Below are 120,735 nucleotides of genomic sequence, written 5' to 3' on the forward strand. Positions count from 1 at the left end.
CAATGTCATGCACGGGAATAAAAAAATTAACAGGCAGGCGAGTACCAAGAGGGCTCATATCCGGGAGAGCGCCCCTGTCGCCGCTAGGTGGCGTACCGCTAGGTGGCGCGGATAGGCAGTCTGGCACGCGCTCGCGTGGTCCGCAAACTTTTGTGGTTGACTGTACATACCGCACACAAATTAGGGTAAACTTAATGTACCATCAATTCAATATCTATGCAAATGTTGAGTGCTGATGGAGATATCTGAGATTTCCTTAGCTATGTGACATTCGGTACATACTGTTACATGAGTACAGATGAAAAAAAAATTGTCCTGTGGTCTTTACAAGATGCATTGGGGTTTGTCAATGCTTGCTATTGAAGAAAATGTGGTCGCTATTGAAGAAAATCGAGTTACTACACTAACAATATATGTGGGTTGATTTCAGCTGCTGCAACAGTTTCCCCAAGGAAGCACAACAGATGTTGAAGATGCCATCAAATCATGGCTCAGACATGCACCGGAAAGGGCATCAGGCACCCTCGAACACAAGGAGCCTGCAACGTCTGTTGAAGACTCAAATGAAGGTATGTTTTTGAATGGAACTATTATTGCAATTGGCTTCATCTGCTTCTCACAAGAGTAAAAGAGCAACCTTCAACGCTGAGCATTTTGTGCCATGGTTCAAGTCCTTCGGTGCCTTGAATTTAAAATAATCTCTTAATTGTTCTTTAGACATGTTTTATTCTGTTGGAAGTGGGGACAGTTCAACGTACAGGTGATGGCTGGTGTGGACCTCCTGCCCGGTCTGCAGCCTTGTTCGCACAATTTTCTTAGCTTGGTCAGGTGATAGTGTGTGTATCCCTTGCTGGGGGAGAATTTTAATACCTACTATATAGGGTTTGGAATAAGGTGGGGTAGACAGGAAAGATTGGGTGGGTGTGTGCCGAGTAATCAGCAGCATTGGCAGCATGGCCTTGAATACAGTGTACTCTCAACCAAAAATGTTTACGAACCAAGAGATCTGACAAAAAGGCTGATATCTCGGCAGCCTCAAAACGCAGCCTGGTATTCCCATTTCCAGCTTCTACTTGTATATGCGAACAACATTGTGATGTACGATTTTACTGGCTTTTAAGGGCTGCTCGGATATTTAGTGTTTTCTGAGATCCCGTGGTCTGTAAATTTCTTGGTCGATACTACATTGATGCACCTTGCAGCTGGGACTTGCACTATAATTATGTGTATCACTTCACAGGCTTTTATTGCCTTGTGAATTTTTGGAGTTCTTGATGGCCATGAATGAGTCTATGCTTTTAGGTGCTAACTCATAGGAGCAGATGCAACACGACCAAGAGCAAAGGAATAACATGTGACAGGTGCATTTGTTTTCCTGAATGGTGTATGCTGGCAGCTAGTAAAATGGATTTCTTTCTTGCCTTCCCATCAGATGCTGAATGAGTACCTTCCTTGCCCGCTGCACTCCAATCCCATGCCAGTGCCATGACATTCGTGTGCCCGATTACAGCAGCTACCAAGTAGCTATAGATAGTACCTTCACAGCATCATTGTTACTTTTTCTCTTCTTATTTTAGCATATATGTTAAGCAATGTGTGTGATCAATGCTCACTATCCAGGAAGCATGTTCACTTTCAGTATGAGATTCACTTGTGTGGGCTTTCCACTTCATTTTTCTTTATGGCCGGTTCTGATCATTAGCAGTTCTAGTCAACAGGTGATTTTGAGGGACAAATTAGGATACTAATTTGTATGTTTGTTTCTCTTTTTTCTATGTGTTAAGTGAAGCAATGTGTCCACTCAGTGCTTATTATTTAGGAAATGCTTTGTTTCTTGATAAGAGGTTCATTTCTGGGAGCTCTTAGCTTCGTCTTTCGCTTGGCAGCTCATTATTCAAAAAGCACATTCATTCTCTCCATATAGATTTAATCCACGGGTTAATTCTTACTCTTTTAGACTTTGTTGTTATTGATGTTCAGTAGTTCCCTCAGCAGTTTTTCAACGCACATTTTACTCATGTTGATTAGTGTGCTTAGTGGTGGTTGCCTTTAAGCATTTCTAAAATTCAGTCTTCATGATCCCATCTGCTTTTTAGTTACTTGCATTGCAATTTTTGTGTTGCTGTTGGACATTTTCAGTTGTTTTGCAGAGTACTAACACTATTGTGATGTGTCTCAGTTGATTAAGTACACATTTAATTACATTTGCCTTGTATTCTTCTCAGCGTGAAAAGTGTTCGGTGCTGTATAGTAGTTTTCTTAGTAATTTCGTTTGCAAATTTCATGTTGCCGCCATGTTTTATGTACAAAAAATGACGTGGTGACCTAATAAGTAGCATGGCCGCTTGTGTTGTTTGAGCTGCACCTGATTATTTTTGTCATCACGTTTATGTAATGACAGCTTGAAGCAGCATTTTTAGTCATTTTATATGGGTTTTGTAGCAATATTGGCAAACTATTTTGCACTGCTGTTAGTCTACTGTGCTCAAATATTTTGATTTTGTGTTGCAATAAAATAGTTTAACAAGATTTGTCTTGTTGATTATGCATTGAGCTTTGTTATAATGTGCAGGACATAAGAACAAAGCTCTTGCCGTGGTTTGTGAAGTACTATGATTTTAGTGTATGCATGGTATTTTTGCATGTCTGGCTTAGTGGCTGTTATTCTATAACGTAAAGTTTCAGCTTTCCCGAAATACACAGGCACCCAGATATGGTTAGTTTATTTCTTTTGTACTGCCTTGTATCCTTTGGCAAAAGTTCTCTTCCTAGTTCAGTGCACTAGACTTGGTACTTTGCTAAGCCATGTGGTACAGTTCATGCTGTGGGCCCTGCTGATGAAGCACGGCAGGCTGATGACAAGCCTTGCTTTTCAGGGTAGTAAAGCCCCACTACTCGCATTAGTGTGGCTTCTTTCTGTACCTTAGTCAAGGATATTCATAAATTACTGGTATAGCTTGCACAAAGCTTCACTAAGGATTTAAAAGGAATGTGCCTCCAAACGTCCAGTGGACATCCTGCAATTGAAAATATAGTCCTTCGGACATCCACTGGTCATTTTTCTTTACAAATGTTCGCATCTAAACATCCAGTGGACATCCTGCACTTTACAGGGTCCTAAAGGTATACTATTTAGGACATCCACTGGACGTTTCGTATAGGAAAAGCTTATTTTCAAATATCCTGTGGACATCCGAATATCCGATTTTGATGTACGATGGACGTTTTTTGGATGTGCTTTTTCTTTGCGTCGGACGATCCTACGGACATCCGTAGTACATCATTGGGACTTCTGGGGATATCCGACGGACGTCAAAATATCCGTTGTTGGATGTCCACTGAACGTTCGCTGGAGATCTGTGGTCCAATGGGATGCTACGTTTCTTTCTTTAAATTTTTCTGTCATCATTGTTCTTATATGTTTCATTGCCTCATCTCCTTCTAGCCGAACACCGTGAGCTGTAACTATAAACCTCTGCTCTAGGCTAGTCTTATTACTCAAGGAGGTGAGATGTTTCCAAAATTTCTTCGCTGCTTAATTTTCTATCCTTTTTTGTTTACTTCTGACAACCACTGGGTCCCCTTTCTTCTAATCTTCTCATTGATCAAATGGGATGCTTCCATTCTACAAATTAAGAAGTTAATTATCCCATTTTCTGTCTACATCAGCCTCTGGTTCACCCTTCTGCTTTGAATATATGTGTTCCCTGGATGCCTCGAAGCGGGCGGCCGGGAGCGCCGCCATGTTGTACGTAAACTACGTAAAGCACGCAAACACACGGTAACGTTAAATCTGAGAAATAGCGTGCGTACGGTAAACGGTATGGGTTCTGCGCATGCGCATTTCGATCCCGCTATCCCCCTAAAACTGTCTAAACATGATTTGTCACGCTCTGCTAACGTTACGTGGATCTTAGGTCCCATGCAGGGCCGGTATTTTGTAGCGATGCCTTTCCGATGCTAATGCCTTTTCGCGCTTGGTCAGTGGTCAGAGCGACGGTCCGCTCACGTTATGAACGGGATCAGCCGGCCGGGAGCGGTGGATGATAAGACTAGTATAGAATAAAGCATGAGGCATCGCTACAAAATGCCGGCCCAGTGGTGTAGCCAAGGGGAGGCCCATCAAACCAACCTAGGTGGTGTTGATCAAACAAGTGCCTCCCTCCCCAATTTACGTGTACCAGGGATACCCGGCATGAACCGACATGCGACAACACCCGCTTGTCCTGCCACCCTCCCTCGAAAAAATTTCCTCGCTACGCCACTGGTCCTGTGCCCTGCCTTTCAAAATAGAGGCGGGCCTTGGATTTATTCTTCCGATAGCTCTTAGAAATTGGCCGACTCAGGAAGCGTTACGTACTAAGGCTCACTTCATGATATAGAAAGACCTGAATATTTCGCCATCATCTATAACCTGTAAATATCATTATCAAATTTACTCGCACATTTTTTTTTTTTTTTTCGCTCTCCTCTGGAACTTTTTAAATCCCATTCTCCCTTAATTCCTATGCACAGTCGCATGTCAGCGGTCATATGTATACGCCATGAAAAATATCTGCCTCCCACTAAAGAGCTTCTCCCTCTCCAGTTAATCAATACACATGTTTCCAAAGCATTGTTCAAAGCGTCGTTCTAAACTATGTCCTTCCTGCTAGGTCGCGGGCTCGATTCCTGGCCGTGGCTGCCGCATTACGATCGAGGCTGTCGGGCAACACTTGATTTGAATTAAATTTGTTGTAGTTCAGAGAAACAATTAAACTGAAACGAAATTGAATTCTTTATTTGGACTGTCAAGGGCTTTTTTTAAGAATATTGCAAAATTAAAAAAAAAAAAAAAAAACATTGGTGGTCCGGTTGAGAACTTCGTGACTGCACAAAAAAAAAAAAAAAAAAAAAGTGATGCCGTTTTGCAAACTACGCCTATTCAAGATCTCAAGTGGGTAATATCCACGTATTACAAGTGTATCTATAAAACAAACCGTTACTTTGTGAACGGAAATGTAGCAAACGCAGACGAAAAGTCGAAAATGTTATGACGCTACTTTTAAATTTTAGTGCAAATTTTGGTGCATTAAGCAATTGTCTGCAATCCTTTACATTTAAATCTGTAGTAAGCAGACATGTGTATGAAGAGCATCAACAGCACGCAGAGCGCAGATTACAAATTCTGTGCTGTCATGGTGCTTGTAAATTAGAAACTGCAGTATAGTGCACCAAGTTGGGCTATTTGGTTGAAGTTCATATTGGAAAGATTTTAACTGCGCTATAAACAGGGACAAAGCAGGATGAAAAAGACAACACGTGCGCAGACTCACAACTAACTTTTAATGTGTGAAAGATAACATATATACAGTGAGGATAACAAAACAACATGATCTGATTGGCAAGACATGGTCACATGTACACTTCAATCATAGTCTCGCGCCTAGATATTGCACTTCGCAATCTGCAAGCGCCACCGACGGATCACTGATGCATCCACGTGTTTTCTTAATTGCATAAGCCTCGAAGATCTGCCATCCTTATGGCGATATAAATCTTAGGTTTTTTTTTTTTCAGTAGCGGTCGGCACGCGTTGTTTGTCTTCTTTTCACAGTCCCTGCTGTGTTTCGCCACGTGAGAATAGCCATCAGACAAGCAGTTCGTGGAATGTTCCTTTAAACGAATATTAATGCAGCGGCTCCTTTGTCCAATATACACACGCCCACAAGTGAAAGGGAATTCATATACTACAGCTCGAACGCAGGGGACGTACTCTGGCTTTTTTTGGTCAATGTGGCAAACAAAAGGGCTATTGCTAGGTGAGCTGTCTATTTTATTCATTACACGTGCACACAAACGTGCCATTTTCTGAGGGGCGGAGAACACAATGTTCACACCGTAACGTTGCGCAACGTTCTTGAGATTGTGTGACACCTTATGCTGGTAAGGGATCACAGCATAACGTCTACGCTCCTGGTCGTTATCTTGAGGTGAAGCAGTAACACCACACTTAATCTTGATTAATTTTTCACAGACTGCTGCTATTGCATAGCTCGGATACCCTGCAGTAGTCAATCTTGTTACTTGGTGTTCAACGCTATCTATTACCACGTGGGCGCAAGATTTTCGTAGAGCAGAACTAATGCTGGACAGCACACTCCACTCCTTCTTCTCCACTTCTTCGGCACACTCCAAAACCGTAAAAAATGGCATTGTTCTGTGACTCTACGCATCCGTGAGGCCCCTGACGCATCCGTAAGGAGCCTACATGCAAGCGCTGTTTCGTAAAACAGCGCTTGCATATAGGCTCCCTATTAGCGGCGAGAAGTTGGAGTGGCGCCCTCTACGAGTGACGTCAAGGCCAGGACTGCGCTCGCTCGGCTGCTGCGCGCGCTCGTTCCCTTCGTGCATGCTTGGAGTATTGGTGGCTCGAGCCGCACTTACTGAAGGATGTGCCAGCTTCTTTTTACTGTCATGCCTGAACGGCAGTTTCTTTTGTAGCGTTAGCTACACTGGCCTAGCCAAGCCCGTTTCGCGCGGCACATCAAGAGCCGTGCTGCGCATGCGCAAGGATCAGTGATGTCACACGGCTTGCGCACCGGAGCCACCGGAGCCGGCACCTCTCGCGCACTCCGCCGCCGCCGCGCGCGACTCACCGCCGCCGGTCTGCGGATTCCAGAGGAGTGACGTCGTAGCCGTGGTAGACGCACTGGCGCCGGCGCGCGCTCGCTGTGCAGTCGCCGTCTGACACTGCGCTGGAGCCGCTGCGCTTCTGACTGGCGTTTGCCAGTGTGGTATAGCCATGGAGAAGGAGAGCGCAAATGCTGCTCAACAGCGCAGAAGAACGGAGAAGCTTGACTCATAAGAACAATCTTATCTTAAGAATAATCTTAAGAATAAGCTAAGAATAATCAGCTGAACCTTTGCTAACGCTACGTATATCCTGGCATAGCCGAGCTAAGCCACTGCAACTTTTTCAAATTCGCGAGTCGTGAAAAATTGCTGCGTGGATATCGCAAGCTATGTGGCATTGAATGGGTCTACTGGTTTTGCAATGAGTATATGCGCAGTGTCTGTCCATAAACTTTGCGTAAAAAGAATGTCTGCAATTTCAACACACGAAGTTGTCTATGATGCTCCGCAAAACACTTAACATTCCCTTAGTGCTTAGCTATGAGAGACATTGCATTTTACAAGGAAGAAAAATCTTGGCATTGGTATTTGATGTCAATATTATAAACGCGTGTTAGAAGGAAACTGCACAGCGGATCTTTTATGATGATTCTTATTACTATGGTGAGTTGTTCTAGTTAAATATGGCTACTTTATTAATGCGTAAAAGGAAGAGTTAGGCGCGCATTTTGCATGAAAACCTTTGCTAATGTATACTTTCACTGTTCTGTGAAACAGGCACCCAGAAAACGCATTGCTCATGGCTGTTAACACGACGGTGCATCACGTATAGTATTTATATACTTCACGAATACCATAACAGCAATCACCTAAAAGAACAGTTTCGTGGTTAAGATCGATAGCCTATCAATTGCAGTGCGCGAGAAAATGTTTCATAGTGACCCTCACTTGCCTCTATCGACATCATCGCACAGCCCTTACGCAACTAAATCTACCGACTGTCGTTATGGCGAGGCACGCATGGCGAGGCACGCATGGCGAGGCACGCATCAGTTCGCTACAACTTCGAATTGAAACCTGAAGCAGTTCTTCAAGCGCCAATTGCAATGTCTAAGGTATACTCGAGGCTATACAGCGCAGCTTAGGCTGCGCTGAAGAGGAAAATTCAAACGCCTTCTGCCTCACCGTATCTCGATCCTGCGTTGTCTAACTACACAAACTGAGAACTATTCGCTTCGCGAGTGCATAAAAGAGAACCTCACATACCCGCCTCATATAGAGAAGACACCACAAGCCTCAAATGAATTCACTTGATTTTTGACCTCCACAGGGGAATAATGATATCTTCAATAAGCTTCATGCTGATAATGAATGAGGCTTCAGCTTCTTTCTAGCTGCAGCCATACGGTCCAAAAGACAAAAAATTTGGGCCGAGCAGCCTGTGTCAGTTCGCCAAACAGATTCATGACGTCTGTTCCTCAAGAAACAAGCAGCAGTAAATTGCGCAAGTGAGTTGAACGTGTAGCATGATACCGTGAATAAATATTGGTACATTCCTTTGCATATTCTGCAAATAGCTGTAAGCCTCAATTAGCTTTACTTCAAATTACCGCCACTTTATATTAACCAGTGAAGAACGGCCTAATTTTGAGAAGCAGATTAAAGGAACAAGTGGTGCTGATTGAATCTAAATTTCACTGTCTGGTCCTCATGTTACTGCCGAGCGTTTCTGTGAAGAAATTAAAAATTATATATTATACCATGAGCTACTCGTCATAAGCAAACACGTTTTAATGGGTTAAAATCAAGGTAAATGTAGCAGTCATATATGTATAGGTATGGTATCCTAACTGGATTCTTATGTGCTATGTTTATGTGTTTATGCTTTTATTAGTCACGTGATATTTATGCTTTTTTATTAGTTCCTCAATCTGCAAAGTCTACATCCGCGCATGAAAAACACGCAATGGGCTTGTCTGAGCTCCTTCGGCTGACACTGCAGCGTTGCCCTTGAGAAATAAACTGTCGCCTAGAAAATAAGCTCTTTGAATAAGTTTGCGCGAATGAAGACATCTTAAAATGTATTTCAGATGACCGTCATAAGTATACAAGCACAGGGAATGACAGCGAACAAACGGAAACACTGCAGAAGGTGCCCAGACAGCGCCCGAACGGCAGCAGATGACAGGTGCGAGTCTGTGCCCTGACGTCACGCGAGCGTAAAGCGGCGCTCGCAGCGCCCCTGTAGGTCGTTCTCGGGGCTAATACGCATCCGCGGCCGTGCGGGGTAAAGAAAAGAACCAGAAAGCTCGCCTTCGAGCATGGCTTTCACCACAAGCGTTTCCCGGTAAAGATTACGGTTGCATAAGCTGCAGTTGGCGGGAAGCGGCAACTGTGTGGCCGGTCTATATATAGTGCCGTACGTCGTGGCTCAGCAAGTCGGTGCTGTGATCGGTGCAATGCCTTAATATATCGCGAAGTGATGCGCTCAAATTTCGCATTACAGTGTGTCGTAATGGTCGGCGTTTTTTTTTTAGCTTTTTTCTCTATATGCCTTTAAGTCTCTTAATTGAGTTGCACAATTACTTTACAAGCGGCTGGGTCAAGAACCTGTCAACGAAACGGCTCCAGGAAGGAAAAGCGCTTCTCCTTGCCTGACACAAAAAATGCGTTCCTTTTCTTTCTTTTTTTTTTCTTTTTTGCATTCCGAGGTAGCTGTCGACTCCATAACTAGGGTACTAAGCCTCAACTGCTCGAGAGCGCCACCAATATTCCATTACAACTTTTAAACAACCTGTTCAAGCGCAGCGCGGCTTCGCAAGTGAAAGAGCAGATTCAATACGTGACCAAAAGCGGAGGTGGTGCGCGTACGCGCCAGTGTGTCTGGTACTGCGAGACCGCCACAACAGGTTTTGATGACGTGATGACAGTGGCGCACCGACGGGGGTTTCAGGTGTTGTAACCCCCCCCCCCCCCCTCCCTTCCCTGAGGCCGAGTTAATCCCCTTCCCATGCGTCCAGTCCCACCAGTCCAACGGGTACCTTCAGCGCTCTGTTCACATTGTCATTACAGTTCAGGAGGTGGCTTGAGGTCGAATTTTCCTGATTAACAAAAACACTCTATCACTGTCTTGTATTTATTCATTCACTCTTAAATTACTTTGAGTAAAACGCTGAAGAAATAAACATCGTCATCATCCTTGGTGTAATTATTATAATTATTAGGCATTTTATTTGCTGTTGGATTCCTCTGGCTAAAGCAAGGAAATAGCATATTATGCAAAGTACTTGCTTCTCCCCCCCCCCCCCCAAATTTACCCCCCCCCCTGGCAGAAATCCTGGGTGCACTACTGCGCGATGAGTCGTATTTTTCATGTCTGAAACCGCGCTGCTCTTGCCGCACGTTTTAATCTGGTCGCATTTAAAGGTAACGTAATCAATTATTATTGCGCTCTCAGGGAATCGAGGCTCCAAAGCGTGATTGCAGTGTCGATGGTTACCCAATAAAGCAATAAAAACAAGACAAAAATTCCTGTCCTACACCTACATTTAACTCGAACCATGCTAAGCTACCAAATGTGTTACACACCACCCGAGTGAGGAGGGGGGCGGGCACACCGAGCATGCCCCCCCCCCCCCCAATTTCTCTGTAAGTAGTATGCAGCTTACCCAGCCTTCCTTTTCCTCTCACCCTCCCCAATCAAGTGCGTGCTCTGCCCCCCCCCCCCCCCCCCAAAAAAAAAAAAAGAAAAAAAAAGTTGTGGGTAGGGCAGAGTGACTGCCTCCATTATGAAAATGGTACGTTACACAAGTGTACTCAGACCCAGCGTGTGTTTACTAAGGGCATTCCTGGAAAGGAAGCGGATACCTGGAAAAATGAAGCCTCAGGACGCCAGTCATGATGTGGGGAATTAATCATGAGCAAGATGCCCTTCAGGCCTATCAAGCTGATGAGAGCTATAAGTATGAACAGTTCACGAGCCACAGGCCTGGACTGCATCGAAGCACCAGATAACCATTTGTTGGAGCAACACCAGGCACCCTTCTTTCATGCATCTGTTGTGGGGAGTGAGTGGCAGAACTTAAGTGCCCGTATACTTGCTTCTGATGCTACCGATTTCAGTGCTGCCAACACATCCTTAATTGAAGTGAACAGTATCATGCAACTATAAAAATGCAATGCATATTACTACCAAGTGCAAACCCAAATGGCTATATGCAATGTGGATTAGTGTAATTTCGTTGTCTGGGCATCACATCTACTTCACGTTGAGCGAATAAGGCAGTACACTGAGTTCTGCGACATGTTTTCCATCGCAAGGGAGTTCTTTGTCAAGACAATTCTAGTGGAGCTCTTTAGCAGATACTTTATGTGACAGCAGACCAATGCAGAAGAAATGTATACTGCTTCTGCAATGGGCACACAAGTGGCTTCATTGTTCTTGTGTTGAACTGTTTAGCTGGCTCAGCCAATGCAGATTTGGTCTTTGGAAGGTGAAGACATTTCTCCATCTGTACTCTGGTGCGCAAACAAGATGGCATAATGGACATGTGCCAAAGAGGGTTTCTACCAGCACTGCACTGGCTTGTCATCCACCTTCCAACCCATAGCTTCAGTGCTGTGGCCGTGCACCATGGTCTTCAACAGCAGAGCTTGATGACCAAGCTTGTCACCTGCAGCTCCATTGTATGCTATGGAAACCTATGAGGAAACACCGAGTGCTCAACCAGCCTCATCTTGTACTACATGGACCACTCATCGGCAGCAACGACATGTCGTAGGATGCTCACCACATTATAATTTTTAAACGCTAGCAATTGTGAATTGGTTACTTAATTTTGTTGTTCAGATTGACTTTTGCTTGTAGCTGTAGATTGACATTTTGTAAAATTTTATTTTGCAGATGTCGTAGGATTCTCACTGTGGTATTTTCATTTTTAAATGCCAATCACTGTAAACTGGATACTTCTTTTCTTTCAGACTGGCTTTTGCGTGTAGTTGTTCATTTGTGTTTTGTAATCTTAAGTGATTTCTCCTTTTTGTTTACTTATAAATGCTTGTTCATAACTGCTGTCCTGTCCCTCATCTTTCCCCTGTACGCCGGAGTCTCAGATACTGTGAATCTTTAAAACTTCAAAACTCTGCTCAAATAATCTCTGGTGTCATTAAGTAGCAGATCATGGTAACACACAGTGCTCATCAGATTTATCACAACAAGCACTTCTGTGATTTGTATTATCTTCCTTGCCAAGAGCCAATGCAAGGGCGGGCTTGTTTAAGCAAACCATGCATGGTTACTGTGAACACATGATAATGTAATTCCCCGTGACAAGTTAATTTCCTGCTGAGCAGTATGTGTACCATGGATACCACCAGGTTACTTTCAACATTGCAGTTTATTTGGGAACATAACATTTTGGACGACAAAAAAGGTTCGCAATTTACAAACACTAATTGGACAAAAAGATTTACTGCACAGTTATTTAATAAAAATTTGAAGGACGCTTAAGCTTCGCCTTTAACAGTGGAACGCGATAGCATTCAAAGATCCCTGAATGCTTGTCAGGCTTCCCGGCAACTGCAGCTTTCTTTTTTCTCCACCTTCGCCTCTGCGTGCCGCTACCGTTTTATGCTGCCGAGCGCCATCTGGATGCGCTTTTCGCAAGTAACCTACCCGAGCGCGCCACTGTTGTTATGATAGAAATGCTGGAAAAGGGGTTTGTGTTTGAGTTTCCTCGTGACAGAATTACGTTTTCTCGTACATTCAAATTACAATCCAATGCTATCATGTCTGTAGGTTGTACTTAGGTCTTGCTTTACGATTTTTCTGACGGATTTTAGTTTGAGAAATACAATTTTTGTTCAACAACGCCTTGCGCCATGCAGAGGACCTGTGTGGTCGGGGTGGTTCAGTATGAATTACTCCGCCACAGACGCCGATGCTTACGCCGGCGCCGATGCCGGATTTTCTGCAACACGGTGCCCTTAACGCTATCGCATTAAAACAAGTCACACTAGAGAAGAAGGCAAAATGGGGCTAAGCAGTGCTTGGTTGCTTAACAAAAGGAAGAGTTGTTATTCTAACAGCATGTGTTCACCTACCATATTTATTTGAATACAGGTAGAACATCTTCTTTTCGAAAATATTACCTAATAATGAGTTACTGACCTGTATTTGTGGCCAAAGAATCTCGACTTATACTCGTGAACAAAGCTAGCAAAAGCAAGGAGCTAGCGAACTTCTACCGTTGAACCTGCCACAAAGCCAGTCTGGAGATTATTCACACTGGCTTTAAAAAACACTGCATATCCAACGCACTTGACAGCACAGAGGATGACATCATTCATGGTGCCGAGGGCACTGGCGAAGCATCTGACAAGGACGACTTCTCTGGTAGTTCCAACGGTGACGCAGCTTGTGGCATCAACTAGCAAGATTTAGTAGCCGAGCTTATGGTGAATAAGGGTGTGCATGTTCACAGTTTTTCGTTTTTCTAAAAAGATATGGATTGACCTATATTCAAATTATTTTAAAAATTTTTTGTTGAGTTATATATTATAAAGCTCGATCTATATTCGAGTTAATACAGTAATCTATTTGATTGTTTTGGTAGAAACCCTCAGCACCGACAAATAAATTTTCACACATTCATGTATGTATCTTGACACAATGTTTCTACACTCTAGCCTGGCGTGCTACGATTCATTCATAAAATGAGTCAATTATTAGTAGAGACTGGAACTTTAGGCAAAATACCTATTTTTTTCTTTACATCCTTATGGGGCCTATTTAACACATATGCATAAACTATGGGTCTAGAAACATTTTAGTGGCACATTTATTGTGCTTATAAATGTATATTTCTATGTTGCTGCCTATATTGGATTTTCAGATTCAGAAATGCTTTTGTTTCGTGTTTTGTCCTAGTCCTATTCTCTTTATGATGTCATCACCCACTGGGAAACTTGGCTGAAAGCTGCCAATTAAACACGTTGCTGGCGCAAAGGCTGTTATTAACAGCTTTGCAGGAGACGGGAGCATCGCTGTGAGAAAGGCTCAAACTACACTACGCGACAAAACACTTAAAGGTGACTTAGCAAACTTGTGCGCTTACCTCACATTTTTAGCCGACATCATTGAGAAACTTTAATGCTTGGCTGCAACTCTGACACGGAATGTGGGGCTCACTTTGGACATTCCAGAAAGATTCACCACCATCCGCAAAAGACCTTTTGCTGATGGTTTAAAACTTCAATCTGTCTCGGACAAAAATAGAGTTTTTGGTACTGAATGAACCATGAACCGTCAAAGGTTCTGATTGGCAAACATTCTGGAATTCCAGAGGGCGTTGGATTATTGAGTGTTCTGAAGTACAAATACGTGCCCCTAACTTCAGTGTATGTCAAGCATTCCTCTTCTGCATACAAGCAAATACTCAAAAAGGCGCAACATGAAACCAGAAAACCTTGAAGGTGCTTGTATGCGACTACTTTCTCAACATATCTCGTGGTGTCCAGTCGCACTAAATTTCAGATAAACCTTGCAACATATGCAGTTTGCCTCATCCCATCTCGTTTTATTGAGAAACTAAAGTGAATTACATAAAGCAGGGGGTTAGTGGGCTTTCCTTAGAAAATCGTAATTTGTTCTCAGACACACACAGCGGAAGTTATTTGAACCTATACATTCTTAAAGGACAGTATTTCACGCCTATATACTAGTGCATTTTATAGGCGACTTAAACAGCACTTTTTTTTAGTGCCTATACTTCTTATCTGCAATTATAAGCAGCAAAATTATTATTACACAAAATCTGGGGCTGCCTAGTTATTACTCAAGAGGTGGTGTGCTTAAGCAATAAAATTGATTGTACTTGTTCCCTTGCAACTACTACCTTGCAAAAGCAAAATAGGATTTCATTGTATATTAAGATACAAAACATTAACAGCCATGTGGAGCTACTGTGACTGAATGCATTACAGAGTTACAAAAAGGAATGAAGCAGCCTTCACACAAAGTGAGTTAATACAAAACTATCAAGTGTTCAATGAATCAAGCTTCTAAATGCTAAAAAAATTAGCACAGATACTGCGAGAGTGACTTGTAAAATGAGTTATCCTTGTGCCATAACTCATAATCACCAGGACTGTCAGTTCTAAATAGCCCTGAGCACATTTTCACGGGCACTCTTTGTTCCAGAGCCATGTCCAAAGTAGATACCACACATCCACTCCTGATGCTAGAGCAGAGCAGATTGCACATGATCAAGGATTTAACATATGAAGTGGTCAAATGCGGCTATGCCACTCAGAGTGTAATCAAAGTCAGCTTCAAGCAGTGCAGTCATCCATCATTAACCTAAGCTATCTAAGCTTCGGACGGGGCATTGAGCTCTCATGCACATCCCACTGACTTTTGTCACATAGCCACTATGGTCATGCAATGGCTATGGCATTCTGCTGCAGGGCATGAGGTGGTAGGCGTGATTGGTTATGGTGATTATATCGCTGAGGAGAATGCAAAAACCCCAGTGCGTTTAATGTGCATGTTAGGTAACCTCCAGGTAGCAAAATTAGTAGCAAAACTAATCTTTAACCGTTCACTACTGTATTCTTCATAGCCCAGGTGCAGTTAAAAGATCATCTTTAGGAATGCAGTTGAGCCCCACAATGTGCTTCAGTAGCATCTCTTATTACATTCACATTTGCCTGACAACCTTAACAGCAGGGTGTCACTATTGCTTCCTTTTGGTTCTGCAACAATTGATGGGCAAAATTTTGAAAGAGCGCAGCAGACAGTAACAATTTCATCTAGCGGTGTTAAATTGTCTTCAGGTCGACAGGCATCATATCAATGGAGAAAGTAGACTTTAGAATGACAAACTTAGTCTGACTAGGCCAATAATCCTTTCAACATGGATGCGCACATTGGGTAATTTTTTTGTGCTCTCCACCTCTTTGGCTGGAAGCTGTTTTTGCCTTTGGTGCAAGCTGGAATGTGCTCTTGCACAGTGAAATCCAACCCTTTCTGATATGTTAAACCCTCGATGAGCAAGCACCACTCTCATGAGGCAGCAACTTGTCCAGCAGACCACAGTTCTTGCCGATGTGTCTGTCACTGGTCCACCCACCCCAACCTTAAGATATATAAGTGACGACACCGTGTGAGGTGATGCCAATCAAGAACCACGCTATGTTGCTACCCTTACACTCTGACCAAGTTTCACTCCTTGCTAGAAATGATGATGGCCTCTCTATCCTTATTTCAAAGCAGTCAATTATTATGACCACATCATTTCTTAATGCATCATAAAATCCTAGTGATGCTGTATGATGCAGTGCCGTTTCCTCGACTCATGCAACAAAATTAAATAGGCTGATTAGCAGCGATAAGTTTGCCGTTCTTGTGTAGAAGGTAACCTTTGCCTCACACTCTTGATGCTTCTGACAGCTGCAACTGCTTGTTTTCATTACGTGCAGCGTAGACAGAGGCTTCAGCAGTGTGCTTCAAGTGGGGGACTCAAAATATTTGTGGAGGTAGAAATGGGGGGCTGAGCCCTCTAGTTCCCAGTGACCGGGGGACTCAAACCCCTCCTTCCCCTCCTGCTTCTGAAGTCCCTGGCTCTTTCTGATTTGCTGGAGCTTCATTACCCTTTGGCCTTCGCTAATTCTCCAGTTACCTGACACCAGCGGTGGCACATTGTTTTATGCGGAGTCTTGCGACGGAACAATGAAGCCGCTTATACACGATGTGTGGTGGTTGCGTGCGTGTTATGGCTGACACGCGGCAGGCGTCTAGGAAAGGAGGGAACGCATATGGTTACTGTGTAGATTGTTGAGCTCAGCATAAGCGAGTGACATTCCTTTGTGCCGTGATCACACAGTTGGCATGGATATTGCGTCTGTGCTACACAGGGATAATGGAAGCTAAAGGTTGGGAAAAAGGGGGGGGCTGAGCCCCCCCCCCCTTTCCCTTCACAATGCCCCACACTTAAAGGGAGTGGGAAGCATTGCTTTTCCAAAGCTTGGATGTCCATCATGGTTAGCTCTGTCTGTACAGCGACTCCTCAGAAAAGAAAACAAAGGTCACAACCCATTTTGTGGGTTATCGATGTTGACAATGTGGGAACAATGATGCCTTGTAAACACATTGCTGCACTCTTGAGAAGGGGAATGGGTTCCTCCTGAACAAAACCAAGGTCTCGGGCTCACAAAATTTGCAAAAAAGCTACAAACCAGGCTCGTTTTCTACCATGCATGTGGCTTTCACCTTGATCGTCCAGAGGAGCTGGCCTTCCACCGTGTTGCTGCTCGCAGTGCCGATCGACTTCGTAGCTGCCACCACAGCATCAGCCTAAAACTTATTTTTCAGCATGCGCCGTCTTTTCACAAGATCGTGGCGCGCAGGGCCTTCCCTACGCATGCTGTATCCTAGCAGAAGTGTTTGCGCCCAATCTAGATTCATCTCCTCCCACAGGAATAGCACAATTGGCCTGTCTGCCAATTGTGCTATTCTTGTGCTGTGTCTCAACATTTCAATCAGCAAAAGAGGTTTTCGAGCTCACCTGACCGAAAGTGGGCTCTGCGCACGATATCAACACTGTTGAGGTTGAGCTCGGCCAGCCACAAACTGTGCTGCTTTGAGCTAAGCATCTTTGTGTGCTCACAGTGATTGTTTATGGCCGCTGGCCAGTGGAAGAGGTTTCTGTTTGCCAACTGCTGTCTCATTGTTGTTCTGCTGCGGTTCGAGCATCCAAATATTGCGCAGAGAACCATCACTAACGAGAGTGACATTAGAAACATACTAGCACTTGTTCACTGCCAAGCCAGCCAAGCTGCGGGTGGACCTCCATAATGGCAGACTGGTATCCAAGAATATTTGGCCGTCGGAGGCTACAGCAGGTACCAGCCAATCGGGGGAGCGATCGTGCGAAAGCAGTGTGTTCCTCCATCAGGAAGCTTTGTCTACTCTTGAAAACACGCAACATGGTGCGAAAGTGCACCCTCCCCCCGCCAACTGTACCCTCGTCTTGATCGATTCAATGCAAGGTAGCCGAAAAGATACCTTTGCCTCCGGTCAATAACGCTTTGCATCAAATTTTCGAGCCATCAATCACATCAGTGCTATGTAAATCTTCGACGCACCAGTCAGCGATGCAGATGTATTTTTCTATTTACTGCAGCTAACACTCTGAAATTATTTGATTCGCAGTTTCCTTACCTTGCACCATTGGACATGTAACAAGCAGTGTGGTATTCATGCCGAACTTAATTGTCATGGCAGCACTTGCGTTTTAATGGAGCGAAGTTTGGTTGCATTGTCGACTCTCACAGCTGACATCCGCAGTGGTTTGCTGCTTTCACCCAAGGAGGAGACAGCTTAGTTTTCCATGTGATTGTTCTGTTTATTGCGATGAACAACACACCATGCTGCCTCACGTACAAATAGGTTCAAAGCTTGCACTGCAACTTACAGCAGCTGAAAATCAACATATAATCTTCTGATGTGCTTCAGTGTATGATTCTGTGCTGTCCTCAAAACATGCTACAGTACAGACCACTTATAACGTAACCGCTTACAGTGCAGGACGGGATATAGTGCGGTCTTTTCAGACTCCCGTTAATTTTCCCATAGCACTCCATGTATACATGTATCGCGTATAGTGCATTTGCGGGAAACGAAATACCGATTACAGTGCGGCTGCCTGGGAGTACGGAAGTCAGCTGAGACGGCGAACACTCCCCTCAAACGGGAGCACCAAGGAGTGCTCGAGGAAGAAAGAGAGACGAAGTGGAGGAAAAGGGCACGTGGTGCAAACGAACAGCCAGTGAGGCTGAAACCAGAATCTTGAGTGCGAGTCATGAAATATCACGGTGCGCATAGTGAGCGAGGGCCACGAAACTGCCAACACCGGCCAATGCTCGCTTCACGATAACAGCAGTAAACGAAACTTCAGGGAGCGGGCGGCGCCGGCACGGCACGGCGAAGGGCGCACGCGGAGACCGTGGAATGTGAGGGAGAAAGGCGGCAGGGAAGCGGATTTCGTCTCGGCAACTCCGCCGCTTCGGTGGCTCCCCTCGTCCTCCCTCGTGGCTCCCTCACTTTCGACTTTCACCGTGCGCGCCCGTCACCATGCAAGAGCCGCCGCTCCAGCCGGCCCGGCGCCAGCTCCCTGAAGTTTCGTTTTCTGCCGTTATCGGGAAACGGGCGTTTGCCGGCGTGGGCAGTTTCGTCGGCCGGCCTGGGACAGTGCCGTTGCTTCCCTCTGCACCGTAGCCGCAGCGTGCAAGGTCAACACGTGACTACAAAGTAGAGGAAGCATAAAGGAGAAAGAAGGGTTCACTGCCATTTTTTACGCGTGGCTGAGACGTCGGCACGTACACGCATGTTTTGGCGCAACGCAGAATCGGCGACCTTGCCATTTGAGAGAGGGGAAATTTCCGCCACATTTTTTTTTCTTTTTTTTTTCGTTTTGTTCGCGCGCGACATTGAGGGGTCTCTCCTAAGCTTTTACTCTATGGCGGTGCCGGAGCAATGCCGGTCGGAGGCGCCGCCGCGTGATTTGGTTCGAATTAACGAGATTCGACTGTAAATTGAATGCAAACGTTCTAGCCACATTCCTCGACTGTCGCATACGCGTGGCGGTTCTGTGCACATGTTTTGCATATGTGCGGGCCTTGAAAATTGTTGCTTTGGTTATAGTGCGGTACCGATTTTAGTGTGGATATTCGCGACTCCGGCGACTTACGTTATAAGCAGTCTACACTGTATAACATGCTATACCCTGTAGGTATATCATCAATAATGTGGTATATTTCTCGTAGCTTGGCTTTTTCTTTGATTAAAATGTGAACACAGTGTGCCCACTTTTCAACGTACGCTGTCTTGAAGGTGGTATATGCTACCTTATTTAAAGTCCGCTGCAAATGATACTCAGTGAATGTATGGTGGAAGGGTAGCGCAACACGTAATATCCAAGTTCCCAGCTTCCGGAAGTGCTAGTTGAATCAGCTTCGAGTTGAATCAACAAACGTCAAAGAGCGATAACTGCTCGTATGCTAAGGGGATAGCAGACAACAAATTTGTAGCACTGAACATTGTGCTGCACGCCTAGTGCAAAGAGAAGTAAACTTCAACAAAGTTTATTTATCCCTCAAGAGATGGCGCATTGTGTATACAAAGAATGCACACGAATTGCAGTGAGAAAAACCGCGAAGTTTAACCCCCAAACACCCTTGTCAGGCGGTGCCCGACAGCGGACCGCTATGGCCGTGTTGCGTTGTCGGGACAACGGACCGCAAAGGGTTAAGTTGTGGCGCCATTTATAGAAAAGACAAAGTGCAAATAAACATTTGAGATTTATAGCCTCTAACGGGCTCGATATACTCCGACGTAACGTCGACGCGCGCGTACGCTAGACACAGCAACGCTATGCTAGCAAAACGCGAGCACTCTATAGATCTGACGCGAGGCGCGACTGACGCGACCAACGTCCGTTGGCGCGAAATGCAGGATGCTGCATTTTGCGCCGACGACGATGCTGCATTTCGCGCCAACGACGTTACCCAGACAGCACCGCGTCCGCTCTACGCAGTGCTCTGCTCATTACTGAGCATGCGCTGCTTTGGCTGCGGCCACTGCGTCGGGCCGCGTCACGTTGGACTATAGGGCAGGAGGATTTGCGCCTGGCGTGGCATCGCCGACGTGACGCGACGAAACGAACGCTGGCATGCGCGTTGTGAACGTCGGAGTATAACAGAGCCTTAAGAACTGGTAGTGCTCATGGCTTACAGCACACATGTGCCGCAACATCACGGAGGCCCTGTACAAAGGGTGCAGCATCTTTCGTTAAGTCGTAGCGTTGATAAATCGAGAACATATTTCAGAAGCGCAGAATGTTCTCGAATACGTTGCTGTTGAAGCGCTATGACACTAAATTTCAAGCAAATACAAGCATCAGTCAGGATCGAACTAATGGGCGCGCGCAATAGTGCACGACAGCACCGAAAATACAGCGTGCCGAGGCTCATAGCCTTGGCTGCACTGCCAATATATTGTTAGGTACAGTATAGGTTATCATTGAGATTGGCTGGTCGTGAGCAGCAGATAAGTAATAGAATCAGGCGGAAAATGTTATACCTCGATAACATGGGCCATTTTCGGTTGCAATCGAACCCAAAAGGGACCAAATTTTTCAACTGCGATTGGCTTCCTTCAGCAGCTAGCGCACGATTTCTTAAGGCACTATTTCCACGAGTTGTGGGAGCATGGCGTTTTGATGTCAGTGTGCACTTGTGCAGTTGGGTGCAGTCAGAATAGGCTAAGAAAGCTTGGTTTCAATATGTGGCTTGGGTCCAACTGTGAATGCAAGCTGATGGGTACTCATTATCTACACTTTCTCCACAGAAAATCGCATGAGAACATTCAAGCATTCTTTAAGTTGGTTTGGAGAGAGAAACAAATAAAAAGGCATCGGGAAGCAGGAATTGAGCTGACCTGAAGACAGCTACTTTCAGTTTTGAATGCCCAGGATCATAGTTTTCTGGAAGGCAACCAATGCTTATTTTGTACTGTGACATTGTTGTCGACGCCTAAATCGAGTGTTGGGAGAAACAACCTGTGGTGGTTTCATAACAAGGTGGTTCAGAGATGGGAGGAGCAGAGCCTGCAAATCCTGCTTGCCTTGAGAAACACATACATGCTGCCAAAGGGAGCGTTTGACTTGCATTCATGGAGAGGCAAAAAGAAAAAAAAATGTCTATGGGCAGGTAGCTGGGGGGGGGCACAGGTCATACAGAACTACTATGAGAAAGCTTCAGACTCTTTTTGATGCCAAAGCATTCATGGTTTGGTGTCCCATGCTCCACAGGTGCATGAGACACCAAACCACTAACTGCAGTATGCATGGAAAGCAGGTGAATGAGGTTACAAAAGAAAAAAGCGAGCACTCTAGGCACACTTTTAAATGTATTCTGTATTGATGATGGATGACTGATGCAGGGGAGGGTCAAGTGCATCATGTGCCATACCCGTGATATTTAACCACAAATGAATAACCATGAAATCACACCTCTTTTCTGTTATGCACATGCAATATGTACAATCATTGCATTCTACCGGTGCTAACATATGGGTCAGAAACTTGGAGGTTAACAAAGAAGCTCGAGAACAAGTTAAGGACCGCACAAAGAGCGATGGAACGAAAAATCTTAGGACTAACGTTAAGAGACAGGAAGAGAGCAGTGTGGATCAGAGAACAAACGGGGATAGCCGATATTCTAGTTGACATTAAGCGGAAGAAATGGAGCTGGGCAGGCCATGTAATGCGTAGGATGGATAACCGGTGGACCATTAGGGTTACAGAATGGATACCAAGAGAAGGGAAGCGCAGTCGAGGTCGGCAGAAAACCAGATGGGATGATGAAGTTAGGAAATTTGCAGGCGCAAATTGGAATACGCTGGCGCAAGACAGGGGTAATTGGAGATCGCAGGGAGAGGCCTTCATCCTGCAGTGGACATAAAATAGGCTGATACGACATGCAATATCTATTGTCCTGCACGAAGGAGCTGGGTAATGGTGTCTTGCATGATGAAACAAGAACATCCCGACTCGGGCGAAATGATAGAGGTTATGGAAGGTCAGAACACAGTAAAGGGGTTAAAGAGCTCTTCAGACTTAAGTCTGGGAGGCTATAGCAGTGTAATGATTGGGCGGAATGAAGACTGTCGTGTTGTCGTACGTGACATTCAGCTACAAGCTACAAGAGAACACTAGCCAGCCGCACTAGAAGGAATGCTTCCTACCACAACGGTTGCAATCGGTAGCGTATGAAGGCAAAATTCTGTCTGCTGCGAGTGTGGCTCAATGCATTAAAGGCATGCACGTGAACGTGTAGCACATTTTGGCTTTACATCATAAGGAACTATAGCAACTGAGGGTGTATGCCCACCCTGGGTAGAGCACCTTTGGCACAGCTGGCTACCATGAGGGGTGGCTAGAAAAAATCAATCCGGTGCACATTATTTTGCTCTTCCGGGTTCTCCCTGTACCAATTCTCATGGTAGGTGCTCTTGACTTGCACTGCTAGGGAAGAGTATGCGTGCAAACATCCAAGTGCTGAGCAGTGTTCTACAAAGCTTTACAACACCATCACTGCATTGTATCATTGATGGAGAGAGGTGGAAATAGAGGGAGCCTCAAGCGGAAGCCCCTTCACACCAGGAAGCGACCTGCTAAGCCAGAAATGAGCCAAGCAAGCTCCCATTCCACTACATCACCCGCATTTTCATCTTTGTTGGTCAGCAGTCTCCTTTGTTTAATGTATTCCTTTGGAAAAGATGCTTACATGTCTCAAGGAATTGTAGAAAATGTATTTGCGGACATGTGCTGAAACCCTGCAGATAACGTTCTTGGTGGCTGAGGATGCCAAAGAGCGCTCAAAACAAAGGCCATTGTTATGCCATCTGGCTTTTTGCTTCTGTCCTATTAAAAAGAAACAATAAAATAAAAAGAAAAAGAACGAGAACAAGGAAACAAGAGACAGAGACTCTAGAGAAATCGGCTTTGTATAAGTTTTATAAGCAGAAAAATTTAGATGTATTTGAGGTATTCACATCTTGCCAGCTGCTTTTCCCTTGGATTGCTGGATTTGTTGTTCCAACTTGTGGATGGTGTCCCTCTGGGCATCTTGCTTCTTCTCTAACTCCTGAAGCAGGGAATCATGCCTTTTCCTAGGATAAAAAAAAAAGGGGGTAAAGTATGCTGAATACTCAACATATACAAATTTATGGGTGTAAGTTTTTCATGGTTGGAAAAGGCACCCTTTTCTGAACACAGCCCAAACAGTTCTGTGAACTAGCCTTGATTAGGCACACATGGTACCCGAACATCAAACTGAACCACGTACATATCAACAATTTGCTTTTGGCGATATGAAGGCAGATTTTTGATGATTGAACTACTAGCTTTACACTAGTAAACAGCCACACAGGCATGACATGCTGACACCTTGCATGTGCACAACTCACAGATGCAAAGTTTCAAATGAAACTGACAGTGGCTATGCACTAAACATTGGATACCTTGATTTCCAAACTTAATTTCTGGAACTAATAAGGCAATCAGACATGGTTCTGCATAACCCCAAACTGCAGCAAATGACTGTCATAGCAGCCTTCACATTTAGGAGCAAATTCAATCATTAGGTAGCTGCTAGAATCATATCAAGATATGAAAGAAAGGTTCAAGATGCAAAGCAATGCTTTTGACAGAGAATTCACACACAAGGACCATGCTGTGCAATATCGTTCCGAGTGCCATATGAAAACAGCAACGGAAAGATATTTGCTCATCTTGCTCATGACTTGCTGATAGAAATGCATATGCAGGCTGGAATTGAACTACACAACAAAACTTATCTTTGCTCATCTTCAGGGAGCTGAATTGCAGCAGTTATAGAAAAATATAGCATATACATTTGGCGACCTACATCAGGCTTTGCTCCCACAAAGGCCCAGCGTACTTTATAAAGTACAGTATCGTAGCGTTTCAAAGAATAAAGCGTCACTCATGAAGCTTTCATAGTGTATTTACAGTGTGAAAATATCCGACACAAAAAATCAACAAAATGTAATGGTATATTTTAACACGAAAGTGTTTTATGCCGGGGTCCACCAAGACTTCACTGACGTATTTCCGTCACGGAAATACGTCAGTGACGGAAATACGTCATAGAACATAATACAAAGAAAGAAACCAGAAGAAAAAGTTCCACAAACATGCAAAATTTCGAAATCGAACCCACGACCTCTCGGTCCGCGACGATAGATCGCCGAGCGTTTAACCCATTGCGCCACAAACGCATTTGCAGAGAGCTACACAGACGCGCCTTATATATCTAACACTCCTCCGTGTACCCGCGCTCTTGCTCGGGGCGGTGCCGCTGCCTACGAGCAGAAAAGAGAAGTACTGCATTATGACACTAACGCGCACCGACAGTGAACGCTTCGGTGGTCTCAGCACTACGGCGCCTCGATGCCAGCATTCGAAGGGACGCTGGCATCAAGAAGCACTACCAACGCCACCTAGGTGGCGTTGGTAGTGGCGTTTACCGTACTATTTGAAGGGTTTGAAGGGTTTGAAATATTTGAAGGGTTTGCGACCCTTCAAATATTTCTACCTCTGCTAATAATGAATCAATTTAAAAAATTCTTGTGGTAGAACGCTCCCTAGAGGACACTTAGCAATTTCCACCAAAATTTCCTATGCGGCCTGGAGAGGGGCCCTTTAAAAGGGCCCTGAACCACCCCTCGGGCTTGGTGAAAAAACATTCTGTAGATAGTATATGCTGCTGAGTATCTCAGCCAAATTTTGCACTCGTGCATGGTGTGTGGGGCTCACAAGCAGAGTGCGAAGTCACCTTTTGCTCAAACACTCTCTTTTCAAAGGAGGCCTTAGCCTCACCCGCTTTGAAGCTGCCAGTGGCTTGCATATGCCATCATATGCAAGATTCCCATAAACAGCTGCTATTGGCTGATAGCTCAAGGAGGGTGTTTGGATTTTTGTCTGTTACGGTGTATATTTATAGATGCAGTTTAGTAAACATGCTGAAGTAATCGAAAATCTGCTTTTGATTTTCATAACAATGATGTACTTGCATAAGAAGCTATCGTCTGCTCACGCTCAGCCGCAGCCACTCGCGTGGAAATTAAAACTTTGGCCACCCTGCTTATCGGTGTAGCCATTGAGTCTTGCGAATTTCTATTAGTTTTGAACACTCAATTAGCCTCAAACCACGCAAAGCTCAAGGTCAGACCACACGTACGCTTGCCAGCTTGTGCTCACTCCTGGCCGCCCATTGTCTAGAGGCCTTGGCAGACATCTCTTCCGTATTGAGCTATCCATCGGTCAAGCTGGTGCAGGAAAAAGCCGGTTCACACCACGTGGCACGGCCAGACTGGAGTACATGAGTGCGCACTCCAGCCCTGTCGTGCACATTGCAAACACACTACAGTTGCCACGTAGCTGCATCTGCTACGTGATGTAGATACTGCGGGGTGCTGCGATGAGTTCGCTTGCTGGGCTCACGTCAGTGTTCCATAATTTTTTGAAGCGTGTCCCTAAATTGAGCCAGAAATCACTAAATGAGAGGTCCTTCGAGTTATTCCTCGGAGGAAAGCGAGCGCATTGAGACGCTTGGCGTGTTTTCGTTTGGCCTTAACGAGACGCAGTTAAAATGCAGACGAGAGCTTGCACGGACAAGGAATGTACAGAAAAAAAAAAAAAAAAAACATTTCACCAAAGCAACTATAATGCTTTTGCATTCCCACACGTAAGCAGTCTTAAGTGTCTCTGCCGAATTTTCTTATATTTCTTCACTAGTTTCCGGACCCACAAGTAACTAGGTATATATATTTTTTTAAAAACCAATTACTACGGCACAGCTTGCATACAAAATAACATTTAATGCAGTCTAGCCAATTTATACTCAACCCCAATACTTCAAATACTTATGTCTATAAATAGAAATACTTGCTTGAAAATTCACTGTATAATAGGATGGGGCACTGTAGGCCTATAGTGAACTCCATACAGCATGTTTGATTGCTTTCCCTCAGCACCTTTTGTTAAGCTGGAGCTTCCCCAGGTGATCCCAATTATTTTTCATTGCAGGAGACTTACTTCAGAGGCACGTGGCACTAACTGGTTGACGAGGCCCTCATGCCTGAAGATTACTTTCGGTCATGGGATGCACAGTATTTAGCAATGACATCCTTACTTGCAAAAGAAATACTTACACTCGATGACAACCTAAGAATTCAGTAAAAGCTCTTCTTACAAAACTACACTACACCTGCTCTTAGCACCTCTGCACTCCTAAGCATAGTCCCCGAGAGACAGCAATATTTTCACCTATGGTCGTGTATCTTACACTATTATGTTGCCATATTATGCACGACCATGAAACAGGAACAAAGTATTTGTAAATGCTTCAGTTTATTGGTCAGGAAACCTATTGTGGCGTAAAATTCGATAAACACAGTAGGCAGAAAACGACCAATATGTAAATAAAATGTGGACAAAACGGTTAACAGTGTAAGAAATGAAAGGTGTTGTGTAGTTTTTTAAATAGTGTAACTAAAATTTAACAGAGCTAGGTGCATAGATGCTTTTCAACTTTATAGATTTTACAAGATTCTCGCCCTCTGACAACTATGGTACTGCACCACAAATGTCAAAATATGCAGCAAATGCAACAGGCTTTATCGTACTTTACTAACTACCTAATCTGCAATTAAACTGCTTGTTTAAACCTTGCACACAGCACAGAGCAAGAACTACCATCACAGTTACTGTGTTAAATGCCAGCTATAAATGTGCACAAACATGCTGCCGTTGAGGTGATTCCTTTTGCCGACAGTGATGCAACAATGCAGGCACGCCTGTTTAACACTTTGACAAGGACAGGACATTTGTGCTGTCGCACCGAAATGAACACGAAGTGATTCCGTGACTGACACAGTTTTCAGGCGAGTCTGTATACAATGGCTTAGTGTCCCATCTTTGGTTAGCAGCGCGACGATCTACATGGAAGCGAGAGAAGGGATTGGAAAGAGCGCTACCAACACGCCCGTTCAGCCACCCTTGCGAATTAGTGTCCCATTTTTATAGCACTGTATACTTATTCAAAAGAATATTTTCATGCCTGTGGCCCCTACGTCCATCTAGGCACCCTGTATGATGAGTGGTGACCAGCATCTGCCATGGGAGAATGGCACATTTTAAATGCTTAGACAGCTTTCATCAGTATGTATCGTGTAAGTGCATGTTTGTGTGTCCTATGAATTCATGTGGCATGCTCCACTACCCAACCTGCAGTGCAAAACCTCTTACCAGCACTCACCCCAACCACTGCAATGGTCATGTAAGCACTGCACACAGTTTTGTTGCTCAAAACTGTGTAGCCTAAATTGTGGCAAGTATTTCTTAAAATAACAGATAAAATCTACAACTAATGAAAATAGCAGCATTTATATGGTAACAAAAGAGTTAATTAGGTGCACCACGTACATAATTAAAAATCTGTATTTCCCCCCCAAATTATACTACCTTCTCTTAAAACACGGCCTTTTACCCTCCTGCTTTTCATATTCTGAGCTATAAAGAAAAAGTGGAGGCCTCAATTACTGGCTCCATCACCAATGCCATTCTACCTTAATTTCTTGAAGTTTAGGCTTCAGAAATGTTTCCTCATTTCTGTATAACTGGTGCTGTTGAAAACAAAGTTTTTAGCAGGACTCCCATGTTTCTGTTTGCACCTGATGCATTATGCAATATTGGGTGAGCCAGTGTTCATGAAAGAATACCGCTGTTCAGGGCATGTGCATTGCAAAGGATGCAAAAAATGACACTATGCCAAAAAGTATGGCTTTTGTCTCTTTCAACCATCTTAGGTGCATACAACTACAATGCTGCAATTTTAAGTAAGCGTGCCAGAAGTATTTCCTTTCAGTAAAACTGTTCTCACTGATTATTTCCTTACCCTTTCTGTTAAGCTTTAATACCACTTCATCTATGCCTTATGGCTATACCATGAAGACCTTACAGTGAGTAGTGCCAAGCATGCATGCTTGTGGAACACTGCTACCATAAAACAAACATACAGCCTACCACAAAAAAGTAAAGGTTAGTTTGCTGCTGTCGACAATGGGCAACTAGTCTTTACTTTCTTTTGATAGGGGTTATATTGTAGCTTCATGTCCAAGTAGTAAAGGAAGCAAAATTGTTGCACTAACAGTTCTGTGCTGATGTAATCCAGTCTTTTGTCAACATTTTGTTTGGCGTCTTCTAGCCCCTGCTTTATAAGTACAGGGCCAATTAACTTGTACACCCCTGCATCAGCTTCTAGAAGAGCCAGCTCCTGCAGAGAAAAAAAAATTAAATGTTGAAGAATGCATCAATTCTATGATCACTTGTATTAAGTGAACATAAATATCTCAAGTTCTAAGAGTACACAGACATAAGGAACTACCGTTACCCAAATGCAATACAGCACTGGATGAACAGCTCTATCATTTATGCACAGATCACTATTAGATTGCTGCTCAAGCAGTGCTCTTTCAATAAAAAGTTGCAGTTTCGCCTGAAAGACAAAGCATCGATTGAGATAGCAAATTATTAGAGAGCTATATGAAGCAAGGATAGTAGTTTAATGGGCCGTATAAAGTTGTAAACATTCGCTAACTAAATAAACAAGCACAGTGTCACACGTGCACAGGTAAACATGAACACATCTCGCTCGATGACCGAGGAAACTTGCTGTGAAAATGCTGGAGTGAGAAAGCACGCCAGCAGCAGCGGGCAAATTAACCTTCGCGCTGTCTCTCGTCTCGCTTCAACGCAAACCGAACGTCGAAAGCACAGCGCATACGAAGCTACCGACACTCGGCACACGCACTTCGTCCCCATCGCAGATTGCTTTGAAGATGAGGCCCGCACGGGCGCACACTCCTCTCACATCGCAGATAACTTTACAAGATGCGGCACCCATGCTGTGAGCAGCGGCCGACGGAGCAGAATGCGGCCCCCTTCCCTCCCTCCCTCCTCGTCGTCGCCTTGCCCCTGTGCCTCACGCGCGAAAGACCGCGACCTTCTGGCCTGCCTTCATCCCTCGTCATTGAGCGAGATGTGTTCATGTTTACCTGTGCACGCGTGACACCGTGCTTGTTTATTTAGTTAGTTAGCGAATGTTTACAACTTTATACGGCCCATTAAACTACTATCCTTGCCTCATATAGCTCTCTAATAATTTGCTATCTCAATCGATGCTTTGCCTTTCAGGCGAAACTACAACTTTTTATTGAAAGAGCACTGCTTGAGCAGCAATCTAATAGTGATCTGTGCATAAATGATAGAGCTGCACACATTGAGCCGCAATTGCCGGCTTGCCCTCGTACGCTTTCACTTGCACACACAGCGTATGGCACGCGGTGACGATTTTATCACCGTTGGACTTTATACGGAACCTCATGGCGACGCCAGAAATGCGCTTGGAGTGTCCATATAATTGCTATCGCAATAAAAACTTTTGAAGAACCTTGACATAATTAAAACCAAAGCTTCTACATTACTGTCACTTGCTTAGCTGCTGCACAATGTATGATCACTTTCTGTTGCTATCAGCACTTGCTGAAAGTGCCTGTGGTGCCACATGGCAGACGACAAAAAGGAGTCATGGGTAACATGGCCTCCAAGATCACACATGCACTTCAACTCTCGTAGATTTGAACAGCAGTTGACCACTCTTAATTTTTTGGTGCGTAGTGGCAAGCACGACATTTCACAGCTGGATGCCGATCTAGAAGGCACTGCCACATATGACCTATTTTTTGCATGCTGTTTTGATCACGAGTTTACCTGGTGGGCCAGTAAGGCAAAGGAAGAAGTGTCACATTTTGTCAGAGCTTCTATGAACTGTTGTAAAATTGGTAGCAATTATCGAGCATGCTTTCTCATCAGTATGCTTTCTCACCTTCTGCCATTTCTTTAGCTTTAATATGATTTTGATGTGTCTGTGCCGAGACACAAAAAGCACAACATGAGAAGTACGATGTGCACAATAAATGAAACAAGGATACTCCAATCACTAACATACTGTCACTGTATTATGTAAGCAACAATGTGGATGTGAAGATTCTTTTCCAATCGTAAAAGAAAAATTAAATTATGGGGTTTTACGTACCAAAACCACGATCTGATAATGAGGCACATCGTAGTGAGGGACTCCGGATTAACTTTGACCACCTGGGGTTCTTTAATGTGCACCTAAATCTAAGTACACGGGCGTTTTTGCATTTTGCCCCCATTGAAACGCGGCCGCCATGACCAGGATTTGATTCCGCGACCTTGTGCTTAGCAACGCAACACCATAGCCACTAAGCAACCATGGCGGGAGATAGTTAACGCAAGCAAAATATATGAGGCACATGTGAATGCATATTTCCATTTTCTCAAGGGCGAGAGCTACACTGTGTGAGAGCTACACGCGAGAGCTACACTGTGCTTGCCTGACCCTTGAGCACATGCGTGAGTTGCAAGAGAAAAATTTGGGGAGTGCGCCAAGGTACTACAGAGGAGGACATACATCTGTGGCAAACTTTTCTTCTTCTGGCACATTGCCGGTTTAGACATGAGCAAGTAGTGGGGGGCCGTTTAGTGAGGTGAAGAGGAAATGAAACGATGAAGTAGATCAAGTGAAGGGACGTACAAATAAAGCCCCAGTGTTCTTAACTGTGCTTGGTGGTTCCACAGTTACTGGTGACCTGGACGTGATGTGAACACGCAACCTTCAATGGATCGTGAGACTCCAGACGACCTCAACCCCACTCCTACTACCTCTGCAACCAGTCAGGTATCTTCTACGGGCTTTATAGGAGCTACAGCCACCATTATACTACCGAAGCTGAGAACAAGTTCCGTAATCGTCATGTCGGAAGTTCGCAAGTATGAACTCCTGCTTGAAGCATTATCGCTACAGGCTACGGCCGAGATACGCGGCATCCTCGTACAGCCACGTGACGAAACTCCATATATGACAGTCAAAGAGACTCTTCTTTGCTGTCTCGTCCCGCCTGCGCATCGGCATATTCAGCAGCTCCTGAACAACGAAGAGCTCGATGACAGACGTCTAACCCAGTTTCTACGTCAAATGCAACACCTCATTGGTGACGAACTAGACTCCTTGGACATGGCCATATTGTACTTGAGTTGTTTCTACAGCATCTTCCAGCCAATGTACGCATGGCTCTCGTCACAGCTAAGCATAAGTCCTAGTCGAAACTTGCCGACGATATGATGGACGTCGCTCTGGCAGTCGTAAATCTTGTCCGTAGCTCTCCACTTCCTGAAGTGGATTCCCTTCAGGAACAGTAAAAGAGCTCGCACCTGAAGTCGCTGACTTGCGTCAGGAATTGCGCAACACTCGCAACTTCAATGACCAACCCTGTCCAACTCAGCCTCTCACACCGCCTGCTATGCAACGACCGTTTCAACAACCTGAGCGCAGTTTTTCATCACAGAGCCCGTGCTACTACCACCAACGTCGATGTATGCCACCCTGTTCATGGCACACAGGAAACGCTCAAGCAGGTCAATGTGTCACCTAACTGTACCCACATTTATGCTCCCTTTTTTCGTCGTGCTGTTTTTGATACACTGCACTCAATCTGCCATCCAGGCGTACGTGCCATGCAACACGTTATCACCACACGTTATGTCTGGCCGCGCATACGCACTGATATACGCGACTGGGTTTGCACATGTACAGCGTGTCAACGTATTAAGGTGCAACGGCACACCAAGCCTCCATTGGGAAAATTTCCTTTCCCAGATGCACGCTTCGACACCATTCATTTGGAGATCGTTCGACCTTTGCCACCATGCCGTGGTTATACGTATTTGCTTACATGTATTCATAGGTACACACGGTGGCCTAAAGCTGCTCCAATACCTGACATAACTGTCTACATGGATTAGCCGTTTTGGTGTGCCATCAACGGTGACCACTGACCGAGGTAGACAGTTTGAGTCGGCACTTTTCACTTCGGTAACATCTGGGTTGTGCGTGCATTCGCACAACTGCTTACCATCCTGCATCCAACGGCATCGTAGAGAGACTACATCGTCACTTCAAAACAGCACTCGCCGCTCAGCCTCATACTGAGGATTGGGTATTACACCACCTTCTAATCGTGCTGCTCGGCTTTCGATCAACACTCCGACCAGAATTCGCCGGCTCTGTGGCTGAGATGGTTTACGTCTGCACCCTCCGTTTGCCGAGTGACCTCGTCAACCCAGTATCAACGCTGAATGTTTCGGATCCATCTTCTTTTGTCCAGCGTCTACGAATTTTCATGCAAAACTTGCGTCCATCGCCAACCTCTGCTCACACGAATAAGCACGACGTTTTCCTATCCTCAAACCTGCAAACATCCTCACACGTTTTTGTCCCTGTTGACAACCCTCATCATTCTCTTCAGCCCCACTATGACGGTCCTTTCCCAGTTATCAAACGTTCTGAACACCATTTCAAAATCCTGCGCAATGGGTGCAAAGACACAGTTACTATCGCAAGGAGCAAACTGGCTCCCATTATCAACACCTCCGTCTGACCACCTCTCCAAGTGACTATGGCCCCTTGTCCGCAGGGGGGGGGCCCCATCTGTGGCAAACATTTCTTATTCTTCTGGTGCATCGCTGGTTTAGACATGAGCGAGTAGTGGGGGACAGCTTAATGAGGCAAAGAAGAGGAAGTGAAACGATGGCGTAGATCAAGTGAAGGGACATGCTCAGTTTGTCCCTAGCCGAGGTCCTCGGTTCAAGTCACGGGTTCAATCAACATTTCTCTTTCTTTTTTCTGTGAAATTTTGCATTATTATACCATTAGAGGGCACGCTTAACTCCGTTTGTCCATAGCCAATGGCATTGCGCAATACCCAAGAACCGCTGTTTAACTCTTTCCATACCGCGCCCATTGGGCATCGTTAGTGCTCTATCAATGGTTTGAAACTCCGCTTTGGAGACCTTCCTCGCCGCTCACGGACATACTGCGCTATCGGAAGTGAAGGAGGAGAACTACTATATCTTAGCTTTCTAAGCAGTTCGCTTTTTTCTTGTGAGGTGGTGATTTTTAAACGCGCTCCGAAGTTTCGCGATCGTCAAAGGAAGACGAAAAAATGGCCGTTCGCAAGGTTTGAAACGCCACTTTTGAGACCTTCCATACCGCTCACGGACACACTACGCCATCAGACGTAAAAGAGGAGAAACTATATTTTTATTTTCTAAGCAGTTTGCTTTTTTCCCGCCCGGCAGTGATTTTTAAATGTGCTATGAAGTTTCGCGATTGCCATAGCAGAACGCAAAAATGTCCGGCTCCGAAAACGGCGCGTGTGCTTCGGGAGATCGCAGATATCACAAATTCTGCTGCCTTTGCGGCTGATCTTATCGGTACATCGAATAGCAGCAAGTCAGAGGACGCTGACTTTTCGTCGGACTTTGAGTCTGAAAGCAACGAAGATGCAAACCAGCCCGGAACATCAGTGGCCGCAGCACGGCATGCCCAACTGTAGTGCTTGCAGTTGAATTTTTGTAGCGAAATACATGTTCATAGAAAAAATGATTTTTTCTAAAATAGTGCCTAATAGATGGAAATACATTTTGTATATCTCAATTTTCGTAACATTTTTTTCTTAGTAGATACAAGCATGTCTTTACAAACTTCGTTCAATTTTATCTTGCACAATCTTGATTTTAACAATTTATATCTTTTTTATGACATACATCTCGTTAATAAAACTTTTATGTGTGAATAGTACATTCATTTTGCTTTCTGTTTATGTATTACAATAAATATTGAGCGCAGTAGCTCCTTCAGAAAAAAAAAAACATCTGCCATAACATACAAAAAAACACCTACTTTCCCCCATGGTAGGGAAAGAGTGAACTTCTGTCTAAATGGGATCACAGTGGCTGATACGGAGTCTGTAATGGCTAAGCATATAAGATAACAAACTCGCAGTAACAACATGATTGGTCCGCTGCTAAAGCAGCAGCTACCTAAACTCCCCCGTCGCAGCGCAACGGGGCATTCCACCAGCGTTATCAATAGGATCAGCCAGCCATAAACAGTGGTGATAAGAGTGGCATAGAACAGAGCTAGAAGGCATCCCTACATTACACCAGCCATTTTCCACACGCCTAGGATCTTCGGAGAGTGCGAATAATTGCGGTTTAGAAGGAAACAACATCTGGCTTCCTGATCTATAGTGCGCTCCACTACTTAACTTCTCGTGTGTTAGATCTACTATGGCTGCTGGGATGAAATTTATCGCATTTGTGCTCAAATTTAATGTTTAATCATGCACACATGATGATTATAACTATTTGATAACTATTTAGAATATATCCGTATTAACACACTATAAATGTAATAGTAACATTAGTAATAATAGTAATAATACTTATACAATGAATATAATACATCCGTATACGTACTGACTACTTGATTTGAAGACCAGATCGAATAGGACGTTATTTGATTCATTATTCAAGATTTTTTCAATAATTGCACACCCCTAAAATACATATAATTAAGGAAGTATTGAAGCGATTTTTTTACAAATGTTAAATTTTTTTTATTATGAATATCGCCACAGTAATTACGAGGGTCAATTCCCCAAGTGTGCGATAAATAACTAATTATGTTGCCTTTTAATGCAGCCAGTTCAAAATGCGTGCGAAGTGCAGTGCTGTTTCAGGAGCTAATCAGGAGGCTTATTACATCATCGAAATCCAAGGTGGTGGTCATGTGGCACCTCACATCACTAACACACACACTAACACCATGACTGTGCTGCCAAAGTTCAGTGCACCGAGTACTGAACAAGAGTGCAGAGACGCACAAAATAAAGAAGGATGGAAGGGTCGACTGGGCAGCGCCCTGCTAGCTTTCAGTGAAATGGTTAATTATTTTAAATCTGGGGTTTTATGTGACAAAACCACAATATGATTATGAGGCATGCCGTAGTAGAAAAAAGTGGGAGGGGGGGGGGTACACATGATTTTTCATATCAGCATTGCTTTAATCTTTTCTAACCTGTAGCAATAGAAAGCCTGATTGTGACGTCATGTGTAGCTGTCCAACAAAGAGATATCTGCATGAAACTCCCTCACTTAGAAAACAATGCACTGCACACAGTGTTTCGAATAAGGCTGAAACGGGCCCTGAACCACTTTTTATCAAAGTGGAGAAATACATTTGAAGTAAAAATAGGCTATTTCAGAAATACTTTGCTGCAAAAAGTACTTTAATGCGTTCAGCAGATGCGGAGTTATTGGCAATCAAACACGGCCTCCGCTGTGCTCCCCTTCCTCTTTCAATGCCTTGCACTGCGAGGCAAAGTGGGGCGGCGGGGCAACAACGTATGCTACCCGCGGACTATGTTATTTCACCAAGCCCAAGGGGTGGTTCAGGGCCCCTTGAAACTTCAGAACTTATACGACTGCTTCCACTCAGGTGCGCGAACTGAGGTCAATCTTTATAATACCTGTCAGATGGGTAAGTTTAATGTTATTATAAGTGAGCAAGCTTCACTGTTACTATCATTCACAGGCTGTCACACAAAAAGGTTTAGTGATCCTAGCTGAAGAACGCACTCACGTGCGAGTGCCTTCATCGAAGTGTATAGACTCGATAGCAGTGCTTCAAAAATAATATGCTTAATGCAGGGTTGGCACTAATTCTAAAACTACATTTTTCAGGTTTAAAATGTTATTAACATCTCTGCTTAGGGAAATCATTTTTTCTCTGCCAACGAAAGGCGTCTTTTTTTTTTTAGATTGAACACTTCACCATTCTCTGTACTTCCAAATGTGCCGCTTGCCGCGCAGGTGTAGGATGCAATGCCGTATTGTCTTCGCTCATGACGATTGATTGTGTTTATGTTATTTCGCAAATGCTGCCTAAAATCACAAATATATAATGTGCCAGCTGATTTATTGATCAAGACTTCCATCAATTCCAAATTACATTTTCCTTTCCCACCTAGCAGTGCACCATCAAAGTGTCACTAAATTTATTATATATATATTCTGGAGTTTTAGGTGTTAAACCAATGATCTGATTAAGAGGCATGCTTTAGTGAATGACTCCAGATTTATATTGACCACCTGGTGTTCTTTAATGCGCAAATCTAATTACATTAGTGTTTCTGCATTCTGTCTCCATCAGAATGCGATCGGGATTGTCGCTAAATTTGCCCGTCTGACTGGAGTATAAGACTAACTGCTTTACAGGATGCCATAACGTCCGAGATGGTTTACTTTCTATGTCAAAGGACCCAGAGTGAGAGAAATTGTGGATAAAAAGCTGGTTTTTTTTTAGTATCATATGCCCGTTTCAGTTTTCTGGAACCGCCCCACAAATTTCTCACTGAGGTAGTAAATGGTGTGAAACTAATGTTAGACGTTCTAACCTCACACACAAGAACTTTAATGTGCATTTTAACATTTTTCCTCGGAAAAAAAAAAAAAGAAAACTGGCATTAACAGATGTTTTCCCACTTACATCATCAAATACCAGCCACAAAGGTAGAGTTGCTGATAGCAAAATTTTTCTGTACGTCTAGCACCCACTGACAAATGCTGTTACACAGTTTCACAGTGTACAATTACTGCCGAGACTCATTTTTACACATGTTTCTCTTTAATTTCCAGGGAATGTGCCTCCAACCAGTTGGCCAGATGCAAAGTGCCACACCACTATGCCCTTTGTCTGGCAGCAATATAGTATTTACCTGGAGTAGTTGGTTAGCATTCGTTTCCAGTACAGATAGGATAGAACACAGAGAGGATGAGGAGGCACACAAAAGCACCGTCGTGACTGTGGGTGTGTCCCAAAAAATCAGAAGCCGAGACTGCAGCCGAGACTTGTGAACAGTGCAAGTGGCCAACGCTTTACTACACAATGTATTCTGATGTTCACACTAGTGATTCTCCCTTTGCTTTAACAAGTGAGGAGTGGCATTATCATTTTGTGTCATGTCACATTTCTTTTTTCTTTTCTTCTCCCCTACACTCATCATGGTGGCATAGTGGCATTGCGCTGCTAAGCCCGAGAGTGTGGGATGAAATCCTGGCCGCAGCGGCTGCATTTTGATGGGGGCAAAATAAAAGTGCCTGTGTACCGTGCATTGAGTAAGCATTAAAGAACCCCAGGTGGTCCAAATTAACCTCAAGTCTCCCACTACAGTGTGCCTCATAATCATATTGTGGTTTTGGAACGTAATACCTCAGACTTAAATTTTTTTCCATCTCACTTACCTTGGATTTTCAAGTTTTTCTGCTTGCCCTGAGTCCATATGCTTCAATTACCTAAGTAGGTGACAGTACACATTTGTGTGCATTGCCTTGTTTTTTCTGTGCCTCATTTATTTTGCATTATAAACATGAGCGGTTCCCCTTGCAGTCTGGCTCAGAGGTTCATCATGAATGACAAATGAGCATGTTATGCCGAATAAGCTTGGCTCTCATGTGAATGTCTTTCATGGCAGGTATCCATAGCAACACAAGCTTTCTCAGAGTTGCTCAAACTTCTATATATATGGTTTTTAATTTTGCAAGCATTTACTACTAAAGGAAGACAAGCAGCAAGCAGGCTTATAATTTGGCATGGAATGCTTCAGTCACAACTTGTGCTGTTGTGGTTGGATGTCGGTTTCTTTTATTTCTAAAGTTGTACTGTGAAGCAGCATTCATGCAATTTCAGTAAGAAATCCCATTGTAGCAGCGTAAAAAGATGCCATAGCTTGGCAAAATATTCTCAGCACCTGCAAATGGGGCAGTAGACAGCAGTACAAATCAACAAGGGTGGCAATGTGGGCTTGTTGGTCTGTCATCATGGAATGGTAATTTAGAAGCGCATAAAAACATGGACACGAGAAGAAATGAAGACAAGCGCTAACTTTCAACAACGAAATTTATTTGCGGGACCGGTCATACTTGTACACAAAAACCACGTGCACAGCGATATCAACACGGAAGATAGGTACATGACGGCAAAAAAAAGCAATCTAAGGCTGTTACATCGAGAAAACACCAAGAACCTGGATCATGAACTGCAATTGCGGTCAGCTTTTATGGCATATGTAAGTAATCTAACTCTCTCGCCAACAATGAAAGTGACGGTTTGCTGATATTGGTCAGCGGCCGAGAGGATTTGTTCAGTTTCCTATTATCAATCTTACATTCTCACGTTTATCCCTGTATATAATGGCGGTGTCATCTAGATGAGGGTGACATCGACACGTTTTGCAATGCAATGCAAGAAAACCGTCACCTGATACACTATGTACTTTATTTCTATGCCCTCTTCTAGATGACACCACCATTATATACAGGAATAAACGTGAGAATGTAAGATTGATAATAGAAACTGAACAAATTCTCTCGGCCGCTGACCAATGTATCAGCAAACCGTCACTTTCATTGTCGGCGAGAGTTCGATTATTTACACATGCCATAAAAGCTGACTGCAATTGCAGTTCATGATTCAGGTTCTTGGTGTTTCCTCAATGCAACAGCCTTAGATTGCTTTTTGTTTTTTGCCGTCATGTACCTATCTTCCAGTGTTGATATCGCTGTGCACGTGGTTTTTGTGTATAAGTACGACCGTTCTCACAAATAAATTTAGTTGAAAGTTAGCGCTTGTCTTCGTCTCTTCTCGTGTCCATGTTTTTATGCGCTTCTAAATTACCATTCCATGATGCAGTACAACGTACCACATGAAGCAAATTAGTGAAATGCTGTTGCTTCACACGCACCCACTTGCACACAAATAATTACAATAAAAAAAGTGCAGAAAATTCACCATTCATAGAAATAAGCAATGACATTACCTCTTTGACAACAGTGTTCTCATTCAACTGGGAGTCCAACTTTTGCCGCAAGCTGTATGTCTTCTGGAAGTCTGCAGGTAATGGATTACTATTAAATATGACAATTTTTGTCCCTCGGGACATACAAAGAACTGATGATATCCAGTGGAGCTTAAAGAATATTACACTGGCTAACATATTTTTGTGCACATTCACTTTCCTATAATGCACATACTACACATGGAAAGCAGAGTTCCGTCTTGCGTGGCAGCTAGCACCTCTACAAAAATGCAACACAGCCAAGATGGCAGATAGTGTATCTTCACAATCGTTTTCTTCCACACAATTACCAACCTTGTCTCTGTTGCATTGCTCACAGTCTTGTGACAATATTTAGGTGATAAACCATGTCACCAATCATAACAAACCACCTCTAAAATGAAGGATGGCTTTTTCCTCATTTGCAGTATCAGCTACCACTCCTACCAAAATTTGCCAAAACTTCTTAAGAAATTACAAAAACTGTTAAACTTCATAAGCATACTTCACAACTTATTTAGAGCCAGAAATGTGCACGACAAGCTGCATATCCTGCAAATTCCAATGGAGTGCCACGAATTGGGAGAGAAGATTGGCAGTACTTGCTTTGAGAATATCATGCAACACTACCAAAACTGCGTTGCTGCCTTTTCTGTCCACTGATGTAATGTGGCCATTTAAGAAAGTCTAGACCAGTTCAATGTAAGCATTCCTTTCGCTCAAGTCAGTGGTAACATCTTGATCTGAGTGACGATATAGGCGGAGTGCCACTTCAACCACTGATGAAACACGAAAAGAAAGAACATTGGAAAAGAATAGTTACATTATCTCCACCCAAGTTTCATTGCCTTTACAGGAAGCAAGGAAGAAATAATTGCTTAATTATGGCCATAATTTCATGCAGGTGATGTCAGAATGTTTACTAACGTCCCCAAAAGAGGACATTACACTAGGTTTTAAAGTTATTAAACAACAATTAGGTACAATGTTTTCCATAAGTTATGAAGATTATTTGAAACAGCCTGTAAAATTTTGTGGCACATTAAACAGATGTATCACTCGTTACACCTGCACTGATATGCATAATTTGTACATACAAATACCACAAAAAAAGAAAAAAACCCAGTCAGTACACTTCAGAGAATGAACTGTGTTTTACAGCAATGCACTAGCCCAACTAACCTTTGCTTAGTCTATATATAGGCTGTTGTTGGATGGTATAATGAACACATTCCATATTTTTAATCATTGTTATGACATCGAACATGGCATTCTTCGGACTGTTTTAAACTGGCTAGACTGTAGGCATTTTTAGAGGAAAAGATTCATGGACCACGGTGCCATGTGACACAGGCTTACAGAGCAACACGGGCATACTACAATTTATGAAATTGACTGGCCTCAATGACTAATTGTAGGCATGATGGGTAGCCCCAAGTGTTGGCACTGCTAGTGTTCTCCCCCCCCCCCCCCCCTCTGTCCCTCCCCTTTCATTTTCAACTCTTAAACCCAAACCGCATGAGCGATTTTGTGCGCGACAGTGACGAGCGACGAAATGGGTCATCGCCCAGAAGTGCTATGAGCGACTAGCCAATAGCGTGAAGCAGGAACAGGATGTACATCAGTCAAGTACTACCGATTTTCGCACAAAAGGAGCGAACGACTTTTGATATGTGCAAGGATAAGAACCTAGTGCAAGACCTTAAGAAATGTTTATGCTGCTCTTTATTATAAAACACATCAACTTAAATTAATAAAGCACGCGTCATGCCAGTTTCAGCGCGTATTTGCTGCCCTCATACCAGCAACACCGGGGAGACGTCGATCAAAGCCGTCGCTCGCGTGGGGTTCGACTTGTAGGCAACGAGCGAATGCGACAGCCATCTCCGTCACGTCGCTTGTTGCTGTAGCGCGCAAGATCGCGTGCATGCGGTTTATATTTTAACCCCTTTCTCTTACATGGGGTAGCAAACTGGATGCACATCTGGTTGACCTCCCACGTTTCCTTTTCTTTTATAAAGGACACTGTTGGTAAATCTACAAAACTGTTGTACACAGTGCGGCTGGAAGCAAACAAACTTATGCCATATAGTATCTAAATAAGCTATGCCTACTCTTGTGAAGTCGCATCCCATGGCCTTATACCTGCAAGCGAATGGAGCTGTTTTCGATGCATTACGCAGGATTAGTTTAGCAGAACTACTGCTGTCATTTTTTTTCTGCTTCTAAACTCTATGGCAGGTGTAGCTGCTTGCATGATTTTTAGAAGACGAGCCCACTTTCTTCAGATCTGAGTTACCAGTCAACAATGACAGAAAAAAAAAAAAAAAAATCAGATTCATTCTCTACAACTTATACCTAAAGCAGTGGAAAAGTCCTTCACAGAATCAGCAACATAAATAACTTAAAAACTCCCCAAAGCAGGAAGCAAAAGTCAAGCCATCGGTTGAGGCGAGTGAACCTGTCAGCAAGTTTTAAACCGTCCCACAAAGAAGAAAAAAAAAAAAAAAAAAAAAAAAAAAGCGGCGTTTTCCGCTTAGAGGCTACCTGTCACACACCTCTACGTCCGGCGCAGCGAGTAATACCAACGAATGGCACGACGACTGCACCAAAGCAGACTAAGCAGTCAAAGTGCATGTAATGTGATTTCACTTTTCACAACGAAACCACGCAAAACATGTCACTGCGTACATTCCTTTTCAGTAAATTAGATTCAGCGTGTGCAGTTCCAAGCAGGAAAGCACCTTTCATAACGCAAGGCAACAAAAGCGGCTTGTTAAAAGCGTCACTACAGGCCACATGACCGGCAATTAAACATCGCAAGAGCGTGGGCAGTCATTAGTTGGCGCGCGTGCTCGCTGAAGTCTAATGAACCAGGAAGCCGTCCATAATTACGTATGCTGTCCTCTGAGGCAGGGCATTGCACTATTTTCCAAGCAGCACGATCAACCCAATTCAAATCTGCCTGTCTTAAGAAGCTATTTTTGTTAACTCTCGATTACCACACCCCGACAAGAGAAAGAACTTACTGCGGGTTCTAAGACATGAGAATGATCGAGAACAAACATGCTATGCTTGAGTAGGGAAAGTTTCATGCGGAATTGAATTGATAAAAAATTATGCCTTCTGCAATTTTTAAGCACGTTTTGCTTTCAGTGAAACGTTGAGGCAGGCGTGTGCAGGGCTAGACAGCGGTAAACGAACAACACTCTACAGAAGGCCGAATTTAGTTAACAAGCAAATGAATGAACACTGCAGTATTCGGTCAGGTAACCAGCTAAAGCAAGAGTCCTAAAGGCGCTTACCTTTCTGAACAGCCTTGTATTTTTCGACTTCTTGCACTAAAGCTTTGTGAAGCGCTTCCATTTCGACTCGTTTTACGATTGATGCTGATAGCGATGGTATTTCTGTCTTTTCAGCATCAAGTCAACTAGCGGCCTATTTTCTGTTTCACGCATCATTATTTACGTCTTAGATTATATTTGTAAATAATATCCTTGCCTAGCCCACTTTACAATGTATATTCTTGCTTATAACTTGCATCTTTTTTACAGAAAATTTATTAATGTTCCTTAACTAGTTTGCGCCCCACTAGACGAGTTTTGTTTTGCCAACACAAGCACTTTCAAAATGGCGTTCGGGCGGTATACACATGCGATCGTCTGTCGAGTTCCCAACAGCATCAAGCAATGTTCGTCGGGTGTTATAGGCGACATAAACGTTGAATTGGCGAGAAAAGAACACGAAGAATTTTGTAAAACTCTTCGTAGTCTTGATCTTGATGTCATCGAACTGCAGGCCGACGAGTCAACACCGGACTGCGCATTCGTTGATGACACGGCGATCATTTGCAACGGCGCTGCCTTAATCTGCAGGCCAGCCAACGGACAGCGCCAGAAGGAAGTAAGAAAGCCGGACAATTGTATATGCATGCAATAGTTGTTAAATATGAGGTGTGCCGATTACCGTAGCGCTTCAAAGCTGTCGCGGCACTTGGCTCCCGCTGTATGTCACCGAATGCATGTGCTAATGCTGTTTAGATTGCAGTCACTCGTGTATAATTAGCTTAATTATGATGTTTTTATTAACTATTTAGTGCGCACTGCGGTAAAATGGACAACAGTGATACGCGATGCTGGTATTCTAGATACTGAGAGAGCTCATGATGTATCCAAGTGACACACCCATTCATACATCTCGAAAGTCGCGCGCATCTACATTCCCATCGTGTTTACTTGGGTGTGGCGAATCACGCTTGCACGACTCCCTGTTTTCCATATATGCTGACGCTATAGGTCGTGATGTTATCGCGGCAGCTGTACTGTCACGGTTGTTGCGTACTTGCATGCTATTTGAAGACTTCGACGCAACGTCGGAGGCTGTTACGCGCTAGTGCTACCTCGTAGGTTGGAATGCCACTTTATCTCTCCTGGCGTGGAACGAGCTGTTATCTCTGACTGTCAGCGACCTGACGGTGCTTCATACAGGCGTTAGGGAAAGCAGATTGGTCATCTTTTTTATTATTTGTTTTAACGTGAGCCCATTTTGCCCAGTACAAAACTGTAAACAGTGCCTTGATGCATACCTCACTGAAAAGTGAAATTAAATCAGACTACCAGCCAGTAAAACGTAATAGACGAATGCAGATTACTCGCTGGATTGTTGACTGCTTAGACAAAACCTGAAAGGCAAACTTGTGTGCACTGTGTCCAACTCTATGCAACGGGTATTTTGATGCCGTATGTTTTACGCGCCAAAATAGCCTAAAATTTCGCGCGTTATATATATATATATATATATATATATATATATATATATATATATATATATATATAGCGCAAACAAAAGCTGTCGCGGAACAGCGTACAGCCCTGTGGCGATATTTGTACAAAGAACTACTGCATAAGGGACGATGCATTGCCCGCATTCACAAAGCACTTCGTACGGTCGAATGACTCGTTTACGAAAAAAAAAAAAAAAAAATCCCAACAGGAACTATGCCCTGCTTGCACCAATAAAGTATCGCAGGTGCCGGCCCATTACAATATATTTTTACGAAGGAAAAGTGTGAACTCGGCTTCATATTCACTACGCTTCGTAAGAACAGGCGCTTTTTGTTGGTAATGAAATATCATGACTACTCTTGCGGCCTTTGTGCCCTTGGACAGGAAGCTAAACATTCTGACACGAATCCGTTCGTACGTTAGAGCGGTTAGCAAGAACATGCGCCAACCAGTCGTGGTAGCGGACACATCTGCGAAGATCTTACGAACAGAGAGCTTTGTGAACTCACAAATCTCTTAGAAAAAGGCGCCGTTTAGTTGTGACAGCGATTATTGTATGACAAAATGTTCTTACGAGAGAAACCTTTGTGAATGCGGCCATGGGTTCGCAAAAATGTCTTACCGACTTCCATGTTCGTCACTCGCCAGCGGGCTGCCTATCCTCTCGTACGAGCGCTAGCGATTCGTAATGCACGTTTGCGTAAGAGAAGTTTTGTCCGTATTCACAAAACTTATCTGACGTAAGAGAGCTTCCTGATTGGCCTAGGGCTTAGATTGGCCGGCGTTCGAGCGCCCGCGATCGGCGTCATAACGAAAGGATCGCCGCAGCGATGGCCAATCGCGTACGGCACTTACGTGAGAGCACTTTCGTGAAAATCGGGTTCGGGCCGGTATTCACGACAATTTTCTTATGTGCTAAAATTTAATTATGGGGTTTTACGTGCCAAAACCACGATCTGATTTTGAGGCACGCCGTAGTGGGGGACTCCGGAAATTTGGACCACCTGGAGTTCTTTAACGTGCACCTAAATCTAAGCACACGGGTGTTTTCGCATTTCGCCCCCATCGAAATGCGACCGCCGTGGCCGGGATTCGATCCCGTGACCTCGTGCTCAGCAGCCCAACACCAATGTGCTAAAATTGTTCGTAAGAGCAGATACCAGCCAATCGCGATATCATACATATTATTAGCGACGACGGCGGGCCAATGGCAAACACCACTTTAAAATGTTTGCCAATTCGGCACCAACACCCAGTTGTACCGTTCAGATGTGAGCCGCTACATCGATTCTGGAGTTAACGTAGATGGAGTGCTGATGTGGAACCATCAAAAGGCGTGGTACGTAGTATGGTTGTGGTTTGAGCACATTCACTGTATCATTTATGGACCAAAATACAACGATTTTATTCCGGTACCGTGAATGGCACCATGATTCCCGTATAGTTGTGGTTTCGCTATTGACATAGCAGGCAAAATAGAAAGAAAACGAACATTCTGTATTAAACACTTTGATTTCGATGTAATCAGTGACGCTACGGCACGATACGTTTCCAGAGCTCAGCACTGCAACAACAGGAGGATAGCGCTGTTTTCCGTGTCCGAATCCGATTTGCGAGAAACATGGGCGGCGAGATTACCAGCGACATTTTAATACTAGCCAGTTGCGTGCTTTGCTGCAAAGAAGCTCGGAAGAGATTAGCAGTGGCTAGTTATGGTATCAGTTAGATGCTGCACTTGCTGGTACTCTTCAGTATTATCGAATTCCCGTATTGTAGTTTGTCAAATGTAATGGTGATGTCCAAGTTGCGAAGTCAATTGTGCCGATGGTGCAGAATGTGTCGAATCGAATACAGAATGCATGGACTCAATATCGCAAGACCTTATGACTTCAAGGCTATAGTACTTAATTAAGTAGGGACTTGCGTTTTTTTCTAATACCTTAGATTTGGCGCTTACTACAATTATGTGTTCACTCAAATACCGTAACGAGATTGTATTTTCCTTTGGTGTGCATCGTTATAGAAAACGTTTGATATTGTTTGCCAGGTTCATCCTGAATTTGCGTTGCCATCAGACACCTATAAGCTAGTCCACGGCTCTGCAGCAGCTTACGTCTCCGGAGGCGAGATGCGAATGCGACGTCCCCCCCCCCCCCCCCCCCCCCGAATAAATCAGGCAAGCAAATGTGTCATATGACAAATTGAACGTTGCGAACCACCCGCCGTGGTTGCTTAGTGGCTACGGTGTTGGGCTGCTGAGCACGAGGTCGCGGGATCGAATCCCGGCCACGGCGGCCGCATTTAGATTGGGGCGAAATGCGAAAACACCCATGTACTTCCCAGGTGGTCCAAATTTCCGGAGTCTCCCACTACGGCGTGCCTTATAATCAGATCGTTGTTTTGGCATGTAAAACCCCATAATTGAATTTTTAACGTTGCGACCCAAAAAAGAAAAAAAAAAAAAGAAAATGCTACCTTAGTGGTGCTAAGTTAAAGCGAAAAACGAAGTGCAACGTTTTTTAAAGTCGTTAAAACAATAAAACGCAGGACTACACTTCGAAGTGTCAGAGAATGCCATGAGCTGCAAGCTTCACCACCTTGCAGAAATTGGCTACGCCGCCGCGGCGATTGCTTCGCCACATGCCTGTCGAGAGCGAAAGGCAGTGCCGCACAGCCCTCTGTCCCCGCCGATGGTCGTGCGGGGGGTCCCCGTTCGGCGGGCCACGGGGAGAGTGCCCGCGGTATGGCGTCCGCCGGGCGTCCTTGCGCGCTCATCAGGGCTCGTTGCGCCCGTCGACAACGCGGCAGCTTGTCGATGAACGGGATGCGGCCCAGGACATGGGATGAGGCTGTGTTCGGCGGAAACATCACCAGTCACGTACAAGAGTCCGAGTGCTCGTGGGGCTGCGCGGTAGCGCAACAGGCGGATACTTGGCGCCGACCACATGGAAGTCGCCTAGAGGAATGCCGCCGTTGTTCGCACCTATAGCGTTTAGCGTCGCTTTCGGCTTTGAGTGAGCAGTTGTCAGCAGCTCCCATGCCTGAGTGGAGTACGCTTACGCGCCCTCGTACTCCAGTTCAATCACGCGAGTGGCTTCGACGTTCTGCTGCTGAACACGAGGCGGTGGCGTCGAATCCCAGCTGCTGCAGCGGCCGTGCTCCATGGAATAGAACGTGGAATGCAAAAAACGCCCTTGAATTTGAGGGCTCTGTGGGTAATAGAGAACTCCAGGTAAAGAAGTAGTTGCGTTCACTGAACAAGTCGAGGTGAAAAAACAGAAATACGTTTCGGAGCCCGTGCGGGTTCCTTGTTAACACCAGGGCAGGCAAGAGCCGTTTCCGCCCGAAAAGGGGCTCTTGTCTGCCCTAGTGTGAACAGACGAACCAGACGAATTTTCGTCGAACTCTGGACTACAACTCCAGGTGGTCAGAATAAGTTCAGAGCCTTCCACTGTTGTCTTCATCACTGTGCAGCATCGGAGCTTTGCAAGCTTAGATAGTAGCAGGAATCCTAAAACAGCTGATCAATATCAATTTGCTTACCGCCCGCCTGTGCAATCACTAAGCGCGCGGGCGCCCTCATTGTTTGTTGCTGGCGCGTGTAGGCCACGACTTCGACAGTGTAGAGACTCATGCGCTGCCCCCGCCGGGGCACCGGGTGGGTTGAGTCGGAGCGGTGGTAACCGAAAAAGGACGTCGCACGAAGCTCTAGATCTCCTAAGTATGCTTACGTGCTGGTTAATTCGAACAGTGGCGCACCGACGGGGGGGGGGGGATTCGGGGGTTGGAACCCCCCCCCCCCCTGAGGCCGACTTAACCCCCCCTTTTCTTTAACCCCTTTTCTTTCCTTACGCATTTGAGTACTGCAACTAAGATGTAAGACGCGCAATCGTCTGCACAGTCGCAAAAAGCGCATTTTTTGACAATTTCCCGTGAAGAAATCGAAATTAGTGCTGTTTAGATGGTACTGGCAAACTGTCAACCCCCCACTGGCAGAGATCCTGGGTGCGCTACTGAATTCGAATGCCTCTGGGTCTGGGAAGGCCTTTGGCTTAGGCGCTGCGGTGAGCATGAACATGGCGAACAATGATACGCAGAAATCACATGCGCTCCCTCCGCCTTGCAGTTTACAGGTTGGACGCTGTCGTCAGTAGCCGATGTCACCTGCGCGAAAGTTGCCGTTGTCCCACCACGTTTCCTCTGTCAAATAGACGATAAATTATGCTGTCAGTCTCCGGAGCTTGCTGTCACCTCGCGCCGACAGGACTCGTGGCATTGATCATATCGAGGTTGTGAATAATGTCGGCGTCCGGGTGGCTTTACAGCCTCATCTGGTCGACGACACATGCGACATCTGATTCGTTGGGAACACGCGCGGTTCGCACTTCCCACGGCACCGCACCGATGAAGCCACGCCGGGCTGCGCGTATTTGCACTGGGACTGATCGGCGCCGATTTGGTATTTTAACGCGAGTTAAGGGCCCGTGTCGCAGAAAATCCGATGTCGGCGTCCGTGAGCGAAATTTTCCGTATATATTTAGGTATATGTATATGCCACGCCTTGCTATATGACATGCGGTATATGCGGGTTATATATTGCCACACCATTCTTTCAGTAAAGTTGCTCATACCTTGTCTTACATTCTTGACAAAGTTATTCCTCGGAATTTTGAGATTGACAGCCCACAAACAAATGCCATGAAACAAAACACCGACAGCGCATGTCTTTTATGTTAAATAATCTCAGACTGAAATAGTAAAAGTGCGAAACAATAACAGAAACCTGAAAGTGATGCATTCTTATTGGCGCGGCTGTGCACGCCCACCGGGATCGGCCCAAACGAACATATAGTATACGCCCGCGTCGGCCATGTCTACGTTCGCACCATACACGTGTACGCCATCCCGCGTATCCAGACTATACACCTTTTCACTGTAGCCTTCCTGGACGCCGCCATAGCGCCAGATAGCTCACCGCTAGCGACATCTTGCGGCGGACCCATCTTGGGCTGTTTGCTCTCCGGTCTTTCCGTCGATACGCGTACATTCGTCTCATCGTACGTCCTCAAGTTCTCGTGTTCGTTTTGTGTAAGCTTTGCGGAGACGTTAGTTCGGTTTGTTTGTGAACCTCTGAGCTTACCTCACTAACAGGACGGTCGGCATCGAGTGCTTTGCAATTTGTGGTGTCTGTGCATGAGTGGTGCGCGCTCCACGGCCGCGGTTACGTTCCGATGGCCGGTGTTTCGTCTAAGGAGCCCGTGGACTTGGGAGGTAAGTTCACTCAACATGTTTCTGATTTAATTCACCGCGTTAATGTTCACAACAACGCTATAGTGACAATTCTCACAGCGAGCACGATGAAGTAGCACTTTTTGCTCGTCAAATGCCACTACAACGCTGCCGTGCCGCTGTCGGAAAATTGTTCACCTAGCTGCAGTAAATGTGGCACCGCACTAGCGCTGCACTTGAAAGCTATCGCTCGCAGTTTCTTCGTGCGAGCAGTTCGCTGTAGCTGTACTGCATTGACGTCGTGCTTGTCCTGCTTTTCAACGTGGTAAAAGTCGGTGGTCCGTTGAAGCTAATCGAGAAACCTCGCTATTGACTCGTCGCGATATGCTGTCGCATGAGGCCGATATGCGCCTACATATTTTTTGTTGACATCAAAAATGATTAATTGCGTGGGCGCCAACAATCTGGGTAGAACTACTTAAGCTCAGTCATCACCACCTAGACTTTCCTGGGTGGTGTTGGCTCGGTGCCTAGGGAAGGCATGCGACTGCCTGCAGTCTCGATTGACGGATCGTGAATGCATAGATCCGGATGGAGCAAAATCGCTGTCGGTGTGTCCGTGCGAGAATTATGCAGTAATTGATGGCATATTGTGGACTTATCGTTGTGAGCAGCCGTAGTATCTTAGAAGGCTTAGAAGGTAGGCTGTCGCGCTGCTGAGATCGTACACGCGGGTTCAATTATCAGCCACGCCTACCGCAAGTTGAAGTGGGCGAAATGCGAGAACACACGCGTATCCACAGTTTGGTGGTTAAAATTAATCTGGTGTTCCCGACTAGGTTGTGCCGCATATCATGGTTTTCTCGAATACAATCTCATAATTACATCAGGTGTCATTGCTCTCCTTGACTTAATTATTTTCCACTTTCGGTAAAAAATAATTTATTCACGCTAATTGTTACCCATCCGCGGAAACCAATAACCCTTTTGCTAACTTTTTTTTTTTTTAGGCGGCCGCAGTTATGACCATCCTTGCATGGTGAAGAGATGGCTGGACGACATGCGAGAGTGGCCTGCTGTGAGAGTCCCCGACATAATTTTTTACTTGTTGAATTCCAAGGCATGCGACCTGCAGGCTGTGAAGAATTACAGGTCGCTGGAATCCTACAACTATCTCCAGAGCGGTTGGGTCGGCAAGTTGTTGGTCCACCGCATTGACCAGGCGAATCATCGGCACGGGGTTTAGATCGGTGCGTTTGCCGTCAACAAAATGCGCAGAACATACACGTGATGAAGGCAACGGCACAAAATATTTTCTGTTGACTGCGGCGACCCACTGTCTTTTCAAATCGGCGTCAGCGGGAAACCGATGCAGCAAATACACGTTGCATCCGCACACCTCTTGCAACACGTTGTGCGTGCCGCAGAGCTCTTTTCTTGCAGCGTTCCTCTTCTTCTGGTTATAACTGCAGCCGTAAACAACGCAGTGATGCCCTGTTGATAAACTGTTCTTGAACGACATTTCAATGTTTCACAAAAACAGCAAAACAGCGCACGCATTGAAGAGCCACCACATAACGTGAACGGGGAACACGCTCCAGCAACAGCCCAGAGGAAGGAGGCGTTGCCCACAAGCCTGCTACTCTCGTCACCAGGCGGCAAAAATCGGCTTGCGGCGCGCTGGTTCGAGAGTGCCGCTGGAAAAGTGTATACTACGAATCTGAGTGTATTGTGTCTCCTGACGTCATGCTCCTTTCCTCAGTTCTGCTCTGACTGTGAAATGTGTAGGCCGCGTGTTGTACGGTCTGAAGATGAGCGTACCCACCAAAAACGACGGCGTGAACAGAATAGGGAATGGGCGCGGCGGCGGCGAAAGGAGACCACCGACGATGAGCTTGCCGCGGACGCCTAGCGTAGCAATTCTCAAACCCCGGTGAAACGTGAGAAGTAAATAACAACCAATCGGACCGAATTGCGTTTCTTCCAATAGGCTTCCGAAATTTAGCGAGGGTTTATACTTTTGATCAATGTCACTTGTATTAATGTAGATCACGGTGTAAGGTGTAGATGCATGACTTGGAAACGAATCGAACCAGTTGTAATGGAATTTGGCTGTGCGCAGAGTGTCGGAAAGCAAACTGTAGCGGCGCTGTGGCCAGGCCGAATGGTCCAAATCTGGAGCGATGCGCTGTTTGCAGTTGCTTCTAAATTTCTTGCGAGCGAATAAACTGACAACTCACCGCGCTGAATGAGAAATCAACTTCTGTTTACACCGCTAAACTAAAATCATGTTATCAAAATGATTATGTCGCCTCGCGACATAACATATGATCAACTTCCGAGCTAGTTATCGTTCCTGTTATACCGGTGCCTATGGGCAAAATTCCATTAGCGAGAATATCCTAGTGCTTAAGACATCAGTTACTCCCGGCCACGACGGCCGCATTTCGATGGGGGCGAAATGCTAAAACACCCGTGTACTTAGATTTAGGTGCACGTTAAAGAACCCCCAGGTGGTCCAAATTTCCGGAATCCCCCACTACGGCGTGCCTCATAATCAGATCGTGGTTTTCGCACGTAAAACCCCATAATTTAAGACATTAGTTACACTAATGTTGGGGCAGAAAACTAAGCTAACCTAACCGCACACACGCGCGCGCGCGTGTGTTTGTGTGTGTGTTTCGAATCGCCTTCGAATTTCACACTTTTTCTTTAAATATGTCATTGAAAAAAAGCATAACCATGGTGGCAGGAATGAGCGAAGTTTTTCGCCATGATATGCTGGTTGTGGGAAAATTGCGCACATACGTGGCCATTTTTATGTATGTTTTAGCTTAGAGTTAACGAAAGATAATTCCTGTTTCCGCTTCGCTTCGGGATAGCGTTATCGTTGCCTTGATAGCGCAGCATATACGATTAATTCCCCTTTTGCTTTAGATATTTACTATTGGTGAGACAACTGCAGTATATGTGATCTGTGGTGTTATAAATTGCGACTCCAAGTCTGTAGTAAAGGAGGAAGCGATCACTTGTACTTTTGGTAATAAGCACGTGCAGGCCTTGAGGGTTCTGAACGGTGCCAACTTCTCGCGCACTTGCATGTTGCGCGGAGTCTTGCCAAAACGCTCCTCGTGAATGTCTCTTACAACTCTGCCAGTTATGTTCTCGACTTGGAGGCGCCATACACGCGTTCAAGCATCACTCATACGGCGTTATTCCACAGTTACTTCCATTGAGCGCAAATCCCCCAAAACACTACCACGCGTACATAAGCCAGTGACAAAATCAAACCGTCATCTACTTGACATGAAATACAATATCAACATTGAAGCCATAAAACAGCACAAATGAATAAAGGGGGAAAATTAATATGTGAATACGCTAAGTACATACTAATTGTCTTTAGAGGGGGCACAATATTCATTTCATTTTCGCACCTTATTAAAGCTAATTTGACGTTTTGTTATGCCCGTCAAGCATTGTCACTCGTCTAGGAACGTTGCCATGCCACTAGCTATGGCATTCATCTACTCTGCTATAGAGGTGGAGGTACACAAAAGCAGATATCGCGTGCCATTAATCGCTGCGGTTACCGTGCGCACGACATTCATACGTCGCAGCAGTGTTAGCGCGAAATATTGTCACAGCAGTAAAGAAGACGCAACACGTTGTTTGCGAATTTTTTTTCTTAGTACGCTACGCCCCTATCGTCACTTAACGTCCATCGCAGTCACCGACAGCCTGTTCAAACGATGTCTGTGCACGGGGCGCGTTAGTAACGCGGTAGTTTTTAAATTTCGCGCACTTTAAAGAAATGCTAGAAATAAGTTAATCAGCGCAGTTACCTTAGCATAGATGAAATAATCCGATGTTTCTGAACAAGCGCTACAACTTTTGCCTTGAAGATTTCCCCCTAGATTTACTATTTAAACAGTTTATATTCAGCGATCTTTGTTAATTAGCCAGTTTGGCGGATTGGAAAAAAAAAAAAAGATATCACGACGTGCTCCATATGGCTCAGAAGAATACTGCGCCAATTCGACACGCGTAGCGCCTGTTTTTTTTTTTTTTTTTTTTTTTTTTTTTTTTTTTGTTACTTGGCCCAAGTTAGCTGAAACACCCTGTATAGTGTTAGCTTTATAAGATTTGATCAGCGACATTATTTTTCAACTGCCTTTTCACTAAATACTATGTTTTAGCTATGTCTTCAGTACCATGAGAAAAACTAGAGGTGGCATGTGTGCTGTGTTAGTGAACACTGAAGTGTGATTTTTGTGAACAATTTCAATGTACTATTGATTTTATCGTAAAATAGAAATAACAGATGTGTGCTAGTACTAAGGGCGCATGGGTATGCTTCTTCGTTCAAAATCTGGGTGACCCCATTGCTCTGAATTAATGCAGAACTCAAGGCTCACCAGTGTAATGCGTGCCGTTATAGAATGAGGTCTATAAATATATATGTGTGTATGTGTATATTCATGTTAGATTGTGACGTGATGTTGCGGTGAATGGTCTCACTTATTAGGCTTCATTTGTATTGTTGTGTGCTCAGTATATGCGACGTCATAGTGATGTTAGTGAACTGGCGCAGTAGACTGCTTGGCGCAACAAGTCTCGAACGGCAAATGTTGATTTTTTTCCGCCGAGAAGTTGGCCCCGCGAAATGTAGATGGCGTAGCTTTCCAGCGTAGGTTCCAGGGCTTACATTTGGAAATGCGGTAGTTTGCATGAAGTCAGGGGTACAATCAGGACTGGATGGCAACCAAAGGTCAGTGGGACGACTCGCATTGGGCGCTCACGGGAAGACTACTAATGAAGCTGTACAGGGTGATATGGGCTGGACAAATTTTGAAGTAAGGGATGCTCAAAGTAAAATTGATTTTCAAGAACGACTGAGGAATATGGAAAAAAGTAGATGGGGTGCAAGAGGGTATTCAGGTATTTGTACAGGCAAAACATTGACTCACAGTGGATGAAAAGAACTAGGAACAGCAAGTATGCGACCGGTATGGTGAGCAACACGGCAACAAAGAACGTCAAACGCAAAGTGAGAGAGGCTGAGACAATGTCATGGGTGGCGGCAATTGAAAAAAAAAAAAAAAAAAAAAAAAACTGCTATGACTAACTACCTCAAGGGAAGAAACGAAATCAGGAAAGAGACAATTTATGATAACTCAAAGGGAAGCTCCTTACTTTTCGAAGCGAGATCAGGATGCCTTAGAACGCGTAGTCATAAAGCGAGGTATACACCAAGGATGAAGACGCATGTGCTTGCTGCGGTAAAGCTAGGGAAACGATGGAGCATGTTTTATTGGAATGTGCAGAAATCTATCCAGCTGCCAGTCTAGGCTCCTCTTACCTCCTTGAAGCCCTTGGGTTCAGGGATAGCAGGGGGGAAAGTTTGGTGGCAGAAAAGTAGGGAGACCTGGAACAACGGAAATGTACAGAAACAGAGTTCCCAGTAATGGTTCAAAAAGTTTGATGCTTGGAATTCTTTGGAGTTGTGTGTTTTCTCAAAAATAAAGGTAGGACATTAGGCAAAATAATAACAAGAGCTTGGTGGCGCAACCCACCACCCCGTTTCAAAGGGAACGCTCACAGCATCCATCCATCCATGCGTTGCCGTGCCTCCACAAGCCGCCATTGCCAGGCGTATGGGCTTCTGTGGCACTTTCGCTACCATGCGTATATATACCTTGGAAACTGAGAAATGTTCTCCTCGCAAAATGTGAAAGAAATTGAATTCGTTACAATCAAACACATTCTGAAGAATGTTTAAACACCCGCTGTGGTTGCTTAGTGGATTTGGCGTTCTGAGGTCGCGGGATCAAATCCCGATCGTGGCTGCCGCATTTCGGTCGGGCCGAAATGCAAAAACGTCTGTGTGCCGTGTATTAGGTGCACGTTAAAGAACCCCAGGTGGTCGAAATTAATTAGGAGTTCCCCCACTACGGCGTGCCTCATAATCAGATCGTGGTTTTGGCATGTAAAACACCAGAATTTAATCAATTAAATTTTTAATAATTTTGAAAGCAAAATTATCAACTACGAAATGCTTGCAAAAGTGAGACCTTGAAGTTTATGTGTTCATTTTTAAATATGTAAATAAAAGGCTAATCAGGTTGTCTATGCGCAGATGCACTGTCAGTACTTAAAAAAAATGGCGTCTTTGGGGGCCAAATTTAAAGCTTGAATTAACCGCACAAGGGTGATAGCTTGGGCCAGTTGGTAATTGTTTATGGCGGTGTTTTGCGCAGCATATGAATGACTAGGAAAAATGTCGCAGTTTCGCCCGAAAGGCGAAACTGCGAGCATGGTGCGAGCGCAAGGATGGTGTCACAGCAAACATCAATACATCACACTCGATGACCGCGGACGCTCGCTGTCAAAACGCTGGCGTGAGGAAACGGGGCAGCATCAGCGAGCGAAGCAAGGTGTCGGAATGAAATGTTTTTCGTTGTGGTTTTAGTTTCGTTGCGCTGAAAAAAAAAAAACGGCTATTGAAATGAGCCTATAACAGCTTACGCTGTAAAAGTTCCGTTCCGGTTCGGCTCCGGAACAGAGAAAAAAATATGATCCGTAATGGTTCATAACTGTTTTGGTTCGCGTGCAAAAAATTTCGAAGCAAATTAAGTAATGATAAAGACATTATTTTTCTCAATAATTTATGAATAGCTTTCTCAATATTTATGTTTCTCAACATAGTTCTCAAATCTTTTCTTAATTTATTTGTCTATGCGCGCGGCAACCGTTTTGCGCGTGGTTTGATACGGTAGCGCGAATGTGATGCGGCTGACGACCACTTATATTACCTTTATAGCTTGCACTAGTCGTCTCTTCCTCGGTGAGGCCGTCCTTACTTCGCGCTATTCGGACTATTATGAATTCTGAGATCAGGCTCAGTGCCTTGAGTCAAGGCATTGAGCATGATGTCAGAAGCAGCACGTCATCGAGTGTAGTACTCGCCGAAATGCGAGACCGCTGTTCCGATAAAACAAACGAACATAAAGGAAACGATGAGCTCTTCAGTGCGCAAGCACTATAGACAAAAATTCAGATACACTATAATTCACATGGAGGGAGAAAAATATAGGAGGGAGCATTACGTCACGCAGCCAGCCTTGGCAAGCGAACGCTTCGTGTAGCCTGCAGTGGTGGCCCAACACGTGACCTCTTGCGTCGAGATCACGGAGAATCCGAGATTTGCCGAGATGGGGGTTTGGTTACTGGTAGTTTTTATTCGGTGCGCGGTCGGCCAGCAGCTGCACACATGCAGGAATTGCGACGAGATTTTTCCTTGTTTTATATTTTTTCCCTTGTTTTTGTTTATTTCAAGAGTTTCTAATGGCTTCGAATGGGTATCGAAAAAAAAAAACACACACACACACACACACACACACACACACAGCCGGGAGTACTAAAACCTACCGCGCGCTCTGACGTTTCCTCCGTGCTGTGACCTTTTCATCACGTGTTGGGCCACCACAGTCGGCGACAATCGCGTTGGGGTATGCTCCCTCCTTTATTTTCCTGCTTCCATGGCAATTCAGAGCCGTTCTCCGGAGCCGCCTTTTTCTCGCGACAGTGGCGCCGTGGTGCAAGCATTGGCTGTGGACTGCGGGCGCCGCGAATCACTATACACTGGCGGAAGCAGGAGCGGTGGCAATGAAATGTTCTTCAATCGGACCGCTGACGCTTAAAATTGATAAGTGCATGCTCATTTCACTTCTGCGTTATGTACATACGCATGGCGAACGCAGTAGAAGAACACGCGTCGGATCGAGGGTGCGCTTGACTTTTCTAAAGTTTCGCGGTATCAGGGCGGTGCATTTTCGTTAGCAGAAGACGTGTGCATTAGTTTCCGCGCGTCGTAAAGCGAGATATTTTGTTAGATTAAAGGGCAACTCCGGCGATTTTTCGATGTCAACGGATGTCGATGAAATTCGCTGGGTCTGTTCCTCTGAATACCTCCGCCATGTCCTAAAAAAAGCAGGCTTGTGAGTTGTACAGATTTTTTACAAATGAATTTAATTTATTGCCTCGAGCACCCTACATTACCTCCTCCTCAGTTATAGACCACATTGTGTATGACGTCAGGAATAGTCCACGCAGAGCATGCCGGGATCATGCAGACGACAGCGACGAGAGCGTGCAGGAGTCGACGATCGTGAGCTAGTGCTTGGCGTGCGATGTTGCTGTCGCGAGAAGTTGCATTCCCTGTGGACGGGAAGTGATGCGGGGTGGCAAGCGGTGTTGCGTTGTTGGCTGCACGAACTTCAGCCCTCGCCATCCGCAAACGCAGTTTGAGCCGATGCCGATCGCATTCAGCCGAGGTTAAGCCTATCACAGTGGCCGAGTTCGTGCGTCTGCTGCTGACGGACCAGACCCACTGATATGAAGCTAATTAAGCTATTAGGATGAGGAAAGCTGCTTCTGTACAGTTTTGACCATACGGATTTGAAATAAACCATTCCTTATTTCGTACAGTGCACACACAAAAAGCTAGAAGCGACAACACGACGCGCAATCAACATCCGCATACGTTGCCGTTCTCGAATGCGGCCAGTCGCATGCACTCGCCGGCGCTTCCCCAAATGAAATGTGACTACGCAAATCCATGAGTGTATTATTGCCTATTGTTATGCTGACTAATTATGTAGCTTACGAGGTGCACTGTTTGCCTCGTATCCCAAATGGGGAGCAAGCGGAGGCCCCTTCGATACAGCATGCGTAAACATGCAACCGTCTCGTTCAGCTGCCAACGATGTCATACTTCACGACATCGGCGTTTCTGCGAGAAAACTATACATTCTCTAAATGAACGATCATACGTGCAATGTCCTAATCTATGTCTACTTTACGGAACACTAATTGTGTGCATGAAGAGAATACGAAGAATGATAAGCAGGCTGCACAACGCTTGCCTACTACGGTCTCCCGCTCGCTGTTTCCGAAGGTGTGTGGTCGCACGTATCCGCGCGACCCAGAGTGATGTAACGGTGCTTACATGTACAAAATCTACGTGTTTTGATATGTTCTGACATTAATTGATGTCACCGTTGAGCGGCTATCTCAAGCGAACGACGTACGAGTGGTCGCTGTACCTGCAGATGTAAACAAATGCACTGGTCGGTGCTTTGGACTGTCAGCGACGTTCTTGTGGGATACAAATGCGGAAAGTCGTGCTCCACATTTTACAGTGAGCATGCGAAGCGGTTCCCTGAGAGAGGTAAAACACCTAAAATAGCAAGCAGCGCGTATATCAGTGGTTAGGGCTACCCTTGGTCTTCATGCCGCAGCGCGATATGTTGCGCATGGGTGCTGGCTTTAGTGGTGGAGGACGGCGATTCGTGGCTATTGAATTCGTCTGAATCATAACTGTCACTGTTTGACAGATCCGAATAGGTGGTGCAGCTTGCAATGTAACCCGAAGGTCCCCGAAAGTCCGGCGCGGTCCCGAATAAGCTGAGCGTCTGCTCTTCGCCGGTTTCGTTCGCCCCGCGGGCGAGACCGGCATGCGTTGCGCGCCTTCCCCGCCGGGGGTACATTCGTGACGTCACACGCAGAGGTTCGCTCGGCTGGTTGCTCAGGTTTCGGTTTCGTTTTTGCACTTTTCTGCTTATTTAAAATTATTTTCGAATTTGCGGAACAATTCTCCTATCAGGTGCGTCACAGAAGGGTCTCGGGAAGCTAAATATTTTATTAGCTCGACATGGTCAAAAAATCGCCGGAGTTGCCCTTTAAGTGTTCTGGCAAGTGCCAGCCATGGTGCAAGATAATTAGTGCCAATAATCATGCTACAGCTGCATACAACGTCGCGGTGCGCTGTCATAGAGCCTTGGCTTTGCAGTGACATGACACTGTGCTGTGGCGAAGCTTTAGTTCACAAAAGTAAAACTCACTCAAGGTATAAAAGTAGATTTCATTTATACCTCGACAAACTTATCCAAACAGGGTAGCGGTTTTCGAAATGCGTTTCACACCTCGTGTATAGTTACTGAGTGAAGGATGCGATGAAAGTAATAATATTGCCTCGAAGCATTGTTTTTCTTTTGCACCGGCTCTGAAAGCTTTATAGCCTCGTTGGCTACGCGATACGTGACCAAAGCGCGCTTGCTTGAACACTCTAAGGAAAAAAACAAACAAACAAACAAACAAAAAACGAATACTTGGGGAGCCCTTCTGCCACGCAACAATAATCGTGATCTGGGGCGCGATCTTGTACGCGTTCCAAAATGGAACGGAGGCGGTCCGTTCCATCGAGCCGCACACGATTGGTCAATTTGAACCGTGACGATCAAATTGACCAATCGTGTGCGGCTCGATGGAACGGACCGCCTCCGTTCCGTTTTGGAACGCGTACAATATCGCGCCCCTGGTTTCCTAGCGTTTTATTTCTTGAAAGTTCATCGCTCGGCGGCGCCGCGTTCGTGCAGTGTCGGGCCGACACGGCACCGATTTTGGTCTGCCGACTGTTGGCGACAGCGTTTTCCGTCCTGTAAACAGCTCGCTTCATCAGTCGGCAGACCAAAATCGTTCTCGTGTTGGCGTATCTGAAGCACCCTTTACGGTGTTCGGATGCTGACGCGAAAGACGCGGATTCGATCTCGGCCGCGGCAGTCCCATGAAGGCAAGATTCTAGAAGCCCGTGTACTGTACGATGTCAGTGCGCGTTTAAGGAACCACAGGTGGTCGAAATTTCCGGAACCGTCCACTACGGCGTGCATCATAATCACATCGTGGTTTTGGCACGTAAAACCCCAGCAGTTATTAAGACGTAACTTTTATGTGTTTCATGCGGAGGTGTCCTTAAAGAGTTGGCAATGGCCTTGTCGAAAACCCGGCGTCGCCGCGGATGGCGAAAAAATGTCACGTGGCCCTATGGAAATGCATATACCCAATCACGTGTGGCGCATACCTCGCTCCATACCCAAGTCCAGGATATGCGGGTATGTGCCACACGGGGTTTTACATGTAGCGAAAGCCTATCATTTGATAATGTATAACTAAATGTGTAACTAAAGGTATAACTCAATGCATGACTAAATTTGGACCAGGCTTTCGCCTTCACGTGTTACAAAGAGCGTAACAACGAGCAGAATTAAAAAAAAAAATTGGCGCTCGCCACACTCCTATCAAGAATGGCGACGACGTCACAATGCCGCCCTGACGAGTAGCTTTGTACATCGTTGCTATACTTACTCAAACGGTGAGTAGCACAAATAAATACACGCTATAGACCTTTTCACAAACCGACGTTCGAGCAGCGCCATTGGCCGACACGGGCGACGTCTAGCGTCAGAACATGTTATGCCGCCATTTTGGACTGTGCGCCTTGCGAGAGCATGCAGGCCGGCCGCACTTCGGTTGTGTGATCTTCGCCGCGCATTATTTTGATTGTTTTCTTCCGCTTCGCTTGTCTTGTGCCGCTTGACTTGTTACATGTTTCAAGTGCTCGCGTGAGCGCTCAGTGTAGTGTGCCATGGCAACAGCAAGCCCAGCCAGTGGATGTGGTGTTTCGTCGTCGGTAGCGGCAGCAGCCGCGTCTGCTTCGTCGAGGCCTGGCGTGCTAATCAGCGGTATATTTCATTGTTATTGCTGGGCACATGTGACCGTATCGTCGATTGAGTATGACCACCATTACGTTTCGCGGTTGAGGGTTGCCTCATTTAGCGAAAGCAGGCGCGTACGTAGCTGTCGGGCAATGCTTAGAACCAGGCGCCGGCGGCCCGACGACGCGTGTCAGTGGTTGGTAGATATGCGGTGGTTACTCCATACGCTTCCGACGCCACTGAACAGCTCACTCATGCAAAATTTATAGGGTGCTTATAACCAAATGTCAAAGCATAAGCGTGGCGATCGAGCAGCGCGGTACCTGCAGCGAACCGACGCGCGACAGTGATCACAGATGCCAGCGCAACTGATACAGCCCAGGTGCTATATTTTTATTTTTAGTATTTATTTATTTATACATACTGTCAATCCCAATAGGGATTATAACAGGATTTGTTATAAAGATACATTTGTTTACCTATTTTTTACGTTTGTTTACCTGGAATGGCTTTTCTTTCGAATGTCTGAATTTGGAACAAGCTTCGCTCACGGTGAACATTAACGTAGATCGTGCGCGAAGTTTGTATTGAAGATATCGCGTACGGCAAGAATTGTTCATGTGCGCTATCTCTGAAGCGAAATAAGCCAATAATATTGCAGCGTTAGGGCCATCTCTGTTCTTTCTCTTGTTTCCCTTACACCGTCTCACTGTGCTATGTTCATAATAAGGTAATGTCGAGGCTTAACAATTGTCGAATAAATACATATGCATATGACTGTAAACCACTACTGACAGTGAGTGAAAAGCGCTTAGTGGTCAGCGAAGCGGTCACTGAACGCACGTAAGTATTTCACTTGATCGACTGTGCGAATAATTTTTTTTTCGTTACTGTTACTCTTGCGAGCATGATGCTATTGTCCGCGTACCCATGCGAATACCGTTTTTTACGCTCTTACTTGCGCGGGCTCATTTAGCGCGTTTCTACGCCACGCACAGTTAGCGCATCACGGTTCCCGAGCTAGGCCGCGCTGATGAGGTTGACACGTTCGTTTTTGCATTCTCTTGCTGCCCAAGCACATAGACAACGCTCAAAGATGGGTGAGCTCGATGCAGCACCACACTGTTGAAGCTATTTACCTTTATGGGCAGGGCCGCGCAGGGTGCCTGTGAACGCAGAGACAATGTTTTGGTGGACACATACATCTTCCATAGGACATGATTTTTCCAGATCGTTGCGAAGTGTATTTACCGACTAGTTCTCTCGCAGAGTGCTCCAATCTGTCTTATACTGGTGTCACACGGCCACTTTTGATAGCGATCGAGACCGATCTGGATCGGATTGTTCGACCGCGGTTGGCTCCCTTCCGCAGATCGAGCAAAGAAGCCAATCGCGACCAAGAAATTCGACCCATATCGGGCTCGATCACGATCAAAAGTGGGCCGTGTGACCCCCGTATTAGGCACTGGAATGAAGTCGTGTTTGAAAGAATAACAAATGTAGCCTCTGCCACTACGTAAGAGAAAATATTGAATCGAAGAGCTGACAATTCTCGCAACCTATTGGGAAATGTGCCGAAAAGAGTTTACCAAAATGCGTTATTTTACTGATGTGTGCATTGGTTCACATTAGACTGAAATGCCAAGTCCTCCAGTGATGCAGGAAACCGGCAAAGCGTGAACATACCACATCGCGGGAGTGGTCTCGCGGTGTGCTGTGTTGTGGACACACTTATTCCCCAAAATCGTTATTTTCCGCTGGTTGTTTGTGCACCCATAAACTGCACAGTGCTGGCCTATAGCCTTTTGATGAGTATATATGCCATTATTTGCGAGCGTAAGTCATTCGTGACAAAAATAAACGGAAGCATCGAAGGAAAGCTACCACTCCGCAATGCAAGCGCAAGGCAAGCTCACAGTCCAGACCGAGCAGGCAACACTGACATATACTCTCCACGCCAGACCGTCGGAAGCGCCCTCGTGAAAACGTCTATAGTCCGCCGATTCCCGCAGTCCACGCTGAGAGGTGGCGCCTGGTGTCGAGAGTAGAACACTGCACGGGCCCGGGCACGGGCACGGCCCTGCCCGCGGGCCGTCCGAAGCGTTTGTTGGCGGGCTCGGGCCGGGCTCGGGCCTGCTCATTCAAGGGCCTATAAGTCGGGCCTTCGAGCACACGCAAACGTTATGCTTTGCATGGTTCAAGGCATTCTGTGCCAAGCTGAAGTGACACTTGCAAAATACCTTAGCACAGAAAATAGGCTAACAGATGAAGTTCTAATTTTTTATTTTCCACAAAAACGAACATTGTTTCCGCGTCAGGAAAAAAATGTCGCAGTTTCACCCGAAAGGCGAAGCATCATTTGTGATAGCGAAGTTAGTAGAGAGCTATACGGAGTAGGGATAGTAGCTGCATAAACTTGGACACATTCGCTTATTAACTGAATTAACAAGCGTGGTGTCAGCGCGCACAAGCAAACATGAATAGATCACACTCGATGACCGCGGACAACCACTGTCAAAACGCTGGCGTGAACAGACGCGGCCGCCGCAGCGAGCGAAGGTTCGCGCGGTCTATCGCTTCAACGGAAACTGAGCGGCGAAAGCAGCGAAAACACAGCGCATACAAAGGTCAGAGCCATCTGGAGATCGCTTTCAAGATACAGTGCGCGTGACAGCCCTCAGCAGCGCTAACTACGCAGTTCCTGGCAGAGTAGAAGCCGCTTACTCTCCCTCCCGCGCTGCCTTCCCGCTTTCCTCCTTTCGCGTGGGAAATTGCGTCGCCAGTTCCCCTTGCACCCTGTTGCAAGATACGCATTCGGTGCCGCAGCACAGCGTCGCCCTCCCTCCCATGCCCCCACGGCCTTTCGCGCGACGGAGGAAGTCGCGTTTGCTCTCCGTGAAAGCGCGCGTCCCCTGCGCGCTTTCGCTCGCACATACGGCGCGCGGCGACGATTTTTATCGCCCTTGGACTTGTACGGAACCTCACGGCGGCGATGGCGACGCCGACGGCAGAAATCCGCTTGAAGTGTCCATATAATTGCTATCGCAATAATAAATTATACAACTGCTCTTCACACCATTTCCCTGTTACCGCTTTTCCGCTTGCAATATGACCACTCTTGACACTATTATATTCTAGCGCTAACGCAAGGAATGCCTCTTTCTATTTGTGCGTGTATTTTATGCTCTATGCTCGTAAATTCACCTGTTTATATCAGTGGCGCACCGACCGGGGGGGGGGGGTTCGGGTGTTGTACCCCCCCCCCCCCCCTGAGGTCAAGTTACTCCCCCTCCACACGCCCAGCCCCAGCAGTCCAACGTATACCTTCAGTGCTTGTTCTCATTGTCATTACAATTCAGGAGGTGGCCTGAGGTCGAATTTTCCTGATTAACAAAAACACTCTATCACTGTCTTGTATTCATTCATTCACTCTTAAATTTGAGTAAAACGCTGAAGAAACAAAACATCGTCATCATCCTTGGTGTCATTATTATTATAACTATTAGGCATTTATTTCTTATTTTCTTTTGGATTCCTATGGCTAAAGCAAAGAAATTGCATATTATGCAAAAGGTTTGCTCCTGCCCCCCCCCCCCCCCCCCTGGCAGAGATCCTGGGTGCGCTACTGGTTTATATACTATATATTGTAATCAAGAGTGGGTCCATGGCTCGGAGGCTTGTTGGAAGAGGTGAAGAACGACGAAGTAGAATAGAACAGCTTGCCCAAGGAACGGGTGTTGTGTCTGTTCTCGTCTCTTACAATATATATACATATATATATATATATATATAATCGCATGTGAAATGACCTTGCAGGACCAGATCGTACGATCAAGGTAAATGCATGCGCACCAGCGGAAAAGTAACAACACAGGCCATGGGCTGGATCACTGATATTCCCATGGGAGAAACAAAGGTTTCGGTCTTTTATTGCTTATACACAGCAGCTGATTAGACGTCTAGAAGGTGACGTTGACACATACGGTGCATATTATGCAAAGTGCTTGCTCCTGCCCCTCCCCCCCCCTCCCACCACAAACCCCCCCGCCCCTTGGCAGAGATCCTAGGTGCGCTACTGGTTTATATACTATATATTGTAATCAAGAGTGGGTCCATGGCTCGGAGGCTGGTTGGAAGAGGTGAAGGACTACGAAGTAGAACAGCTTGCCCAAGGAACGGGTGTTGTGTCTGTTCTCATCTCTTACAATATATATATTATATAATCGCATGTGAAATGACCTTGCAGGACCAGATCGTACGATCAAGGTAAATGCATGCGCACCAGCGGAAAAGTAACAGCACAGGCCATGGGCCGGATCACTGATATTCCCATGGGAGAAACAAAGATTTCGGTCTTTTATTGCTTATACACAGCAGCTGATTAGACGTCTAAAAGGTGACGTTGACACATACGGTGCAATCTGAAAGTAAAAAAAAAAATGTTTTTACTTACAGGCCGGGCTTGGTCATGCACATGAAGGCCCTGGCTAAGCTTAGTAATGAACGCCCGGGCTTAGTCACACAGGCCCGGGGCGGGCTCAGGCTTGGTATCACGGGGCTCGGGCTTGATAAAGCGGGCCCGGGCTGGAAATCAGGCCCGTGCAGTGCTCTATTCGAGAGTATAGGAGCGCGCCCGCAGCATGCATGCGAGGGTAAAATAATCCGGCCGATCTGCTAGTGCACCGAGTGGCAGGCTTACATTAGTGGAGCGCTCGACCGGCACTATCGCTGCCTGAGATACGCACTCATGCGGACCCCTGAGATTCGCGCTAATTCTGACATCGGTTGTTGCTGATTGCCGACTTTCCCCTTGAAACGAGAACCGATCAAAAATATTTCGGTTTCACTCCGAAACAAAATAATAAATGATGTTTCTGTTATGTTTTCGTTCCGGTCAATAATGTCGTTTCGTATCGTTTTTCGTTCTTGTTTTCGTTCCGTTCTGACGCACTGGAGCTAAGTGACATTCGTGTTGTCTATCGTTTCGACACAAACTGAGCGCCGAGAACACACAGCACACAAAAATCCATGAGCCGCCGACGCACCTAGACTCTGCCCCCACCGCAGATCACTCTCAAGATACGGCCGTATGACCGTGCGCAGCCGCCACATACGCGGTTGCAGCCGCAGTAGAATTTGTTTAGCGAGCCGATGTTCCTGCGGTTCATGTTTCCTGAAGTGTTGAAGTATTTCTACAATAACAGCTACGTGATTTCGGGGATTTTTTCTGTCCAATTGCGTTGGCCATATACAAGGTCTTTTTCTTTTTTTAGCCAAGTCAAGCAGTACTCGTATATACTGGGTGTTCAAAATTAAGTTTTACGGAATTTAAAAAATCGCCTGTGGCAGGTATCATAATTCTTATAGTTGAGCTGGGTTATTCGAAGAGGCCGACATTAGTAGCACAAGAAATCAAAACATATTCCACTAATTAACAAAAATTAACTTCTTAGTTAATTACATTAAAACACACATTGCAATTTACAAATTGTAGCCGGCGAGCTTGTCAGGCGTATTCACTTGGAGTGAATTTCCAAAATGACACCAGTTTGGAGGTATGTGCCATCAAACTCGCCGTGAAAATGCACTGTTGTTCCACATTTTTACCAAAATGCTGTTGCATACATTGAAGCACCAAAGTAACTCGAACGCCCATGTATTTTGTCCCACACTTTGGGAAATATCTCGAAACTGGTGTCATCTGTACGGTCTGTACGTTTTATTAATTCTCTAAACTTTTATTCGTGTATTGAAGCAACAGATTAAGCAAATGACTGCTGTTGCCTTGAATAATTCTCGAAGTCACATGTCACTATGGGCAACGTCCCAGCACTGCCATGTACGCAGGCACACTGGCGTGATAGACGTCGACTCTCCGGCTTGGGAGCGCTGCGCTCGTGAGAAGTTTGGTTTGAAACTTAAGCTCTTCTCATGGCGCGTAGCGGTGTAATACTTTGCAGACATGATTGTTAGCGCGCATTGTAGGCACTGCGCTTGTCAGTTCGAAATGGCTAGTGGTTTGTTGTGAGACCTAGGTAGGTGCCTTTGGTAAAGGGCACTTTAAGCGGCGAACCGCTTTTACATAACGTGGTGTGGCTTGGTGCGTTACCTGGCTGACATAACATAGTGTCGACTGCTTCACACGCTTGACACTTTACTAACATCGGCGTGCGTTTGTCACGCCCTACCATGTGCGCCTATTCCGAAATCCCCGCAGCAGATGCAACTAAAGCGAGCTGACTAGAATATATACCGCTTGACTATCACGTGACTAGGGCCTACTTCCCCTCTATTATTTATGACTAGCTTAAGGTTGTCACGTGACGCTCCCTCCTAGTGTGTTCCTTCCTCCATGATGTTGACTGACAAATATGGTCACGGTTGGGGGGAACAACCTCACAGATGCCTGAAAGTTAGCGGAAAGTATGAGACTCGATCCTCTTCAATCACTGTTCTGCAGTAATTCATGTTTAAGCATAACACTTGTACAACCCTTGTAGCTTGACCTGTCTACAAATAATTATGTTTATGATGAAGTTAGTGCTTAAATATTCAAGCATTAGGTTATGTAGGGACATGATGCACGGTGCTATCAAGAATGGTATGCGTGTAATATCTACTGGCTGCACATTTATGTTCAATATTGTCGCGATTTTTATGAAAGCACACACGAGCACGGTGTCGCAGCGAGATGCGAAAATACAAGGAAAGAAGGACGCCATTCGTTCTTCTGCTTTCCATAGAGTTTCCTACAATTACTAGAGGGATCGTTCAGCCACCGTGCGAATGATGGATAGTACATGGATTTGTCTGATCTTAGTGCTTGGGGCTTCAGACATTCCTCGTGGCTTCGTTTATTACACTTTATCTGGGCCTAAATTGGACTAAATTTCAAAGCAATTTATACTTATTTTAATGCAGAAGGTAAGACTCTGCAAGGACGCATAATCGCTACTAATTGCAGTGGTTCCACTTGTCCGTGTGTTCGTGGCGTAATGGTTTTGATATCAGGCTTCTGTGCTAGAGGTCCCGAGTTCGAATCATGCCGTTGGACAATTTTAATAATGTTTATTTCATTATTTATGACGCAGTACTTTCTTAAAAATTACCACTTTGCAAGGTCACGAAGCCAGTTAAAGCCAGAAGGACGAAGCTTAGCCAAATCCATGTTACTAACCATCATTCCCATGCAGGCTGAACTGTCCTGCTTGCAGCTCCCGTAGACACTAGCGCCACAGTTCCCTCTGGTGATTGTATGAAACTATGCTGCTCGCACCTTTGTACCGAACATTTGTTTTTAATCTTAACCTGTCTTGTGGCACGCCCAGGAGCAATAACTATTTCATTCGAATTTGATATGGACGCACTGTATCAATCGCAGCTTCGGAAGCAGTTGCAGTAAAGGGTGAGCATGGGCTGTATTCTGAAACGTTCCATTTCGATCATAGTTCGCCTAGGCAACAATTTCGCCTTCAGGTGCGTGCTGATTAGCTGGTTGAGCAAAATTTAATGACGTCGGGCTCAACCAGCCAATCAGCTCATCCAATTTTGCTAAAACAGCCAATCCGCCCGCACCGTTGGCGGAGGCGTGGCCAAGTCGAACTATCGCCAAAGTCGAACGTTTCAAAATACGCCCCCGGGGGCATATGACAGCATGATCGCCCTATCAGTATGGTCTCTAATTCTTCCGTTCTTCGCCGCTCGCATGCTGTATCAACACAGAAATAAGGCAACGTGCATGAAGATGTGTGGGCAGTAAAAGGAATGGCACCGCTTTGTCCTTTTCACATTTCGCCACGCATCATGTGAGCAACAAGACTTTGTTACACGCTTGTGTATTTCCTTTTATAAAGATGACGATAGTACATGTAGCACACACAACTATTTACTTTTAAAGCAAAACGTTTTTGCTTACTTCCCTAAGGTATTGCGTGGCTGCTCAGTTGGTTTGTCGCCGAGCGGACTGGGCCAATCTCGGATACTGTAAACCGCGGTCACGTGGGTCACAAGGGCCGCGTGGGTGCGAAAGCGTGGGTAAGGCTGAGCACATGAAAAGTCGCATTGTGGGAGTCAGTGGCATCTGCACCTTTGTCATAGGACTGAAGTGAATTCTCAAAGCCAAGAAGTCTTCCCGGGCAAAGCACATATTCAATATGCTGCAAAATGCGGTGCAAATACAGGAACAGTTATTTGCATGCGCGTTGCCACGAAGCCAAATGAAAAAAGAAAAATGCGAAGGGAGAATATGTGAACAATTCTTACGCGTAGTTGGAAATAAAATTACATTGTGTGTCTCTTTGCATAGCGTTTAATTGAAAAGTTTCAAGAAAGCTTCACTTAATGCAGATTGCAACACGTGCCTTGGAGCTGGCATAATTTTTTCTTTTTTTAATGCACCAGCCATTAAATATATTTCCGTGGCTGTCTGTGGCAACGATAATATAGAACCAACTTCTAGTAACGTTGGTCTGTGGTGCGTGGGTCAGCCATATGAAGCCAAGAGTTAATCAAGCTGGCTTCATATGGTTGCGACTAACAAAAAATTGGGCCCCTCGGTTACCCTTCTCGTTCGTGTGTGTCTCAGGTAATTTTAAACAGTCGCCAGTGCACACCACATTTGTGAAACTCATGCGAAAGTTTTGTTTTTACATTGCAGCTGGACATAATACGGGCTACCATCAAGAAAGAACTGGGCATTGCAGTAATGGAGATCCGGGACCCAAAGGCAATTATTGAAGGTGGAAACGTGCTTTTCACAGGTATGTCCTCAGGCACTGTAAGACATTCATTTCTCTTTTACTAAAAATGGGAAGAATACATTGAATTAAACGTCACAGTTTCTGCGTGCAAATTAAAGTTATGACTTGTACATTACCTATTGCTTAGTGTAAATGAAGCTTCTCTATACTTGCTTTTTTCTATAATTCTGCCCCCCTCCCAATACTGTATGCCATAAAAGAATATACAGTAAAAGCTCGATGATACGAATCTCACGGGGTCACGAAAAATATTCGTATTAGCCGAAATTCGTATCATCGAAACACAATTAAAACTACTGTCGAATCTCGATAATTCGAACTTGAAGGGGCCCGAAAATTTGTTCGAATTAAAAGGACGTATTTTTGAAGTATTCGTGCACCATAGCACGATGCACGAACGGTGCGAGTCGTGAAATATCGGGGCGCGCAAGCGCATAGCAAGCGCGGGCCACGAAACTGCCCACACCGGCTAACGGTCGCTTCCCGATAACGACAGAAAACGAAGCTTCAGGGAGCGAGCGGGCGGCGCGGCACACGGGTGCGCGCGGAGACCGTCGAAGGTGAGGGAGGAGGGTGGCAGGGAAGCGGATTTCGCCGCGTCAACTCCGCCGCTTCGGTGGCTCCCCTCGCCCTCCCTCTCAACTCCCTCGTAGCTCTCTCACCTTCGACTCCGTGCGCACATCTCTGTGGCACATCTCCGTGCGCGCCCGCCGCCGTGCTGGCGCCAGCTTATTTTAGCCGCCCCCTGAAGTTTCGTTTTCTGCCGTTATCGGGAAGCGAGCGGGCGTGGGCAGTTTCGTTGGCCCGACTGCGCCTCCGCCGCTGCTTCCCTCTGCGCTGCTGCCGCAGCGTGCAAGGTCAACATGTGACTAGAAAATAGAGGAGAAGGGTTCACTGCCATTTTATCCGCGTGGCTGAGACGTCGGCACTAGTGTGTGCTAGAATACGGTTGTCTAGAACACACTAGTCGGCACGTACACGCTTGTTCCGGCGCGATGCGGAAACGGCGACCTTGTAATTTGAGAGAGAAGAAAATTTCCGCCGCGGGTTTTTTTTTTTTTTTTTCCCGTTCCTTCGCGCGCGGCATTGAGGGGTCTCTCCTGAGTTTTTGTTCTATGGCGGTGTCGGAGCAATGCCGGTCGGAGGCGCCGCCGCGTGATTTGGCGCGCTGCTGAGAGCATTGTCGGTGCGCGGTATGTTCGAAATAAGCGTGTTCGAATTCGCTTGCTTCGCGTTGACGTTGAACGAAAGCACGTTTTTCATGATAGTCTCGCTGTGCAACAATTGTGCTCAGTGTTGACGTTGCGAGGCCTAGCTCTTTAGCCAACTCCGTCCGCTTTCTCTTGAAATCCTCATCGACCTTTCGAAGAATGTCTAATTTCTCTTTAAAGGAGAGTGCTTTCCGCTTGCGAGACATAGCTCGCTGCGACTAGGCAAAATGGCGCAAACACGAAGAACGCGGCCCGAAGCGCAGCAGCCACTCCATCTGACGGCTCGCAGAAAAGGAGGAAAAGTACAAGAGCACCAAAAGCGCCACCGCTTCAAACTCTTCGCGCCCAGTCGCGGAGTCCGCGCTGTCCGGCGCCGCGCCTCCGCACCAAAAGAGAAGGAGAGAAAGCGCGTGACTGCGCGCTGTTCTCTTTCGCGGCCGTCGGTGGGGCGGCGTTTATTCGTATCAACCGACGCAGGCTGAAAATTGATTCGTAACAACCGTTCTCTAGCACGTTGCAAAGTAATGGGGCTCGGCCGGGACCACAGAAAAATTCGTATCATCCGGAAATTCGTATTAGCCGTGATCGTATCATCGAGCTTTTACTGTAATCCTTCCTTAGAAGCTTCGCTTCCCTGGATTCAGTAGATCATGGGTGTATGGTGCAGGTCACGAGTTCTTTGTGGGCATATCACCTCGGACGAATGAGGCAGGAGCACGGGCACTGGCTGCTGCATTCCCTGAATATCCTGTGACACCTGTCAAACTGCCCAAGCGCAACCATCTCAAGGCTCTTTTGTCCATGGCTGGCCCCGATGTCATCTGCCTGTCAGACAGCCCGGAGGCACAGGCTGTTAAAAGGGTATGGTTGGATATAGTATGTTCCACGGTGACAACCACAACAACAAATCATTCCTTCGATTGTGCAGTGTGGGGCAGGAAACTAGCGCGAGATTATGCTTAAGGCTTCAACGAGGACGAGTTGGTACATCATCATTCGCTTTACTTCGCTGGTTGCCGCACTGGTGTCAGTTCCTTCTATGGCTTCCTTTGTGTAATAGTATAGTACAGCGAATAGAATGATGTCATACCAACTAGCTCCAGTCGAAGCCTTATTGGATTTTAAATACTTATGGGAGAAATATTTTGCTAAACAGTATTCAGTACTGTAACTTAAATACCTTTAGGTGGCATTTTGTACTCTCGATAACTTGTTCAAGGGGTGTTGACTCGCTGCAAACGCATCACCTCATTAAGTACTTGACTCATTTGACAAATCATTACCGCGACGTGATCGTGCGGTGAAAAAATGCATGCCGCCATTTATCTTTATGATGGCTGTGCGCAAGTCTTAGCATGACTGCGTTGGGCGAGGCGGCAAGCTTTGCTCTGCAACTGTCTTGCTTTAGATATACTGTACCTACAGCGTTTGCATATCCGGATAGACTACGCGTCATGGCCATGCATCAGCTGAGCTTCGGTGTCATGGTGAACTGTGCTGTGTTTGGCTGCAGCAATCGCACAAGAAACCCGACGATAGGAATGTTGCCCAGGTTGGGTTTTTCTCGATAACTGGTTATCTCTCTTCTTCACTACAGCCTCAATGTAAAAGGGCACAGAAGCTGTGTGCGAGTATGCCTCTCCAATGCTTGCCTTGCAGGTGCAGCTTAGTTTGTGTAGCCAGCACCCGCCTTCTTTCACGAGAAGCCATGGCGTGAAAGGATTTTCATTGAATGATTGTGAAAGATGAAGCTGCGAGGGCAAAATAAAAATAAATGGTTTGGCTAGACCAGCAGTATTGATGCAGCATAAAAATTACGAAGGCTCTGGAATCGGTGTTTAGTTCTGTGGGTTTTTTTTTTCGGTGACGCAACGTTAACGCCACTTTACATGATGCAAGTGCCCAACCCGCAGTAAATTCGGTAGTGAAAGCAATCATGTTACTCTGGGGGGAAGTTAAAATTAGGACACACTTGCTTCTTGTGAAAGCAAGGAGCATCTCTGATAGTAGCATAAACACTAGCGTTGCTCTGCTAAATGCATGCATGGCGCTGTGCGCTTGTTTACGTGCCCAGAAACACCATTTAAAAACAGAGCCAAGCAACTGGACCTACTTCCCGATAGTAGAGGCATTCGATAACTGTTGTGACGCAATCCACACGAGGTTTCCACAGTTTCTACCCGAGAAACGCCATTGAGCTAAAAAGAAAAAGAAAACCTGCTTACTTTTCCAATTTACGAGCCATGTTTTGAGGCAACAACAACAACGACAATGCTGTCTGCGAACACTTTGATGCACAGCTGCTGCACCCAGTCGCTCGTCAGATAATTGTGGCCTTCCATCGATTTGTAGGCTTTGTTTCTCACGGGTCACGAAGCTCGTTGAATTCACAAGGTAATCTTTGATGTCTGCGAGAGCCACGCGAGGCAGCAGTCCAACATCGCAGTGAAGCTCATCACCTTTGAGTTCGAGTTAGTCGACACAGCCGCACTTTGTTTTAATAGCGTGATTTTGCTGGTTCACTCAACCCACGCATATACACGCTTAAGCGCATCGTTGACGTACGACACATTACTCGATAGCCAAGTTAGACACATTGAAAAGGACATTATACGGTACGTGCCTATTGGTAACTGCTTGGTGACCCAGGCCTGCTGGCGTAGGCAGCATGCACTCGCGACTGAAGTTACGGCGGACGCCGCCAGCGCTCCTAACGAATGACGTTATGTGCATAACCCCAATACGAAGTAAGGATATTAGTTTTATCGGCCGTTTAAACTTGCAAACATTCGCTTACTAAGTTAACAAGCACGATGTCATACGCACAGGTAAACATGAACACATCTCCCTCGACGACCGCAGAAACTTGCTGTTAAAACGCTGCATTCAGGAAGCGCGGCAGCAACAGCGAGTGAATTGACCGTCGTGCTGTTTCGCTTTAATGCGAACATCGAAAGAAATGTGCATACGAAGCTACCAGCACTGGGTGTATTTTGTCCACATTGCAGTTAGCTTTGAAGGCAAGGCCTGCGCGAGCACACACTCTGTGCACGTCGCGGATCGCTGGCAAGATACAACGGCCATGCCGCCGCCGCCCCCTCCCTCCCTCCCCTCCTCCAAAACCGGGCTAGAACCAATTGCCAGTGACATCAACAAGCGAAGTCATGGGAGTTGCAATTGAAGAGTGACTGAGCGGTGAGAAAATGAAAAATTGAGAGCATAGCATTCTTTAATTTATTTAAAAGTATTTATTTCCTTATGAACTTTGTTGAGGTGTGATGTGCCAATGACCACTGCGTTTTACGTTATCACTAAAGTCAACGTGTTTGGCTAGAAGTACAGCGCATTAAATATGCAGGACAAGTGCCCATTATAGCTGCCTTCGTGCGGTCCTGTGCATCCTTCGGTATGCAAAGAAACAATGCTCTATGCAAGGATGTGATAGCCAAGGCCCCTCCATCCTCGCACTGCTGCTAGCGGAAACATGTATAGAGGGGCTTTAGCGATAGCAACACCACACCCATTTGGCATTTCGCTGCACCGCTTTCCCCACACGAAAGTTGACCTTGACTTGCCGTGCCAATCGAGGGGGGTTTGGAATTGCCAAAGCCTGGTTGAATGCAGACTCTCGTCGAGTTGCGGGACATTAATATTTCCCTAATGGCAGACCCATAAAATTAATTTGTTCTGCCAGAAGTGTCCCCTCCCTCCGTGCACATATGTTGCCAAGTCCCACGAACCTCTAATGAACCGCCATGTTTTTAACATATGGGCTCCTATGGAAGCTTCACTATAGAAACAAGATGTCACAAAGAATTAAAAATAACGGACGGCTTTATGTGAACGGCAATTAATGCACGATGGGCATTGTTCATGGTATACATTTTTCATTTTACACAAATTACTTGCCTTTAATTACCCAACTTTTAATTAACTTGCCTACCAATGAGTTGTCAATTCAAAAGTGGAGGATGCCGAGAAATGACAGAGTTTAAAGCAACCTAGGTCTTCTGTGGGCCTTTTTTCTCCAATGATAAATTCAAATTTTTTTCAGAAATACCATGTGACAACAAGACCGCCATGCGAGAAATTGCAAAAAAGTTCATGTACCATGCATTGGGTGCACCTTAGGGAACCTCGGACAGTCAAAATTAATCCGGAGTCCTCCACTATGGTGTGCCTCAATCATATTGTGGTTTTGGCACGTAAAACCCCAGAATTGAATTTTTATGACAGCCTTGTTGAGGCAATATCGTCAAGTATGCTATGAAATACCAGTTTCTGTTGTAGTCTACCCACCGTGCTTTTTGTTTCTAAGGCTATGATCAAGCAAGCTTTCACCAAAGGAAAGCCAAAATTGAAAAAGCATGCGATAAGGTAGCGTATGTGTACTTTTGTCCTCATCTTGCAGTCTTTGAAGATGCAACAGTCAAACCTGCTTCAAGCTCTGTCAATGTAAACAGCCTTGATAGGGAATACATGCTTACATTGCCATGCAAGACACTCAGAATTAACGTCAGTAACCTTGCAATTGCACGCCACCGTGACACAACAGGGTATACACAGGCAGTGGCGCACCGACAGGGGGGGGGGGGTTTCGGGGGTTGTAACCCCCCCCCCCCTGAGGCCGACTTAACCCCCCTCTTTTGTTTAACCCCTTTTCTTTCCTTGCGCATTTGAGTACTGCAACTAAGATATAAGACGCGCAATCGTCTGCACACTCACAAAAAGCGCATTTTTTGTCAATTTCCCGTGAAGAAATTGAAATTAGTGCTATTTAGATGGTATTGGCAAACTGTCAACCCCCCCCTGGCAGAGATCCTGGGTACGCTACTGTACACAGGTTACTGCATCTGTATAGTCCGCAAAGATGGATTCATGGGGCTTTCAATCCAACTGTCATGCTGTATGTTCCAATGCAAAAGAATTGCACCCTCTCTTAGATTTGGCATACAGGCTTCACTCTATGGGTGAAAAGCTACAAGACCCCTGTATTAACTATTATGGTGCATTGGCTGCAAGTGTGCATGTACCTCTGTGTGTGTGTTTTTTTCCTCTTCAGGATTGCCTGCGTGCAAGGCAGTGATAAGTTCAATATGCTGACTTCTTATTGGTACTAAAGCTGAAATAGTGCATAACACTTGTGTTTGTAATTACCAACACTGTTTCTTCGTCTGCTGATCGAAGCAGTGGTTGGTTCTTTAGTGTGTTCATTGTTGTCGATTCAAGAAGAGATGGCAAACATGAATTGATGCGAAGAAAAAAAATCTGCACATTGTTTATTTACTACAACAATGGCATGGATCACAGCAAAATATGCTCTGTGGAAGATCACATTATTAAGTATGCTGTTGTGATGCATAAGTGATAAATGCCCCTATAGAAATAATGTGCTTATAAATACCTCTAATATTACTCCAGAAAGCTTAAAATTATAAAAACCTACATTCGTTGATTGGACTTGGTAACTAGATGTGCACACTATGGCATTTTTTTCTCATGCTGAAATATTTTAGACAATTACCTGCAGGTGCATTTCTGTAGTGTATGCAGTCAGTATGGCTTTACTGTGCTGGTAAGTGGAACCCAATTGTAGATTGGCAACACACAATGTGCAACAGAGCCAGCAATACTGATAGGTAAAATATCACTGTGAGCTATGACCAAGCTCTTTTGCTTTTAATTAAAACTATAAGGGCAGGTGCAGACCTACAATCTGTCTGCAACTCCAACAACCATTATATGGGAAAGGTGGCATTTAGGAAGGTGCCAAAACTGACTGAAAAAAAGAAACTAGTGCAACCAGGCAAACTATGGGTTCGCAACAGGAACTGCATCTTCCTTGTCTTCTTCGTCCAGAAGTGAGTCTGTGCTGCTGCATGGAGAGTACTCCTTTCGGACACTCCTGTTACAAAAAAGCAGGCCAACATGAACATCTGGACATTTTGCAGAAAAGCCCAGCATTTAGTCTGTTTTAGCAATGAAGAGTTTCTGCAAGAATGATTTTTACGCAAGTGGGGCTAAGAAAGTCAATCCTGACATATGCCTGAGCTTGTCATGCAGAAAATTCAACTCACTTGCAACACCCTGTCAAATACATCACTTTGCTAGAGCTAAAATAGCAAGGGAAGCTTTTTTGAAAAGCTTCAGTTGCGAGTACATCACAGTAGTTAAATCTGTCAGCGCCTTAATCCCTCTGCAGAAATGCTGTTTGAATGGCGCAAATGTGAATCGGCCTAATCTAAAGACAGGCATCTGAAAAAATTTAAGATGCATGAATTTTCATGAAGTCTCAACACTGAAGCTACACAATGGGCCCATATGGTTATAAGGTAAACAGTTTCCTTTTACAGAATGGTTTGCTCTATATTACCCCCCCCCCCCCCCCCCCAGCTGTTGAACGAGGCGAGTCTCTCAAGCTGCAATTTCTACAGACATTACTGGGACCAACTATATCCGAGATAGTAGCTGTATTTGTAAATTAGGCCCAGTCATGATATGCAGTCAAAATTGACTGAAATGAACTAAATGGGCACTAGTGCATCTACTTTTGAACTTTTAACAGAACATGAAACAGCAGATCAATGGCTTGCTCTTAATGGTTGGTCCAGTCTTGCCAAATCGAGCAAAAAGTAGGACTGGTTGACCAGGCGCGTAGCTAGGATCTTTTTTCGTGGGGGGGGGGGCTAAGGTTGCATACGCCCACTCGGTGGTTTCCAAGAACCTTTGAGGTCTCTCTTACGATATTGGCATTATTATGGTTATGTAACGCCAGGTGCAGTTGTAAACTGGACAAAAATAGGACTGTTCATAGGAGACGTGCCAGGCATAAAGGGAGCAGGGCTCCAGCCGGAAAAATTTTGGGGACGGGGGGGGGGGGGGGGGGTGCTGAGGCCTGGTCCAGCTCCCCCCCCCCCCCCCCCCCCTGGCCAAACCACTGTGGTTGACCTCTTAAGCACCTGACCAGTTAAGGTCCAATGGGGCTCCTGTGCATCCAGCTGTGAGCAAAAGCAGATCGCCTGAGTGCCCCTATGTGTTGCATTCAACTATTGGGGGCAACAACAGCGAAAGAGTTTCGCGACATGTCACGTAGAGCCCCGTATAGAGTGACCAGCCCCACATTGCACCTTTTTGGAAAGGGCTCCGAGGCCAGCTTGCTCTGTGACGGCGAAGGCTTGCGTGGTGGCAGCGACTCCATTGTCGCGATGACCATCCCCGTGTGGTTCTGGAGAATGGTGGGGAGCCCCTGCGGAACCACTTTCTGGCCTTTTTCCTTGGCCATGTAGTAGTCTCCGGAGTCGAAATACACTTGCTGCGCACACGCAATAAGAAAAAAAAAAGGAATTAATAGCATAAGGTCAAAAGAATCCCTTTTTGAATTTCCCATCCGTGCCGCAGCGCCGGCATATTAGGATATTGCAGGTTTAAGTTTTTGCATTTTTTGAGCCATTTAATGCTTGAGCAGGTGCTGCTCAAGTCTCCCGACATTACGAGGAGCTAGCATGGGAACTCCTGCCTTTCTTATGTGCATATTTTCTGGTTTATAAACTCTTCTCATGGTAAATGACATTTCCGATATTCCAGAGGCGTGATTTACCAATCCCCAGTTAACATTACATTTTATTTCACAAATATGTGTAGATACCAGCCTAGAAGAAACCATGTAGCCAAGCTGAAAAAGAACCGGTGCCTATTTTAGCGTTTAAAGGACTGTGCAACATGGTGTAACGTTTGTTAAGGTAACTATGTCTGCCAAGGCAGGTAGGGCTATACAGTTTGACACTTCATTGTTTCGCATACAATGTGGCAGCCCTATAGATTGCCCGCTAAAGTGCAGAGCAGGTACTGTTTGCAATTGTTCCTGCCCACATCAGCGTCATGTACATTTAGCGAGGTTTCACAATTTTGTCCATGCAATTTACCTGCAAAAATATTTTTTCAGTGCCAAAATTTTATTGCTGTACCTGAAAAGGAATAATCACATACACTTTTGCATATTGTTAATGAAAAATATTAATGTTGCTAAATTGGCTAATCACTGATGGCAATGAATCATCATTATGATATATCAGGTGTATCTCGCACATAGTTCTTTCTCTTGGCAATTTATGGCTGCGAGGAGTCTTTCTTAATGGCCAAATGCAATGAAATTTCACCGACTAATTTAGATATAAATATGTAGTATATACTGTTGCAGCAACCTTTTCAGTGCTGATAATCGTATATTTTTCTGAACAGCGTTTAAATAGCACCTAAGCAGATAACATGTGCACCTGGTGGTTAGGGGATGCGATGCAAATCCCAAGCCGCGATCTTCCGAGATTTCCGCACATCGCGGGGGCTGCCCAGTCTCGGAGGTAATGCCGAGGAGCCACACTGATTCTCAATGTTCTGCTTCATTTCCTGCGACCGATAATGGCGGCGTCATTGTCGTCTTATCTTTTTATGCGATTCGCATTCTTTGGGAACTTCACCCAGTTTGCGGTATGTTTGTCTGTCCGTCTGTATCTAACCTCTTTCACTCCAGCTTGAGTCACTGGGTAGTCAGTCCGTGGTCAAATGGGTAGAGCATCTGCGATAAATGAGCCGGGTTCGAAATCAATCGTCGGACATGTTTTAATGCAATTCGTATTCTTTGGGAGCTTCACCCAGTTTGCAGTATGTTTGTCTATCCGTATTGTTGCGGCTCAGGGTAGTGTTTATGCCAGCGATCCTTCCAGCCGCAGGGATGAGTACGTCCAGGAGTAGGAGTGAAAGAAAAAGGTTTGTTTTACATATCTACACTGGCTCCAGATATGAAAGCCCACTACATGTAGGAGTACTTTAAATATCTGAGCTCACTACTTGTCCGAGCACCCATCAGGACACGTCAGGACACCAAAGGTATAAAATGTATAAGCGTATAAAACAGTTGTCTAGGCGCGTGCTGATGAACGGACTGCATCTAACCTGTTTCACTCCAGCTTGAGTAACTGTGTAGTCATGGTGAAATGGGTAGAACATCGGGCTGCTACGATAAATGAACCAGGTTTGAAATCAATCATCGGACATGTTTTGGTGCATTGAACATTCTTTGGTAACTTCACTCAGTTTGCGGTATGCCTGTGTCTGAAGCTAACCTGTTTCACGCCAACTTAGGTAACTGGGTATGTGCTGCTCTTCAAAAAAAAAAATTTGTCCGGTGCTGGTCGGAATCAAACCCGCGTCATACATTCAGACAATTTTGTCTAAATATAGATCGTTCTATTACAGTACCTAGAGTACATCCCCTTCAGACACAAATTATGATCGACTGTTGATACATGTATGAAACAATTTTATGCCAGGGTGCTTGAGACTCCACTGAAAGGAAATCAAGGTGGTAGAATGACTGCATTTTATGATGAGTCATCATAATTACAGAGTAATTAAATGTTTCAATATTGTGAAGTCAGTCATGCTACGTTTCTTCATAAAAAGGATTGAATCACCCGCTCGAATTACATGCACAAGTTATTTATTAGCCATAAGCATTTCAAGAAAGAAAAAAATATATTTCGAGGTTGCTACCAACATGCCCCACATCAAATGTCACATAAAACACGGTACTAGTGCCTTCACCAAAGCGGTACTCTGTAAAGACTCATATCACTCGGAACGATGAGTAACACGAGAACAAGGTGAGAGCAGGAGCCAACGTTTCGACAAGTGGACTTGCCTTCTTCAAGGCGATATATGCTTTCATCGGCACAGTATATATAGGTAGGGTTCTTCTAAAGGGGAGAGAAGGTAAGGCGGGTGGGTGAGGTAACGAGAGAGAGTGTGTTAGCGGCGAGGGTGTAGAATTGAAAAGAAATAATGCACTACTGATTGTCGGTGGAGGAGTTTGAGGCAGCGCCATGTGTTAGCAGGTTGACGTGTCATGGCAGGTTCCTCTTTTCATGCAAGGGGTCTAGACAAGGGGGGGGGGTCTGCTCCGCTGGAGGTCAGTGAACTATCGTGTCTGACAGGGAGAATAAAAGTAGCCACGGTAAAATGGTGTTCAGGCTCTCACCTTGTTCTTGTCTTACTCATCGTCTTGAATCGCCATCTCCTGCATTCTCCTTGTTTTCCCTGGATATCACTCGGAAGTAAAATAGAAGTAATATAGGTTAGCAGAATGTTCAATTTACTGTAAGCTTAATGTTTGTGCTCTATTCCTTGCTAGCACTGCACAGAAATGGCAAAAATAGGTCGCGCCCACAAATGTGTATGCCGTTGTCTGAAGGGGATATTATAGGCACTCTAGTTTTATCGAGGGCACTGCCATCGATAATCACAGCGCTGTCTATTGTCCGGCGCCATGCTGGTACGTGGGATCACACTGGAGGGTGCACAGCGAACGTGCTGTTGAGTGGGACGTTTTCGCACTTTCCCGAGAGGTCTACATTTTTTGCGATGGGAAACTGTGTGCCGTTACTAAGCTTTGAGTCGACTTCAATATAGCCGCAATATCAAACGCCATTGGGCCTAGAGGCCGTGTCACTGCTCTGCCTGTGATCAAAATAGGAGGCTAGTCAAGTCTGAAGATTGTTGACACGTAACATACGTGCAACATATTGTATGTCTAGCCTTGAACTCTATTAAGGAGTTACTTAGGTGACAACCAGAGGTCTCTGTGTGCCATGCAGTGTGCGGCACCAGCGTACATCCCAATCCAGGTAACTAGCCAAGCTCCGAGGAAACACTTTGCAAGCTTTCACGTACCTAAAATTTTCGCGGTACGATTTTTTAAGCTTTGTTTACCTGGCACCCAGGCATCAAGCTGTACAAAATTAAAAACTGTAATATAACTATTGGAAGAGCCATTAACATGTAGTACTCAATAAAACGACCTGGAGACAGTGGCCGTAAATATGACGCGACCAGCCAGACGCACGCGACGCGTTGAAAAAAAATATGCGCACTCTTAGGTCTCGCATGGTGCCTGTAGAAGGGCACCTCGCCAATTCAAGAGGTTAAAGACAAACTACTCTTTTGCAAAAGCAACTTTATTTTCTCATGGTATACAGCGCGCGACGTTCGGCGTCGGCCAGACAGCTTGACGGCGAGATTTGGAAGCACAGGAGAGCCCATGCGAAAGGGGCGGCCAGCACACGGTAGGCATGGCTTTGGTTACTAAACGAAAAAGAACACATTCATTTTTTTTTTTTTCAGTCGGCACGTGCTGTTTTCACAATACATCCTCGGTAAACTTCCACCAGAACGTTGGTTGCCAGGCATGATAATCTTAGAACACATTTGAACAGAAAAACTTTAATGTCCACTTGAATACACACGTTGCGTTCATGTACCAAATTTTAATGGGTGCCGAGTTCATCACCGTGCCCTCACTGGAAACAAAATCTTCTGAACATACATGCGACGAAGCGTCAAGTCCTTTCTGTTTATGCTGGCAATGTAAAGCGAATGCTTGTCTGCAACTGCTGCGACGGAGTCCGCGGAGTCGCCGCGGCTGAAGGTGCACTTAACATTCGTCTTCGAAAGTTATTTTTGCAGCCGAATGTAGCACATTCGTAGCCCGTGGACCTTGAGTCATCAGACATCACAGAAATCACAGATGGAACACATTAGAATTGCACTAATTCGCCATGACAACGGTGCCGTTCCAAGCTGCCGCTGGGAGAAACAGCGATCTGCACATATCAGTGGGTAATTCCACGAAATCAACACGGGTTTGAAACTTCATATCTTAGATTCCATTTAATATTTCATATTTTATGCACGTACCACTTCGATAGCACAAAAGCGATCTTTGTTTCTTTGGCAAGTGAATTTAAGAGGAAAAAAAATACCGAAGTTTGTCAGTGTGGAAGCGTCATTTTAATGCACTGAACATTCTCGCAAATTCACATCAATGTAAAATACGAAATATTACAACTACAGAGAATCAGTTTTCTTATGTAAAACGTACACGTAAGGAAGAGTTAGCTGGCAGTGTTTGAAGCTTCTGTGCAAAACGGAAGTGTTTTTGCAAAATTTCTTAATTTGGAACACTGTTTAAAAGTTCCTACATTTACGAATTTTGATCTAAACCAATGCATATAGCCTTTTGAAACTGGGTTGAAGGAACATAACCTGTTCAATATTTGTGCTCTATATTGTTGCTGTATCACAAACAACATTTTTACAATTTACTTCAAATTTCTAGTTTTGACAAAAATGAACATTCTAAAAACCAAAATAACAAAACCCCCATGGTTACCTTTCCTTAAAATCTCGTAAACAGTTGCTCACAGACACTGGAAAAAGCACATTAAAAACATGTTGCATTATTTTGTTTGCAATGACAATATAGGTAGGGTTATTCGTTTTCGGGTAAAACCCGATTTTACCCAATTTTTACACCCCTAACATGTTTGAGGAAAATCTGGTTAAACCCGCTCTCTCCCCGAATTCCAAAACCACATACCAACCTATTTTTTTTTATGCTGCATGGAGTTTGCGGTGCACATGCGCTATCTACGGCAAAGTTAGACCCTGTTGGCTTAAGTGAACTCCAGTGGTCTCGAGTTCATTTCACAAGCTGCGCGCAGCACTGTGGACTCTACACAGCTCTCAACCAACTGCCCAACGAGTGCAACTAACTCTGAGTTAGTAATTGGCTGACACTGTTGCACTGACATATTTGTGCCCTATAGAAGCTGTGATGTCGAGATAACTTTCTCTCAGCTGACATACGTTCAAAGATCGGACAGGTCTCGGATGGAGACCGACATGTCATGCATGCAGTTTATAATGTATGTTAACAAGGGTGTGTAAAAAATTATTGACCAGCTTTTCGTGAATAAAATGTTTCATTTCCTTCAAGTTATCAATGCTCTTTACTGTCATTATTACTTATTAAATTCCAAACAAATGCCGAACGTTGGTTTCAACGGGAATTCAGGGCGCAGGCTCCTTTCCCAAGCGCATCACCCCTGAAGAAAGCCGAACGCCAGGCCGGGGAACGCTTGTACCCTTGCTAAAAAACCCTAATGTACCCCCCCCCCCCCCCCTCCGATTACTAGTTTGAAATAGATCGCTAGTTTTAACACGTTGGCGTTAAGGAGTTCGTGATACCTTCCGATAAAAAAACAAAAAACAAATGTAATGTATTACTTAGTACATTTGTAAATTTAATCCGAAAAAAACCCGAAGGAATGGTTTCACAAAGAACCCGATTTCTCCCCGATAACCATCTTGAAAAATAGCACCCGATTTTTACCCCCGGATTAAACAAAATATAAAACCCAAGAACGAACAACCCGAAATATAGGTGATAGAAATGAGAGCTTCACCAGGATGCAGCAAGGTGCTAAGAAAAAGGGACATCGGGATTAAAACACCTCGATAAGCCTCTGACTTGCCTAAACTTGACCATGATTTTACCCGAAAGGCAGTTTTGGTAAACTAGAATTACGATTTCAAGCATAGCGGTCTACAATGTAACTTTCTGACATAAATTCGGGCATTGAGGCCTCTCTTTGGCCGTCGTTCGCTCGCCTATTTTGTTTGTGCTTTCAGATGAGGCTGTTGTAAAAATTTGTTTTCAACAGGTTAGTAGAGTACTAAAATGGGGAGTGTGTGCGGAGAGTGCGCCATTACTGCAGCGCTTCGTAAACTGAGGATGTGTTTTCAGCACGCCATCATCCTTTCGGATTCATCAGAGGTGTTCCAACAACTACTCGTTTATCGTGCATTGTCTATCAGCAAGTTCAGCCAACACTCATTGAGGTTGGTTAGAGAGCTCAGCAATAGCCATTTCAATATGAAGTTTCAGTGGGTACCGTCACATGTTGGACTTGCAGGCAATGAAGCAGCAGATGCTCTCGTGACTGAATAACTCAATAGCGCGGAAATTAGGAGTGCCAATGAATCACCCCTTATGTAAAGATAACGCACTTCTTAGCGCATTGAACATCACCTCACTATCCAGTCGCGATTTAAGGAATCCACCATAGCAGAAGGTATACACTGTTTCATAGAGTAGGAACGAGCTCTGTGAACACCCCAGCTTGGGCCTTCAAGGCCGGACAAGTTCCTGCGCTCGGCACTGACTCGCGAAATTCGTGACTCGGAACAGTTCATCTGGTCCTGCCAGTACTTCAATGAAAAGAGAAATGCTCTACTTGAGACTGCAAAGAGAATTTCCTCATGAGTGTGCGGAACAGGCAGTGTTTGCCAAAGGACAAGTTTCGGATAGAAACTGTTGCACCTCTTTCTAGCTTTTCTAAGAAACTGAACTTTCCGACAAGTAATGATCATCCTTAGGGATTGTGAACTTTTTGCTGTGTAGTTATTTAACAGATAATTTTTTTAAGGGGGTGGTGGGGCAGAGCAATCGCTACTGGCACTTTGTGCCAGCTAGCCCTGCCCTAACCAACACCAGCACATCTTAGGTTATATAATAACGTTTCTAACTGAGCCATGGCCAGTACGACATTTTTTTATACTTTTAGCTGACGCAAGTTTTCCGTTACTTGTGTACATTCCCAGGGAGTACACCGTTATAGGCCACAGCAAACAAAGAAATACAAACTAATATTAACAGATAGAACAAACAAGCTATGCACATTTGCTGTTCAATAAAATGAGCCATTCGGAGGTTGTTTTGTGGACGCATCTTTATTTGTATGCAAGCGAAGGAGTATTGTGCTAAACACACTTATACTTAAGTAGTCATCATAAGGCCAAGACTGCCTTTCTGTTGCAATCATGTTCCAAGTTTAGGCAAGTTAGAAGCTTATCCACATTTTTTTAACCCGATGTCTCTTTTTGTCAGCACTTTGCTTCATCCTGGCGAAGCTGTAATTTCTATCATCTATATTGTCATTGCAAACAAAATAATGCAGCAGGTTTTTTAATGTTCTTTTTCCAGTGTCAACAGCTGTATACGAGATTGACAAAAATTAACGATGGGTTTTTATCATTTTGACCTTTTAAATAGTGTTCATTTCTGGCAAAACTAGAAATTTGAGGCAAATTGGGAAATTGATTTGATATACAGCAACAATATTCAACACAATTGTTGACCAGGTTAAGTTCTCACATACCACAATGTTTAAAAAGGCTATATACATTGGTTTAGGAGGTAAAAATTCGTAAACGTAGGAGCGTTGTTCAAAATTAAGAAATTTTCAAAAATACTTCCATTTTGCGCAGAAGCCTCCAACAATGCCAGCTGACTTCTTTACGTGTATGTTTTACACACAAAGAAAACTTTTTTTGTAGCTGCAAGATTTCGTAATTTACATTGTTGTGAATTTGCGAGAATGCCTGGTGCATGAAAATGGCCCCTCCACTGAAGAACTTCGGTATTTTTTCTTGTTAATATATCCATTTGCCGAAGAAACTATGTTCACTGTCATGCTACTGAGTGATGTGTGTATAAAATATAATATATTCAATGGAATCTAAAGCATGAAATTTAGGACCCGTGTCGATCTCTCGTTGAATTAATTACCGCAGTGCGAGGAGCAGAACGACGCGCTAGTTTGAGGCTACGTTCCTCCTTGCCCATAAGATGGTCATATATTCTGACTTCGCGGCGGCGGCGCTAGATGGCGCAGCGTGTCCACAGGGAAGAATTGGCGAGAGAGGAACCAGGCTGTAGTACACGTCTCATACATGACACGTTTCGGCAGTGGCAATACAGTGTGCACTACATTGCTTCAATATTATTTGCATTAACGTAGACAGTCATCCTGAGATGATTTCTGCCGGAATTTTCTTCAGTTTCGGCATCAGAAATGTTTGTTAAATTCACTCGTACGAGACAAAATTTTGCACGGAGGCTACTCTTTATCTACACTATCTGAAACTAGCCTTTCTGCGCTGTGTAAAATTTTGCTGCAGTTGGCATTTAAGTTATCTCTGTTGGACATACTATCCCCAAAGACCACATTATAAATGAAATTGACGGACTCGGATTTCTTGCAGCCTTGAGTAATCAATTATAATAAACAGTCAGTTTGAGGCGATTCTCGCTCGATATGCTTCTCTTACTGCTTTTGCATGGATTGCTTCCATACTGCTGCTTAAGAACGCTCAAACTCGGTCGGACCATGTCAGTTTTCTCAGCTTCTGCATGAGCTTTGTGTTCACCGGACCTTCAGTTACTTCATCTTTTGCACTTAATGAAGATTGCCTTATGAGTCATGACCTTGAACATTTATAATGCGTAGACCTTAGACCAATCTTTTCTAAGTACCTCTTCCCATTCAGCCATTACGTTACTTACAAACCCGGTTTGCTAGGGCTTAACTGCTTATCTCAGTAAACGCATCTCATGCCAGACAATATCTGCCGACTCTGTATAACACGAAGGTTTGGCTTAATGTAATTCAGCGTGTTTGCACCACTTTGTCGATCTACAAAATACGAAAAAGCCTTTACTTGAGATTTTACCATATGTTTTAGAACGGGATGAAACAAAGTAGCACGCAATGAACTCTGCAAACCAAAGGGAATGCATCTCTTAGTGTTTTTCTGCTGTGTGGCTAATTGAACGCCAGCTCTACACACACTGCGTATACGTAGTGCAGTGACAAGACAATTTGGTGACATTTTACATGTGCAAATGTATAAGCGTTTCGTATAGTTCCAGCAGTTCACTCCATGTGCTAACTTCTCCCATCAGCCTGACTTTCTGATAGACTGTGCTGCAAGTCTCACCCCTTTCTTCTGTCGTTTCTGGAAAACCAAAGCTCCTCCGGGCCTTGTTTTCCCTGGGTACTTAGACTTGAACTTCGATTCTTCCACCAGTTGGGCTTGTCGCTCTGTTTGCTGCCGAAGTACAAGAACATACCAGTTGACTTGCGCGCAATAGACGCACACCTACGCAAAGATGTGCTCTGCACAAGAAAAATACTGCGGCAGTAGCTCGAGTCGAATGTTCATTCACTGACGCTGAAATAAAACGAATGCATTACTTTTCGGGTACGGAGTGCACAATGCTTGATCGATTCCACTAGTCATTACTAAGTTCGCGCCGCTAATCAAAGAGTACTGATATCGGAATGACATTGCATAGGTTGACACTTCCGGTCTGAGTCCGTCTGACATGGCCGCGACCGATGGCGGCGCTGCGAACGGTTCTCCTGTGACGTCACTTGCCTTTGTAGTCTGTCTGCTGCTTTCCAGCTGGAATAGCTTTATTTTAAATTTCAGAGTCGAGCCAAAACATTTTTTTTTTAGTTCTGGTTCTTTGAACCATTATTTTTTCGCTCTGGAGTTAACTGGAACAAATAGGTATGAACAAGTTTGTGTTCGATTGCATAATCTGAGAATTACAGGAAAACAGCGTAAATTTTGTACAATACCAGACAGTGCTACTAAGGTGCATGAAAGATTTAAAACAGAAAAAGAAAATTCGTGGGGCCGCAACATCCATATGGGGACGGATTACCAGCAAAGCTGTTTAGGCTACATACATTATGAACTCATTCATTTTTTCATACGGCACCAGACTACGCCGACACAAGCGCCGCCGCGGGCACCGCACCTCCCATGTATCTGCCGCAGGCACCTCCGGCGCGCGTGACGCCCTAACTACAGGAGCGCAGGCCACGTGCACAGCCGCCGTCGCCACACTATTTACCCCTCTCCCCTACCCATGTCCATTCCTGTCCACGCGCGGCGATACGAACGTAAGCCGCCCAGGGTATGTTTTAGGTGGCTCAGCTTTGGAACCGAAGCTAATGGCGCTTCGACTAAACTGTAGCAGACGTCAAAGCACGGCGCGCCATGTTCGGCCGTGCCTTGACGGCTGCATGCGGTCGGCCACATCCCTTTGCGCCGCCCGTTCACTATACTGACGCTTAAGCTTCGCCTTTAAGAGTGGAACGTGATAGCATTCAAATAATCCCTGTACTGCTCACGCTTCTCGGCAACTGCAGCTTATGTAACCGTATAACGCTTAACGCGAAGCACGAAGGCGAGCTTTCTGGCAGAAACGCGGCCTCTTGCGGGGGCCGATCCCGGAGGTCGTGCACAGCCGCGCCAAAATAATTGCACAATTTTCTGGTTTTTGTTTCGCACTTTTAATATTTCAGTCTGAGAAGATTTAACATAAAAGACATGCGCTGTCGGTGGTTTGTTTCATGACGTTCGTGGGCTGTCATTCTCAAAATTCCGAGGAATAACTTTGTCAAGAATGTAAGCCAAGGTATGAGCAACTTTAGCGATAGAATGGTGTGGCAATATAACCCGCATATACCGCATGCTATATAGCAAGGCGTGGCATATACATATACCTAATTTCGCTCACGGACAACTCCGCCGGCGCCGACACCGGATTTTCTGCGCGGCCCTTCACGCTTTCGCGTTAACTTCAGTAATGGCGGACAAGTTAAAAAACAATAGCTGAAAAGTAATCAAAGATTCGCAAACGTTAAATCTCAAAGGTATATCAAGCACTTGGTGGGAATAACAGCACAGAAAGGTATATACGAGGCGGCAGCGGTCAAATAACCGACACTCAACACAGCGTCGCAACTACGCGTTCCGTCTCTTATCTGCTTCACGGGGCCGCGTTAACAGTTTACGGCTCACGGAACACAGATCTGCACTGCGTGAAAGAAAGCCAATAATATTGAATGTGGAGAATGACGCGCGTGAAAGCCCCTGTATGAAAGAAATAAGTTGACTGTTCTGGAGGAATCGTCATTTCAGGATAAGCCTTAAAGTGACGCTCCCACCTGTTCATTCTTGTCGGTGATTTTGACATCCGCAGAGCATCCTGCGACTTGGCTGTCTTCTGTGGCCATGGCTTTAACACACGGTAAGCGGAAAACTCGGCAAAACAAAATCGTGCAGCTAAGGCAACAAAGCGGTTGGGCTCGCTGAACGGCGATGCAAAAGACAACTGCGGCTACACGCGGCCGAATACGGGCTACCGATCTATATCAGGAGGCAGAAACTGTATGCCTCCCATTGGCCGTGTCAATTCGCGTCACAATCACGTCACCCCTGGCTATGGACGGCCTGAAAGTAAATCACAAACACAAGAGGAGTGGTAGTGACGTCATTCGCCTCTTCCACCGCCGTCCTTTCCCCTGCCGGCTACGCCCAACGTTACTGGCTACGCCCTCCTTTTCCCTCACGGCTCTTCTCCGTCTTCGCCGGCAGCTCGCCGGTTGGCCGGTGCGACCGAGAGCCTCGCTGCGCGAGTGTCGCTACGCGGGTCGCAGGCTTCTGCGTGTTACACATGCAGCGTGCCAGTGACTGGAAACTAAACACAAACCTTAGTTTGATTTTTTTTATTGCTTCCAGGCGAATTTCCGCCGTCGGCGTTGGCGTCGCCGTTAGGTTCTGTATTAAGTCCAAGTGCGAAAACATCGCGGCCGCGCGTCGTATGCTGTAGGTGCGAGGTGCTGTAGTGGTGGTTGGTTGTAGCAACAGGCGGGTTTGAGGATAGGCACCGCGAACTGTTCAGAGGGCGCTAGAACGTTTTCATTTTTCGACCCAATATCGCCGACACCGACGGCTAGAGAGGCGATAAAAATTATACGCCATTCTAAACGATAGTGGCGCACTTTTCGTCGCTCGCCTGAGTGTTTATGCTCTGCACTTTGACGAGATCAAGGTCACAATTGTTCGTGCTTCTGATATCGATCGTGAACGTGTGCAGTCATATGCAGATCATGCGCACTTCGACATTTTCACAATTCGGACCGTATTGCCTCGTGATAAGCGATCCAAAGGAGTGTCACGGCGAATGTAAACAGCGTCTCTTCCATTTTTCTTCCGCCACTCGTTAGGCTGTTTGTTCTGGCGCTGCTATCAACACTGAAAAGCGCTGGCCGCCTCAGAGTTTCACTTGTAGATGGCGCAGAGGTCGCGCGCAAAAGTAGCGCCATTCTTAGATCTTGCCGCCACCGCTCTCACTCCGGCGTTTCCTCCTTGCCGCCTCCTGTCGCCCCAGCCTCCTCCGCTCCACCATTGGCCAATCTATGTCGCGTGGAAGCACGCGTTGCGCTTTTGTATATTTTTTTTCTTTCCAGCGCGCTCCGACTGCCATTCTCGGGCCTGTGCCGTAGAGTAACATACAAGGTAATCCGTATGTTACTCTATGCATGTGCGACGAAAGTGCTGTACGCACAAACGGATCAAACGTGTCAGGGACAAGAACTTCGTTGTGATGGCATGCTGCTGCGCCTTAAGTTGCCGCAACCGACAAGGCGAGGGCAAAAGGCATTTTTTGTTTACCATCCGGCGTGGCCAAACGCTTGCTGCACACTTGATATTTGCGCCGTCTCGCATCGTCGCGTTGCTACTTCCAAACGGCATTATTAAGGCCAGTTACTAAGTGACGAAGCAAAATCGCGCCTCAAAAACTTCTCCGCAGGGCGCGATCGAAGTTTTCCTTGGATTTCCTCTGGTAGCGCGTTAGCTGTCGTCTGCCACGGCAGGCCCGACGCAGGCGGCGCCACTGCCGATATCGCGCCTCGATCGCGCTGGTCGCGCCGAGCGCGATAGTGGAACGGAGGAGGAGGGAAGTGGATGGCGCTACTTTTTATATATAGGGGCTTTACTCACGGCCGGCTGATCCCGTTGATAACGCGAGCGGACCGTCGCTCTGACCACCGACAAAGCGCGATAAGTGCGAAAAGGCATTATTACCGGAAAGACATCGCTACAAAATAACGGCCCAGAGTGTGGCGGCGTCTTCTCGCGCGCTCAAGGGAGGATGGCGGGGAGGGTGCGCAGTCTTCTCCCGCGCGCAAGGGGTGGGGGGGGGGGGGGGGGCAGCCGGAATATGACCGCGCGCATGAGGAGGGGGCAGGTTAATGGAGCATCTACTCCGGCTGAGCGCGGCCTGCCGCGCCCTATCTTCGAGGCAATCTGCGATGGGTTTGAAGGCTACGTGACCAAAGATAGGTGATGGCTTCGTGTGCGCTGTGTTTTCGCGCGCCTAGTTCACATTGATGCGAGAGGCAGCACGAAGGGGTATTCGCCCGCCGCTGCTGCCGCTCTTCATCACGCCAGCGGTCTGACAGCGAGTGTCCGCGGTAATCGATTGAGATGTATTCGTGTTTGCATGTGTGCGCATAACAGCGTGCTTGTTAATTTAACTAGCGAATATTTACAACAGTTTATGCACCTGATAAAACTACCAACCTTACTTCGTATAGCTGTCTAATAATTTGCTATTGCAATCAATGATTCGCCTTTCGGGCGAAACTGCCACTTTTTTAATAATGTTTTTAACAATGACGAACCACCCAACACACGCCGCACCAAGGAGCACAGCCTGGCTTCCTAAGACCTTGTGCATCTCCACTATTCACGAACGACTTCAACGTCTGCGGTGCAGCCTTCTTGGTAATTTTCAGGCGGCCTATCGTTTGCTCGCGATCTCGCTTCACCTTTCCACCTGAGCACAATCCTCCCTGTCTCAGGATTGAAAACTTTTTTTCGGCCCCGGCGTAATGGTGTCAAGTCTGCAAAGACACATATGAATGCATCAGGTAACCTCTTGTAAAAAGGTACAAGCGGAAATTGAAAGAACTGAAATAGTACACAATTTAGAATTTGCAAATGAGCAATTCAGTACAATCAACTACCGACACAGCTCAAGACGTAGGCGGCTGTTTCCTGACCTACATGACACGCATGCCATGACATTCATGTCGTGACCTATCGTTTATGTTCGTCATACACTCTTGTCATACTATACGAATTTTGGTACATACGAAGTTAACGAAACGACCATGAGAGCACCAAGACGTAGGCGGCTAGATAGATGCTGTCAAAGTGGCAAATGTTCACTTAGAAATGCATTTAAAAATTCACCGACGATTAGGATACTCCCTAATGCGAAATTTGAGCGCAGCTCTACACGTGTTTTCATTTCGCGTGTCAATATTTTCTATTATGATTATATATAGGTACACTTTTTATATTAGAAAGATAACGCCCTGAGTAGCGTAGCTGGCTCGGACAATCGGTCTCGTGCGGCACATTGCAAACGGAGCGAATTGTGGCGCGACTGCCTCGCTGATCGGGAGATCGCGAAAGGCAGCGCGTGGGTGACGCATGGGCGCGATTCACAGCAGCCGCCGCAGACAGACCCCCGCTAATGCAACGCTTTAATTGTTTCCATACAGACGACGCGCGCTACTCTGACGTCGTATCGTAGCCATCGTCGCCGCACAGCCCGTCTTGCGCGGCACTACGGTTTTCTTCGCACGCTTTCGCTCCAGCAACGACGAGAGCGGCCCTTCGTCGCGGAGAAATCGTGCCACCAGTGTCAGCGGCGACAACACGCTAGGGAGCGTCACATCGAGCCTGTAGCAGCTCGCCATCGCCCCTTGCAGGAGCAGTGATCCCCGTCGCATGCTGCTACCGCGGACTGACCTCAGCAGCTAAGAGCGTAGCCCTCCCCACCTCACGCCATCCTGCCCACCCCCCTCGGAAGCGCAGATGAGATCGCCCACGTGGCGGCGGTACAGTGGCTAGAATGGGGCCACTGTAGCGGCGGATTCTGTGGCCGGAGGCACTGAGCGCATGCGCAGGCCGTGTCCCCCCCCCCCCCCCCCCCCCGCTCCTCCGCCTCATGCTTTCTTCTTTCAACTGCCGCGGCGCTCCGCGTTCGCTTTCATCTTTCGCTGGGCTCGTTCGCTCGGTTACGAGGCACGACGAGGCACGACGACACTCAGCGCAGGATCGGGCGCCTAAGAGCTGCGGTCTAAAACGACGTAATTTGAGGTGGAGTATGTGTGGTCTTCACATAGCCTTAGCGCAAACGACTTGTCAGCGCTGTGTGAATCTGCATCTCAAGAATGCAATGAACCGCTGTGTAAATGTGCAGATGAATTGTTGCAGCGCGGGCATGTGTGCCGTTAATTAGCTACGTTGCTCCTTGAAACAAGCATTGAGATATGCACGTAAACACACTTGCTCAAAGTTACGGAAAGATGACATCGCTTTTGCTACAGGGTAATATTGTGAACCCAGGAGACAGCGTCTTCACAGCCACATGATGACTATATTGAGGAGAACATGAGACGGGTGCAAGAATCTCACAGGGCATAGAGTTTACTCCGCGTGCCGCAATATAAAATTTAGATGTAAAAGAATTGTCTCGCTGAAAATTATCGACTATACCTTTTGTTCACTTGGAAAAAAATTAAAGCACACTTACAAGAAGGCAACGATTGCACATTTTACAGTTAGCAGTTTCTCTATTCAAATTAGTTCTTATTTCTGACAATGAAGCAGTAGCGCACCCAGGATCTCTGCCAGGGGGATGGGGGGGGGGGTAATTTTTGTGGTGGGGGGGAAGCAAGCACTTTGCATAATATGCGATTTATTTGCTTTAGCCAGAGGAATCTAACAGCAAATAAAATGCCTAATAATTATAATAATGATGACACCAAGGATGATGACGATGTTTATTGCTTCAGCGTTTTACTCAAAGTAATTTAAGAGTGAATGAATAAATACAAGACAGTGATAGAGTGTTTTTGTTAATCAGGAAAATTCGACCTCAAGCCACCTCCTGAATTGTGAACAGAGCACTGAAGGTACACGTTGGATGGGTGGGGCTGGACGCGGGGGGTGTTACAACACCCGAAACACCCCCCCGTCGGTGCGCCACTGTAATGAAGTAATGAACAAAAGCCTTGCGCACGTTGTGGCAGCCCGGAATGCCCCGGCTCGCAGGTAGCTCGCGCTCTTGAGCTGCGGCCTCCTTCATTGGCCCTTCGGTAGTATTTGTAGAGCGGGATCAACATAAGTTAATAACCACGCCATATGATGTGCATGCATGTTAAAGGGACACTAAAGGCAAATATTATTTCAACGTGGAATGTTAAAATATCATACCAGAAACCTCGAAACGCTTGTTTCGTGCCAAGAAAAAAACTTAGTTTAAGAGAAAATTGCGTTTGAAGCGTCCGCGTACCTCTAACGCAATTCAAATCGCCCGCCCGAGCGAGGAGTGGTGACGTCATGGCCATATAGTGTCGTTGTGCCGCCGGTGCCGCAAACGGCGCAACGGTTTTTTTGCGGGAAGCGCAAGCGCGCGGCCAGAAACAGAGCCAAGGCAGAGCCGACGGCAGTGCGAAAGCGGAAGTATGGTGGCTAGCCACCATAGCGGAAGGTAAAGCGCGCGCCGAATCGTGAACACGGTGATCGTCGACGCTCATCGCAATGGACCAACTAGTTGACGACCCTGACAACGACACATTGGCTCGCGATTCTGGGCTCGATTTTAGCGATTTAAGCTCCGATGAGCGTGACATGCTGCTGAGGGCTCGCGCTGCCGGCGTCGTTGCCTACTACGACGGCGGCCTCGATCGACACCGGCTCTTCCGAGCGCGAAAGCAGCGAGGACTCCAGCAACGCGACGTCGGGCGACGAAGCTGGTCACCGTCTGGACGTGCCGTCGCGACTCTCAAGCTGCTAGCAAATTCAAGTGCGAGTTTTTCGAGCCAGCAACACCAGTGCAGCACTACGCGATAGCGAAACTTCTGAAACTCGAAAGCGCGCGGCGCAGAGTCGAGCGAAGACGAAACCTTTTGACCACGCGCGTCGTTATCAAGTGTAACGCCAAAAAGATATTTTTTGTAAGAATCTAATAGAAGTAGACAAGTAGCATTTTCTTCCGTCTTATAATCCAACGAAACAATCTTTTTAATACGAGTGGTTGAGTACTAGTGACATTTTTTTTTTTTTTTTGAGGAGATCCTTCGTCATCGGCTAAGTACCGGAATGTCCCTGGGGAGTCTCCTATCATGCCCTGCACTTACCTCAATTTCTCGATTGCTAAAGCTCTGTTCGTGATTATATTGACGCCTTAGACGTTCTAGAGCATTGCTCTATCACTTTAGCTTGACTTTTTATGTTACTTAAGTGTCCCTTTAATAGGGATTCAATTTTTCATTCTGGCAGCAACTGAAACTGCTGTCTCTATTAATTTAATTGGAAATCATGTGTTTTTTTTTTTCCACAGCAAACGAACAAGCATTTTGACTGTCCAAATTAGTTTAATTTGTGGCAATGAAGTTATGAGCAAAAGCTTTGCGCACGTTTCTGTAGCCCGGATGGCCCCTCCTCTGACGAGAGCTGCATGTTGCTTCGTAGCTGTTGCCTCCTTAGTCGGCTCTTCGGTGGTATAAGCGTAGAGGGAGAGCAATTTGAATGACTTAATGGCCAATGACTTAATGGCTCTGTTCAGTGCCTTTATGAGGATAACAAAATATTATGACTTATTCAACTATGCATAAATATTGTCACGGTACTATTCCTCAAGAGGAGCGTCGATGAAGAATATTTTCTTTTTAAATATTTAAGAAAAGGCTGCTTGAAAAGGGTAGCACTGTTCATTATAAATAGAGCCTAGTGAAAGGATGATCACTTGCATCGCTACACGGCACGCATTTATACCCACCGACTCCACATAATGTCCTGATCACATTAGATATCATCATAGAGAGATGCGACAGTGCAGCTATTTACCTTCTGGTGGCACGGCGTACTCCTCTGCCGTTTCAAATTGGCAGGCTCCCCAGCGTCTCTACCTTGTTCTGTCTAACGGTTTTCCTCTGCTCCTTTATATAAACAAAAACTAGCGATCATAATTTGCTCATATCGCCTCTACGTGGTTTTCACTGAAGATATTTCTGAGTCAGATAGAAAAGAAAAAGACTTATAAAAACTGAAAATATGATTTTTGTGCCATTTTTCGTGATGCAAAAGCCACATGCCCCCCCCCCCCCCCCATCAGAAAAAAATAATCAGTGTTAATAGCATCATTGTCGCAGCATAATAATCTAAAGGTGGAGGCCGTAATGTCAAGGACTTGATCAGTAGACATTCTTTAAAAGGATGCACAAGAAACTAGACTAGAGCAAACTTGCTGAAAAGGGAACAAACTATTTCAGGAGTGTAGTAGTAATAAACCTGCATATATAAAACAAGTTTTTTTTTTGTCTACAGTGTGTATAATTTTAAATGTACTGAAAATATTTTTGTATTACATACTGTGGGCACAAAAATGCCTCCAGGAAATTTTCTGCATTACATATCTTTTTTATGCATGTTACACAAGAATGGTGCAACAGAATTGTGTGAAACTTGGCAGAGGTTTAGGGGTGTTGCACAAGCTTAAAGTAATGTCTTCATTTCACTGCATTGAGCAGAAGAAGCAGCAGCATATAAAGATCAGGGCAGTTGGACAAGGAAAGAAGGGCATCTGAGTGCTAAATAACAGCCTATTTTTCAAGCACTCTCAACCCTTTTATGGTTCCGTGCCGCCGTGTACAGTGTAGACCGCTTATAACGTAAGTCGCTGGAGTCGCGAATATCCGCACTATAAGCGGTACTGCACTATAACCAAAACAACTATTTTATTGCGATAATGGACACTCCAGGTGCATTTCTGCCGCCGCTGTCACCGTGCTCTAGGTTCCATATTCGCTTACGAAATAAATTAACAAGCACGGTGTCACGCGTGCACAAGCAAACATGGAACACATCTCGCTAGTTGTCTGCGGAAACGAACTGTCAAAACGCTCGAGTGACGAAGCGCCACGAGCGAATTGATTTTCGTGCTATCATGCCTCTTGCATCAACGCGACCTATAAGCGGCGAAAACACAGTGCGCGGCGGACTTTCCCTGTGGCAGATTACTTTCAAGATAGGGCCAAGGCGATCAAATCACCGAAGTGGATCGTCGCAGATTACGTCCTGCTTCGGTCCACTGAAACCGTTCCGCATTGTTTTGCTGGCGAAAATCCTCTGCTTCTGTTTGCGTCAGTCCTGAATGCAAGTTTTGGATTCTGCGAATGCCCGTGGTGTGGCCCGATTTCCATTCGTTTCCGCACACGTGATCACTTTCCTTTTAAATGCGGCATCATCATGCTGATAGAGCAGACGCAGAGAACGTGAACACAGACGGTAGACTATTGCCTCAGCACGTGTACTGCAGCACATGGAGGAAGCTACGGTAGCTAGGCTCGAGAGTAGCTAGGCTCGACGCACGTGCGAGGCGGCCATTTTGAAATGGCGACAGCTATATGGTAACACAGATTTAGGGTCGTACTCGATTCTAACGCGCACGCAATTTTTGAACCTGTTTTATCTCAAAAAAAGTGCACGTTAGATTCGAGTAAATAAGGTATTTGTGGCTTGAGAGGAGTGTTTGCCGTCTAGGTTGACTACCGAACTTCCAGGCAGCCGCACTGTAACCGGTATTTATTGTCCCGCAACTCGACTATAAGCTATACGCGTATACATAGAGTGCTATGGGAAATTAACGAGAGTCTGAAAAGACCGTATTATATCCGGTCCTGCACTATAAGCGGTTACGTTATAAGTGGTCTATACTGTATATAGAAATAACCGTGCAAGGTATTGAAGGCATCTGTGAATGTGAGTGTGGGGTGACCGATTGTTCCTTTGTCTGCCCTCACTTCACTTTAGACTTTATGAGCCATGTTTAGATAGGCAACTGGTGAAAATCTAAACAAAGTGATGGCAGTCCTATTGCGCTGCTTGGCAGGTGCTGCGAAGTGGCTATTTCAGTGGCGACATGCGGCGGTCAACGTAGGTGCCACAGACAGTAGATGACTTGTCGGCGATGTGCCGTTGGAATTTTTGGATGTGAACAACTGGTAAGGAAAACGTAAAAAATTGGAAGCTAATACACATGATCCTATGGGAACTAAATGGGACCGGTTTTTCAAACCATAAGAGCTGGGAAAATGTAACAATGTAACAAACAGGAGCATATCAACCAGGCTTTATGGTATTGCATAAATGTAATCAGTTTTAATAGCATCATTGTCACAGCATAATGATCTAAAGGCGGAGGCCTTAATGTCAACGACTTGATCAGTAGACATTTGTTTATATCCCTGATGTTTCGTTGTTCGTGATACTTTATTAGATGAATTGTGTACAAGATATTTGTACATTTTTTAAATTTTGGTGTGGTAGGCTATTCATTATTGCAGTAAACTGCAAATGCTGCTAGGTTCTTGCATTGAAACGCCATGAATGTGTAAATAATTTGTTCCATAGAGTTGCCTGTGTACTGTCTTTTGATGCATTATTCATTAGGTTTGCAATCAGCTGACAGACTACTGTTTCTCTGGTTATTGCTGCAGCAAGTGGAGAGAGAAGCAACATTCCAGTACCAGACAGTGACTTTGCCTGAAGAGAGGGCAGCTGGCTGCTTATACATCAATGGGCGTTTGCTGCACAGGCACGAGTTTCCAACTGCTAACCAGGTAAGGATCTAGTTGCTTGATGTCCAGTGCACCTAGCATTTGTTTATATCCCTGATGTTTCATTGTTTGTGATAATTTATTAGATTAATTGTGTATGCTCGAAGGCAGTAGATAGCAGTCGGATGCCTGTGAATGCACTTTGGCAGCTGGTCTGTATGGTGTGCAGTATCAGCTCGTAAAAAAATCTAGCATGATGCATAGTGTACTGCTATGTGGGAGCCACATGCCTCAGTATTTATTCTAGTGTTAGGGCAGCCTTATCCCACACAGTAGTTGAATGCCTATTGATGCAAGACAAATTATAATGGACTTGTCAGTGCACCATCAGTAACAAAGAGAACTGTGTAACGTTTTCTTTAACTGTCAGCTATCTGAAGTCTAATGTTACCACGAATAAAACAAAGCGAAAAAGACCAGCTACAAAATAATTGGTAATTGTGTTGCATACATGGGATAATTTGGGAATTTGAAGGGATATTGCAGTAAAATTTATCACTAAATTTAGTGAATTAAAATAAAAGCTACTATTCTGATGTAAAGTGGAACTTCATCACTTTTAGAAGCAAATAAATGCAAAACACTTTTTCTGTCAATTTTTTTCTTTCATTGGTGCACCTGGTGGAATTTGGTATGCATATTATATCTGTGATTTCTGCTCTAGTGAGCATGCTGCCCACACTCCATTAATTAGCCTGTTGTATATTTTATAGCGCAGCTCTTAGGTGGCCGTTAGCATCACTTGTAATCGAGTGAACGAGCATAGCTAAAGATTAGAGCGAACGCGGCGCGCAGCGGGGGATGAAAAAAATAGCGAGAGCGAAGAGGGGTGAGGGAGGAAAGTGGAGAGGAGGGTTCAGTGGAACCATGAGGTGGAAAGTGGAGTAGGGTATGGTGAAAGGGTGAGGAGGAAAGCGAAGTGCCGGCCGTGACCAGGCATGCGGCCAGCACGGAAACAAAGCACTGGCATGGGCTTCAGACCCACTGCGCATGCACCACTTCGTCTGCGGCGCCGCCACCGCTAGAGAATGCGCTCCACGCAAGCCACGCGTTCCAGTGTTCACGCTTTCTGAACATTGAGCGACGCAACCGGCCCGAGCAGAGGCTTAGTGCCACTGCCGAGAAGCACCCTGTTGTTCAGAATTAAATTCTTTGCCACAATATATCGCGAATTCAAAACACCTAAACAGCTGTGCTAAAAATTCGTATTAGTGAGTATAGTAATTGTCGGTGAAATCATTTTTTAATGATTCTCTATAACTACCTAATTGACATAGTGACTAGAACAACAATTAAATTATGTTAGGTAATCACTTTTAATTAATTGGATGCCAGGGTGTGAAATATTACTGGCGGTTACTCAACTGGACTCTAAAAAACATGTGCTTGGTCTTAAGTCACGTAGAATGATCTGTCTTCTTTCATTTAAAGCTTAGTGCATGATAGCTGAGACACCCTTAGGCACATGTGGCTGTCAACCTCACATGATGTTTATACCAATAAATAAAGCTGTACGCACAAACGACATATACTGGACTAATAGATGCACAGCTGCCACTAGCAGCAGTAAACTAGCCTGCATGGTAACTAGATGCCACCTGCCTGATGCACAAGTGATGTTACACTCCTACCTTGAATAGATTCTTCCACCACAATAATGAGTGAAATGAACACTCAAAATGAAAATATAATGATATTCTTGGAGTGACATTCTAGTGTTCTCTCAGCGTTTGGTAAATTTTGTTGCAATATAATTTTCAGAAGACGGTATGTGATATTTGTGAATCAAGTTATCACTATTGATTATGTTATATGCTTTTACTGTTTTTAAAAGATTGCTACTTATTTTTATGCAAGTGAAAAGAAGGCAAAATGCTAAATTTAAGATTCTTTTTTCTTGATATCTTACACATATATTTCACCTCATTATTTTTAGTTACTTGTTTGGTGTATCAAGCATAAACATGTAGTCCTCAATAAATGAATGAAATCGATAATTTAAGCATGTGACCATTGCTGTGTTCTGCCTTGAGGCATGGACGCATGGTGGAAGATATTTAATTCTCTGAGCACACGAGCACAGAGCACCCAAATGTGTGGAAGGCTAAGTGGAAAAGGCAAAGTTGGCACCCCCTGAAACTCGCTCAAAGTTATCAAGACTATGTGCTTGCAGCATGAAGTTTAGTTTGCTGTTGATTGTGCTTTGTGTGTCTGTGTGTGTGTAGAAGCTTTTATCACCTTTTGTCAAAACCAACGTATGGATTTCTTTTGACCAGGAGTTTGCCCAAAAGATTGACTATGGCCGTGTCACACTTGCGGTAACGGAGCTGAGCAAAGCCAGCACGGGTCTTCCCAGCCTGGCCCTTTTGGTGCGAAAGAGCAGGCATCATTGAAGCCAGGAACGCATCCAGCTTTTACGCATTCGCACGCCCCACCGTTCCACTCTGCCAACTCTGGTTAGGTATTGTTCAAACAAGTATTATGTGCAGGTAATGTGTTGCCAATGCACAAGATAAATTACAGCTTGCTGTAGTGTAAAGAAAGAATACTTGTTCCTCCCAAAGCATTTTGTCAAGCTTTGTGTCAAAGTATCTGCTGCCTAACAACTGATTGGTGCATAGAGGTCTCATGCAGCCCAACTTTTTTCACCTACACAAGTGCACACAAGCTTGTTGCTTATTGAGCAGAGCCATAAATGAGCATGGCAGCGCCAGTCTTTTAGTCCCATCCACCCTTCATTTTAGGTTGAAACTCTGGCTTTTGCCTTTGACAACTCTTCTTAAAGTGTCAATGCCTTGCTTTTTTGTTGTGAGCCGCAAAGTACACAGAATATGATTTTTGCTTATGTATTAATGATGTTTCATTTTGGCTCATGGGCTTGCCCACACAGACATGACACTGGTGCTGCATTGTTTGACTCTTATAGCCAACTCATAGGTAGGCTGCGGATGTTTTAGCTCTTATTGATGGTCACACGTAGCATTTCTTTTTCCCCTTTAGTGAGCATTATTTTTATACGGCTTCATGCTCAACTGTGTGCACATTGAAAATTATGTTCATCTAAAACAGAAGATTGCTTATTATGCCTTGAGGCAAACTTCTTGATTTGTGATAATGTTCTGTTGGCTTTTATTATTGTTTGCAAAAAATGTAACAACATTTACAATGTTCCTATCAATCCAAATGTGGGTACTAGCACCAGACCAAAAATGATATCAGTCATACATTCTCATTGGCCTCTATAGCTATTTTCATTAATTGGTGTTTACATTTTCTTCTTTCAATCAATCTTAATTCCATCAGCTTACAAGAACAAATAATATTGCACTTACTGAATGTCAGAGTGGATTTCCTGTGCCTTTCTTAAGTTTTTTCACTCACTGTCTATTAACATCAGGTGACAACAGATAGCGTTACACTGATTTGATGCTGATGTAGATTTCCCTTGCCTTTCATAATGCAAGGAAGTTTTGCACCGAGAAGTATTCCCTTACTAAATGTGTGCCTTGGAAGCTATATGTGTGCTCATGCATCATTATAATTCATTGTTGTAGCACTATGCTTTCAGCAGCTTGTTTATACTAAGCATAAGGAAATACCATCATTATGCTTTGCTAAGGTTTTATTTTACATCAAACATTGTGTTCCATTGTTAAAAGCATTGCAGCTGCACACAAACAATGATGTGTGAAAAAAGAAAGCTTTCATTATTGCATTGGACAGTTAGAGGTGAAACAGAGCTTGTAAAATTGTGCTGATAATTTGTGCACACTGGTTAAGAAGTTTACTCCTGCTTATTCATTTTGATGTGAATAGTTATGAGATACGTTATGTGACTATGGCTTTGGTGCATCTTAAAAGAGTACGGTGATCATTATGACAATACTGTGTTGTTTATGTAGAACCAGGGAAATATAGAAACACTAGGCATGCTCTTCAACGTGTGTTGTGCAGCTTAGAATAGTTGTCAACAACTGCTGTTGATGTAAGCACGAAAGAAATGAAAAACTTTGCACATAACAAATTGCTGGAAGTTACAGTACTTGCATAGCTGCACTGACTTTGTGTAGCAGTACTGAGCAATTTGTATTGAATAATCTTGAGTCCATTGTGAGCACTCATAAGGGCTAGAAATGCGTAATGTTTCAAATGTTTGCGGATAAATTTTTCAGCTAGCCAGGAAGTATTATTTAATGCACCAATTTAACCTTAAAATGGTTGTCATAGGCTGCATTCTTTTTCTTCTCCCACTTGCCTTATTTCTGCAGTCACAGTTTAAGGTTTCAAATGAAACTTGATACTATTTTAGGTGATGGCTCTTTTTTGTGTTGACAGTGCACTGTCTGAAATATGTAGTTAAGTAGGTCTAGAAAATTGTTCTAGTAGTGAATAACTGGAACTAGCTTCTTTTACTATGATCTTGCTTCCCACCTCCTCACTGCACCAAAAATGTGCTGATTTTATGCACTTGCATTCTGTTCTGCTTAGTGCCTTGGAGAGCACCGTGAGGAAGTTAGAGCTAAACTGTGTTTTGGGCTGCTGTGCTGCATGTGGGTTCACAGCCTTGTGGGTGCCCTGTCGCTCCAAATTAAGTGCCAAGAAAGCAGCACAACATCTGCAGGATTGTGTGCATTGCATTATGTTGCAGTCTGTTGAATGCAGTCGTATCTGTATGTAGCATACACATCTATCTTCATTAGAGCTATACCAGGCAAGCCCATTTTGACACAGTGACTATCTTTAAGCTTTCTTATAAATCTATTTTTGCTTAGGTAACTTGCTTTGCAAACATTAGATTTGCCTTATGTATGATGCGCAGATAAGCATGTTTTGAGGTTCTGTGGGAACATGTGTCCTTCAGAATGCAGCAGCTAGCAAGTGAATTAAGCACTTGTCAAGGTTCATAGTAGACATTAAATATCAGGTAATTCCAACTGACCAGAATTGTTTGTTTTATGCACTTAACAGTTGCTATGGTTTATTAGGGTGGTTATAGTCTAACCTAAATGTAACAAGTAGTGCTTCCAGTCAAAGGCTTTGTTAAGTAAAAAAAATTGTTAAAGCAGGTTTATGTTTTTGTAGTCCGAAATGCTCCGCAGACTCCTAGAACGTATAAGCTGGCTAGAACAGTGTCAGTAGACATTTCTGAATAAAATACCGCAAAAAACCTGGGCAAGCATTTTGCAATACACACACTGGACAGCATTTTCTATGTTCAGAATGTTTACTGTTGTGTGCAGTAAAAAAAAAGAAGAAAGAAAAGCTTTTTTCTCTGTGCGCTGTACAAGCAGGAATTTTAGTCCATCGGCTCCTTTAAATCTTTATGACTAGGCTTCAGGATTGTGAAGTGAAGCTCTCTGCTAGCTTTTCCATCCTTCGTGATTGCCCTGTAACATAGAGGGCAGAAGAGCTTGGAGCAAGTGCTGCAGTGCCTTGGAATGGAATGCAGGGTGTGGGTATTGTATTGGGATGACAGATGACGCAGTGCTGCATTTTGCTTGATAGCTGCTTCCCTATACTTGCTGGCAGCATCTGTACATGTAAAAATGCCAACAAATGATAGTTCATCTGAGCTGGCTTTCTTTCGTTTTTGTTACATGAAGGCCTTTAATGTATGCATGCAATGCGCAAGGTATTCATTATGTTGAAACTGTGATGCAAAATTAGTTCATTAAATCATGATAAATTATGCATAGCCTTTGATAGAGCCAAGAATGGAAAAGTAAAAAAAAAAAAATATATATATATATATATATTGTTGAATTGGGGTTCATTACACCGAGGTTCAACTGTAGTTGTATAGATGACAAAGGAGAATTACATCTGTTGCTAGACAAATGGTAGTTCTTGTGGGATAATTTTCACTGTTCCTCTGCCAGAGTTAATTATTTCGTCTGTGTCATAATTTGTCACTTGCTGTTGTGTAAAGATGTTGCATTGCATACTGGTTAGCAGCAGTAGAGCTGTTATAGGTGTATGCCTGCTCGGGGCTGTAGTGTTTTCAATGGTCGTTATCACAGGTTTATGCATCAGTTTTTCGAGAAAAAACAAAACAAAAAAACATGTATACAATGCTTTCACATATGTATTAAGAAAACTTATTATGTACATCTCGTATATTGTATACGAGATGTTCTGCTTTGATACATCAGTGAATCGTGCACCTGCGCAGTCAGCACATCTGTCTTGTGCTGCAGAACCTAGATATTAATGAGAAATTATTATTGCACATAACACAATGTACACAGTCAAGAGAAAGTGACTCACAGAGCATGACGACTCCAGTGCTGTAGCCCTAGCACAGAAATGTACAGTTTTAGAGCAAATTGGATGCCCATTTGCAAAAATTCTATAAAAGAAAAAGATTTCAAAGGAGAGAGCAAAGTTTGGTACATGGCTGTCAAACAATGTCATGGTGTTCAAATTGTTTTGAAGATGTTCTGCTTTGATTCTTGTAAGGTGATTTTGTTGAATTTAATAGTTCATTTTTGCTGTGTAATAATGTAGTTGCCGTACTGCATATTCATTTTGGCTGTAGTTGCCCCACATACATTCCATTCATTCTGCTTTGTAAATCAAATCCCTCTGCTAGATTGTTTTTGTTTCTATATTCAAGGAAAGGTTGTGGATAGTAATGTTCCTTGCTTTATTGTGATTATAAACCTGAGGCCTATGATCTTTATGGTTCTGTGGTCCAGCTAGTCAGAGGTCTTGCTGACGCTGAAATGCTAGCATTGTCAAGCAGTGCTTTCTTGCAGCTGTTTTTCATGTTACCTCTAGTGTGTCACTACAATATTTGTTGTGTTCTTGTTACTGTGTTATGTAATTCCACTGCTCCAAATGCACATTCTCTTTTTTTTTTTTTTTTTATTAGTTGACAGAATGTCATGTGTTCATAGGATTTACAGCTGTGTCTCCTTATTGTAATACAGCTTTTTCTGCACCAGGCCTTGTAGCAACTGATGTGTGGGCTGTCTACAATACCACAGAACTTTTTTTACCAGCATGAAAAGCAGAGAAGCTGAAAGCGTGCACTTAAATGTGACTATAGGCATAAACATTGTATGACACTGAAGCACCAGATAACAGTTTGCATCACTATAGATTCGAAAACAGTACAATGTATAAATGGTATAATCATTACTGTTGTGCAAGATGTAGCACAGTGTTCTGTAAACATTGCTTGTCGCCTGTTAACATACTGAGAATGTCTTGCATGGCTAGTTGGTGCACAATTGTTAAAAATAATACTGGTGCAAAAAAACAGACACAGAGAGGAACAATAGGGACAAAAGAAACAACAGGAGCACCCATTAACATAATACTCCTGTTGCTGATTTTCTAAGCAGCTTATGAACAAAGTGCAACATATGGCCACCTGAGTATGAAAAAGAAGAGTGCTAACACCCTCTGTGCAGCTACACAGTTTACACTGCTCCAAAAATAATCTTAAAATGTTGTTCTCTCCAAATGAGTCTGACCAAGTTGGGTCACACTAACATAACTTTGAAACAGGGTCCACTTTACTAAGTCTTAGTCTCCTCATTATCCCTTTTTACATTTGAGGCATATTCATTTTTTGTATTCGCTGTCTGCCCATGCATTTATGTGTGCAGCTTGTTTGTTATGTGGATTATATTATTGTGATGTCTGGTAACAGTAAAAATTGGATGGATGCACTGCTTGCCATTGATGCTCTAAATGTGCCTATAATACAGCTTTTGTTTCCTGGGCGTAGGCTTTGTATTAAAAACAAACAAAAAAAACTTGCACTCGTTTTCATCATATTGTTCTGATGTAAGCAGTGGTAGCAGCTTTCAAAATAAATAAATGATGCTATTTTCAGTACAAATGGGCGAGCATAAATCATCTTGGAGGCTGACATTGTTGCCTGTGTCACAACCAAATGGAAAGCACAATAAAAATAATCAGAGAGTGATGTCCCTGCAAAGTGTGCTCTAGATTACACTTGGGATGACTGGTCAGATTTGGCTTATTGCTCTGTTCACAGGCAAAAGTGCCTGAAAGTTCTGCATAGCTTTCTAAGCAATTGCAGAACTGTAACTCTGTATTGTGAGAGATGGAGCAAGTTTGATGACCCACATGTCTGGTAATTTGTTACTGCTTATCTGAAATTCACATAAACAGGCATATACTACATTCATGTCAATAATTTAAGCATATATACTTTTCTCTGTGATGTTCGGTCATGTATGTAGTATGTCTCTTTCACAAGTGTCGTGATATTCGGCGGTAGCACGCCCCACCAATCACTGTGCCCCTTTGTCTCGTGACATAGAGATCGCGCTAGCGCTGTTATCAGCAGTTGCCCTTTGGACTCGCTATGGGACGGACGCTCGTTTAACCACATCTTCCAGGATCCTGACGATGCCGTGTAGTGTGCCGCAGCTATGAACGCTGTGGCTCATATGCTAGTCTATGACGATGGGGCGGCAAACGCACTACTTGGCCATCATGCCGGGCGAAAACAAGACACTAGTTTCCTTGCTCTTTGACGAACATGCTGAAGACGCTCACTATAGTCAATAATGATAATATATAAATTCACTATAGCAGACCCACCATAGTCACAGCTTCGCAGGCTTCCATCTTCACAGTAGTGAAAGGGCTCTGAATTTTTTTATGTCCACTGCAGGACGAAGGCCTCTCCCAGCAATCTCCATTTACCCCTGTCTTGCGCTAGCTGATTCCAGCTCGCGTCTGCAAATTTCACAAACCTATCCAATTTTCTGTCGTCCTCAACTGCGTTTCCCTTCCCTTGGCACCCATTTTGCAACTCTAATGGTCCAGCTGTTATCTACCCTATGCATTACATGGCCTGCCCAGATCCATTTTTTTTCTCTTAATGTCAACTAGAATATCGGCTATCCCCGTTTGCTCTAAATTCACACTGCTCTCTTTCTGTCTCTTAATGTTACGCCTAACAGTTTTTGTTTCATTGCTCTTTGCATGGTCCTTAACTTGTTCTTGAGCTTCTTTGTTAACCTCCAAGTTTTTGCCCAGTATGTTAGCACCGGTATAATGCAATTATTGTACACTCTTCTTTTCAACGAGAGTTGCAAATGCTCTCCAAATAGGCAGGGCTAATTCAGAGCTCGTGGGGACACCGATATGTACCGGGCCTATCCTGAAAGTAATGTCAGTAAGGCCATTAAAAATGATTTATTGAATTTATCGTTACAAGTGTTTAAAAATCTTCAAAATACATCGATATTGCGTCGATACATCGGCTCCCGCGAGACTTCCAGCTCTCGAATGCCGTTGTGGTAGTCTTCCTCCAGAATGGCCTTTAATGCTGCAGTGCAAGCTGCTTTGATCCCGTCCACTGTCCCAAAATGCTTACCTTTCAGGGGTGTTTTGAGGCATGGAAACAGAAAAAGTTGGGGGGAGCCAAGTCCGGGCTGTACGGGGGCTGGGGAATCATTGGCACCCCTGCTTTAACCAAGTATCATTGATGATGAAGGCACTGTGGGCCGGTGCATTATCGTGGTGCAACTCCCAGTTGTCTGCAATGTCCGGCCGGATGCGCTGAACCCTGTGTTTCAGTCTTTTGAGGACTTCCACATAAAATTTGGAGTTCACAGTGGTTCCAGGTTCTACAAACTCGTGATGACCAGTCCGTGAATGTAAAAAAAACCGATGAGCATGATCTTTACCTTTGATTTGCTCATCCTGGCTTTCTTCTGGTGAGGGCACGAGTGCATGTGCAACTCTGATGATTGCCTTTTGGTCAAATACTCAAGTCTCGTCACCTGTAGTGACGTCCAAAAATTTTCAATCACGTTTGCACCCTGTTGAGGTTCTCTTGGCACGTTTCAACGCAACGTGACTTTTGGTCATCAGTGAGCACTTTTGGAACCATTTTTGCGCACACCTTCTGCATGCCAATATCGTTTGTAACGATTTCATGAGCTTGAGTTTTCGGAATGTTTAACATGTCGGCCATTAAACGAACACTTATTTGTTGGTCTGAGTTCAACAGTTCCCTCACTCGCGTCACAGTGTCAGCCGTGGTGGTCGTAGATGGCTGTCCGGCGCGGTCCTCATCGTCGACCTCTTCCTAGCCTTCCAAAAAGGGCTTGTGCCACCGAAACACTTGTCGATCTGACAGGGCATGTTCTTTGTAAGCAGTCTTGATCATAGTAACAGTTTCCGCAGCGGTCTTGCCAAGTTTCCCGCAAAATTTGATCGCAAATCTTTGTTCTAATGAGCGCTGCATTTTCACTTGCACAAGAATAAAAAACAACTCTCACAGACAGGCCCGTCCTACACTCTCCGATGCTCGTAGCACACTGAGCGACGGAGCGCTGCTTAGCTGGGTTCCCCCTCTAGCAGTTTCAACTGGTTAGACCGCACTCCGTAGTACAGTCGCGTCACAATAAATTCACCAACATTACTTTCAGGACAGACCCTGTATGTGTCATTGTTATTTTACATGGAATGTTGCTATTCACCTTTCTGCCATTTTGTCCGAAGTCATGCTCGCAAAATCAGTTCACTTCAAGAATCTCACAGGTCTATTGCGACTCCTTGTACACAAGAATTTTCACTGGATTGAAAGGTAGAGTACAACAAAAAATTGCCAAGTGACAATATTTAAGTTACTCTTGTGTTCATGCAACATCTGACTGATGTGCTGCCCCATGTGCAGTATATAAACTCTCATGAATGTCAGAATACAGTAGAACCTCGTTGATACGATTCTGCGTAATACGTTTCTCGTTATAAGTTTTTTTTTTTTTCTTTTCCTGGTAATATGATTTGGTTGGATAATACGTTGGATGATTCGATTTTTGGGTGATACGCTTTATTTTTCGGTTCCCGTGAAGATCGTATCAACGAGATTCCACTGTAATTCTGTACACCACCTGAAAGGTGCATTTTGCCGATTTCTTGTGGTTTGCAGTACAGAAGTACCCATTTTTGCAGGTTCTTTCTTTTACATATACCATGAACAGGTTATTGAAAAGGGAATCGAAAACACCCTGCACATTATAGTACCTCATGTAAACTTGTATTACATACCTTTCACCCTCATATTATATCATGTGCTTGACTTTTTTTTTTTTTTCCAGTATGAGAGGAATGTTTTATTAGAAGTGACACTGACATTCATTTTGAATTGGACATCATCATTCAGACAGAATGTCAGTGGTTGTAAATGAACTCGAAGCAGCTTGCCAGTGTCTAAAGATAAGAGCAGCTTCAAGTAACTACTGCAATGTTTAACTTGAGTTCCAGGTAAAGGCAATTCCTGCACCCAGCTATAATACATAGACAAAAGAAAACCTACAAATTAAATGTGATTATTTTCTTAAATAATAACTGCATAAGTACAAATTAATTATAACTGGGGAAATACAATGTAATATTTTATTTCCAGCCTTTAGCATTCATAAATTTTGTAGGCACATTTGCATTAATGCCTTGTAAACACGATCTCAGTTACTACCTGCAGATGCCATCTTTGCAAGGTAATAGGGGACATCCAAGGATTGCTACCAATGTTCTCCACAGATACCATTGGCAAAATAAAATCTTTACTTGCAAAGGTGTTGACAAGATGCCCTCTGCTTTATGTCACATGGTGAAGCTTTCATAATGTATATTCCTATTAAATTTTTTACTATTTAAATGGGTCCCACAACACTTTTTCACAATGTTCCAGATACTTTGTGCACAAAAGGGCTTTGCTTTGGGAAGGTTATTTTTTAGTAGTGTTTCATGTTAAAAAGAGAAAAATTAAGCTTTCCTTCTCCTTTATTTTTTTCCTTAGCATTGCGGAAGGTACAATATTTTGCCAGCTAGGGCATTGCTCTACCCAGTTGCATGTTGCCATGCTGTTACTGATAATTTATGTGCTTGCCAAGGCCATTTTTTCATTGCTCATTGTCTGGCACTGTCTAGTTAAAAATACACATATAATGGAACCTATATAGCTTGCTGCAGTGGAACTGAACAGGTAGAATGTACCACAGAACTGCAGCATACATAAACATCCTTGACCTTCTGTGTGCGAGTAGAATAAACTGACATTACTTCTGAAAATGGAAGGTGATGCAAAAAACTGTGAAGAGTGCTTTTAACGGTTACAATTAAGTAGTTAAAGGGGCATAAAAATGAATTAAAATTTTGGGTGCACGTTGTAAACCATATTGCTTAGGTACTGTAGCACTGTCCCATGTTCCAGAGCTCCAATTTATCTTGACTGAAATTCAAAGGGATGAATGTTCTGGTGATTAGAAATGATTTGATTTGACTTACAAGATTCGACATCCGAAAGCAACACAGGAGCTAGGAGAGACACTGTACTGGAAGGCTCTGGATTAAATTTTACCACTTTGGGTTCTTTAACATGCACTCAAAGCATGGTAAACAACATTGTTGCATTCTGCCTCCATCAGAATGCAGCCATGGCAGCTGGGAATCAAACTTGCAGCTACATGCAGTAGCAGAATAACACAACCACTGAGCCACCACAGTGGATCTAGTGATTAGAGAAAAGGGCATCTTGTTGGCTAATCATGACAGAAATGAGAGAAAGACTTCTATTAGGCAAAATAATGCAAATGAATTGTGGGGTGGCTTCCTAGTCAAGTAGTCGAATGGTGGTCCTGGCGCAGGCTGCTGGTCAAGGAGGCGTGCACTGGGCAACACTCTGTCCCACTGCCCACGGGAAGTATTGAAGATTGGGTGGGGATAGGTCGGGGTTCAGATGACACTCCCATAGGATGTGGTAGAGTGTGCCTGATTTACTGTAGAACCTACACTCCGCGTAGTATTGTGTAGGGAAGAGTAGATTAAACATGTTAGTTTGAAGCTTTCCTAATGTGTTTTCTTGTCGTATGGACAAATTGGGTCGGGTAAGAGGGAAAGCCCTCCTACTTATCTATAATATTGTGTGATTTCCTGATAGGTTACAATTGGGGTGGGATAGTGCTCCTCCTTCAAGGCCCAGTTGGTGAGAGATGGTGAAACAGTGGTTGTTTTACGAGAAGATGATTCCGTGTTAAGAAAAGCACGAGTATTGAGAAAATGTGGACAAAGTAAAGGGAAAAAGAGAAGGGAGAGTTTATTTTCCCCCCAGTATGGCTTTGAAAGGAGGAATGAATCTCTTGGTTCAAGTGCTTGTTATGCCAGAGCTCTACAATAATTTTAATGGATAATTTTTTGAAAAAAGGTTTGTGCATCCCTGTGTGGATGTGCTGAAGTTGAATATAGGGACACATGTATAATAAATTGGCTATGCCCATGAAAAAATAGACAGGCAACCTGCAACCTTGGCCTCATCATGTCTTGTATTGATGCTGCTGCACACTTTTTATGAGACAGTGTGTTGCTGTAGTTTGCTTTCATTTTTGTTTCGTTTTGTCCACTTTCCACAGCTCCTGCAGGTCATAAGTTGCCACTGATCGATTGTGGCCTTTGAAGGTATCCAGCTCATCCACCCAATAAGCTATCATCTGTAATGAGCACTTCAAGCACAATAAGCTATCATCTGCAATGAGCACTTAAAGGACTGTGGTGATTTCAGATAGCTGCCACAGCTTTTAGAGCACAAACACCTGAGACGGACCACAAAAGGAAGATATAACACACAGTGGCGCTGACTAACAACTTCTTTATTTCTTCGTCGTCAATGCATATATACACCCTAGGCCACACAACCGCATAGGCGCACACAATACATTACAGAGGTCTGCCAAATTATCACATGCGCAAACGTATAAAGTCAAATTCAGATGGGTGCAGGGACAAAGATGTATCACTGATGCAATTATCGCCTTGTCTTTTTATGTGGTATCCTTCTAAGGCAAGCCACGCATGCTCATGCTTTTGCCAAGAATCGACGTCCCCCATCGAGTCGCGCCTCACAATTAATGCAAGAGTTGATGTGCGCAATCATGTGCGCTCCTCTATCTACATTTTTGTTTACTTTTTGCGCATGTTCCCTGAGTCGCTCATTGACGCAACGCCCTGTCTGGCCAACGTACGTCTTGCCACATGAGAGTGGAATGGCATAAACCACGTCGACAGCGCACAACACGTAGAAAGCACCATGCCGAATTTGGCATCCTCCTCTGCTCTCTCCGCAGGTGCGGGAGCATAGCTTAGAAAGCTTGTTCAGCGCAGAAAACACCAAAGGAACGCCATGCCTGCAAGCAACTTTCTTGAGTTGATGGGTGACGTTATGCACATAAGGGACCACCGCAGGCCTTCGCATTTCATGTTCGGCGGCCAGCTTTTTTGGGGTTTTTTCTCTGAATCAGCTTCAACCACGGCAGTCAAAGGCGACATAGGGAACCCAGCTGCCAGAAATCGGCTTATCTGATTATCAAAACTCTCTTGCATCTTGTGCACACACGAGCTTTTAAGAGCCGATTCAATACAGGACGACGCAATGCCTCTTTTTACAATCTTCGAGTGCGCAGACTTAAAGGTCAAAAGTTCCTTTTTTGCACGTGGTTGATAAACCCAACACACATGGCGTTCACAGAACTCAAGCTTTAATTCCAAGAACTGCAACACATTGTTTTGTGGACTCTCGCTTTTTGAGAAAAAGTGTAGGTTATTTTCTGCATGTATTCATATTTAGCTCAAGTTGTTCTGAAAGTTATCTAGTGGCTGGATGGATTTGGAGATTGCTGTTTTCTTTAAAGAGGAAGATTTAACTTGAGGCCAGTTTTGATTTCCCTATTAAATACATATAAAATGCATCTGACAGAACTGCTGGATTGATTTAAATGAAATTTGTAGCATTGGAGAGATGAAGCTAAATTTTGACAACTATAGGAAGCTGAACTTTGATTTAGAACCTTGAATTAATTGCAAAAAGTACCAAAAATCGATTAGTTGAGGAAAAAAAAGCACAAACATTACGAATACGTAACTCTGCACCACAAATAGCTACTCAAGGGCCATACTTTTTCTGGTAGAAACCGAAAATACGTCATAGTTGTCGCCCCCGGCACTTTGGGTGGCCAATGCCATCGTCAAGCCACCAAGCCAAGCGACATGAAAAGTCAAAATGGCCGCTCGGGCCGGCGCGGGGTGGCAGTTCACAACGTATGATGCGGGAACGGTCCCACGGTTGCGACGCAACAGCGGGGTTACGAATGCATTGGGTTCTATGAAAGCTGTGCCGGAACCGGCCGAAAACGAACAGCCGGGAAAACGCAGCCCCCGGGAACGTAGTAGCGGGGTTCTACTGTAACACTATACGACACTACAACGCCATCGTGACGCTCGCTCTTCGTTTCCGATGCCTCGCGCTTGTGCGAAACGACACGCGTCCACGCATCCGGTACCTGGTGTGACATTCCAAGGATGAGTGCTTCGACGAAAATGGAAAACGGGTGCGCATTACAATTGCGGGCGCGTTAGAATCGAGCAAATACGGTAAGCGTTTCTTTTTCGAATTTTCGTGCCGAACCTGCATATAACGAAATCCTCTTTATAATGAAGTTTTTCGGGAATTTGTCAATTTCGTTATATCCAGGTTTAACTGTATTGCAGTTCTGTAAGCTGCACCTGCTAGAGCATCTCAAGCAGACAAGCTAATTAATATGTAAATTTACAGCCTACATGAATTGTCATGTTTACGAGGGTTTTGCAAAATTCCTACTGACAGATTAGTGGCATATTTCAGGGCGGTATACAGGGTGTTTCTTTTTAGCTGCACGAAATTTTAGAAAGTTGCCTGTGGCAGATGGCACAATTCTAACCCTTGATCTAAATTACTAAATGAGTTGGCCACTACTTCTGTGAGAAATAAAAATGCTTAACTGAAAAATTAACATAATTACACCAATTAACTTTTTTTTAATTATTTCGCGGCATATATTTTAATCTACGAATTGTAGCTAGCGAGTATGCAAGGCTTATCGACTTGGAATGAATTTTCAGGATGGCACCGGTTTCGGGACATTAACAAAATTAATATTACATCCTGGGGGTTTTACGTGCCAAAACCACAATTCGATTATGAGGCACACCGTAGTGGGAGACCCTAATTTTGTCCACCTGGGGTTCCCCCAATGCACGGCACACGGGTGTTGTTGCATTTCACCCCCATTGAAATGCAGCCACCGTGGCTGGGATTCGATCCTGTGCCGCTGGGCTTAGTAGTGCAATGCCATAACCACTATACCGCCACGGCAGGAGGTTTCGAGATTTGTGCCGGCAAACTTGCAGTAAGAATGCACTGCTGTTCCACTGGACACTTTGAAAATTAATATCTTGAAACTCATGTAGTCCTGAAAATTCCTTCCAGGACGATATTCCTTGCATACTCACTAGGTACTATTCATAGATTGAAATATGTACTGTAAAGTAATTAATTAAGAAGTTAATTAGCATAATCATGTTAATGATTCAGTTAAGCCTTTTGATTTCACGTACAAGTAATGGCTGCCTCATCAAGTAATTAAGATCAAGGGTTAGAATTGTGCTATCTGCCACAGGCAATTTTTTTTAATTTGGTGCAGCTATTAAAAAAAAAAAAAAACACCCTGTATAATACATCAATGTTTCCCCCTTTAGATGTATTATTATGTGCAGTTTATAGAATAGCGATACAGTCTTTTTATTGCCGATTCACAAAGTTGTAAACGTGATAGTTGAACTTTAGACGTTTTGCCATTTTCAAACATTTCTCTAAAAATTGACGGCCTAAATAAGAAATGTGCTTCCTTCAGTCACTAGACTTACTTTTTCTTTTAAATGCAACAAACCTCATCAAAATCAATGTGGTAGTTGTGACATCTCCGTTCCAATGTGTTTAGATAGGAGCTCCTGAGCTAAAGCTCCCCCTTAAAGGGCAAGCGGTTATATGTCACACTTTAATGCATTTGTGTGACAATGTTGACTTATGTTGTGTGGTAATCTTCTGCTCTATTTCTTCATAAGAAGTCGCCCTTGATAGTCTTTAATGCTGGGACATCCTGCTGTGTAACTAAATTCAAACTGAAGGAAGTTCTAAAGAAGACTAATGCACTAGTCTGTGCCCAGTCTAACCTGTAATGCACTTACCTGTGCCACTAGCAGTGCACTAATTGCTCAGCTTAACTCCTGCATCAGTCTCCAAAACAAGAAAAAAGAGAACCTCCTGGCCACTATAACTACTGCCATATGGATCCAGTTAGGAACAACGGTGTTATGAATGCAATAAGAACATGACTAAATCTTGAGAAGGTCCAAGAAAATAAGTTAGCTATTATGGAACAGCAACAGTCACAGGTAGGCTTGCTTGTTTCCATTTTGATGAAGGTCATAAGTTCTATTGATGTTTGAGGTCATCAAGAACTGGAATTTACTGTTTTAATAATAAAAGCAAAAACAATATTTGGGCATGTTTCAGAAATGCCATACACATGTTCATATGATAAGCAAGACTGAAAACTGGAAGCTGCTGTGATATAACCACACTGGTATGCCTCTAATACATAGGCCGGTAAAATCAACAAAGCTCACTCACCCAATGAATTCTTAGCTTAGTAGAGCAGTGGTGGGAATGGCCAAGATAGTTTTTAATCAGATTTTGTAGCAGACAAAATGACAATGTGGAGCAGATTTTGTAGCAGTCAACATTGATTATTTTGAATGGTTATCAGCCAGACACTATTCCTGTGCATCAAAAATGGTCCCAGAGTACCAGCACACATCAATGCGAACCTTCTCGAAGAAAATAATCTGCGCATGTAACCACTCGCAAACAAATTACAACTTCTTTCTGGGGTTTTACATGCCCAAACCAGTTCTGATTATGAGGCACGCCGTAGTGGAGGGCTCCGGATTAATTTTGACCACCTGGGGTTCTTTAACGTGTACTACAACGCAAGCACACGGGCGTTTTTGCATTTCGCCTCCATCGAAATACGGCCGCCGCGGCCGGGATTCGGTCCCACAACCTCGTGCTCAGCAGCGCAACGCCTTAGCTGACTGAGCTACTGCGGCGGGTACAAATTACAACAATCACGCGTTCATACCGAGTCAACCTGCACACTGTGCAGCAAATACCGTACATCTCCAGTGGTAAAGCAAGCCACACAAAGGCACAAAAAACTCATGGCAATACAGTCACGTGGTATACAGGATGGCCATTTGAACAATTTTATTTTAGGCCTGAAGTATAACTAATAAAATGGCAGATCTATAAATCCACTGCATGACGAGCACACAAAGATAAACATGACTGAGCAAAGCAACTAATTACGTGCAAGGGGGTAAGTTTCAGTATGCTGAGTGCCATGACAGAGCCGCAATGCCGAACACACACTTTGGTTGAGGAACACCTCTCCCACCAAGGCCATGCCGCCAGTATGAATGCGAGACGTGCCCACGCGGAATTAGTTAAGTGTGCAGTGCTAGGCCCGACAGAATTTCATCCTAAACTACGCACAACTCACGGATATGGTGCATAGAGTTTTCTAAAGGCGGACTGCAAACATGCACACACTGGATTGGATTAGCTAAGTGACCCTTTAGCTTTATGGCAGGATATGTGACGGCACTCTTCGCATAGGGTGGTGGCGACCACCACCTGGCATTGACCACAACTCCTTTTCATCGTGACCTTCGAGGTTACGTGGTACAACTTATCTTGGAGCAGCTACTCTCATTTATAGCATGGATGTAGCAACATTAACGGAATGTAGCAGACTGGAGCAATTGTAGCAGCATTCTCATCACTGTTAGAATGATCAACAGCGGTCACTGACGAAGACAAGACCCTTTGTCTAAACGTTGGCAACAGACATCCCTTGCTTGACCACTGCTGATACTCCGTCTATGTACGTGTACCTCTGTCTCGTTTGGTAGCTTAGGGCTCACTCAGATTCAGCAGTAATCAGTCTTATCTGGCCTTAATCAGACTCAAACAGGTTCACTCAAATTCAGACTCAGTCACTCACCAGAAGTCAGAACTAGCCAGGCTGACTCAACACTCAAAGGGCTCACACTCAGACCTACTCAGGCTAACGGAATTATTGATTCACTTGTACTCATGGGCTCAACCTCGCAGAATCGTGTACTCAGACTCACGGGTTCATAACTCACCCAAACTCGGAATCAGTGAAAGGATATTCAATCAGCTCATAGCTCGACTCAGTCCTATCAAAATCTACTGGTGGGTTACATAGGCATGCTGCAGAGTTCAATAGATGCGCACATTTGAGAGGGGGAAATTGGTAAATGGGGAGGGTATGGAGAGAGCACATTGTGTCAAGTACTGTAGCAATCATATGTCTCAACTGGATATTCTCTTTTAGCTGGTGTGATTAGTGGTCTTTTTTATGCACCAAGGTGGTGTGCTAGGTGCAGGAAACTGCAGTAACATCTTTGTCTACTAGGACTCACATCTATGCTTTGAAGTAAATACGGCTTAGCCAACACAGAGGACATTGTTTTTTAATAGTTTTTTATGGCCCCAAGGCAGTCATGAGCCAGTGTAGGTAGCAGATGACAAACAAAAATCAAATTATGAGGCTTAGCATCTAACGTGCAACTATAAGTACACAAGCATTTTTGCATTTCTTACCCACTGGAATGTGGCCGCCGTCGCTAAGAATCAAACTTGTGATTTCATGCTTAGCAACAGAATGCCATAGCTGTTGAGCCACCATGACAGGTACCAAGAACAAAAGTAGACAAGGACCCATGTAGTGCTAATTTGCAACTGCTTTTTATTATTGTTGAACCCTGCTTGAAGACTGTTTAAAGCGTAGAATAAAAAATTAAATGAGAACTTTTTTTTTTAAGGAATGCTATATATTTACTGCATACAAATTTTGTTAGCGAAATAATGTTCGAATTCAAGTAGAGATTCGTAATATAGGGATTGCTTTTTTGTTTTCCTTATTTTGAATTGTATGCAGTAGCCGTTGCTCAGTGGCCAAGTGTGGTGGTCCAAGCTGCATACCAAAAGAGTGATATGCGAAAATGTTTGTGTACTTAGAAGTTTTCATGAAAGCCCCGAAGTTAAGAATATAGGCGTTCTACATAAGGGGGGCAGCTGCCATGGAAATTTTCGTCCCACATGAATGAGACTATTATTCAACTTTTTTTTCAATGAAAACCTACAGAGGAATGTGGAAGTCAGACAGTGCAGCAGGGAAGGAAGGCAGTGAGCAGAAGTCAAAACCAGCCAGTTTCTCGCAAGAACAAGCTCACCAATGTTCACACATGGCCTGCAGCTGGCACAGCCACCACTAGCACCATCTCAGGTGGCACATAGCATATGGACATATGTTTGATGCCACTGCCCTCCACTGAAGACTTGGAACACTGGAACCCAGAGACTACAGAAATTTTCCTATCTGGACCTTAACGCTACTTTCATTCATAGCATCAGTTGTTTAGGGGAGTTCCAAGCTTTATCACATGTGTGGCATAAAATAAAACAGCACACAGTGTAGAAGAGGGTATCAGATGGCAGATTGAAAAGAAATGGAGGAGCATGTGCAGTTCTGCGAAACTGAACGTAGCATTACTAAGATTAATGAAAAGATTAATCCTAATAACTACCAGGAAAAAAGACTAAAAATTGTTCACGAAAAAAAAAAAAGACATCTGCTAGCCACTGCCATCGCGATTACAAAATTACTTTTCGATTAGGGGAACTGACTGAATGGGCCCACCAGTCATGAACAACTTTGGCTTCTTTTTCTTTCTTTTTTTTTACCCCTCCATGTATGGTGCTAAAATTCAGGTAAAAGACCTCCCTCTGAGCCTTGTGGTCTCCCAAGATGGAAGACTGACCTTTGTTTTTGGAAGTCTGACTGGCAGATTTTCAATGCCCCTCACCAGAGAAAACCAAATGGACTGCAGAGAAAATGTCACAGAATTTCAGACTATGGACTGTCTGGTCCAAATTATTTTCTAATGTTATGCTTTTTTGATAGCACATTTCTTTAGCTTTCAAATAATATATAACACCTGGCTAAGCTCAACTTCTAAAATACTTATTCCATTCATTTTAGTTGTCGTGTCGATTGTAAAGTGGGCATGCCCTGCTCTTGAGTTCGTATAAAGTTTTCAACTTTTCACCACATGAAAATTTGTTCGACAGAAATTTTAGTTTTGATTTTGTGACTTTCTTTTTCTATGTGGTGCACCTTACAGCCATTAGGTAGGTCTCTATAGCTCCCGTGCGCTCCTCTTTTTGTTTATGGCAGCGCACATAAGTGTCTGTGAAGGACTTATTTCGTGCCTTTTTTGGTATTGCTGATGGGAAGAATGCAAAGACTGACACGAAATCAAGAGCTTTATGGCAACCACTACAGTGCAAGCATGCTAAAGCACCTTGGGGCCACTCCTAGACATTTTTGTGTTTCCATGAGCATACTATAAATGGACTCGCGGCGGGTAAAAAAAAAAAAGCGTTTTCAAGCTAAAGCTGAAGCAAAACAGCAATGAAAGGACCACAGAGAAGAAAAAACTACAGTAATGTTCAGTATGAGCAAGACTAATCCTGGGATGTTTTGATAAATCAAGCAGTTTGACAAAAATGCATTGCATTTTTCTCAGAATGCAATTTTTGGACATTTTTTTACCTTCTAAAAAACCGCTGGATGTGTGTGAACAAAATTTTTTGAACATGCCAGTTATTGCTTTGTACAAATTTGGAACAAGAATGAATATCTGAAAGCTAATGGGATTTTTGACAAATAAAATGCTTGCCATATTGGCAACTGGAGTGTGTAGAAACAGAAACAAAATTTTTTGTGCCCCAATTATTTTACGTATCTACATGGTTCTAGTTCCACTTCCTTCCTTGTGGAAAATTAGAAAACTCTACAACTAATAGTTATGACAAAAAAGGTACAGTTATGAAAAAACAAAAGTAAAAAAAAAAACT

At 44.6% G+C, this 120,735-nt stretch overlaps 3 protein-coding genes and 1 long non-coding RNA gene across 5 annotated transcripts in view; 2 read left to right on the plus strand and 2 right to left on the minus strand.

Moving 5' to 3' along the window:
• The window catches only part of LOC119450662 (uncharacterized), a 5,263-nt gene extending 3,698 nt beyond the window's left edge, over nt 1–1,565 (plus strand). The window contains exons 2-3 of the long non-coding RNA XR_005191446.2: nt 431–569; nt 1,433–1,565. This is a non-coding gene — a long non-coding RNA (uncharacterized LOC119450662). The remainder of the gene's footprint in view (nt 1–430; nt 570–1,432) is intronic.
• A 21,609-nt stretch (nt 1,566–23,174) lies between these two features.
• LOC119436314 (prefoldin subunit 6) lies at nt 23,175–42,520 on the minus strand. The gene is made up of 4 exons (XM_037703127.2): nt 42,391–42,520; nt 39,068–39,138; nt 28,412–28,536; nt 23,175–23,347 (listed from the first exon to the last, which is right to left on the minus strand). Exons 1-4 carry the CDS (start codon nt 42,449–42,451, stop codon nt 23,227–23,229), a joined length of 378 nt encoding a protein of 125 aa, XP_037559055.1. The 5' UTR covers nt 42,452–42,520; the 3' UTR covers nt 23,175–23,226.
• A 176-nt stretch (nt 42,521–42,696) lies between these two features.
• Nucleotides 42,697–107,018, plus strand: LOC119436312 (N(G),N(G)-dimethylarginine dimethylaminohydrolase 1). Its single transcript, XM_037703124.2, has 5 exons — nt 42,697–42,988; nt 69,310–69,412; nt 71,291–71,484; nt 98,739–98,861; nt 101,135–107,018. Exons 1-5 carry the CDS (start codon nt 42,716–42,718, stop codon nt 101,249–101,251), a joined length of 810 nt encoding a protein of 269 aa, XP_037559052.1. The 5' UTR covers nt 42,697–42,715; the 3' UTR covers nt 101,252–107,018.
• LOC119436313 (cAMP-regulated phosphoprotein 19) lies at nt 75,964–89,613 on the minus strand. Of its 2 annotated transcripts, XM_037703125.2 has the most exons (4): nt 89,322–89,599; nt 87,298–87,408; nt 77,751–77,935; nt 75,964–76,528 (listed from the first exon to the last, which is right to left on the minus strand). In XM_037703125.2, exons 1-4 carry the CDS (start codon nt 89,388–89,390, stop codon nt 76,435–76,437), a joined length of 459 nt encoding a protein of 152 aa, XP_037559053.1. In that variant the 5' UTR covers nt 89,391–89,599; the 3' UTR covers nt 75,964–76,434. The 2 variants fall into 2 exon arrangements, with proteins under 2 accessions (XP_037559053.1, XP_049512909.1); XM_049656952.1 differs by lacking the exon at nt 87,298–87,408 and having other exon boundaries at nt 89,322–89,613.
• Nucleotides 107,019–120,735: the final 13,717 nt, after the last annotated feature.

The sequence above is a fragment of the Dermacentor silvarum genome, chromosome 1, assembly GCF_013339745.2.
Source record: "Dermacentor silvarum isolate Dsil-2018 chromosome 1, BIME_Dsil_1.4, whole genome shotgun sequence".
Classification (NCBI taxonomy): domain Eukaryota; kingdom Metazoa; phylum Arthropoda; class Arachnida; order Ixodida; family Ixodidae; genus Dermacentor; species Dermacentor silvarum.

Coding starts and splice junctions, on each gene's coding strand:
- LOC119436312 (XM_037703124.2), top strand. CDS start 42,716: ATGGCGTTCGGGCGGTATACACATGCGATCGTCTGTCGAGTTCCCAAC. Junction 69,413..71,290: donor TGGAAACGTGCTTTTCACAG/GTATGTCCTCAG, acceptor TGTATGGTGCAG/GTCACGAGTTCTTTGTGGGC. Junction 71,485..98,738: donor AGGCACAGGCTGTTAAAAGG/GTATGGTTGGAT, acceptor TTATTGCTGCAG/CAAGTGGAGAGAGAAGCAAC.
- LOC119436314 (XM_037703127.2), bottom strand. CDS start 42,451: ATGGAAGCGCTTCACAAAGCTTTAGTGCAAGAAGTCGAAAAATACAAG. Junction 39,139..42,390: donor ATACAAGGCTGTTCAGAAAG/GTAAGCGCCTTT, acceptor CATTACCTGCAG/ACTTCCAGAAGACATACAGC. Junction 28,537..39,067: donor AGAACACTGTTGTCAAAGAG/GTAATGTCATTG, acceptor TTTTCTCTGCAG/GAGCTGGCTCTTCTAGAAGC.
- LOC119436313 (XM_037703125.2), bottom strand. CDS start 89,390: ATGGCCACAGAAGACAGCCAAGTCGCAGGATGCTCTGCGGATGTCAAA. Junction 87,409..89,321: donor TCACCGACAAGAATGAACAG/GTGGGAGCGTCA, acceptor GTACTTCGGCAG/CAAACAGAGCGACAAGCCCA. Junction 76,529..77,750: donor TCGGAGCCCTTTCCAAAAAG/GTGCAATGTGGG, acceptor TTTTTGTAACAG/GAGTGTCCGAAAGGAGTACT.